This window comes from Cavia porcellus, unplaced genomic scaffold (assembly GCF_034190915.1).
Source record: "Cavia porcellus strain 051 isolate PalLab524CR breed Dunkin Hartley unplaced genomic scaffold, mCavPor4.1 scaffold_21, whole genome shotgun sequence".
NCBI lineage: Eukaryota > Metazoa > Chordata > Mammalia > Rodentia > Caviidae > Cavia > Cavia porcellus.
The window spans coordinates 44,735,745-44,879,923 of NW_026947504.1; the positions used below are offsets into that span (position 1 = coordinate 44,735,745).

Here is a 144,179-nt window from a genome sequence, read left to right on the forward strand (position 1 = left end):
TCTTACATTAGGGCTATTAGCATACTTGCTGCTCTGAAATGCAATATTTGTGTCTAGGAGTGTTGTCTCAGTAAGTCTTAATCAGCTGTATTAACCTGATATCCCAAAGCATCCAGCACATGATTGTCACATAGAAAACTGCTTAAAAACATATGGTTGGAAAAATTTAGCAAGACGTTGTTCACCAAACCAGTACTTGGAGTACAATGATCATTTAAGAAATGTTAAATTATTATTATAGTAGGAAATGATTAAGTGTTTACTGACTGTCAGGATCATAGTGAAAGAAAATACTTAATACATTTTTCATTTCTTACAGTTATTATGTAACTGTCAAAACAAAACACATTTTTCCAGTTTTAGATTCCAGATTTCTTATTTTTTTTGACACTCCAGGTATCTCTGTGTCTTAAACAAAGATATTTCTCAGTAAGATTTCTTGTAAAATGGAAGAGTCTCACAGAGAATTATAGAAATATAATAGCTTACAGCTCTTTACAGCTGGGCACCATTTCCTGAGGCTATACAGTATGTACTGTTCAGAGAGGAAGAGAAATAAAGCTGACATTCTTAAAATTATATCATTAAAACATCAACAGCTTCAGGCAAAGAACAAATGGAAATTTATAATGGGTCTAAAAATACAAAAAATACAATGCATTGGAGATTTCAAGAGTAATAGTTATAAAAGAATAAGTATTGTGGGCCAGTGTAGCACATATTTGTATGTCTGATACAGAGAACAACTTAGTAAACCTGTCAGAATGCATACAATAATACAATTGTATTGAATGATAAATATTTTTATCCTTTTTAAAATGCTGATATAGGCCATAATTGTGATTTTCACTGATGTTTTTTCTTTAGAAGCCTAATTTTTAAGGATTTTTTTGTAAAAATGTATGCACTGCAACTCCATTACATAAAACAAGTAAGTGTGTAATACTACTGATTTTTTTCATTTTCCTCCTGCTTTCCCCCAAACCATCTTTTATATAAATTTTAACATGATTTAGACAGGGTCTGGGTGTTTCCCTCAAGGCTTCATGTTAAAAAATTCACCTCTACTGTGAAATATTAAGAGCATGAAAACAATTCAACTATTAAAAAAAGCAATCCAATTATGATATGTATAGATGGAACCTGCAAAGAATGATTAGTAATTGATAAAGTAAGTGAAAGTGGAACCCTCATGACTGAAACTTGATAGCTTGGTAAGAAGGAAAGAGACCACAAGGCACATACATGCATCCAACCTTCATCTCTTGCTTTGTAATGATGCCACGTGTCGCCTTGGGATTCTGCCCACAGTAGGCCCTCAGACTTTCACTTTCCAGATCAATAAGGCAAAATAAAGCCCAATTTTTATAATCTGACTCAAGCATTTTACTCTAATAAATAAAAATAGACTAATGCAGTTCCCAAGGTAATTCAGATTACTTCTGTCTCCTGCTTAACATCATCTATCATCTTTGTTATATGCAAAGAATTAAAAGCAGAAATCTTGCCATGGTCTACAGACTCCAACAAGATCTCATCCCAGCAACCCACTTTAGTTTATCTCATTCCCATGACTCACTACCTGCAAAGAATATTCACTGTATTACGGCAGGCTCAAAAATACATTGAGAAATTTGTACTGGCTCTTTCTTCAGCAGAAAAATTCTATTTACTGATGTGTGCATGTTTGGATTATTCCTGGTAAACTATTCTTTATTTAAATACTGGAAGTCCTCTAAAAAGACTCTCTTGATTAAAAAAAAATAATGTAAATACACACACTATTCACAACATTTTTCCCAGGACTGTGGATTGAACCCAAAGGCTTCACAGTAAGCTCCATCTCCAGTTCAGCTTGTACCTCTTTTTTATTCTTGACAGTCTTACAAAGTCATAAAATTGACCAAGCTCAGCTCTAAAGATACATTCTTGTCTCAATCTCCCAGAGTGCATGAGGCCCCGTTTTAATGTTCTATTGATGCATTTTAATTTGTTCTTTTTCAATTTCATCTCTCTGCTTTCATTACAATTTGTATTCTATGATAATAAGAATTTTTCCTCTTTCACTCCCTGGTTTAATAACAGTATCTTGATCAGTACCTGGTATAGCAAGTACTAGCTTAATGTATGGATATAAAAATGAAGAAATGAAGAACTGGGTTCATGATTGTCTTTTAGTACCTTCTTGCTTTTGCCCTCCTTGCCTTAATTTTCCTAACTTTAAATTCAGTCAGACAGATTCTTTTGAAGCATTCTGCAATATTTTAAAAATGTGCCTTTTTAAAATTCTTCCATATTTGCAGAAAGAGGCATGCAAGCCCTATAGATAGAGAAATGCTAAGTTTATTTGTTGAGAAATTTCAGTTTCCATATTAGGATACAGCATCTCACAATGATATATGCCCATTTTTTCCTTTCTGCATTAAAACATTTTTGTTATGTAAACATGAGTTTTCAGCCATATTCATAGACTAAGACTGTGATCACTGTCAGAAGTCTCATCTTCACACATTATGGGTGAAATTGATTAGTTCCAGAAAGATCAGTTTGTTCCTTTAGCTTTACTGAGATAGCGAGCTGTAGAAGGAAACCAGATGGCTCTAACTAGGAGGAGGGATGCTCTGGAAAATAAAAATGCATCAATGCAAATTCTTTGAGAAATACTGAATATTTGCAGATGATTTATTTAACTCCTGTCTCTAGTTACATAAATTTTCAAGATATGCATAGAAGCTCTGTTATTACCATATTCTTAAAAAATCGCTCTAAACATATAACAAGATTTTAGTCCCAGAAGAGAAAAAGGCACTTTAATGGTTACAGTATAATTACATTTTCCAAAATTCTTGCATGTAGAAGAGAAAACAGAGGCATGCACATTTCAGTGTTTACTTCCTTTTCCTCTCCATTTTTAGCTCTGTGACCTGGGGTAACTTATTGTCTCTTAATCTCATTTTTCAGTTATAAAATGAAAAGAAGAAGAGTTCTGCTGTCTGATATCTATAAGTTATAGCTAAAGCAAAAAAATTATCTGTTACTGAAGACTGACTGCACACTACATGCTCAGAAATTAAAAGAACTCATGTATTTTAAGTAAAGAAGTAGAAACTCAGCAAGCTAAAGTCATGATGTAATGATACAAGTTAAATTTCTTGATCTCTAATTCAGGAGTCTGTCCCTTTCGGCTCATTTCAGCTCTTTTAACTGTTAATGGGTTCTCTACAATTACTGTACTCTTACTCAACAGCCTTCCTTAAAGAATATAACTTTAAACTATTTTTGGAATAAATTCTTTTCCACATATTGGATCTTCATGTTGTTATTTTTGCTTAATTTGTTATGACATTTTTATTAGTATTTCTATAAAAACAAAACTCTTCACATGGAATTCTTAGTTCATAAAAATCCAGTAGAGTTACTTCATCTCTTAAGCACTCTTTCTTTAGTCATCCTTTCCATCAGCATTTATGCATGATGTAATACTTCCTTTTCTTAAGCAAATCTTGAGTCCATGTATCTTTCTAGCTATTACTACAAATCTACCTTTTCTTCTATTCCAATTCACTTACAAAATTTTGTTACTGAATGTTTTGCTGCTTTTGCTTCATTTTCTCTTCTCTAATTTGTTCCTTCACCTTCTTCAGTATGATCTCACTATTCCATCTAAACCCTTAGATGGAAGGGTTGCACAAATGATGTTCAAAATGATGTTCATAGTTGCACAAATGATGTTCAAAATGCAATCAATGAACCATTTGTAAATTAGTTTGACTTCTTAGTAGCAGTTGATATATCTACCAACATTTTACAATCTTTTTTCTTGATTTTTGTTAAACGCAGCTCTAATCATCCTCCTATTACCATTCTGAGTATCTTTGTCCAGTATCTTAAGCTGATCACTTCTCCTTTCTCTCACCTCTATAATGCAGGGAGTTTCATTATTTTAGTATACATCCTCTTAATCTTTGTTCTTATTCTAATTGAGCTTATTTATCCCTGGCTACAATATCATTTATATTGGCTTCCAATTTATAGTTCCAATATTTTTCTCTTTTGTGAGCTCAAATCTACTCAACTAATTGCCTTATTATTCCTTTCTTCTTATAGATGTCTGAAGCTTACACCCCAAAACAAACTTTGTTTCTAACTCTAGTTTAATAGTTTTTCTTTCTTCTCTGTTTTGTTGTGGTTATTGTTGTTGTTGTTGTTGTTGTTACTTGGGCTATCATCTAACCTCATTCTTTTCACTGTTCACATTAAAAAAGCAAAATTTTTATAAAGTTTCCAAAGTAATAACAACCCTTTCAACCTTTTATTCTTTGTCTCCTACTGCCCCATCAGAACCTCTTTTTGTCATGTCCTTGAAGTCTGGACATGTCTGAGAATCACAGTGATTCTCAGTGATATCATAAGGATAGAACAGGAACAGGAACAGGAACAGGAACAGGAACAGAATATTGGGGGCCTTAGCAAGACACAAATAGTGAAAAATTAGATGGAAAATTTAATCTTATGGAACACTCAGTCTACCACTTGATAAAACAAATGTTTGGTGGGATTTATATAGATCTTCCTCAAATGAAAGACAAGTCTTTGCATCATGATATTTAATATGTTTTATTTATCATTTGGAAAATATACAAGTACATAATGTAAGATAAATATAAAAACATAGATTGAGTAGAAAATTAACACCAGCACTGAATCCACACAACATGCTGAAAATACATTAATTTAACACTCATTAGTCTGTATTTCAAATGTAGACAAGTATTACAGTTACTATACAGTGACATGAAAGGCAGTTCTCTAACAAGAACTAATAGTTCTTAGTACATATTACACTAACTAAAGCACCTGATAACATAAGGCAAAAATATTAAAATGAAGGTCAAATATTAGATTCACAATATTACTGAAAATTTCAAAACATCTCTATTATGGATAGTGTCTAGATGTATGCCCCAGAGCCTTATGCAGTCATGGAAGCAGGCTGCTAGATTTTTTTATTGATTTATGGTCCAATGCTGGGGTTATGAGTATGAGTTCTAGACCTGTCCTGGGTCAGGTAGCTTACATATAATATAAGGAAAGAAAAGAGGCTTCTTATCTCTTGCTCTTCCTTGCTAGTTTTGCTGTCTTCTGGTCACCATGAATAGTTGCTCCTCTCCCCATAACCCTGCCTTGAAGCCAACTGATTATTGACTGAAATCTCCACAAACTGTGAGCAAAATCTATCTTCTTTCCTTTATTTTGGGTGTCAGATGTCTTGTCTCAGCAATTAAAGAAAAGTAACTAACATAGAATTTCGTAACAGAGATATGGGGTTGCTGTTGGGACTATATCTGACCAGCAACAGCCTTTGGGAATGACTTGTGGGAAGAGTTTGGAAAAGTTTAGAGCTGTTACTTGAGAAAGTAGAACTGCATCTCCTTAGGCTGTTCAGTATGGAAGATTCTAGTCAGAGTTCATGCAACTGGAATGCTGATAGAAATTCTGTTGGTAAACTCTGGGTTTAGGAGGTTTTTGCTGGGAAGAAAGACTGCACTGGCTATTGGACTCCAATGTATGCTATGGCTTGGTAAAATGTTTGCCTGAATTTTGTTCATGTCCAGAGACTTTGCCTGACACTAAAGTTAAGGGTAATGGACTAACTAAACTGGCAGAAAAAATTTCAAGACAGTTGAATGTTGAGGTAATGGTATGGCTATTTTTGGAAATATTTAGACAGATTTATGTTGAGAATCAAGAGTAAAGAGCCCAACATAATGAATTAAAATGTTTCAAATTGGACCAGAATGGAAGCTCTAGTAAAGTTGTGGACTGCAGAGATAGAGATAAGGTGACCTCAATTACTGGGAAGTAACAGGAGACTACGAAAGATGATCTGAGGGCATCACAAGAAGCAGCAAGTCACCACACTTTCAAAACTTCAAGGTAAAATATTTTGCTTTGAGAAGAAAGCTACAGAGTCCTCTTATGTTCCAGAATGGTGGCAGCATAAGAAAAAATTGTTCCTCAGAATCAGATTCAGAGTGCTTAGCAATTCAGGCACTTGACGCCCTACAGCCAAGAAAGAAGAAAGCCTGGCTTCTGACCCAGCTTGCAGTGGACCTTGGCATCATTAACTTGGTGCTAGTTTTAAGCACATGCAGAATGTAATAGTTCTGCAGTTAAAAAAACCTTCCACTTGGATTTCAGAAGAAGGTGTGGGAGGCCAGGCTGTGTGCCATTGAGAGGGCAGTATGTCCAGCTATGAAGGTGAAGACAAGAGGAGAGCCCAGAAGTTTGGAAAGACAAGAAATAAGAATCATTGAAAGGAAAGTTGCAAGGAGAGAGCAAAGCAGGACTAAGAGAGAAGACCTGGGGGCTACAATCCCCAGAAGCGCCGTAGGGGTGGAGTCACACAAGTCCTTTGGAATTCACAATTTGCCACAGGTTGCCTCAGATGCCGAACATGGAACTATAGGATTTAAAGTTTCCTCTGCTGGAGCTTGGAATTTCTTTGGTATGAATCCTTTGTATCCCCATTTGTAGTTTTTAGAGTTGAAATGTTTATTTGTGTCATTAAATGTTTTGAATGTTTAACTTTCTTTTCATTTGTACAGGCACTCACAACTAAGAGTTTGCCTTGGATCTCAGAAGAGACTTTTCAGCAATGCTGCAACTGTTAGGCCTTTGTCAACTCATAAAAATAAACTAAAATGTCTTTTACATAAAGGGTTATGCATGATTCTTTAGGAAGTCAGTGGTATATTGTGTCTTACGCAGTCATGGGAGTAGGCTCTTGAGTTAGTGATTGATTCATGGTCCAGTGCTGATATTATGGGTTATGAATGCCTGCATACAAGCATACAATATAATGAAGAGAAAGAGGCTCTCTCTATCTCTCTTTCTCTCTCTCTCTCTCTCTCTCTCTCTCTCTCTCTATCTCTCGCTCTCTGTGTGTGTGTGTGTGTGTGTGTGTGTGTGTGTCTTTTCTCCCCTTTTGCTCTTGTTGCTTTTGCTGTCTTCTCCTCAATGAAATGTTACTCCTCTTCCATGTGCTACTCTACCTTGGAGTCATCTGTCAGCTGATTATGGACTGCAACCTCCACAAACTATAAATAAAACTTCCTTCTTTAACTTTGAGTGTTGTGTATTTTGTCCCAGCAGCAAGGAAAAAGTTAACCAACACAACCTCCCTATGTAACTAAAGAAGTTAGATAAATCTATAATGGAACAGTTAAAATCAGCAGCATCACACTTCTAGTGGAGAATTATACTATATACGAGAACTTCAGAACACACAGTTCTCTCAAAATCATGAGAAACATTCACCCAAGCCAGCCATGTTCATAGCAACAATAAATACCTTAACATACACAAATAAATGGAAATCCAACAGTGTAAGCTCTCTTGCCACAATGGAGTGAAATCTGAACTGACAGCAGAAAAATACTTACAGTGCAATACTTTTTCTCTTTTTTCCAGATTATCTCTTTCATCTTATGCTTTATTTATATATTGTTTTTCATGTAGAGAAATCATGTAATGTTTAACCTTCTGTGTCTTATTTACTTAATACTATAAACTCAAGATGCATTCATTGTCCTAAAAATACCTCATTTGTCAATCTTTATGGCAGAGTTGTACTCCATTGTTTATAAAGGTCATGTTTCCTTTATCCATTCATTTGTTAATGAACATATAGTCTGTTTCCAAGATTTAGCTACAAACCAATGCATATTAACAGATTTAACACAAGTTATACAAATACATGTGAATTTACAAGATTAGTGTAGAATGGCCACATCCAGAGTCAGATATAGAGCAGTGAACAAGGCTGTCTGGGCACTGGAGACCCAAAAGATCCAGTGAAATGCTGAGAGTTCACTGTAGTGTCCCATGAATGTCTGTGTTAGGAAACCAAACAGGGTTAAGTGGGAAGATATAAGAGTTTTTCACTGGAAGCCAGAAGACAACATCCAAGGTGAAATGAAGAAACAGAAACAAGCCTCTTTCTTAATTCTCTTTTATTCCATTCAGATTATAGTACCAGTCGATTGGTTAGTACCACTTACACACAGAGTGGGTCTTCCATCTTCAGTAAATCCCTTCAGCCACATCTAAAACTACACTGATCCAATTTAGTTTCTCATTTCTTATTCAAGTTGACACAATTAACTCTCAGACATATTCAGTACACATCATTGACCTTTAAGAAACAACTCTGTTAATATACAAGATATAGTAAAATAGAAAGTATTTAATGAATAAGTTCCCTTTGTTTTGCTTTTTAAAATCAATTCATTGCATTTTCATATTTGAATTTCAGTACTGTTCTGGTACATAATAAGATCAAACATTTATTTACTAAATAAATTTTTTAACTCGTCCTTTTATGCAAGGATTATTCTAAGCAAGAATTGATGATTCAGTAGAACCAAACAATTTCTGTCTCAACAGATAGATATTGTCAAACTAGACTTAGATTTCTATTGATAAACAGTTGCATTTTCTTTTAAGATTATTTTTCTTGTGTTGAAAATGTTTCCTGGTCACTTTGTTAATGCTTAAAAGGAAAAATCTTGAAATTCAAAAGAAGATTTTCTGTCAAATTATTTCTTCTTCTTCTTAAATACATTTTCTAAGCATGATTCAGAGCCCAAAAACATGTGAGTTATTTCTTTTCAAGAGCTCCTACATAAGGACAGAAGGAAAACAAGCTCAAGCAAACATGTAGTAATTTTAGTAGCTTTTTAAAGAGTACACTTGAGTAGCTTTATTTAATCATTTACATTTATGGTTAACAAAAGCATTTAAAAACATTCATTCTGTCAAAAACATAAAAGCAAACAAAGCAAAATTCACCTCCTATTGATGTACTATTATAAAATATTGAATAGAAAATTCATAACTACTGATTAAGATTATGTTTTGGTAACAAGTCATTCAAAATAAAATCAGAGACGAAATCAGAAGCTAAAGAATAAAGTTTCAATTTGACAGCAGCTATCATATCTCAGGTGGAAATATTTATATACAGACTTGGAACTCAAGTCCAACTAAACTTATGATACAAATCTAAGATATTGTCAGAAGTCACTGTGGAATAAGGACCAAGGAAAAGAGAACCTCAAATTAGAATATTCAGAAAGCATGTGAAAGAATCCACAAATCAAGACAGATTTTATATCAATTTCTAAGGACCTTGTTCATTTTGTTCAGAATAATAGGAATCCATAAACAAATCAATAACTTTGTAGACAAGTAATAATCTAATTCCAAGACATACAGGTTATAGAATGACTTTGGGCAACCACCAAGGTTGAAATACAAGAAAAAAGCTGGACAAGACCCATCCAAATGGACCCACTTTCAGAAGAAAATTTGGATTTTTGAATATGGTTTGTGAAATGATGAATAATTATAGCTAACAAGACATAGGAAGAAAACATAATAATTCTGACAAAGAGTCTAAACAGAAAGGTTAATAAAGACAGATTTCACAATCCAGAATATTAGACCTGGGATGAGAAATATTTACTTATTGAAATATAATCACATTGTGTATAGTGGAGCTTAGAACATGTCAAATTTAAAATGTACTGGTTAAGATTCAACATGGAGCTAAATATGAAACAGAGCTAGAGCTAAGATCTAGGAAGGTCAGAAGCTGGGAAAGAGACACCATTAATACAACCCAAAAGGTTAAATACAAGCTGAGAAGGCCTTGAGTGGTGTGTCACAAGAGGAAAAAGGAAACAGAATGCATAAGAACCAGGTCAGTGTGTGAGTCAGGTGGCTGCCACCACAGAAACCCCTTTTCATGGAGATGTCAGATAATTTTATTCTTGAATGACATTTTACTCTCTGTGCATAAGGATTTTTCGCCAGTATTTTACTTTAAATCTACTTAGTTGCTCTTCATCTCCTTTCATCATAGTTTTAAATACGGAAATTACATCTAACAGAAACATTGTCAAACTTACCTTCTCTAAGACACTTCAGTTTTTCTCATTTTTCTCAACTTGTTGGAAAGGAGACCTCAGTGATGAAGAGGGTAATATTCTACAGTCTGTATGACTGTTAGGTAACAATAGAACTCTAAAGCTAATTTTCTAAATTGGGCCTTTTGTAGTTGGCAAAATATCATCACTGTTGGATGCACTGGTAGGAGTTCAGAACATTTTTTCTTTCATATTTCTAGTCCATTAACCCAGAATCATTATTAAGGGTTGAAAAGGACACTGTGAGAGTTTGACTTTTTAGTGAGTCAAGATAAGAAAAGCCAAATTTTGGATATTTAAGACAGATTACTACAAAACCTAGAGAAAATCTAAATCATGTTACCAATTTTGGAATATTTAGTGGACTTCGTTTATAACAAAGTGACATAGTCATTCACAAATCATGTGTTGGTAATTTACTTTGAATATATGTTTTTCTATCTTGAAAGCCTCCTGAAAGTCAACCTTAGCAAAACTGAATCTAATCACATAAACAATGATTACCTTCATCACAAGGTTGATATAGAAAATGCTAGCTATACATGGAGTTTATGAGGGCTAACAATGTTGCTGATAATATCAAGAACAGCCCTGGTGAAACAAATTTCCCAGTATTTCTTGTAGAATGACACTGGATTTATTAGCTTCTTAATCTAATTTAAATACCATATTACAGATATAGAAAATGCGTAAGAGATGAGTAGAGTTATAAAACACAGTTTACAACAAGAAAAAAGGCAAATGACTGATTTTTCAGCAACTCTCCAGACTTCTTTAGAGATGGTATTATGTCACTTATGAAATTCCCCTACCTAAAAGACATACTGAGATAATTTATGATGTGTTCCAAGGTTCTATTCAAATGAACACTGACACTATAAGCTACCAAAACCCTTTCAAAAGAAAGCTGGATCAGTAAGTTTTGGCAGGCAAACCTAACTATTCCAAAATATATGGGGCTCTACTCAGTTATGTGATGATTCTTCTGGTATCACCTGGCCCATTAATTCATGCATGACACATGAGTTTGAGGCTATCTGCAAGTCTGGAGGGAGGTTGATCTATAAAGGCTGATCAGTCATATCTCATGGCTTCCTATTCTCTGGTTGATTAGTTTAGGCTTATAATGTGGTAGTGAATATTCTAACAGCATAATTAAAGCATGCAAAACTTCTTCAAAGCCATATCCAGAACTCATACATCTTTATTTCTGTCACACTCTATGCCACAAAGCAAGCCATAAAGCCATTCCAGATTCAATAGATGGGCAAAGTAATTCTTCTCTGAAAGACAAGTAGCAAATAATGTCAACACACTTTTAAAATCCAACTCAGAGATCAAAAGAATACTCATTAAAAGAGGGCAACTATTGTCAGATTTCCTTATATCTCCTAGGAGTCAACACGTAATGAAGATGGCAGGATAAATCTATATTTTAATTCTTTTAAAATATTTCGCTCATCCAGACATAGGGGTGCATGTGCGTAATCCTGGAACTCTGAGAGGCTGAAGAAGGACGTTTGTACTTTTATTATCAGCCTCAGCAACTTAAACTCGTCTCAGAAAGTTTTAAACAGTAGCAAGGGATGATGTTCCATGCAATAGTCCTGTGCCCAATCCTAGAAAGCAAAGAGTTTGCTGCTGCATTTTAGTTTCCTGCCAGAGCAGTAATACACTTTGCACAATTTTTCACTGCACTCATCATCCTGAAAGGATAATGTCTTGGTTGTAACTGCAAAGTAATCTAATGTTGAGGCAGTGGCATGGCTATTGTTGGGGGCTTTGAGCCAAATTTATGTTGAAGCTCAAGAGTACAGCACTTGGTAGAATGATTTAAAATGTGAATTTGGACAGAAAGGGAGCACCATGAAAGTTGTGGGCTGCAAAAACAGAGCAGAGGAGATCTCAATTGTTGAGACTGAAAAGAATATAAAATATGGCCAGAGGGCATCACGAGAAGTCCCCACCCCTTGCCTCTCAAAACTGCAAAAGTGAAAGACTTTGCTTTGAGGAGAAAACTGCAGTGTGCCATGTTCCAGAATAGTGGCAGCCACACTATGTTACAGAATGGCAGCAGTGGCTGCACAGGATTCCAGAAGGGTGGCAACATAGAATATTTTTTCCACATTATCAGGTTCAGAGTTCCCAGAAATCCAGGCACTTGATCCTTATAGTGAAGAGAGAAGAAAACCTGACTTCTACTCCAGTTGGCAGCAGACCTTGGCATCATCCATGTGGTACTGGTTTTAGGCACACACAGAACAGAAGAGTTTTAATGTTAAAGAGGCCCCCATCTAGATTTTAGAATAAGGCCTGGGAGGCCAGGCAGTGTGCCCTGAGAAGGCAATTCGTGAAGCTGTGAGTGTAAAGACAAAGGTGTAGTAGATAACCCAGAAGTTTGGCAAAGCTATAAGCATGGTCATTTAAGGAAAGCTGCAAGGATTGAGTAGAGAGGGCCTAAGAGAGAAGTCATGAGAGCTGCTAACACCGTAAGTGTTGTAAGGGTGGGTCCAGTTAAGTATTTTAGAGTTCACATTTAGCCACAGACTGCCTATATGTGGTATATAGCACTATAAGACTTCACCTTTCCCCTGCTGGATTTTGTACTTGCTTTGGTCCCATTCCTTTGTATTCTCTTGTTTGTACCTTTAGGAATGAAACTATGTATCTTGTGCCATTGGTGTTGGAAGTGTTTAGCTTTTCATTTGTACAGGGGGTCACAGCTAAGAGTTTACCTGAGATCTCAGAATTTACCTTGGATCTTGGACTTTTCAACAATGACACAACTGTTAGGACTTTGACACCTGTTAGAGATGGACTAAAATGCCTTTTGCATAAAGGTATGTGTATGAGTTTTGTGGGGGAGTTGGGAGCAGAATATTATCATCTGTTTGTAGATGTCCTCCCAAAGCCTCATGCAGTCATGGAGATGGGCTTCTAAAATTTGTGATTGATTTGTGGTCCAATGCCAGGATAAGGGTGTGAGTGCTACGCCTACTATAGGATAGCTATGACCTACACACAATACAAAGCACAGAAAAAGTCTCTCTGCATTCTTTTTGTGTTGATTTCACTGTCTTCTGGTCACTATGAACTGCTTTCCTCTACCGTGTACCTCTCTGCCAGCTGGTTATGGACTAAAACTTCTTCAACTGTAAAATAAACCTTTCCTTCCTTAATTTTAAGTGTCAGATATTTGTCTAAGCAATGAGAGAGAAAAGTAAGCAACACAGTCCACATTAAGCATCTGAGAGCATGAATCTCAGAAATTCACAATATAAAATATAACTACTTAGATATCTGCTTTGGAAATAATAATCTGGGCTAATCATGCAGAAAAAATAATTGTATAGTGAAATACTCTGCTTTAATAAAAGGCTGTAACTTTACATCTTTGCTGCTACAATGGTGCATCTCATGTATGGCAGGTCTCTTTATTAAGGCCATTATATTTCCTCAGGAATCAGCAGTTTTAGCTGCTCCCATTACACTTACAAAGTTCCCATTAGAGTAGCTAGTAATGTATTTTGTTGCACTGAAGCAGGACAGGTTTAATGCTATAATGAGATTATAAGCCTAGGGACTGAAAAAGAAAACATTATATGTTTTCCTGGAAATAAGCATTGTTCCAATATGAAATCTCAAAGAGAATGAATGAAAATTTTTCAAAAGCTTTAGCTGAGAACTAAAAATAGTCCTCCAAGTGATAACTTTGCCTATAATGCAAAAAGAACTGGACCTTTGATTTTTGTATGATCATCCATTCAGTAACATCTTAATCTTTGCAAATATATTCATTTGAGTTTTAGATACACCAGTGAACTCCAATAATTGCTCTTCCCTGATTTACAACAGAAACCATGGTGATTATCATCTGAAGAAGTATGACTAGTATAGGACTCTACTATGCATATCCAAATACATTATACCATGAAAATATGGTGACACTTCAGAAAATTGTCAATTAGTTTTAAAAGAAATATAGGACTCCTCCATATGACTGATAAAAAGGTATCATTACCAGACTAAATCCTATGCTAAGGAAATAGACATTTTAGGGGTAAATATAGTGACAAATACTGAGAACAAATGTCAGAGTTAAAAACAAGACAAATGCACCATATATATATATATATATATATATATATATATATATATATATTACTCACTGTACTCCATACACAGCAAAGGAAATCTTCCTACATTATGATTAATTTTCCCAAAAGTATCCCTGCAAGGTAGGTATTGTACTCATTTTACAGATCAGTAAACTAAATCCTTAAAGTTAATGAAAGAATAGTCTGACACAGAAGATTGATCTACTTCTAATACATTCACATTCATCTTGACACAATCCTACTAAAATTATTACTTTATATAGCAATACATTAGCATTCTCAGGTTTTTATATTCACTCATAATCTTCCTCCATCTAGTTTTTAAGCAAAGTCTAGATCTATTTTTCTACAATCCTGTTTTCACTTAATGGGTTTAAAACACCAAAATTAATGTCTATATCCTAAAAGCTAAATTAAAATTGTCTACAGTATTTTTCCACAAGCTGAGTTCATCCAGTATCTCAGTCCCACACCACCTTATGGAAATGATTGCTATTCCCTCTAAAAGTCATGTCTGACCTACTCAAACCTTCTTCTTAGGGTTTGGGCTCTCTCCTGTGGCTTGAGCTGTGAACATAAATACATCTTCATTTGTGCCCAAAGTTGATTAAATTGAAAAATAAAGCACCAGATGAAAACTAAGCTAGGATTCTGTTTCTTAGAAATTTGGAATTGAAACTGAGAGATGTTAATCTGTATCCTAGAAACTTGCATTATATTATGATTTAAAGCTCCAATATGGATCAAAGAGTTGGTATAAAATACAAAGCTCATGTTTAGAGTAGAGGGATAGAAGTGATGTGTTTGGAAAAATCTTGCTCTGATGTAAGTGTCAGACTCCAAATGATATCCTAGTATCTTTTAATTAAATTTCATTTTTAAGCAGTTTGAAGATATTATTATTTAAAGGAAAATCCTTGATTGAAGTAATGAATCTTCCTTCCAGTCAACCAGATGTATATTTAATTCTTTATTGGTACTACTTATTCACTACTTTCTATATGTCAAACATTGAATAAGAACTATTTAAACCTTTTCCAAGTTGCAAGATAGGCATGATTATTTTATTATTTTAAAAATGAAGAATTAAAATTTGAGGAAACTAATTTGTGTACTGGTAGTTGGCTGTAAATGATAATATTTAAATTTTTTTACTAATTTGGCCCCAGAACAACTTTTTCTGGTACTTCATATTGGTTTTTGTGTGCCAGTACATTGCACAAGAAAATTTGTAAGGCATCTATTTTTCTTCACTCCTTCTGAAGCATTAAAGAGGTAATTAAATCATTCTAAATTTTAATTAGCTTATATGTAAAATCTGGAAAATAATACTCCAGTACAGTCATAATCTGTTAACAAAAATTGTTATTATTCCCTTTTTATGGGTCTAAGATTTATTTAAATAACTGAAGCATTACCCATTTAATCAAGATTTTCTCAATATAATATCACATATTGTAATATCAGTTCCCCAAAAGGATTATTTCACTTGTAGAAGTTTATTAGTGCTATATACTTTTCTATTATTCAGTTAGTAACTATGCTCAATACTTGTTTTTTTTATGATGTAAAAAGTTGTTTCATAAATCTTGTGTGGTTAAGTTTCTTCATGAATTACACATCATTTGCTTTTGGATAGCATTGGTATTATTTTCCAAAATTTACATTAATCCTTTAAAATAAGTATAAAAACCCAACATACTAGGAGACAGATGAGAAAATGTATGATGGAGAATAATCTCTCTCCCCTTTATTAACAAATATTAACTTTCTGTGACTCTTTAAATCATATTATTATTTCCTTACTTAATAATGAGAAAAATGGAGCATGCAGGATTTAACAAAAAAAAGGTTAATTGATAATAGCCTTAATTAAGAGAGGTAAGATATGTATATAAGTGAATAGCTCTAAAGTCTATGCTATTTTCACACTGACAAACACCATCACCTATTTATCCAACATAAAATCAAATTCCCACAAAAAAGAGATTTCCTTCATTTTGCTCAAATTTGTTAACACCAGTTCTCTATGAGACTGGAATTTATGGTAATGAATTCCTTTCTATGTCTACATTTTCATTTTTTCTATTTCATTCTGCCCTGAAGTGATGCAATTTATGGTAAAGACAAAAGTAACATTCATGCTAATGTTGTTTCAGAACAAAGTTATTTTTTCTGGAACCTTTTATGAGATAGTAAAGAAACTGGAAATTCTTTGTATTCATACTTCTGGTCAAACAGCACTGAAAGGTAAGTTTGAAAGGGGAGAAGTGCTTTTCCTGAGTGAGGCCTTCTGGTGACCCACTTCCCAGTAAGTAGAGCAAAGTCTCCAATTGCTTTGTTTGATTCCCCAGATTCATGATGAAATGACTGTTTTGTCTTTCACTTATCTTGTACCAAATAATTGATAAGTAGAAAACATGTAAAACATTGGAAATTCAGGTCTTTCTTAGTACTCAATTATGTATTAACTGTAATTATCTCCTTTTAAAACATACAAGAGATAATAAACAGAAATATGTAGTAATCCTTGTCCATAAGGCACTATTTCTTAGGTAAGTGAATCTCAGAAAGACAAAACTAAATAACAACAACAAAGTAGCAAACTCTGTAGCTCACCCTAATTCACTCATTCAGGGCATCTGGGAAACAAACTACCCAGGTGATTCTGATCCACACTCACCTACTCAGTCCCCCATATTTTCTTTTTATCATGTTAGCATTTATAACAAGCAGTATAGGTAGGTTATATTAATTCAGTATTAATAGTATTAACTGTGGTATAATTTACTCAGATTTATTTTGTAAATTGTATAGGAAAAATCCCTCAAAAATATTTTTCAAACATATGTACAAAATGGTAGAATGATTCACCATCTATTGTATAATTCATTTCTCTCTATATGAGCTTATAGTAGCATATTTATTATAAATTCTACTGTTGTCTTCATTTAAAGGAAATTAGTTTGTGTTTCAGAAAAGTCAAAGTATTCTTTCTGTGGTATGTCAGCAGGAATTATGTCATTCATTATAAAGGCAATTATAATGTGTGTCAGGAAAACATTGATTAAATACTACTTAGGCAGTAGAGTCATAAAGAAAATAAGACAGGGCCTCTGTTAATGACACTTTAAGCATATATCAGGAAGAAAATAATTAGAAAGTATGTCTCTTGAACTGGATTATCATAAAGGTCAAATTTAAATGCAAAATTGCAGTTTATGATCTTACATGGAATAGTCTGGAAAGTATCACTACTTCTAGTGTAACAAGAAAAGCTAGAAAAATTAAAGTTAGTCATGTTTTGATTCATTAGAAATTGAGACTGAAGAAAATTTGCTACTTAAAAATTCTAAGACAAGCTGGTAGGCCTTGCCTAGTGACCCCAAGCACCAGGTAGCCTTGGTATGCCATTTGGGTCCTGGTAGAGCCCTGCCCAGTGACTCCAAGCAGTCACAGAGCTTCAGTGTACCACAAGGGATGAGTGGAAGGCCTGTACAGCATACACCTAGCTGTGCAGCCTTGGTGCACCTCTCAGAACCTGGTAAGGCCCTATTCAGCAACCCCAAACTACCAAAGAGCTTTGGTGCACCAATCTAGGCCTGGTAATACCCCACTAAGTGACCCCAAGCATCTGGGGAGCCTTGGTGCACTCTTTGGGTCCTGGTAAGGCCCTGCCCAGTGACCCCAAGCATCCAGGTAGCCATGGCATGCCTTATGGACATGGTAGGGCTCTGCCCAGAAACCCAAGCACACAGGAAGCATTTCTGAGTTGCCTGGGATGAGCTGAATGCCTGCATAGAACACTCCACCTAACTGTGCAGCCCTGGTGGCCACTCAGGACCCAATAGGGCCCACCCAGCATATGCACCAATTCAAGGAGCCTCCTAATGAACCCTACTCAGCTGGGGAAATGCCCTCCAGTACAAACAGCCATCCTCAACCCAGAAAACAACTCAGACTTTGCATTCAGCTTCCCCAGGGGAATACAATAAAATGACAAAACAAAAGAGTAAAATTCAATCTCCAATCTCCAGCCCAAGAGACATGGATAGAAAAAAGTATAAGTCAAACACCTGAAACTTCTGAAATGATAGCAACTGAAGTCAATCAAACAATTCCCTGAAGCTGTAAAGGATATCAGGTCAGAAATAATTCCCCAGGTAAAACAAGAAATGATAAACATAATGAAAGACACACTGAACACATACCTAAAAAATAGAGGAGCACTGCAAAATGATGCAAACCTTGAATAAACTATATAAGAAATAATTAGAATGCATGAAACAGATTCAAAGAGACACATAGGAAATTAAAAATTCCATTGAAATCTGGAAAAACCACCTAAATGAATGTAAAGACAGATTTTCATATTGCAAAGACAAGATTGCACGTAGTGAACAGGAAAGGAAAGATCTTTTAAAAATAACAAGGAGGGGACTGGGAATTTAGCTCATGGCAAAGTGCCTTCCTGGAAAGCTTGAGATCATGAGTTCAATCCCTGGTACAAACATAAGAAAAAAATATTAAAAGCTGTGAGAGGAAAGAAACAAATCACCTGTCAAGGAAATCCCATCAGATCACAGCAAACTTCTCAATTCAAACCATTACGTCAAGAAGAACATGGAGTTAAGTATTTCAAATCCTAAAGGAAAGTGACTTCCAACCCAGATTGATGTACCATGTGAAACTTCCCTTCAGAATTGATAGAGCAATATGATACTTCCATGACAAAGAATGGCTGAAGAACTTCATGAACACCAAGCTAACCCTACAAAGAATACTGAAAGATGCTGTAGATAGACATAGAAATAAATATGACTTCAAGAACACCAACATAAAAGAAACACCAAACAGGGCAAACAATTAAGCAGAGAAGAAAGGCAAAGAATCAACAGCAGAAAGATAACATGTCAAAAATAAATCAATATGTATCAGTTATAACCATTGATGTAAACGGCCTCAATTCACCAATTAAAAGAAACAGAAGAATGGATCAAGAAACAACATCCCACCTTACACTCTATACAAGAAACCCATCTAACCCAAAGGAAACTCATAATCTGAAAGTCAAAGGATGGAAAACAATACTTCATGAAATAGGAACCCCCGACCCCCCAAAGAGAAGAAGTAGCTATTCTATTTGCAGACAGTGTGAACTTCAAACCAAAAATTATCAGAAGAGATAAAGAAGGTCACTGTATACTGGTTGGGGGGAAATTTTAAGAGGAAAAGATAACAATCTTAAACCTATATGAAAAGGCAATTCTTGTCAACAAAGGCAAGACAAGAGACATCACAATTCCTGACTTGAAATTATACTACAAAGTTACAATAATAAAATAAGCATGGTACTGGAATTAAAACAGACCTGAAGATCGATGGAATAGATTAGAAGATACAAGCATGACTACAAACACACTCAGCCACCTTATCTTTGACAAAGGGGCCAAACATGTTCAGTGGAAGGATTCCTCTTTAATAAGTGGCGCTGGAAAAACTAATTTTCTATATGCCACAAACTAAAACTAGACACATGCCTGTCACCATGCACTAAACTAAAGTCAAAATGAATCAAAGATCTAAATACTAAAACAAACAATCTGTTGAAAGACAAAGTAAGTAGAAACCTTGAAGATATAGGGGTAGACATATAATTAATGAACAAAAATCAAACTTCATGGGAAATATTTCCAAGAATTAACAAATGCAATCTTGTCTTATTAAAATGTTTTTGCATGTCAAATGAAATCTCTAACAGAATGAAAATATAGCCCATGAGTTGGGAAAAAATCTTAGTCAACTGTCCCTCAGACAATAAGGAATTAAAAAGTATCAGACACCCATATGCAAATTTGAACATAGACTCACAGCAAGACAGGGTAGAGCAGAGGAGATATTTTAAAGACTGAGGCCAAAGAACTGGGCGTGGGGAAGCAATCCTTCCTAAGTCATCCCTGGAAGCAAATATTACTCTAGTACCAAAACCTGAGAAAGACCAAAATAAAAAAGAGAACTATAGACCGATCTCCCTAATGAACACAGATGCAAAAATCCTCAATAAAATATTGGCAAATAGAATGCAGCAAATCATCAAGAAGATTATACACCATGACCAAGTGGGATTCATCCCAGGAATGCAAGGATGGTTCAACATATGTAAATCAATAAATGTAATCCACCATATCAATAAAGCCAAAAGTAAGAATCACATGATCATTTCTATAGATGCAGAAAAAGCCTTCGATAAGGTCCAACATTCATACATGATAAGAACTTTACAGAAAATTGGAATAAATGGTCTTTACCTCAATATATTAAAGGCCATTTATGACAAACCAACAGCCAATATCATACTAAACGGCCAAAAATTGAAAGCCTTTACTTTAAAATCAGGCACAAGACAAGGATGTCCTTTATCATCACTCCTATTTAATATACTGCTGGAAGTACTAGCCAGAGAAATTAAGACAAGAGAGAGAAATAAAAGGGGTAAAGATAGGAAAAGAAGAAGTTAAATTATCATTGTTTGCAGATGACATGATACTCTACATAGAAGACCCCCTAAACTCCATTGAAAGACTCTTAGATATAAGAAAAATTCAGTAATGTAGCTGGATACAAAATCAATACTCGGAAATCAATGGCATTCCTATACCCTAACAACAAAATCACAGAGAGGGAAATAAGAGAAACCACACTCTTCATACTAGCAAGCAAAAAAATGAAATATTTAGGAATTACTCTTACAAAAGAAGTGAAAGACCTATACAGGGAAAATTATAATACACTGAAAAAAGAAGTTGAAGATGATCTGAGAAAATGGAAAAACATCCCTTGCTCATGGATAGGAAGAACAAACATTGTAAAAATGGCCATTCTCCCAAAACTGTTATACAAATTCAATGCAATCCCAATAAAAATACCATCAACATACCTTATAAATCTAGAGAAATTACTCCTAAAATTCATCTGGAACCAGAAGAGACCTAGAATAGCAAAGGCAATTCTAAGCAGCAAAGGCAAGGCAGGAGGCATCACAATCCCTGACTTGAAGTTATACTACAAAGCAACAGTAGTAAAATCAACATGGTACTGGAATCAAAACAGAGCTGAAGATCAATGGAATAGATTAGAAGATACAACCACAACTACAAACACACTCAACCACTTTATCTTTGATAAAGGAGCCAAGAAGGTTCACTGGAAGAACGACAGTGTCTTTAATAAAGGGTGTTGGTAAAACTGTCTCTCCATTTGCCGAAAACTAAAGCTAGACCTATGTCTATCACCTTGTACTAAATTAAAATCTAAATGGGTCAAAGATCTGAATATTAAAACAGAAACACTAAATCTATTGGAAGACAAATTGGGTAGAAACTTTGAAGACATAGGGGTAGGTAGAGAATTCATGAACAGGACTCAAACCACACGGGAAATACTTCCCAGAATCAATAACTGGGACCACTTCTTATTAAAAAGTTTCTGCCTGTCAAAAGAAATCTCCAGCATAGTGAAAAGAAAACCCACAAACTGGGAAAAGATTTTAGTGAACTCTCTCTCAGACAAGGGACTCTTGTCTAAAACATATAAAGAATTAAAAAAAACTCAGACCCCCAAAATTCAAAGATCCAATCCAAAAATGGGCATCTGAGATGAATACACACTTCTCAGATGAAGAAATACAAATGGCAAATAAATACATGAAAAAATGCTCATCATCATTGGTCATTAGAGAACTGCAAATTAAAACCACATTGAGATTCCATCTCACTCCTGAAAGCATTGCCAGGATCAAGAAAACCAACAACAACAAATGCTAGAGAGGCTGTGGGGAAAAAGGAACTCTCCTACACTGTTGGTGGGAGTATAGACTCCCACTGTTGGTGGGAGTATACACTGGTACAACCTTTGTGGAGGTCAGTCTGGAGATTTCTCAAAAAGCTGGGATTGGAAGTCCCATTTGTTCCAGCCATTCCACTTCTAGGCATATTCCCAGAAGTACTGAAAGCATCATACCACAGTGATACATGTGCACCTATGTTTATAGCACACAATTTGTAATAGCCAGATCTTGGAAACAACCCAAGTGTCCATCAACTGAGGAATGGATAAAAAAGTGATGGTATTTCTATACAATGGAGTATTACTCAGCTATAAAGAAGGATCACATTGAGATATTTATCAATAAATGGGTGCAGCTTGAGGCCATACTCATAAGTGAAATAAATCAATCTCACATGTGTGAATACCGAATAGTTTCCCTAATGTAATTAAGGATTCAAATATATAAAAGTATGTGGTAATCATGATTCCCCATTATGTGGCCTTGAAGCCTTATAAAGTTTTCACTTATTAATTGGAAAGGCTTTATTCTGGGCTTCTTGATATGGAAAGATTTGAAGCTATAGTATATGAAGTTATATTCAAATATTTCAAGGAAAAAGACAGACAGTATGGTAACAACTATTAAGTCGGGTTATTTGGTGGTGAAGCACTAGGTTGCTGAAACAGTCATGCTTTGACCTGTATTGTTATGTTATGTCCTCTTTTATGTCAATCTCTCCCTTATTCATTAAAAAAATATTTAGTTACTTTTTATGGTTTTTTTAATTAAAGGGAAAAATTTTAAAAATTAGCAGGATATATTATAGTAACTTTTTTGATTTCCTATTAATTTGTTTTGAAGTTCTGTAATACTCCCACTATCTTGTTTTGACTGATTAGACTCTGTTCCGTTCTGTGTGATAGTATCAAGTTTGAGGGAATAGGCAACTACTTTGAAGGCAATAAGATTCACTAAGATGCCCATTCTGGTTTGACTATTATCTCCTTTGGAAGTCCTGTAATGTTTACAATGTTTAGGTTTTATTGGTCTTGTTCTCTACTGTTTTGTTCAACTTTATAATATCTAATGAGATAGACAATTCTTTTTAAGGAAGCAAGAGGCATTATGGTAACCATTGTTGATAACCTTGTACTTTGGTTTTACATCATGTGCTATGTCTATCCTTGGTTTTGACTGACAGCTTTGTTTTGCCATATTTGACTTTATTCACTTCCAAAAAAAAAGTAATAAGAACTAAGGAGTAATAAAACCCAAAATGTGTAAATTTTGTTGTAAAATAGGGGAAAAAAGTGCTCTAAAGGATACAACTGCAAGTGTGTTTAGGGGTGTTAAATAGCCGACCATATTAATGTTTTTGGTTGGGTCATTGAACACAACTGTTTGCAGTCTATCTGTTTAAATGTTCACTTTTTATGCTTTGATACTGTGACTTGAGCAACTATCTCTAGGATGATAATGTGTAATCTATTAACTGGTGATTTCTTACTGTTTTTTTTTTTTTTTGTAGTTCTGTATTACTTGTACAGTTACACCGCTTTGTTTTGTTTTGTTTTTTCTCTTTTTCTTTTTAAATAAAATTAAAAAAAAAAAGAACTGGGTATGATGGTGCTTGACTGTAATCCCAGCACCAGGTCATAGATAATTGCTTAAAAGATAAAGAAGTAATAAAAGTAGTAACAATAAAACCAAAACAAATTTTATCTTAGAAACCAATAGAAATTGTTTCCAAAAAGCTAAAGTTGGTAGTGTTATGAATTGTGGACAAAGACTGAAAGTGAAACTAAGAGTAAGTGGTTTCTTTGATCCTTGGTAGGAACGTGACACAAAATTTTCTCCCACTGCACCCGTTCCTTTTATGGTGACCCACAGTCCCATATTTTAAAGTCATTCTGGTCAATCCATGTGGCTAGGACTTAACCCATCTCTCCTTGAGGTCTTGACATGTAACTCTGGCTACAGCAATTTACTCAGAAATCGCTATACACTCTGAGATTAATGACGGTGATCTTCCCTCTTACTATTACAGTAGCTATCGGGAATGAGATACTTTCATTTTCGGGTGTCTGGAAGTTGTAAGGGCATTGCAAATTATGATGAAGTCCAAGCTTGCCACAGCATATGGAAAGATCCTGTGAGGGGAAACATCTTTAAATCTAATCACAGCTATATTATTCATTAATCATCTCTTTCTTATCTATCGATAGGATAAATACAATTTGTTACTTGTAACTAAAAGAGCTCTAAATAAAAACAGCATTTTACTTCATAAGATGAGTTTTAAAAGAATAGCTAGAACAAAATCCACAAATCTGTTAAGAACTGAGAGCACAGAAAGTGAAAGCAGTCAATGTGTGGATCTTTTATTTTTATGGGGCACTTTTACTTTTCTTAAGGACAAAGAAATTTTAAGAAGTGAAAGAGATTTACGGGGAGCAGAGACAATGGGGGTAAAAACAAGATTGAATCAGCAAGCAAGCAAGAGAGATCCGAAAGTCCTTACATTAATGATGTTTTTGAGATGATTTTTTTGTAAGCAGTGATTTTGAACAGATGGTATAGCACCCTCTTCTAGAGTGGCAGTCACCTTTATCAATCTCACTCGTGGAAATTCTTTTCAGAAATAAGTGTGCACAGAAATAAAAATCAATTATAGAAAATAATGAAAGGCTTTGCACTATAAATTATTATAAGTATTCCTTATATCCAATAAATAAGGTTTCATTCTATATTTCACATGTATGTTTTGCATTGCTAACTAAAGATAAGTTTTTGAACCTGGGGACTGTATTTTGTATTGCAAGATTTTCATTCTAATGGTTAACATAAATATTGGAAACAAATGTTTTGATAGTTTTATTAGGAATTTTAAAGAGTCTATGACCTCCAGACTATGAAAAATATATAGTACATTGTAAGTTTTACTGTGTCACATAAATCTATATTAAAAAGTAAGTAGCTGAAGAAAACCTCTAATTTTAGTGCAATGATAACAATATTGATAGTTTGGACATAAACTTTCCCATCAAAGCTTTTGTTCTCTCTTCATCTGTTACAAAGCTGATTCTTAGTTCCTATTCTGAATGTGTAAGATACATAGCATAAGAATCTAAAATAGAGATTTGCTTTGGATTTTGGTAATGTGTTCGCATTGTGTGTGTGTTTGTGTGTGCAGATGTCTGTGTATGTATCTGTTCACATGTATCTGTGTGTTTGTCAGCGTACTTTTAACATCTCAGCACAGTGACTGGAAGAGCAGGTGTCCAAATACTTCCTGTCACACAGATGACAGAACAAAGTGACTCAATATGAATGGCTGGATTTTATAATCATTTCTCTTGTGATCTTCTTCCCAGATTTTGAAAATTTCACTTTTGGTCCTTTTCAGAAACATTTCCCAAATAATATGATAAGAAAGACATTTGCCATCATTATATAATATAGAATCACATTTCACTAACTGAGCTTTTTAATAATTCAAATTGTCTTTTTAATGGTATCTACATTTCTGTTGTATATTTTTTAAATTTTATATTTAACATACCTACTATCTTATAACCAATATCCTGAATCTATCAACTTCTAAATTGGATCGCAAAAGGTATAGATATACCTATGCTGTAAGAACTACATATGGGATGCATATTTTAGGATCCTTAAATTGCTGGGTCCTGACGCATGTGTCAGGGCAGGTGATAGATGTAAAGCATCCTAGCTGAGTGCTGTGTCTATGACAGTACAGTTCTTGCATCCTCTGTGTCACTAAGTTCCTTCACTGACTTCTCACATCACCCACATTATTCTTTCCAGAAAGCTCAGTTATTAATTCTTCCATGCTAAAGGTGATCCAAGCGATGCTTTTAGTCAAATCACCACTTTTCTGGCCTGTCAACATGTTTGCTGCTTATTTGCAATGCTGAGAATCTAACCCACGGCTTTTCATATGCTACGCAAATGGTTGACCACTGAGCTACAGCCCAAATCCCTCCAAAATATTTTTATTCTCATAAAACATGTACATTTTTAATGGAAAATAAGACAGATCTTCTTTTACTCCAGACTACATAAAGGGACATTTGGATAATGTGGAAGGAGCCAAAAAATTTATTTAACAAGCCTCAGAATCAATTGATGTCCAGTAAGACATATGTGTTACTCTACCCAAACCACCTCAGTGTTCAATGGTCAAGGAGGTTAGGCCCTTCTCTCAGAGTGGGAAAGTAAGAAAGTGACAAAGAGTAACCGTTAGGCTCCTTTCAGTTTAAATCTATAGAACTTATGAAGTCCCATGTGCAGCATTGACTATCACAAGATCGGTCAGTCATATCTGCTCTGCTCAGGACAGGATCCCAGCCACCTAGAAGAGGGAGTCATGGCCGCAGGTGGACTGAGTTTACGCCCTTTGGTTTGAAAGAGAGGTTGTAGAGCAGTTTAGGAAGCCTCCCTTGGCCCTCACATGTGGTGTCTGCGGAAATAGCTCCCTCTGGTGTCACCCAGAGGTCAGTCCTTTCCACTGGATCTCAGGTTTCATTTTCTGCATCATTGTACAAAACACTGTGCTCAGGACATTGAGATGGAATTTCATCATTTTGTGTGTCCTCCTGGATGGACAATATTCTGAAGACTCATCTACTTGAAATACAGAGGAATGTGATCCTCATCTAAGATATCTTCCTGTGTTTTTATAATGTTTATAGACAAACCATCATTTTCTATTGGCTCAACTTGAGAGTTTTAGTTGTTGGAAAGAAAATGCCGACATAAAATATTCATAGGCGCTCTCTCTCTCTCTCTCTCTCTCTCTCTCTCTCTCACTGTGTGTGTGTGTGTCTGTCTCTCTCTCTCTCTCTCTCTCTCTCTCTCTCTCTCTCTCTCTCTTCCCTTTAGCAGAAGCAGGAAGGAAAGTACAATGTGACAGGAAAAGACTGAAGTGAGAAATTAGCATAAAGAAGGCTTCTCCTTATATCTCATGGTGAGTTAATGAGGCTCATCCTCAATCTGGGAGCACGAGCATGGAGAATCTCAACGTTTAGACTGACCCACTGCCAGGGTGGCTCAAACTTGAGAAGAAACTGAGGAGAGCTCCCCATTCCCTGCCCCAAACATGGAGGGGCTGTCAGTCCAGACTACCGCAGTGAAGCCTGTCTGCCCAGACTTCAGTGGTGGCAGCCAAGATACCCACTGTTAATTGGCTGAAGGAGTTTCTTGTTTTACATTTAGAGGTTCAATTTTCCCTATGTAGACTAGGTTTTATCTAAAATCCACGTTATAACATTTCACAAATTTTCAATTTGGATAAAATTTTAAAGTCCACTAGTGTGGCACTCTGGCATTAATTTTGGGCTCCAGCCCCAAACCAGGAGTGTGGCCATCCTAGTGGAAGCAGCAAGGTAGTGCCTGCATTGTTTTGTTTTATTTTGTTTTACTTATTGTCTGGAATACATACTTTCTGAAAATTAGCCCAACCCTTGAGAGGCCAGCATAGACCAAAGATTCCAGGGCTGGTCACTGACCATGTTCAAATATCTCCCTATAAAGTTTCCTGGTCAATGCCCCAAATGTCACATCTGGGAATGTGTACCATGCTACACCATGCTACTGCTCTGCTGGAACACATAGCTGCTGAGATTAGAAACTTGGCTTCAATATGAATTAACAGTATAAAATAAAGAATACAAAACAAAGTATATAGCACAGTATTAAATAAAGGAAGATGGTTTATTTGGAAAAGGGAAGAAAAAAGAGAAGATAGATAGCTACTCTGGAAGAAGAGGAGACATTAGCAAATGAATATCCCCAACCCTGGGCCCTGGCTCCTTTCATTTAGGGGCACCTAGGGATGACAACAAGGCTCTCTCAATCCTGTTCCAGAGAAATAACTCAGAACATCTTTTAAGATGAGACCATTCTCTGAGTTAGCAAGATTTGGAAGCATTGCCATTTTTACTTTGTTCATTCTTCCTACCCCAAAACAAGGGATATCTAGAAAGATAAAATAGAATATTCTATCTTTAGAATAGAATTAGAATATTGAATAGAAATATTATGATATCCTTTTAAATTACTTTTTGTCAGAGTATTTTAGTTTTCTGTGTAGAGATTTTTACTTTCTTCATTAAAGTGATTCTTAGGTATTTCATGTTTTTGAGTGCTATTGTGAAAGGTGTTGCTTCTCTGATTTCTGTCTCAGTGAGTTTGTTATTCATGTACAGAAATGCTATTGACTTTTCAGCGTAGACTTGTATCCAGCTACGCTACTGAATTTGATCATTAATTCTCAGTCTTTTGGCATTGTGGTTTTCTATGCAGTGTATCATGTCATCTGAAAACAATTATAATTTAATTTCTTCCTTTCCTATCCTTATTTCTTCTTCTGGCCTACTTGCTTTGCCTTATGTTTCCAGAACCATACTGAATAAGAGTAGTGACCGTGGACAGTCTAATCTTCCTGATTTTAGAGTGAAAGTTTTCAGTTTTTGTCTATCTAGTATGATATTGGCTGTTGTTTGTCATAGATGGCTTTTTTCAGATTGCGATAAAGATCACTGATTCTAATTTTCTGTAATGTTTATGTTGTAAATGAAAGATTTGTCAAACATTTTTCTGCATCTGTTGAGATGGTCATATGATATCTGTCCTTGTCTCACTTAATATGATGTATTATATTTGTTTATTTGTATGTACCGATGCATTCCTACATCCTTGGATGAGTCCTACTTGGTTATTGTTTTAATGATTTGCTGCATTCTGATTGCCAGTATCTTAATGAGGGATCTGTGTTCATTGGGGAGACTGGTCTGTAGTTCTCTTTTTTGGTTGGGTCCATTCTGGTTTTGGTATCAGGATAATGCTTGCTTCCAGGAATGAGCTTGACTTCCATTGCGATTTCATTAAAGAGTTGGAGAAACAGTGGCATTAAGTCTTCTCCAAACTTCTTGTAAAATTCAGCAATGAATCCATTAGGAACTGGACTTTTCTTCATACAGTTTTAGTTACATCTTAAATTTCATTGACTGGTATTGGTTTATTTAGGAATTTTATATCTTCTTGGTTCAGCTTTAGCATTCATATGTACCTGAAAACTTGTCCATTTTCTCTAAATTCTCCATTTTATTAGGGTTCTTAAAATAGCTACTGATGATCTGGATTTTTGCAAATCCATTGTGATTTCACTCTTTTCATTTCTGATTACATAGATTCAGGTCTTCTCTTTCCTTAATTGATAAATTTTACTGATAAATTTGTCTGTTTTGTTTAATCTTTTAAAAAGCCAACTCTTTGATTCATTGATTCTTTGAATCATTATTTTTAGGCTCTATATTAATTTCTGCTCTGCTCTTTATAATTTCCTTCCTTGTACTGCCTTTGGGTTTGTATTGTTCTTATGTTTGTAGAAACTTGAGGTTCATCAATAGGCTGTTTGTTTGAGCTTGCTCTGTTTTTCTGATGTGGAAATTCACTCCCATATGCTTCCTTCTTCGGACTGCTTTCATTGCATCCGGTAGGTTCCATTATGTTCTACTGGCAATATGATTTGATTGTAGGAGCTGTTTGATATTTTCCTATGTGATTCATTGATTAAGAGTTAATCATTTAATTTTCATATGTTTGCAGTTTCTGTGGTCTTTTGCCATTGATTTCTGTATGATCTGTTAAAATCCATGGGATAATTTTGATTGCTTTGCATTTACTTAAGCATGCTGTATGGGACAGAATGTGGTTTATTTGAAGAAATCCCCATATGGTGCAGATTCTGCTATTAGGTGAACACTGTAGGTGTCTATTAAGTCCATTGCTTCAATGGTTTGGTTCAAGTCTGATATTTCATTGTTGATTTTTTTGTCTAGTTGATCTGACTGTCAGTTCGTATTGACTAATACTGACTTATCCTTGTCACTGTATTGTTTTCCTGATGTTGGCTTCCTTTCTTTGCTTTCTATTTAACTTATTGCTTTGATTGCTGGATCCATTTTATTGGGCAGTATCGACAGTGTTATCTTCATTATCTCTTTCTAAGATATCCTTAAGATGTTATATTTTTTGGAGTACTGATCATAAACTTCTTTAAGTACTCGTTATCATGAAAATATCTTATTTTCCCATAAATTTTGAAAGAGAGTTGAGCAGGATACAGCAATTTGTGTTGGAAGTTGTTTTCTTTTAGGACTTGACTCCAAGTTTTTCTTGACTCTAGGATTTGTGTTAAGAAGTCTGTTGCCTAATTCATTCTCTAATCCAACAAGTTAAATTCCTTTTTCCCTTCTTTAAAGCCTGTGGGTTTGTGTGGGAGCTTTACTGTATGAGATACTCCCCATCTGTAAACCCGTGTTTGTGGCAACTATTTGAGCTGGGACATAGGCCTGGGAAAGGTGTGGGGCATTGGATTCTGAGTAGCTGACATAGATTCCTGCTGGTTGGGGACCAACTCTGAGTACCTGATGCATATTCTGGTATCCATAGCGTCAGTTCAGAATACCAGATGGTGGCTCTTGCCAGTCCAGAGCATCCAGTGGAGACTTGGGAGTGTCTGGAACTGATGTAGAAAGATGTTCTGGCTTGGCCAGACACAGTAAGAGACACTGACTAGATTCTCACAGGGATCTTGGACATTGAGAAAATCAGGAAGACCTTTGATCTTTGCTAACAACCAAGAAAAGGACTGGTCTAATGCACCAAATGGAGACCACTGAGAACTATGGCTAAGTGCAAGATGGGAACTCCATCTTATCTTGCCCAGGGTGGGGTTGTGGTGGCTGGCACGTGCAGAAGGCCAAGTGCAGTACATGTGACTGATGCTATCTGTGGAAACCCAGCCTGCCTAGGATTGGTTCTGAATATCAGATAGAGATTCTGATGGGTCTAGAGATGGCATATGGCAGTGAGCACTAGTAGAAACTCAAGCAGTATCAGGTGCCAGGCACAAACACAAATGGGACCAGGGTTAGCTCTGTATGACAAACTCCTAATTAATGGGAGCAAACCTGAGTTGCCTGATAGTGACTTGGATATTCCTGGAATGCAAAACTGATGCGGATACAAGCTACAGGACTTGTGGATGGTGTTCACTTGTTTATCCTCTCACCACCTGTGAAGGCATGGTGGAAACAGCCTCTAGTGTTTGTTGGCAAGGGTGCTGAGAGTTTCATCCTCCTTGGTGTCTAGAGAAGGAATGGTAGAATAAGGGGCTGTATACTTGGAGTATATTCTGGAGGTTAGACTCTGTCACATTCCTTGGTTCCCCCCAGTTATTTGGGAAGTTCTCAAGATAGATGTTCCTGGGTGGCTGAGAGTGGGAAGCCTGCAGATGGCCCGAGGGGCCTCTTCCCCTCTTTTTAAATTGTATGTGTGTATTTTGCTTGATCTGTTAATATTTTCTGTCAAATTGATTTTATATATCAAGGTGTATGTCTTTTGATTAAAATGTTACACATGAAACAAAAAAATGAAAGTTTTACCCATCTACTTACCCTATTTCATAAGATGCTAGGCCTCCTTTGACTATCTAGTAATTAATACTAGTAGGAATCATTCCAAAGGAATCAAAGAGCTCAACTAGGAAAACATTAACTTCCAGCATTTTAGTGAAAACTGTTAAACTAGAATTGTTTTCTCTGTGAGAAATACTGCTAGTATTTGTCATGGTTTGTGTTCCCCCGGAAGACTCATGTGACCATGGGGTGTTTTTAGAGGTGAGTGAATCTAGTTTGTGCGATTGATTTGTAGTACAATCTAGGATTAAGGGTGTGGGATTAAATGTGAGTAATTGCCGTATCGGTGCACTGATTGGCTGGGCACTGTCCTAATCCCAGTAGAATGGGTACAATGTAAAGGACAGATACAGGCTTGTCTCATGTTATCTGGTTACTTTTGCTGCCCAGTGAACTCAAAGCTTGAACAGAAACCTTCAATCTCCAATGTGCAGACACCCTTTGCACACTTCCTCATCCAACTCTGACCAACCACAGTAAGCAAATCTTGTAATTTCTTACACACTTGTTTATCTTGTGCTATATTTATTCTTCTAGTAAAACACTGACTGATAAAGGTTTATGCAGCTCACAGTGTGCAGAGGTTACAGCGTATAATCAGCAGGCTGCAAGGCAGCATGGCAAAGCAGAGGGGAAACGATTTCATGGAAATGAAAGGCAGCAAAAATAACAAGAGAACATGAGACAAGGCTCTATATGTCCCTTATATTGTACCAAATCTACTGGGATTAGGACAATGCCAATCCAATCAGTAGACTGATGTGGCGGTCACATTTAGTCCAGCACCTTATTTCCTAGCTTTGTACTACAGATCAGTCATATAAACTGGATTCACCTACCTCTGAAAATGCCCTGTGATCACATGAGTCCTTGGGGGAACATCTAGACACAAACCATGACAAATACCAACAGCATTCCTCACAGAGAAAGCAATTCTAAAATTCATATTGAATCTGAAGAGCCCCAGAAGAGCAAACCAAAAGGCATCACAGTCTTAGAGTTCAAGTTACATTATAAAGCTACAGCATGGTATGATACCAGCATAAAATCAGATATGTAAATCAGTAGAAGAGAATAGAAGATGCAGAAGTAACCCTAGGTACATTCAGACATCTAATGTTTTGCACAGGCAGCAAAAATATATCCCAGGGGAAAACAGCTTCTTTAACAAATGGCACTAGGAAAACTGGCTAAATATATGAAGGAGATCAAAGCATCTCTCATCATGCACTAGAGTAAAATCAAAATGTATCAAACATCTGAGTATTAAAAAAGAAACATTTAACCTGTTGGAAAGTAAAACTGTAAGTCATAAGCATAGACAAATACTTCCTGAGCAGAGCCCCAGTTGCAGAAGAAATAACATCAAGAGTCAACAAGTGGGATCATATACAATTAAAACTGATTCACAGCAGAGCAAACAGAAGAGTGAAGAAAAATTTTGTCAGATATTTCTTAGACTTAGGACTACTATCTAGAATACATAAAAACTCTAAAATAAATTAGACCCACTCAAATTAAAAGGCACAATCAAAAATAGGTAAAATGAATGAACAATACTCAGAATAAGTACAAGTGGTCAATAAATGCATTTTTAAAATGTTCAGTATTAGTGGACATTAGAGGAGTACAAATTAAATCAAACCAAGATTCTGTCTTTCTCTGAAAGGAATGGCTATCACAAAGAAACCAAATAACCAAAACTGGTAAAGCCTCAGAGAAAATGGAACCTTCCTACATTGTTGATGAGAATGTGAACTTGCATAACCACTATGGAAATCAGTAGAGAACCCTCATAAAACTAAAAATAGAAATCTTTTCAACTCAGCTATTCCCCTTCTAAGTCTTTCCAATGAGGTAAAGGCATATTACAGTGATAAATATATACTCATGCAACACAGCCCCCGATAGCTAGCTTTTGGGTGACATGTGGCCTATATAAGCATCAGCAGATGAATGTATAAAGAAGATGTAATACACACAGCGAACTACTGCTCTGACATAAGGAATGATCAATGTGAATCGTTTAAAGATAATCTTGAGTCATTTGTAGGAAAATGGATACAACTTGGGACCATAAGTGAAATAGACAAACAAGCCCATATATTGCATAGGTTCTCTTATATAAGAAACATAAACTATAAATAAAATTGAAGAACAAAATAAAAGATGGATAATAGAAACCAGGGAGTTAGATTTTTTTGAGTCAAGAGGACAAAGCTATGGAGTGAAAGTTAAGAGAGGGGAGGGAAAGTGATGTAAAAAGAATTAAGATGTGTTATATACATGTACTGTACCAACTCCTCAAGATGAATGCAACCATTATGCATGACAAACATGTACTGATGAAAATTTTAATAAGGAAAACAATAAATGCAAAACTAAAAATATGAACTAGCCATTGATGTTTTGCATCATTTTGTTTAGCTCACCTATCTTTTGATTAGTGTCTTTAAGTTCACTGATTATTTTCTTTAATCCATTGTTTATGGATTGATTATATCATCTTTGAGCTCATCTTGTTGATTTGCTGTCTCTTCTTTTATCATGTCACATGATTCTGCTGTTTTGCTTTTCATCCCTTCTCCATTAATGCCCCACAGATGAGTTTTGCTGGAGGTAGACACTTGGGTTACCATTTTGTGACCTTGTCTTCTCATGTTTTGTGTTGGTGTAAATATGCACTTGCACATGTGCTGAAGGTTGAGGGTCTATTAGAGTGGAATGACTTTGTTCCTAATATGCAGATCCCTCTAGTTACAGTCTGTTTTGCACTGATGTACTCTGAGTGTGGCTGCCTATAGACCAGTACAAGTGACAAATCTATGGCATGCATGCTGTTTTCCTTTTAAAACAAAAGATTTTTTTCTAAAGTACCACCTCAGAATTCAGGCTTACTTGCAGTGTTGGCACTGTGCAATAAATGAAGGGTTTGACGTTGTAGTTGTCTCCAAAGGATTGACCATCACTGCTTTAGGTCTTTGTCTCTGTCCCTAGATCTGGCCACTTTTAATTTGGGAAGCAAAGGGAGAAATGTAATTGGCCCAGCATTGATTTCATGGGAAATGATCTTCACTCTTGCAGATGACACAAAAATTAGCCAGATATCTGCATATAGTAGAAACTAATTAATTGCAAAACTGTGTTGCTACTGGCAGTAGTAACAAAATCAGGAACAATAACAAAGTCAAAACTGGATATTGACATACCATTAGAACCACTGAAAGTTACCACTGTACCAGGAAAAAATCTGTAATCATCATATAGACACAAAGACAAACCAAATATTGACATACAGTAAATATCCACTAAATGCAACAAGTATACCACCATAAATAATAGAAAATTATTTAACAGTCAAGTAAATATCTAAAGATAATATTAGTAAAAAAGGAGATGTTGAAGGCAAGAATGAAAAAAAAGTAAAATTTTAAAACCAAAGATGAAAAGGAGAGAAAAGGAAAATAACAGTCCTATTTAGGAATAAAAGGAAATTAATAGATAAAAGTAACAAAAAAGAACAAGGCAAAACAATATAAAGAAAACCCTCCTTTCTGTATAGAGATATAGAGGAAATGATCAAAATAATTCACCTGTGTTTTTGAATGAGTGATTTCTCTCCAGAGTCCGAGGGAGGAATTGGAGTCCAACTGATATGGTGAGAGAGAATGAGTCACTCCTGAGACCCAGTTTATTACCTCGCTCATTTTTCATGTGTGAATGCAGATTCTTACCTGCCCTTCCTTCCGGGCACGGTCGGTCAATGGTGTTTGTCCTGGGGCTGTAGTCATTCTATCTGCTCTGTATGTAAGACCCTCTGTGTTGCTGAAAGTCACAGCTTTCTTTACCTAGCTTTACAGTGGAGTGTGGATTTATGAGCTGTCCCCTCCCCTCTCCAGAGCCTTCACTCATACCCCCCAAGCCATGTCAACCATCCTAGCTGAGCCACATCCCTGATCATTTTGGCAGATGTGGAAAAAAATAGACCACTCTGTTGCTCTGTGTTGGATTAGTCCCCACTAGGGACAGTTCTTTAGACTTAATGCCAGGACCTTGTGACCCAGCTCTCTCTGAAAGCCACATATGACCATATTGATTTTTATATTCACCAAGGATTCCTGTGATCTTCACAGACAGACCTTAAACTTCTCAAAGGGATCAGTGTGCAGCCTCTTTCCTCTCCTTGACCATCTATTCTGGCTTTCACAACCAGTCACAGTAATAGGGTGACCTTAGAAAACCTAAAGTATAGTTGTCCTTTAACTCAGCCTTAAATAATTAACATCTTCCCAAAATGACTCTTGATCAATCACTCTCAAATACATTAGGCACCACACAGATTTCTTCTCCAAATCTATCAGCCATGCAAGAGTTACTTGCAGAGTAAAACCCCATATTGCCCTTTTCAATTTACAATGGCTATGGGCTTTTCTTGAGGGTAGAACTGTTGGCCTGGTCAGTTGTTTCTTCCTGGAGCTGCTGATCCTCTCAGTGCTCACCTTGTGTTACCAAAGACAGACTGCCCTTTCCAGGAGTCAAGGTTGAATTTCCAACCTGCTTCTTCTGTGCAATTTGTTTGTAGGCACCTGCCGGCTGCTTCCTGATTACTAAAAATCTGTATTTATGTCTTCACCAAGTTGTCTTAAAGATGTCTCAATTTCAGGTCCTGAAAGGGTTGTATTTTGCTGCCCTCTTTACTTCGCCATTTTTAGCCTCCCCAAATGCCTTGCTAATTAGTCCTTTTGCTTTTAGTTTTTAAATATATCTCTAAAAAGCATGTTGACATATAGGATCCTTCTCCAGAATAAATTGTTTCACATGAAGTAAGGAATTTAAGTCTTGTGTCTATAAAATCTCTACCTAATGGCAATTTACAATCTCTTAGGGCTACATAGTGTGAAGTTGTGAGTTCAATCCCCAGCACAAAACAAAACAAAACAAAAAACTCTATGTAACAGGGAGCTACCTGTAATATGATAACTCCTGAGAAGAATTTTATTCAATGATTACTAACAGAAAACTTACTGAAGAGGGCTAATATATAAGGAAAATGTATACTATGCTTTATGCTTTGTTTCAAAAAGGTACAGGGCATAAACACAGAGTCTTGAAAGCAGTAAAATTATTTTAAGTATTTAAAGCATGAAAAGTTGCATTTCTGTTGATAACTTTCACTATATGAGAATTTATTTGTTCAGCCAGGAGCTATTATCTACTACTCAACAACTTATATTTAGGTGCCGTAGCTAACAATAGGTAAATCTTGGCTGGCATGGAATTAAGTTCCGGTAAAAGAAAAGATTATATATAATGATGGTGATGATGGTGATTGAGAAAAATAAAGCGTTGGAAATTTAGGCAATGTTAAGAGGGATAATGCACAAAGACAATGAAATGAAATCTGAGGAGGTGGGACTGAGTAAGTCCTATAGGTGAGATTATCTCAGAGTGAAGAGCTGCTTCAAAGGCCTATCAGGAAGATGTTTGGTACATTTAAGGAAGAACATAGTATCCAGTTTTGGTAGAATCACCAGGTTGGGGGAACAGTAGGACACATGCAGTTAAAGGATAATAAAAGAAAAGATTTAGAAAGTTAAATATTTTATCCTTATAAATTGTAGAAGAAGAGATAAAAACAGCTTGTGAAAACCCAGAATGAAAACCTATTAAAAGTGGAAATGATATGCATCGTACTATTAAGATCTCTGCTGTTTCCCTGCTCTACTTCCTGACCACCATGAACTAAGCAGCTTTTCTCCCCATGCCCTCCACCACAATGCTTCTGAGCTGGATCCTGCCAACCATGCGCTAATCTTGGTGCCAAGTGCTAAATTAAATCTCTCCTCCTTCGGCCACTTAACAGCCTACTTATTTAAATAGAGGATGACCAAAATTTGTATTTTTCACTAATTTTATAAGATAATATAACAGGAAATGTAAAACTAATAAGTTAATCAAATTTATTCCCTACTATACTGATTGAAGTGATACTTTCCCAAGAAACACTCAGGACAGTCAGTGTGTGAATAAATACACTACCTGAGTGACAGTAGGGCTAAACTGTTCAAGGATGAATTTGTGGGTGTCACGTGTTACATCCCGGAAATGGGAAAACAACTGACATAGAGTGATACCTGCGGTTTTCTTCAAAAATTACAAATAAAAATGGATATTTGGGGCACATATGAAATAAAATCTGGCATGTATTGATAATTGTCAAAACTGATAGATCACACATTTTTTATGTCTGTTTGAAAATTTCAGTAGCTTTTTGACAAATTAACCAGACCGTTTTCTCTGTTTTCATTTAGTGCATTTGCAGTGTTGTAATGATTACATGAATAGTGGAGGGTTGGTGCGTGTCTGTAACACATCTTAATTTTTTTTACCTTCCCTCTCTCATATCCTTCCTGTCCTCTTCCCCTATCTCTAGGTTCCCTTCACATTTGTAAAAGATCTATCTCTCTGTTTCTTATTATTTCTTATTTATTTTGCTCTTTACATTACTTATACCTTGGGTTTCTAGTATAAGAGAAACATGGCATATTTAAGCATGGGCCTGATTTATTTCATTTGCCATCTAATTTCCTACTGTGGTTCAAATTTATCCTTTGTCATGCCAGAGTGTTATTCTCTTGTGTATAAGCAGTGCAGTTTCTTTACTCGTGTACTTGTTGATAGACACATTGACCATTTGCAAATTTAGCTATTACAAGTTGGCTGCTATATACATAGCTATGGACATATGAATTCAATATAATATCTTTAGATACCCAGAATGAATGAATAAATGAATGAATGAATGAATGGTTTTATAAGCTATTGAGGTTTATATTTTTGGGTAGCTATTTGAATTAGACTTGAAATCTAGAAAATTTCCAAAAGTACACAATAGAGTTATTGCAAAGAAACATTTTTTCTTTTCCATGAAATATTTCCAGAGTACCCTCTGTGTGCCAGTATGGTGCTAGATATTAGAAGGTGTAATAACAAGCAACTGCATCTTCTCTGCTCTCTTACAGCTTATAGTCTAATTCACATATATAAAAACATGGTAAAGAGAATTTCCTTAGATAAATGTACTTTTTGGGGGTTATATATAAATAAGTTAGTGTGTAACATATACCCAAAGTTGAATAGAAGAATTAACAAAAGAAAAGCTGTGAAAACAGAAAATCAAACAGTGATAATGTAACATGAATTCATACTTAAATTTATTTTTACTACATATTTAGTTGGCTCAAACTCTATGTATTAATGTATAATATTTTTAATACTTGTGTATATAAAATTCCTGTATTACTTGTTATTTTAAAAAATAAGTTATTTTTTGTTTAGACTAAGTGGTGGGAATGTCAAGTGGATAGAAACAGCTTGTGATTATCTTTTATTGTACCTCACTGGACCCATAGCAACCATAATCTCACAGATAACTGGTGATGTAAACAGGCACAGATGATTGATTATTTCATTAATGTTTTTGCCAATTCAGTTTATCTTCTCATTTAAAAAATGACATCAACCCTTTGGATTTTGTTGCCAACTTTGTTGGTCTTCTTTCAGTTATAATGCCTGTTTGATTAATGGCAATCCACAAACTACTTTCTAAAGTAATATTCTCTATTTGAAAATTTATAAGTTAAAAATATAACATGTATGCAACAATGTACTTATGAGGGCTTTTTCTGTTCTTTTACTAACGTGGAAAATTAGGCTATTAGTGAACTCAAAATTAGGTGTATATCAATAAATATATGTATATATGAGTGTGGAATCTTCAAAGCACTTAAAATATTTGCTATTATTACTTTTTTCTTAATTTGAGTTAACGATTAAACTTTTCTTATACAATTCGTTTTTCCATATTGTCTTTTTCTGTGGGCACTTTGTCTCCTTTATATATTTTCCATATGAAGTAGAATATATGTTTTATAGTTTTCTCCTTTACTTTTTGTAGAGGTAAAATACATACACTGAAAGGTAACTATTAACTGGTGGTGTCTTTTTTCCTCTCTTCAGAATGCAAATGTTTTATTTGCTTTTTTTCTTGAACGTTACCTTAATATTAAGGTTTCCTGACACATTTTACAAAACAAATGTTTGTCCCATTGACTCTTCTATGCTATTTTCCTTCTTTTGCTCTAATGTATTTACATATCAAAGTAACTTTACTCATTTCGGAATTTTTCTTTTACTTAAGCAACATAGAAGAAATGCCCATGAAAAGTTCATCCTTCATTAGACAAGCGTTTGTGTCATACTCACTGAACTTTAAGTCACTGCAGGAAAACAGTGCAACAAAGTTATTACCTGTGAAAATCTTCTGCAAAGATGAAAAAGGAGAGCATGTTGCTGTCTCTAAATACTTGATTAAAAAGAGTTTGGCTTTGAGAGGCAGAAGGTGTAGGCTTTTTAAATTGTTTTGACATCAGTTTGTGATGGATGTTTCCTATCTATTTGCATAAATCTTTATTTATTTGTCCTTATAACCCTGAACTGCATCTTATTTGCTCTTAAAGATGTTCATAAACCAGCTCCTCAGGATCCTACTCAGAAACAAATTCCCACACAAGTGTTCATTTCTTTATTCAGTATCATCAACTACTGCATAAATACCTCCTTACATGCTGGCTTTTATACTTTCCCTTTTCCTTTGGCATTCATATTCTGAAACAAACAAAAGGGGAACAATATAATGAATGCCAAATCTAGGCCCATTGGCATCCTTTGCTTAGACTAAAATGTTTGAGTTTTATGTTGAAAATTCTGGTTGGTATTTACATGTATTTGTGTAAAGCAAATGAGTGGCAAAAAATTAGGTGATCAGTAGTCACCTTTAAAGATCACTACAGATGCTAAATTTAGGTTATGGAGCTCTGTCAGGGCTTCAATGGAGAAGGATTGCTTTGTCTTTAGCTTTCTGTTATATCCATCCTAGATAAGGGATATGTTAGGATTGCAAACACAATTTGCTGGTATCCACTTTGTACCATACAAGGCTAGATCTCTTTAGATGTATTTGGCTTATCACCTCCCAGACCTGGTAAAATACAAAGAGAATGAGAAATCAGAAACAAAATGAGGCCAGGTGTGGTATAAGGTTGGAGTTGGCAGAGCATTGGTACACTTCCAGGGTTCACATCCATGTGCCTCTTTTGAAGTTAATTTGCTTTAGGTTAAAGTAATTCCTAAATAGATGAAAAGAGTTACAGTGAAAAATGCCCTGTACTGACATCCATTGATATGAAGCATTGGGGCTCCTTTGTTCTGGTTTGCTTTGATTTTTTTTTTCTATTTGTGTAGTACCACTGGCTATTTTAAGGGGCATCTATCTAGTTGAGGTTGATTCATTAGTATCTGCTTCCCACTAAAACAAAAGTACAGGAAGTCTGAAGAAATAAAAATAAAATTCTGCTAAAATATAACAAGTGTTATTATTATTTTTCAGGATTCTATTGTTCTGCACGAGAAGCATAATTTCTTAATATGAAGTAAAAAATTGAATTAGCTTATTACCACCAACATTTAATATCTGATTATTAACTTATTATTTTTAAGATACTCATATCCTCTTTGTATTTTATGAATGTTATTAAATTGCCTTGCATATATTCTAACTATGGGCCAAATAAATTAGTAACAGCTTGAAGGTGCTGTATCTTTTGAGATGGTTTCCAAAAACCAGCCTGAAAGGTACTACATTGATAAATTACTATCAACACCCATAGGTGCTGAACACAGTACTTGGAATGTACTCCTTATGAGATTTTATGAGAAAATGACATGTGTGTAAGAAATAGTAGTTTAAAACATTTAAGTTAGATTACATGTTCTTTCAATTTCATTTACAATTCAAAATCATTTTGACAAATTATGACCATTTTCACGTAACAGCATAGTCTAGTATATCCTAGACTACAGCAAGTATCTTATTTAAATGTTAGGTATATTTAAAGGATTTTTTATGACGTTTTCTCTAAATTTTAGATGTACTCTTCTTTCATTATTTGTAGGTTACAGAATTATTAAATCAGATACTATCAACTCATCTGAAAAGTTACTGCAAATTCCCTTTTAACAAGGAAATTCATTAGTTACTAAATATATTAAAATTAACATTGACATTGACCAAATATAACTGATATAACTGTTGAACAAGGAGTATTTGAATATAAAGAGAAAATTTCAGAACCAAGAGCAACTATAGATATTAAGATGGCTATTTTTGGGTATGGAATGATTATCTATGATTAATCCCCACTCTGGGATATCTTAGTGAAAAAGTTCCCTTATGTTGAGAACAGAATACTCTTATTCTCATTGGCTTAACTCCTTTGAATACTTAGGATGGACACCCACCAAGCAATGTATGCACAGGATAACTTTATAGGATGAAGGTTGTTTTGCAACAAACTAGTTTAATCACCCTGAAATTGGATGGGAAGCACCCAATGGCACTTATTGGTCCTGTGGAGACAATGTGTGACCCTGGTTGCCCCAAGAAGGATAGGAAGATAAATGCTGGGATTTTCATGGTTACAAGGCAGAAGTGTCAAAACATTTTTTAGAAGGCTGTTGGTGGGCAACCCACTTTCGAAGCCCCTTCTTGTCCTTCTCAGACAGAAATCATCTTTCGCTCAATTTATTGAGAAGGATGTGGTGGTGCACAGCTGCAGTTACAGTATTCTAAAAAGTCCAGGCAGGAGAATTACAAATTCAAGCCCAGTTTGGGCAACATAGCAAGACTCTGTCTCAAAAAAATAAATAAATAAATAAAACAAAACAAAACCAGAAAAAGAACTAGGCATATAGTTCAGTATAAAGACTCTAGATTCAAACCCCAAGTACTATAAACAAAAAACATATTTGTTTTTTCTAAACGTTTGTGATTACAAAAAATGCAACTATAAGCATTCTTATACTCATGTCTTGATAAAAGTAGGCCACATCTTTCTGGGTACACACCCAGTGAGCAGAATTGCTAGATTACCACACTTGAGAATTTCTATTGCTCCACAACCTCAGTATTTCGTATTGTCAGCCTTGCCAATCTAGTAGGCATGAAACTGCTACTTTAATTTGCATTTTCATGAGGTGTAGCATCTTGTATTTGCATCATTTGAAATACTCACATTTGAGGAATGCCTGACCATATCTTTTGTTCCCTTTCAATTGAACAGTACATCTTAGTCTCTTTATCATTGGGGTAAAATACTCAAAACTTGAAACGGAAAAGTTTCATTCCAAAGACTGCTGGCTCCATAACAGAAACAGCATGGCAAAAGAGGCTGGTGGGAAAACCTGCTCACATCACGGCTGTAGAGGGTGAACAGAAAATGCTTGGAGGGACATTTGGTCTTTGAGCAAATCTGGGTGATGAATGCAAGGCAGGGGCATCACAGTCCCTGATTTCAAGTTACATAAGTATCGCGCGCTAACTGATTGTGCCACTGGAGAATTTTCCTGACTTCAAGTTATACTACAGAATTACTGTGATAAAAAGAGTATAATACTGACAAACACACACACACACACACACACACACACACACACAACAACAACAACAAACCAGAGGATCCATGGAACAGGTTAGAAGATGCAGAAACAACTTCAAGTACGATTAGCTACCTTATCTTTGACAAAGAAGCTAAACACCTTTACTGGAAGAAAGATAGCCTCTTTAACAAATGGTGCTGGAAAAATTGAATTTCTCCATGCAAAGATTAAAACTAGAACCAAGTCTATCACTGTGCCTTAAAATAAAAACAAAGTGGAATAAAGATCTTAAATGTTAAAACAGAAACACTAAATCTGCTGGAAAAGAAAATAGGTAAAACTCTTGAAGCCAGGTGTAGGCAGAAACTTCATGCACAAAACACAGGTTGCATGAGAAATACTACAAAAAAGAATCAACTGCAAGATCTCATTAAAAAACTTTTACACAGCAAAAGAAATCACTAACAGAATGAAAAAGACGATCCACGTAAGAGGAAATTTTAGCTAGTTGCTCCTCAGGCAAATTACTACTATCTAGAATGCATAAATAAAAAAATCAGATTACCTAAATTCAAAGACCCAACTTAAAAAAAGGCATCTGAGTTGAATATATACTTGTCAGATGAAGAAATACAAATGTTAAATAAATCTATGAAAAACTGTTCAACAAGATTGATTATTCAAGAGATGCAAATTAAAACAACACTGAGATTCCATCTCACTGCAGAAAGAATAGCAATTATCAAAAAATCAACCAATGACAGAGCTGGAGTGACTATGAGGAAAAGGGAACTCTTCTCCACTGTTGGTGGGAGTGTAGACTAAAAATAAGTGTGGAAATTCCTCAAAAAGCTAGGAATAGAAATCCTATTTGACCCAGATATTCCCTTTCTTGGTATTTTCCCAACAGAATTAAAAGCATAACACCACAGTAATTGTTTTAGCTACTTTTTACTTGTCACTGAGACAAAATGCCTGATGCATCAACTTGGGAAAGGAAAGGTTTATTTCTTAGTTTTTGGAGGTTTCAGTCCACACTCAGTTGGCTCCAAGGCAGGCTGGCATGGCTGGGCCACAGTGCCTAGCTGCTGCAAACAGCAAGGCAGAAACCAGCAAGAGAGTGAGACACTCCTTCTTCCTGTCATTACATTACATCCTGGCTCCACCCCTGGCCAGTGTAGCGCTCACACCCCCAATTCAAGCACTAGACAATGAACCAATCACAAATGCACAATGCAAATGCATGAGGCCTGGGGGCCACCGATATAAACCATGACAGTAATATATACACACTCATGTGTGTAGTGGTACAGTTTGTAATAGCTAAATCTTGGAAACAACCCAAATGCCCATCAACTGATGAATGAATAAAAAAGATGTAAATTTTTTAATATAATGAATCACTGCTTTGCCATAAAATAGGGTAAACTTGAGACATTTATTGCTAAATGGATGGACCTTGAAACCATACTCATAATTGAAACAAATCAGACTCATTTGTGTAAAGATTGCATTGTCTCACTGGCATATGAAACCGGAAGTATAAATAACCAAATTGTACAAGAGATATGGTGAAAACGGAAGAAATTGCTCAAAAGGAAAGAAAAATTAGGACAGGTGGAGGAAAAAAGAAAAAAGAAAATTGATGAAAGAAGGATACTGGAAACAAAGCTTTGTAAATAAGTGGGGAGGAGGTGAAGGGAGGGGAGGGTAGTGGAGGGAAAAGAAAAGAAAAATCATGGTGTACTAGGTACAGGCAAATTCCTTATGATGAATGTGACAATTGTATATACATAAATTGCACCAATAAAATTAATTACACTTTAAAAATAAACAATATATGTAAAAATTAAGAAGAAAAATAAAACAAGATCTGAACGGTCCATATTCCATCTAGCCTGAAATTTAGCAGGTTATAACAAGAAGAGAAATACATGCCATATTGTTTTCCTCAGTTTTGCTCCCCAGTCATCAGCACATTGTACTGAGCATTGCTTGTACCAGGAACCATATTAGAGATATAAAGCACAGTTCTTGGAAGAAAGTGGGCAAAAAAGAGACACATAAGCCAAGGACAGTTCAGGAAAAGGATGTGCTGAACTGTACTGGGTCACAGAGAAAACAGTGCTTTTCTGGGAGTTAGGACTCTATAAGGTCTTATTGGCCTGGGCTTTGTAAGAGCAGAAATTAATTATAAAAAATAAAAGCCAAGGAGAACAGTTTTTAGATAAAAGGATAGATGTAACAAGTGTAAGTGTTAAGGTCTTATTATTTTTCACAAAAATAGAAACATATAACATAACTTTCTTTAGCAACCTAAAACTATTTGTTTAAATGAAACAAATTAGCATCAATATTAAAATATTTTAAAACAATTAAATACGTAATTTTCAAAAGTATTTGAACTCCCTGCTCCCTATTTATCTCTCTTGTATCTCTCTCTCTCTGTCCTCTCTTTCTATCTCTCCTCTTTCTCTCTTCATAGTAGATACATAGTTTTTCTCAGATAAGAGGAACCTTGCAATATTTGAGCTTGTGTGTCTGATTTATTTCCCTTAACATTATGTTCTCAAATCACATCCATTTACCTATGACTATCCCAAGTTTATCTTTATGTCAGCATAGAACTCTATCACGTATAAATATCACATTTTTCTCATTCAGCATTAAAGTTTTAAGTAATCGTGTTGAGGTAATTCATGGAGATGACTCAGTGTTCGGGAACACTGGAAGCCTGTAAATCGTAGCACTAAGGCACTGCAATTGCAGACAGTTAAGATGCCACTGACTCATTTTAAGTAAGAATGAGGTACCTGGACTTACAAACTTTGATTCTGGTGGTCTTATAGCAAGTAGATTGGAAGAGGACAGAATGGAAGACAGAAATTATCAAAACCGTAATTAAACTTTGGGATGAAGACCCAAGAGAGGTCTGAGAGTTGGGAAGGGCAGCTGGATAGCAGGATGCACACAGCCACAGCAGCAGGAGTAGGAACTCTGTGACTGGGAAAGTGTCTTCAAAGCCCTGCACTAATTTTGGATGGTTGAATATATGATTATTATAAACTTCTTTGCCTTTTTCTATGTTAGAAGATTTTTTAAAGATATAATTTTGATAACTCTTCCCCTTTTTCTGCCTTGCCTTGAAGAATACATGAATGGTGTATAGTGTAGAGCAAAAATGATTTCCATTAAAGAGTTTAATCTTTTATTTGTCCTGGTACAACTTGTTGATTAAGGGTCAACTGAAAAGTTGACACTGACAGCTACAGAAAAGATAAAGTCATCTAAAAGAGGATTCTTGGTTCTGTTTTAGCATTTTTCCTTTGTTCAGATGATTTGTACCACTTTTAAAAGAAAAGGCCTATGTTAAAGTCATTTAAGCATTAGGAAGTTTTAAATCTATTTGTGAGAAAGCACATATAAAATTTACCATTTTAGCTAAAGTGTGCAGTTGACTTCAAAGACATTTGAAATATTGCACAGTGGTCAACAGTTTCCATTTCCAGAACTTTTCATTAACAGCCTCTGGTGGAGCTGTAATCCATGTGTGTTGTTATCCGATGGACAGTCGTGGTCCTACACCTGATGGTCCAGCTGCAGGCACTGCATTCATCGAATAGAAACTCAGTACCCAATAAGCAGTACAATTCCATTCCATCGCCTCAGCCCTCTCACCTACTTTCTGTCTCCATGAGTTTTCACACTCTAGGAACCTCGTACATAACTCACACCATGCAGTATTCACCCTTTCACGACTGGCTTATTTCACTTAGCATGTTTCCAAGATTCACCCACCTCACAGAATGCCACAGTTCCCTTCCTTTTTAAGGCAGAGTCACAGTCTTTTCTTAAGTACATACCACATCTTGTTTATCCATTAAGCCATCGGTGATGCTTCAGTCTTTGGCATATTGTGATCCATACTTCTATGAATATTTATGCATAAATTTCTCCTTGAAACACTGCTGTCAATTATTTCGGGCATAGCCCCAGAAATGGAAATGTGGGATCATATTCAAGTTTTATTTTAAGAAATATGTTTTATACAGTTGCTGTGCAACTTTACACTCCCAACAAAGGCCCCGGAGGCTTTCAGTTTTTTCACATCCACATCAATAATTATTTTGTTTTTCCAGGGGGTTGGGGAAGTGTCTCAATAGTAGACATCCAAATGCCTGCACATCTCACTGCAAATTTGATTTAAACTCCCTAATGATCACAATGTTGAGTGTCTTGGTACAAGTCTCCCTCCTCTTACATAACACCTTTGGAAAAATAATATCCATTTTTATGTATATTTTCTCTCAGCTCCAGGCTGTATTTTCACCCTATTGACTGTCTTTTAATGAGTGGAAGGATTTTTCTTTATTTTTAAATTCCATTTTATCTGAGTTTTCTTTTGTTGGCCATGCTTTTGGTATCACACACTAAAAAAAAAGTCATTACAAAATCCATTATGAAGTTTTTCCTTTGTTTTATTCTAAGAATTTTAGTTATAAGAAAATTGGAATTTACATTCTGAACATTCTAAGAATGTCTTTCTGTGACAGACTGCATCCCATTCCTCCTCGTGATATGCAGAAACCTACCCAAGCCATAAAAGTTCTCTTGGCAAGGTTTAAACCTCCATGAAAGCAAGACAAAAACACCATAATGTCCTACTTGCAGCAGAGAGGCATTGGGCCTAAGATAGACAGCTTTATGATTCCTCCATGGTAAATGGTATTAATTAGTTAAAATTCTCTTACAGATATTTTCACAGTACCTATTAAAGTTCTATGTGCTTGTGCAACTATGCTTGGAAAAATACAATAAAACACATAAAGCTATGTATACTAGAGGAATGCATTTTATAAATTTTAAAAGGTTTCACTTTTGTCAATTAAACTGATGAACTTTATAACAAACTACAACAAAGTTCATCCTAAGATATTTTGCAATAAAAGTTTTTCCATTTAATATTTAACATTAGTCATAGGGTGAGAATAAAATTAAAATGATCAAAATATGCTTTTTGGTTGGTATGGTGGCACAAACCCATAATTCCAGCACTTGGGAGGCTGAGGAAGGAAAATTGCCAAGAGATCAAGACCAGTCCAGGCTACATAATTGTAAAGAAGCCTTAACTAGATGGTGACAGAGAGAAAGAAAGAAAGAAAGAAAGAAAGAAAGAAAGAAAGAAAGAAAGAAAGAAAGAAAGAAAGAAGAGAGAGAGAGAGAGAAAGAAAGAAAGAAAGAAAGAAAGAAAGAAAGAAAGAAAGAAAGAAAGAAAGAAAGAAAGGATGTATATGGTATAATCAACTTGTAAGTCAGCGGAGAGAAACAAGCACACCAACCACTAATTAACACAAGATAGAAGGCAGTATTACTTTAGAGGTATTGGTAACTTTGTCAGGTGGGAGGTGAAAGAAGGGTTATTATTGCCATCTAGAGGGAACTGGAAATGTTACTTGAGTAATTTCTTAGTAGCTATTCAAAAATGAGTAGGAAAGACCGGGACAGGAGTTACGATCATGGCAGAGCTTAAATTGCAACATGGTAGAACCCTTATTAAAACCCCAGATGGTGCTTAAACCTTTCTTTTCCCAAAGCTTAGCATGTTTGGAATGTAAGTAGGCTTTAATAGGAATGATGATATTAAAGCCCACTGTCTCTACCCAGGAGAACTTTGATGTTTAATTACATTTTAGAGTGAAAGAAGTGAGATTCGGTAGGAGGCCATCACAAGTGCCCCTGGAAATGCAGAGTATAAATTAGAAATAAACCTAGAGGATGCTTTTTCCCATTTTTGTGAATGGCTAGGCATAGCGGGGAAAGAGCGACAAAGATATCGTGGTTTCTTGATAAACTGTGTTTTTCAATTCTGGCCTCAGGCACCAGAACAAATGGTAACTTTATATGAAGAGGAACAGTACCCAGTCCCTGAGCCATTTGTAGAAACGAGACCTGCAGACACAGATGAATGCTGTAAGTGTACATTCTTGTCCACTCTTCTGGTCAGTACAAGGCACGGGGCTGTTACAGCACAGATCTACACTAAATAAAAGCAACTGTGAATTTTCTTTATTTCTCAAAGAAATGACAAAGAAACTCTACAAGAATCTTCCAGATTTTTTCTTTGGTCTTTCTCACTGATCAAGTAACCAGGATCAAAGTGGCCCCATATCCGTAAGAATGCTGGAAATGGCTTTTGGGGCTGCCCTAGTACCCAGTGGGGGAGCAGGGAGTGGACACCATGAATAATTTAGGCATAGGAGTCTACAGCATGCTTTGGAACTGCTCAACAGTCAGAAACCTAACAATGAAGTTATCAAAGCACTGGGGTAACCGTATACATCTTATTCATTCATGTAATTCTAACTAGTGACTCAGCAACTAGGAAACGTTAAACAAAGTAATGCTTTGCAATTAATGTGCTGTTTGTCGGGTATACAGAGCAGAGTATCTTCAGCAGTCCAGAAGAAAGTATGCCATATTTAGTTCCTTTCAGACTGTTTTCTTGACCTGTTCTACAACAGTGCTGTTCTTTTGCACCCTAATTCCTACATGTTGAATTTTTTAAAATGCTGTGAAAAATATCAGCATTGTTAATAAATATTTGCTTTTAAAAATTTTTTTGTATTTTGCTGTATTTTCAAAATGAAACAGGCTAGACACTTTTTTGTTTGTTGTTCTAGGAATTGAACTAGAATCTTCACACTGAACTACATCCCTAGCCTTTTATTTTATTTTATTTTTATTTTATTTTATTTTGAGTGGAACTCAAATTTGCAATCCTGCCTCAGCCTCCCAATGTGCTGGGACTACTGATATGTGTTACCAGGCCCACATTAACTTGTAATTAATGATTTGGTTTAAGAAATGAAATAATATTTCATGAATTTCCCAGAGAAATGTAAAAGAAATTCCTGCCTTCAAATTGAAAGAGGAAGGATCTGATAGCTCAAAAAATGACTCAGACAAGTCCAGCTTGGTGTGTAAATGAGTTTATTAGGGGTTACTCACAGAGCAGTGAACGGCTTGCAGTCTGTACCATTACCAAGGTCACTCATTCCCTGTGCTAAATTACTGCTATTATAGAGCACTAACTACGATGACAAAATGGGTTCCAAAGCCCTAAGAGTCCTTGGGAAGAGCTGTGTGTATTCCCTTCTCCTCTCATCCTTTCGGGAACCTCAGCCAGTCACAGGAAGCACTATCTAACTGCAATGGTGAGTAACTCTGTGTCCCAGCTGGCGAAAAGCCTCCACAGCCAGTGGAGCCGCTGCAAGATGGATTAGTCTCGCTGGAGTCTGGAGGACCAGACAAAAGTCACAAAGGTCCTGGGGTGCGCTGCCCCATCACATTCTGCTCCCTGCCTGACAGGTGAGCAAGGTCATATTTACAGGAGTGTCTGTAGTTTTACTATACATGAATGCACTCACCAGTAGTACATAGTGTTCCTGTGTGCATTTTTAACTGTGTGAGGTATTGTGGTTTTCTATTTTATTTGCACTATTTATCTGTGTTAGTATGTAAAGCTCTTTTACTTTCACTGCTGCATAATTTGTTATTAAGGTCATTACTAGTTTTTTCCTCAATTACAAATATTCTACAAGACCCTTCTATACATGTGACTTTCTTGATTGCATATACATATATATGTATATACACATGTATAAATACATGCTTCTGCCTCTATTAGTGGAATTTGATGATTCATGTGGTAATTGCTTTCTATAAAGTAGTTAGGGGGTCTGGGGTTTAGCTCAGTGATATAAGCGCCTGACCAGCAAGCATGAGGTCATAAGTTTGATCCTGGCTACCAAAAATATATATATATATATAGTTAGCAGTTTATGCCCTGTTGTCTGAGTTGTGTACCAACATATGGAATAATCAGGCCAATGTCAGACTGGTACCAGATTCTAACTAGTATTAAGTGATATCTCATTATTTTAATAAGTATGCACAGGTTTATTAGTACTATGGAATCTTCTTTTATTTCAGTGCTTTTTCATATCTTTTTTCTATTACATTGTTTATAGTTTTATATATAGGGCTTTGGTATATATACTGGATAGCAAAACTTTATCATGCATATGCATCTTTTCCTAGTGTATAGCTTATCTTTCTCTTTTTTGTAGTATATTTTGAGTTTTCCAGCTATTTATCACTTACTTGTTTCTAAAGGTTTGTTTTGTATCTTATTTAAAAATATGTCTCTATCTTGAACTGATATATATATATATATATATATATGTGTGTGTGTGTGTATATATATATATATATATTTATCCTTATTTCTTTGGAAAGTGTTATGGTTTGATAACTAGTGGTCAACTTAACGCCACCTGGATTACATCAGCATGCATTGAGAGAAGATGCTCCACCTGAAGAGGGTTGCCAGGATAAATAAGTGGAGAAGAAGAGAGGTTTTGAGAGGGATTGAGGCGTTATGGAGGCACTGTTGGTTCTCCTACGAGTTGCTGTCTGAGCTGTTGGTTCTCCTGGAGAAGCTTTGGTCTTCACATCGAGCATTGCTTCCTGGCCCCGGAGGGGAAGACAAGTGCTGCCTGGTCTCCAGGATGAACTCCTCACACTGCTTCCTGGCACGTACCCGACTGTGCTTGTCGGAGGAGGAGTTCGGGGCCTCCGTGTCACTGAGGACAGCTGCGGTGCCTTTCAGGACAGCCCTGCTCTTTGTTGTGAGTGTGACTTCTCGGCTCCAGTGTAGAACCCTCATCCCACTAGCACAGCTCCTTCATCCTGCTGGCATGGACTTTCTGGCTTCCACCGCTGACCCTTGGGTCTTCCCGGCACGAATCCGTAAAAGAGACTGGCATGAGTCCTTCTTGTGGGCTCTGGACTTCCAGTTGACTCGTGGTGGTGTTGTCCTGAGCTCTGGGTTTTTATCTGGACTCTTGTGGGACATTGCCATGGAGTTTAGACTCTTGACTAAATAATCTATGTCATTGGTGTTGCGGATAGATTTCCTGGATTCTCTTGTGTTAACTTCTGGTGACCATTATAAAAATATTATAAACTCCATGTCCTAATCTGAACTGTTCTCTGTGTACAACCCCTGACTACAGCAGAAATTGGTACCAAGGAATGGGGTTGTTTGCTGTGACTATACCTGGCCATGTTTTTCAAGAGGCTTTGGAAATGGCTTGTGGGCGGAATTTGGAAAGGTTTGGACACGTTGCCTGGATGCATAAAGCTGGAGCAGCTTAGGCTGTTCTGTAGAGGAGATTCTGGTCAGAGCTCAGGAGACCAGAAGGATGATGATAGAAAGCCTCATGGTAAAGACCAGGCTTGGGAGGTATCTGCTGGGAAGGACTGCATTGGTCGTTGGACTCCACATGATGAGTGTTATGGCTTGGCAGAAAGTTTGTCTGCATTTTGCTCCTGCCCAGAGACTTTGCCTGAGACTGAGACAAAGGGCCATGGACTGATTAATCTTGAAAAAGAAATTAAAAAGCAATCGAACATTGAGGCTGTGGCATGGATATTGTTGGGGGCTTTCAGCCAGCTTTATGTTTCAAATCAGGAGCAAAAAGCCCAGCAGGATAATGTACAATGCTGTGAGTTTGGCCCCAAGGAAGATTCCAGGAAGGGTGTGGATTGTAAAGACAGAGTTGAGATTTTGATTCCTGAGGAGAAACAGAGAGATAAGAAAGATGGCCCCAGGGCATCCCAGGAAGCAGGTCCCCACCCTGTGCAGCCTCACAACAAAGATGAAAAATTTTGCTCAGAGGAAAAAGCTATAGAGTGCCATGCTCCAGAATGGCGACAGAGGCCACGTGAGGTTCCAGAATGGCGGCAACACAGAGAAGATTTTTCATCACAATCAGGTAAACAGAGCCCTGCGATCCAGGCAACTGACCCCTACAGCCAAGAGAGAGAAAAGCCTGGCTACTGCTTCAGCTAGCAGCAAACCTTGGCAGGATCCACAAGGTGCTGATTTTAGGTGTAAGGAAAATGCATGAATTCTGAGGGTAATACGGCTTCCACCTCGATTGCAAAGGGCCTGGGAGGTCAAGCAGTGTGCCCCTGAGAGGGCAATTTATGAAGATGTAAAGGTGAAGCTGAAGGTACAGTGGAGACCCCAGAAGTTTGGAGAAGCCAGGAATGTGGATGATCCAACGGAAGCTGCAAAAAGCGAGCAGAGAGGATTTAAGAGAAAAGCTGCGGGAGTTGCCCTGAGGCCAGAGGTGTCCTGAGGGTGGACTCGCCCAAGGCTTTTGGAGTTTGCAACTAGATTGCTTCAGATGCTGAGTGTGGAACTCTAGGACTTAATGTTTGCCCTGCTGAATGTTGGACTTGCTTTGTTTCCAATACTTTATATTCCGCTGTTTGTAACTTTTGGAATGGTAATGTTTATCTTGTGCCTTTGCATTTCAGAAATGTTTAACCTTGTTTCATTTGTACAGGGGTTACAGTTAAGAGTTTGGCATAGATCTGTCTTGGAGGAGACTTGGGACTTGGACTGTTCAGCAATGCTGAAACTGTTAGGACTTTGGGAACTCTTGGATGTAGACTAAATATGTTTTGTAAAAAGGATGTACATGAGTCCTGGGGGCCAGGGGTGGAATGTCATGGTTTATGTTTGTGTCCCCCAGGCCTCATGAGTTTGAATTGTGCATTTATTATTCGTTCATTGTATAGTGCTTGGATTGATGGTGTTAGTGCTATACCCACTTAGGGGTGGAGCCAGGATGTGATGTAATGGCAGGAAGAAGGTATCTCTTTCTCTTTGCTGGTTCGAGCTTGCTGTTTGTAGCCACCATGAAGTGCGGTCCAGCCATGCCTGCCTGTCTTGGAGCCAACTGAGTGTGGACTGAAACCTCCAAAAAAACTGTAAGAAATAAACCTTTCCTTTCCCAACTTTGGGCTTCAGGTATTTTGTCTCAGTGACGAGCATAAAGTAACTAAGACAGAAACTATTAAAGGAAATTTATAGACTGAAATTCAAAGGACAGAAAAAATTGCTCCATGAAACAGGGAACCAGAAAAAAGCAGGAATAGCTTGCCTGTCAACCACAGAACAAATAAGAAAGATACAACATTTTTATACATGGAAAGCTATGCGACTATAAAGAAGGATAATCACAAATTTCTTGTAGGTAAATGGATGCAACTCGATCATCCTCTTGGGTGAAATGGCTCAGGCTCACATAGGTGAGCATTGTGCTGTCTCCCTAGTATAAAAAACTGAAGGAGTTAGTGAAATCCAAAAAATACAATGGATATTGTGAAAGTGAAAGGAGAGGAAATGTAGAAAACAGAGGTGGTAGCCATTGTTAATTTCATATTATTTTGATTTAAAGTCCCATATCTTTTGATTGTTTTGTTTTAATTGGTCTTATTCTGTTTCGTTTGGTTTGATTTTTTGTGATATGTGATGGCATGGGCAGATATTTTGAAGATGAGATATATTATGGTAGTGATTGTTAATTTCCTATTATCTTGTATTGAAAATAAACTACAACATCTAATTAAGAGCTTTATCATTAGCATGGATTGCGCAGCCAGAGCCATGCAAAACTTAATAACTGTATGAAAGGTATAGTGGCCCACACCTCTAATCCCAGAATTTTGAAAAGCTATAGGGTAAGAGGATTGCCAGTTTGGGACCAGCTTGGGCAATTCAGTGATTTAGTGAGACCCTGTCTCAAAAACAGAACAAGGCAAAGACTCAGGGTTCAATCCCCAGTGCCAAACAATTAATCAGTCAAAATATATAACAGGCCATCTGCCTTGTTTCTGTCTTACTCTGTTTTAAAATTTACCCAAACATATTTCCAAACATATATGTGCCCTTTCTGTTCCCCTTTCCTGGGATGCTGTGTGAAGGCCCTCTGAATCCCTGGGCTGAATACTAACTGTAATGGTTGACTGATTGTGTCAATTTGAGACATTTAGAAACTTAACTGAATCGGTTTAGCAATTCTACACCCTAGGGTGGCTCGTCTCCTGGATGGCATAAAAGGAAAGGAGGAAGAATGGATGAGGTTCCGTTCTTTAAGAGCTCCAGTCTTTGCCTTTGGCTTGGATCCTTCAGACTTCCAGCACAGATTCTTCAGCCATCCATCGCAGACCCATCGTCCTGGTGCAGACTTGCATGGGACACTGCATGAACTTCGGACCTCAGGCTGAATCCTTTGGCTTTTGGCTTGCAGACACCCTCTGCATGCTTCCTCATCTGTCTCTGTGGCCGACTGTCATAAACCAATCTTGTCATTTCTTATGCATTTGTATGTGTTGTGTTGTATCTGTTTTCTCTAGGAACACCCTAACACACTGACTTTATATCTCACAGGTTCTACCTTCACACTTCTAAAAACATGTCTCACTTGCTGTCAGTCTTTGTGTACTTCTAAACTTACTGAAATTTTGAGTGACAAATATATGCATGTAAATTTTTAACAATTCAATTGATAATCAAAGCTGAACCATAAAAACTGGAAAATCTTGAAGCAGATTTAACCAGTGCATACTCTGACCAATCTATCCTCTTAGAAGATGCTTTCTTCTTAGCCATCAGCAAATAATTTTTTATAATCTGATCAAGAAATATGATTTCTTCCAACTGGGACTTGTTTTTCTATTTTAAAAAAGTTACCATAAATTCTTATTAGTTAAAGGAAGAGAAGAATTTAACAAGGTAGGCAGAGCAAATGTGTACCTATCTGTCCACTTGAGAAGGGTAGAACTTCAAGTCCTTTGGACTCTATGGTGTAAGTAGACTAGGAAGCAATATAATGGTAGATCTGTAAAGATATAAATTCAGGAGACTGCTCTTCCAAGATGGGCGACTGGGAAGTAACACGCCCAGGAACATAACACTCTGTTATCTGGCATGACCTGCTTGGGGTAGCTAAGGCATAAGCCAGGGTCCACAAGACCCATTCATTACTTTTCTATTGTAAATATTTACTTAAGTGTTACAGTAGCCAGTGGTGCATCTCACCTTTCCCTGAGAGACACAGGAAGTAATCTGTGTGTTTACCCACTTGGTAAGATGAATGTCAAGAAGTGTGCATGTGTGCAAAAGTGGCAAAATGCTTATGCTTTGCAGAGCAGTTTTTTCTTTTTATTCAAGCATCCAACAGACCTGCGCCATTGCAGAATTTATTTTTTTAAAAGTGTTTTGCTTTCATTTTTCTGGTACAAGTAGCCCAGTTCAGTACAATAGCATATTAAAAACCATATTTGCAAATTTTGGAGGAAGACAAAAGTGAAATATCAGATTACTTGTGTCAGATAGATAATGAAGATGATTAATTATGGTAAAACACATGCTTTCATAATAGAAGAGTGGTGTGGGTGGATGATGATGATGATGATGACATTGACGTTGGATATGTGAGCCAAAGTTTCTGTGACAGTGACAAACAAGAATCAGCTGACGCACAGGGAAGGCAGACCTCCTTGATTTAGATTATGAAGAAAACAGTAACAAAAGTATATATTTGACTAGTCAGAATTTTGCAAAATATCCACAAACAAAAGGAATAATCCAAAGTCAAAACTAAGTCTGAAAATATAATGAAGGTCTTGACAGAAATGAAATGTATTGGACAGACCGGCAACACTGCCATTCAATGCTGAAAACTGTAACAGAAAAAACGTTACAAGAGGCTATGAAATACACAAAGGCCATTCGGTATGCACTAATAGCCATATTCAAAAATGTATTTATTGTGGCACCTTACTAGATGAACTGAAAGTATTCATAAGTCTGCTGTGCTTAGCACAGATTTTTCAAGGTGATCACATGAATGTAAAAGCCTTATGGAAAAGTAAAGAGCCAAAATACAGCATGAAAATGTATGCCCTTGTAGATACAAACATTTTTTATGCTTCCAGTTTAGAGATCTATCCTGGAACTTAGCCATCAGATCTTTATTCTTATAGTGATGAACTGAACAATGTTGAGAACAGGCTTGTTGCTTCCATCTCCCAAACTAACCAGAATGTGACATGTGCCAGTTGGTTTATTGGCTTCCAGTTGATCTTACATTTTCTAACAAAGCACAAGTTCATCAGCACAGGATCTGTATACAGGAAGAAAGCAGAAATTCCAAATGAAATGTTGCAATTTCAAAACACAGAATTGTATAGTTCAATGTTTTAACATCCGAAAGATAGAAGCTTGTCCTTATACATGGCAAAGAAAAGCAAACTGGTACTGCTGATGTCAACATTATGGAAATATTGCCAGGAAAACCTTGACAAATCAGGAGCTCGGGATGGAAACTTTCAACAACAAAGCTGACGGTGGAGTGCATGCTGCTGAGTTACCCAGCAACTATGATGCCATTTGAAACTCAAAGCATTGAGCAATGGTTGTGTTTTACGTGATCCTAAATATGTGTGGCATACATTGTCTGACGGTTTGTAAAGAAAATAACAAATGCAAAATATGTGGAAATTTTCTTAGAGGTTAAGGACAGGAACTCAAAGAGATCACTTACAGCAGAGGGAAAACAAAACGTTTTTGCCCAGGGAACTACACAAAACAATTGTGCAGAACACCGGTGAACTTAGAGGCAAACAAGCAGACACAGCATCATAAAAACCTACACTGACGACTGGAAAAGAAAAATGCTGTCAGCTGTTCCCTAAAGAAAACAGACATACATGCTATCAGTGTAAGTGATACTTGTTTATGTAGCTTGTCATGTGTGAAGACTGGCTTGCGTGTGACAGTTGAAGCAAAGTTTATTTCATTGGTAGAGTTCTATTGGAATTTCATTGTAGTTCATAAAGGAATTTATTTCTGATGTTATCTTTTAAGTTTCTTAAGGAAGTACACAATGGATGTGAAAATGTTGATGTCTAAATGCACACTACATATTAAGAATTTAATATTTCATTGATATTTTGTGCCTGCTAACTATACACTGTATAACAAGAACCTTCTGACAAAACAGCAAGACCACTGAGATCTCAAATCTGCCCCACAAAAAGGCCAGGACAGCAAATAACATGTGCTGTCAGTGTAAGAAAGGTGTGTGCAGGGAACATGCTGTTGTCATGTGTGTAGACTGCCTTAGTTATGATAATGGAAGTAAATTTTTTATGTAGGATTTTGTTGGTATTTTCATTATAGTTCATAAGGAAATTTATTTCTCATGCCCTTTTTTAGACTCAAACAATAAAATAGTCAATGTTTAAAATTTTGATGTTTTATTAACATTCAATATTAAAAATTCAACATTTTGTGACTTTTCCTGTTAAGTATTCATTGTTTAATATAGCAAAACTCATAACATATAATTAATAATTTATCAATAAAAAATATTCTAAAGAAATGTTAGATGCTCTTTCCATCTGTGCCTCCTTTCTGAGTTCCATTAGGAAACACTATAACCTGCTCGCCATTTTTATAAACATTTTCCAACCCCCAAAACCACGGTATTATCAGTGGGTAAGAGTTCTTCCTGAAACCACATAAGATAGGTTAAATCTTATGTGTTCCCTTTGAAATTTTTCATAACAAAACAGGAAAATATTCTCTAAAAGTAGAGAAGACCTTTATTTCATTAGGGGTTGCAAACTGGTAGGCTCTAAGTTATGCTTATTCATTCTCCCTTTATTGGCTGGAATTCATCTGAAACAGAAAACCTTTCCTCATCAATGATTTGTTGCCACATATGACACAGAAAGCCCGACTGCTTCCATTAACCATTGTTCCCATCCTCTTATTCTTCAAGTTTATAATTTATATTAAGATGAGTTAGATCAAGGCATCTGAAGAGCAAATTCTCCATAAATCTAAGAAAACAAGCTCTCATCATCTACTTTCAACAAACCCTGTTTATGTCTATCCCTTTCTCTCTCTCTCTCTCTCTCTCTCTCTCTGAGCTGGGACACTGAGCTAGGTCTTTTTCCCACTCACTTTCCTAAGTGGGCTGGAGATGGGAGCCCCTGTCTGATGACCAAGACAAGAAAAGCTTACAGATGAGAGTTAGACTACTCAGGCTTTGAAACCGTTTGCCACAAGCATCAGTTAAAAGAGCGTCACTGTATTCCTTTCATTATACCACTAAGCTATAAAGAGTGAGTAAATTAGTGTTAGGAGTGCAGGGACTCAAGCCCCACAGTCCTGGAGTCAAGGTAGCACTGACAGTTTCATGATGGACCACATAATCACAGTGCTGCTCTGCGACTGTCATGACACTTAGGTTTGCAGCAGTGCAAACAAGTCCTCACTGGCCACTATGAAAAAGAATAGCACACACAACTGTAAATTGCATAATATTTAAGAGTAACTTTCTACACTGTACATTTTATTTCAAAATACACTATTAATTTTTTTCTATGACGAATAAGCCATGATCCACCAGCAACAGTCTTGTACATCTTATACTCATTGCATTTTCTGATCGTATTGTCTTCTAATCTTGTGCTAGATCTGATCTTTGTGGTATCTTAGTGATATATATATCACTTTATGTGTGTCCTGGCCTATACCATCACTCGGTCACATTCACACTATGACACAATCATCCAACAGTGTGGCTCTCACATGCATCCCTCCCTGTCAAGCCACACATGACCATGCTTTAAGCTTTTCCACTCTACTTTAGTCCACATTCTCTTTTTGCATTTAAAAACAACTCTTAACATTACCACTAGGATGAATCATTTCTTCCCGAATTTCTTCTCCTTTTTCTTCCTTCTTTCTTTTTATACTCAGGATCTAGGAAGTTCACTGGTTCAAGTGGCTTCCTGGGCAAGGCAGCCTGTAAGACAAGACAGTAGAGCAGTTAAAATTTTTATTTACTAAAGCTAGATCCTAACTTTATAGGGCTCTAGGACTGGATTTGGTATTATGTAGAAATCATTTATATTCTTAAAAGCTACCCTTATACATGGTTTAGAAACAATGAATTAATTTTATGCCTGAGTAATCTATACTTGAATATATAGAAATATGGAAAACATCCACTTATCCTTTATCTGGGCTACCTGAAACACCCAAGGAAGCACAGACTTGGATCTTCGTGATGGAGTCTCTGTCAGTACCGCTGTAAAAGTTAGGTTCAATATTAATAATTGTATTTAAAATGTTAAGTTATTTAAAGTTTTACTAGCATAGTTACATATTTCCTTAGTTCTATGTTTCCTTGTGAACTGCTACCCTTTACCTTTAATTAAGCAAAACTTACATTTTTCTTTACGAGTTTGTATGAGTATTATATAAATTTAAATACTTATACAAGTATTTAACTTCTCAGAGATCAAGGCAGACAAAGACAATATCAAATTACAATATTGTCAGCCTGCAATCTAGAGAAAAAACTGGGACTCAAATAACCTAAAAGATATGAACATATTCTGGAGACAATGACAAGAAATGTTAAGAGACTGGTGTGGGGTACCGATAAAACAGGCATCTAGGAATACACAGAGCATTTGGCTTAACCATAACTGGGTGTTTGGTCAAAACCTAAGTAACCTAGAAGTTATGTCTTAACTGATGACCAGAACACCTATCATGTCCTTAACCCATTGTTATAAAAGTAAATGCAAGGCCAGGGATTAGCTCAGTGGCAGAAGCGTCTATCTGGCACATGTGAGGTCAGGAGTTCAATTCTCAGCACCAATCAATCAATCAATCAATCAATCAATACACATAAGCAACCAGTAACAGATAAATTTTAAGAAATATACTGACACGCTCATATTTTCTTACTTGTGTTCTAATGACTCAAGCTGTAAATAGTCCCAACTTTGAATCAGAGTTTTGTTCAATTTTCAGACTGACTTGCACATTAAAAAGTATGAAGGACACTATAATGGTCAGGGTTTACTAGAGAAACAGGTAGAGCACATGATATACAAATGTGTAAGAAATTACAAGATTGGTTTCTGATGATCAGCCACACAGTTGGATGAGAAAGTGTGCAGAGGGACTGAGGTGTTCAGTCTGGAGCTCACTGCAGTATTCCATGAAAGTCTGTATCGGGGGCCCGATGGAAGACTGAAGAGTCCCAGGCCTAACCTGAATGGTCAGTGCTGGAAGGCAGATGCTGTCCAAACTGAAGGAGAAGATGAGCTTTCCCAAAGGACCAGCAATCAATTCCTCATTTTCTTTTTATTGTATGCAGGCTATCTGCCCTGGGATTAGGAGTTTTTTTACACCCACACCGTTTCCATGCCTTCCCCTGGTACAGGCTCTGGATATTTACAAAGTGAGGGCCCTGGCCCTCTTCGGAGTCACTTAGTTAAGCTTATAAACTTCTGGAGTTGACACAATGAGCAACATCCTGGAGGGGAAGGGCAAGTCCTCTGCACCCCAGAATCTAAGTAACTAAGTCACTTAGTTAAGCTGTTGACTTCTCAAGTTGACACAGTGTATCAACCACTGCAGATGCCAAAAGCTAAGGGCAAAGGTGTGGAGAACACAGGCAGAGTTCACCTGGAGGCCATCAGACATGCAGGGAGGATGTGTAACACCAATAGAAACATCACCACGTGGAATCCTTGGTGTGTTGGCTCCAAACAGCCAGGTGTCAGCTGGTTCCTCCAGTTCAACAGGATAAATTCCAAAAATACCAGCAGGAGATAGACTGATTTGGTCAGTGGTGGGAATGGTGGGTAAGAACAAAGGGAAAAAGGAACTAAGGGGAACACAGAGGTTTGGCTTGTGCCAGTGTGCATGGATGGCGTCCAGGGTCAGGGCTAATAGGGACACTCTGTTCAGACAGTACACAGAAAGAACATCTTCCAGCTCTCAGAGCGTGTGTGTGAAGTGCTCCCAGTATCTCCAGAGACAAGACTAATATTCTCATTTTACACATAAGAAAATCAAAGCTGCAGGCATGAAATACTTGCCAATGGAGTCAGCTCTGCCAGCTCATTATATAGCAAGTGTTCCCAGGCTGATCGTGAGCATTAATCTGAACCCTGAAAAATGCTGACAGCTCAGTAGAACAGGAGTAAGTAGAAGCATTGAATCCTGGGAGCAGGCTTGCTGTGTGCAGCACTGTAGCCACCTTAACTAACACACAAGACATGAGGGTAGGAAAGGAGGAAACTGGATAACAAATGGTGCTGACAGATCCCAAGGGTTAGGTTATGCAGGAGCCAGGTGCAGCGGTGCGCCCTGTAATCCCTGCACTCTGGGAGGCTGAGAAAGAGAGCCACAAATTCAAATCCAGTCTGAGGAACTTAGAGGACCCTGTCTAAAAAAGATAAAAAGGTTTGGTGATATAGTCCAGTGCAAAAAACCTGGGTTCAATCTCCAGTACCTTAACAAACAACAAAATACAGTTCTATTTAGAAAAAAACCTAAAATTCAGTTACATTAAAATGTAAGTTATCGAAAGACACTGTAAGAAATAAAAAGATGCCAAGTGTAGCAGCACAATGCTATCTAATCCAGTAAGGCTGAGGTAGGAGGAGTATAAGTTCCAAGGCAGGCTGGACAATTTAAAGAGAATGTCACTCAAAAAAAGAATAAAAAAACAAGTCACATACTGACAGAAGATGCTGTATTTGCAATACACGTGGGTTGGGAGAATAAAAAAGTAAAGCCTCTTTTGAATCAATAAAGAAAAATACAACCCCTCAGAAAAATGCGTAAAGGTTAGAAAAGATTTTTCCTTGAAAGAGGAGTTCTAAATGGCTAAGAAGTAGAGATGACTGTGTTTGATTATTTAATAATCAGGAAAATGCAAATTAAAGCTCCACTGGTACCCTATTATTCTCCTATGTGCCTTGCAAAAAGTTTAGTGTACCTGTAGTAAACACTGGGTATAGTAAACACTTACATGACTACTGGGAGTATAAAATCCTTTCTAAAAATATTTTGGCAAAATTTGCTAACACTAAAAATATATTTAAGCCAAGTATGGAGGATTCACACTTAAATTCCCGGTACTCTGGGAAGTGTAAGGCTGGAGTCACAGGAATGTAAGTTCAAACCCAACCCAGGAATTTTAATGAGACCTTGTCTCTAAAAGGGGGTGGATGGCAGGGATTAAAACACAGTGAGAGGACGCTGGGTTCAATGCTCACCACTGAAAAGAAGTGCACACCAAATGCCCTATTATTCTATCCAGAGTTATGTGATTAGATAAATGTGTGTGCCAGAAATAGCCAAACATGTTCATGACCCCCAAAACTTCATGGACATGCACCTATTGGCAGAAAATAACTCCACTTCAAGATGCTCATAAACAAAGTGCCATCTTGCATTGAAAATTTGGAAATGAAAGCTGTTGATCAAATCTCTGCAACGTGATGCTCAATGACTCTGCAAAGCAGTGACACAATTTCAGGGCTGCCCCACAGGAGCTGAAGCTGAAGCTGAAGAGAAAAGCATGGGATGGGGAGGGGTCATGAAAAGCAAATAAGATCCTTAAGATTAATAAATTCAACACACACACACAGATATATATATATATATATATATATATATATATATATAAAATTTATATATATATAATATATATATAAATTATTATATATAATTATTATATATAATTATTATATATATTATATAAATTAATATATATAAATATATATATATTAAATTTTGGTTATATATATATATATCCAAAATTTAATTCCAGAATCCCAGACTAGAAGAAAATTTCAAAGGTGCTTAAGAATGACAAAGCAGCAGCCACAGAGGCTCTCTGAGATCACCAACTTAGCATCCAGGAGTGGTGTGGTGTGAGGAGTCCTAAGCGAGGGGAGATGTACCCTGCCAACCCAGGAACGAACTAAGCTGAGAGAAACCAAATGGAAATGCAATCCCAATGCTATAACCAGAACAGATAAAATCTCAGCGCGGAAGCTGGAATCCACGCCTCTGGAAACTGTGATTTGAATTTCCTGCTGCCACTGCTGCATCTGAATCAGCACAGCAGGGAGAGAGACACGCAAAAGCTCTGAGAGCGGGAATTGGGAGAATGGAGTTGACAGCGGGACTGGCGGGGAGCCCTACATCGATCTGCGGTGAGTGAGAAAAATGGGGACCCTTTCATACACTAGAAGACTTCAACAGAGGACATTCTGGGGCCAGGCAAACTAGCCAGAACAGGGCACTGCGGTGACTTTAGTCACATATCCCTCTCTTAAGCAGGATGGGTGGGGAGCACTTGGCCTGGTGATGCCATGGACTAAGATCCAGTAGGCTAGCCCAAACCAGGTCCCAGTGCCTGGAGGTGCACCCTAATGCAGTGAAGCCTTCACTAGGTTGATCTGGAGGGATGAGCCCAGCAGAGGCTGCCCAGGGCTGTGTCACCCTAGTACACTGCAGTGGGTGGGAACACCTAGCTGGCGGATTCAAACAAACTGTAACCAACAAAGAAAGAAACTGGGCCTCCTGTATATGCTTGTATGGAAGGAACAAAAAGTATGAGAAGAAGAGGCAACAAGAAAGGGTCCTCAGTCCCCAATCCTGAGAACACTGATCCAGGAAAGGTAAATGCAAAGGAGAATGAGGACAGAAAACATGCAATATCAGACATGGCACCAATAAACATAAAGCGATATCTCCAGAGCCTCAAAGATGATTTCAAAATCATCTAGCCCAAACCAAGCATATAATAATCAAAATTCCAGAAATCCAATATAAGAACAGAATATTAAAAGCTGTCAGAGACAAGAAACAGATCACTTACAAGGGAAGACCCATCAGAATTACAGCAGATTTCTCGGCACAAACCATCAAATCACGAAGAGAATGGGGGGAAATAATTCAAGCTTTGAAAGACAATAATCTCCAGCCAAGATTGATATATCCTGCACAACTGTCCCTAGAAATTGATGGAAAAACAAGGTGCTTCCAGGATAAAGAGGAACTAGGGGAATATGCAACCACCAATTCAACTCTACAGAGAATACTGCAGGATATTCTAAAAATGAAAAATGCCAAGATTCCAGAAACAGTGGCAGAGAGGTCACAATGAATGGAGCAGAAAGCAAAATGAAGAAGACAAACTGACAACTAATGACAGAAAAAGAGCTCAACAGAAATGAGGCAGAGAAGGTTGGATGGTAGGAACAGCCATTTTGGAGAAAACAAGACATCATAATAGCTAGTGCTGATTTAATATCCTCTTGTTTTGAAGTCCCATCAAGCTTTTGTTCTTCTGTCTCCATCGGTTTTAACATGTTGTATCTTATTGGATTTTATCATATGTGATAATATAAACAAAAATTTTATAGACAAGGAGATTATACAGAAACCATTGTTCATTTTCTGTTAGTTGATTCTAAATACCCTGTAATACCATCATTCTCTTGAACAGTTTTACATTGTCTTGATATGTTTGATGCTACAGTATACGAAGTTATACCCAAAGATTTTAAGGAAAGAGACACTATGGTAACTACTTTTATGTCAGAATTATCTTGTGGTGAAAACTATTTTGCTTAAATGGCTATGTTTTGATCTGCGCTGTTTTGTTGTTATGCCCTCTTTTATCTCAATCTCCTTTTTATTATCTACTTTTTCATTTTTATCCTTTTAATTAAGGGGAAATAAATAAAAAATAGCAGGATATATTATAGTAACCCATATTGATTTCCTATTTACTTGATTTGAAACCCTGTATTGCTCTCACTATCTTGTTTTGATTGATTTTCCTCTATTCTGTTATGCTTGATAGTACCAAGTTTGCAAGTATAGGCAACAACTATGAAGACAATAAGATTCATTATGACACCCATTCTGGTTGATTATTATCTTCTTTTGAAGTCCTCTAATGTCTCCAATGTTTTGGTTTTATTGGTCTTGTTCTTTACTGTTTTGTTCAATTTTACTATAACTGATGATATAGGCAATTCTTTTTAAGATAGGAAGAGGCATTATGGTAACCATTGTTGATCACCTTGTATTTTTTTATTTTACATTATGTATTATGTCCATCCTTTTGATTTGACTGACTCTGTTCTGTTATGTCACATTTGGTTTTTCTTTCTTAAAAAAAAAATAAAGTAATAAGAACTGTGGGAGTAATAAAACCCAAAATGCGTAATTGTCATTGTACAAAAGAGAGGAAAAGAAAGTGCTCTAAAGGACATAACTGCATTTATATTTAAGTGTATAAAATAGGTAACCATATTACCGAGTTTTATTGGATCATTGAACAGAACTGTTTGCAGTCTCACTGTTTGAATGTCCACTCTATATGCTTTAATTTTGTAACCTGAACAACTATTTCTAAGATGACAATACATAATCTATTAACTAGTGATTTCCTACTGTTTATTTTTTCTGAAATTCTGTATAACCTGTACCCTTTTTCTGTTTTTCTTTTTTCTCCTTAAATAAAATTTTAAAAAAAGAATGACAAAGCATTAACATGAAAAAAACTAACTTCAATAAGGAATTACACAAGAATTCTTTAAATGGGCAAAGAATGAGAGCAAGTATTTCACCAAAAAAAGAATCCCAAATGCCCACAAAGTGTGAGGAAAAAATGCTCCCAGCAATCAGGAGGCTTAATCAAACCACTCTGAGGCACCATCTCACCTCTGACTGGCCAAAATGTTATAATGTTAATAAGCACAAACAGTATATTCTGTGGAGAGTAAAAAGCTGGCACACCCTCTTTACAAATAGAGCACAAAATATCAACTTATAGATGCAATGTAGAAAAAGGATTTCTTAAAAGCACAGAATGTTAGGAATTATTTCCTGGCAGAGTAAAATGATGCATAGTGACTTCAACTATATTTATAATTTTAATGGATATAAATTTGCTATCCCTTAATTCTGAAAGAGATCACATACAGTTTTTCTTGTGTGTTCATCCCTGAGTTCCTTTGTGGCTCTTTTGGTATTGAACAGATGCATTCTATAGTGAGACAGAATTTTACATATGAAACTCGGAAAATAATGTTAGCCTATATAGCAGTACAATAAGTGAAATGAAACTCAGTCAGTGATGAGGACACTGGGGCTTGTTTACTAGCGCCCTCATTGGTCACAGCAGGCCAGAGTCAGGCCATGTGATCAGGAGAACGCAGCCCTCTGTCCAGCTTGTCCTCTTTGGGGAGCTGCCCTGATGCCCTCTCTGGCTGGGCCTAGCTCTCCCTAGAACTCACTTGCTTTGCTCACACCACTAGGATGAGGCCTCCCTGCTCCCCACACCCCCTGTGTCTGCCCAACACCCAGCATTTGACCCCTGCTCCTAGAGTGCTCCCCATGCCCTGCCAGATGCTATGTCCAGCTCCCTAGCTTCACTGTGTTGCCATAACCTCCTCCAGTCTGTGCTCTGTGCAGCCTCAGCTGCACACAACAGGCGAACTCCAGGAGTCGTCACTTTAAATGCTTACAAAATCTGCAGTCAGCACTAAGTGTAAAAGTCATGCTTTGAAGAATTTCAAGCTTTCCAATAATAAGACATGAAACATGGCTACTAACTAAGTAGCCCGGCATCTTCAACACCATTTAGTAAAATGTCAAAGTATTCAAGGATGGGATACCATGATATCTGTAATTACCTTCCAATTGTTAAGTGAAAGCCATACAAAGGTATACAGCAAAATGCTCATGAGATTAAGTCCGGGTCACCATATTCTTTCACCTACTCTACTTTGGGAGGGAGGCATCCATAATAAAATGTTGGTGGGATAGAGGGGACACATCATCACAGCCTATTGTCCCAGGTTACTGCTCTGACACTCTTGCCCTGACAGTGGTGGCATCCAATATGGTCTGATAGTTCCTGTAGCACATCTGTGTGCATGGATGAGAACCTCACAGCTTGTGCTCTCTAGCTCAATTTAAAATCATGGTTTATGGGGCTGGGGATTTAGCTCAGCAGCTCAAGTGCTTGCCTGGTAAGCACAAGGTCATGAGTTCAATCCCCAGTACCAGAAAAACATACAAACAAAAACTTTGCATAAACAAAAGATGGTGTAAAATCATGGTTCATTATGCAGTAGTTACTCCTGTCACACACATTGCCAGCTCTCATGTCCGTATCTTTGTTGGTGGCATTTAATTATATGACTATGCCTTTATTAATATATAACTCTGCCAACCTTCACTCAAAATTTGAATGAGGAAAAACCAGTGTGAACAAGTCTAACTCGAGTGCAGGTCTCTAGTCCAAGAGGGCTTCGGTGCAGCCCAGACCCTGCCTGCCCTCCCCAGAACCCCTTTTTTGTCTCTCAGACAACAGCTTCTGGATTTCTCCACACTTACCCTCCTCTAACTGCTCTTTCTCCTGCTCGGCTGATGAATGTACCCCTGATTCCCTGAGAACATCCAAGCTTTAGGGCGCCCTCCCTCGCAATGGTCACTGCACAGCAGCGTGGTCTGGGCCCACTCTTCTGTCATGAAGCTGACAGTGGTGCCTGGCCAGGGCCACCCACCCTCTGTCCATCCCTAGACCTGTGCCAGGACACTGTTGGGTCATTCCCCAGTGCTCTCTCTTCTCTGCATTGACTCAATCCTGCCAGCAAACACACCTGTTCACTTCCTATATTAAAACACAGAATTCCTTCTTTTCAGCCTCTACGCCATCTTTTCAGCTTACTGCAGAATGAGTGAATCCCCAGGGCCATTCAGTCCCGAACTGTGCTGAGTTCTTTCTTACCCAGCCTGGCTCTGCTTTGCAATACTCCAAGGAACCAGGCCACATCACACCCCACTGCAGTATCCCAGGTCCTCTTAATGTGCAGCAGCACCAGGTGACGGTGCCATTCTGTGTCTTCTGCAGCTCGCACTTCCCCTGAAGTAGCATCTGCACATCACGGCAGGGAAGCACTGTATTCTCATCAGGAATTTCTTGGAAAACACAGTCTTCCCGTGGTCTGGACAGCTCACCTCACCTTTCCTGCCTAGTCTCTGCACAATCTCTCACATTCAGCTTGCACATTCATTTGCCATATTTACAGTCTTTCTGCTGGTGTTAGACTGTAAGTCCCACACAGCTCATAGGCACCCGAGGTATGGAGTCATAGTGTGTCATGCTAAGACTGTGCTACTTCTGTGAGTGACATTATGCACTCTACGTTAGAGAAAACAAGTATTGGTTTGAGTTGAGAGCTTTGGAAAGAGTTGACTTACTTGTACCCTTTGCAAATTTTATTTCTACTGCTGGGTTATCTGCCTAATCGCTGTATATTTTGGGTAGGTTTTGAGTGAAAATTTTCTAAGTTACTGATTTCTTAAAAGTAGCATGTAGGCATTTAAAATTACTCTAAATGAGCTAGACTGAGATCTCAGAGACATGTTGCATGGTAATGAGGATGCGCACCGCCCTCCTCAGGGTTCCAGTGCCTGTCAGACAGGAGAGGTAACCAACAGTGATTTGTGCTGCTGTCTGTGGGGTGCCGTTCTGGCACTGTGGGAGCAGGAAGCATTCCGCAGTGGGGAGTGGGCTAAGTCTGGGAGGGTGATAGGCAATAATTTTTATTTAGTTACTGGCAACATTTCCTTATTTAGAATGACTACTTATACAAATGTTAGAAACGGTGCTTACTCCAGAAGATTGGCCAAGTACCCAAAAAAAAAAAAAAAAAAAACAAAAAAAAAACATGTTAAAAATTGCTCATGATTCCTCTTCTGAATCCTCATCATTCTTCACTCCATTGAGCAGATAAACTATGTACTTAAAAACTCATTTTCCACCCTTTTACAATTAAGTGTCACCTATTTATCTTTTTTTTTTCCTTGCTGTGCTAAGAACTGAACCTGGAACTTTTGCGCCCAGCTATATCTCAAGATCTTTCTTTTTTATTTTGAGACAGTCTTACCCGGTCACTGAATTACCCAGGCTGGGCTCCACTTGGCAGTCTTTTTCCTTAGCCTTCCGGAGTGCTGCAATTAAGGGCATGTGCCACCATGTCCTGCTACTTATCTGTAAGCATTTGGAGCACTTAACAGTGAAAAGAACAACTTGCTTATACAATGGCCTTTGTTTAAAGTGTACATAAAGTTTTAGCTAAAAGATCACAACCCTAATAAATAGCATTGTTGTTTCCATAGGAATCTAGGAAAATGCGTGTGCTAGTAAGGTTCATGTGTATTGCAGATGAAAGGCAATGGATTTTCAGTTTGGGCATGGACCTCCGGCTGGAAGTTAGATTTTCAAAAGAACCTTGCTAGGGAAGATGAGACTTTTGCCACAGCAGATGCAATTTCAAATTGAGAGTCGTTTTGGAATCATTCAACTTCTTTTAACTAATTTGGATATGTAAAACTTAATTCACCTTTCCTTTCATTTTAGATTTGTTTCAGGATGCTGTGAAAATGGGGATTGTATTTCTGTAAAGTTTGTACTTAACTTTAAGAGTACAACTCGGGCCATGAGATAATGTCTGTCCTCAAAAAGTCACAAAAAGAAACATGGAAAGTAGGTTTTTTTTTTAGCAAAATTGTTTTTTGTATTTCAATTCCGAATTACAAAAGGAATGCATATTCACTCTGTAAAATTCAACATTGTAGAGCTGCCGCAAGTGTAATTTTACTTTATGTAATTCCTGTCACACCGAATGACCATCTGGTTTGTTTGTGACCTCTCGGGGCTTTTCTGTGGCTTACACTCTACTGCCATGGGGAGTTTTACTTTGAGACAATCACATGTGGTGATGTATTTCATTCTGACCTCTGACTGTCTTGTCTTGCTTGGAAAAGATTGTATTTTCTTAGGTATCTTGTGTTGAGTATTTTCAAGTTTTTAACCTTCTGACTTGCAATGCACAAAAAGGTTTGGATTTTGAGATTACACAATATATAAAAATTGGTCTGAAAATATATTTATTTACATTTGAGTTTCCCATCTATGAACAGGATAATTTGGGAGAGTTTATACATTTAAACTCTGTTTTACATTTAAAGAAAGTTCTATGGACTTTTTCTTTGAAAGTTCTTACACATTTATGTGTATTTCCTACATGTCTTAAAATATTTTTCTTACTTTGGCCACTTTTCCAAACTGTTTATTGCCTAATGATGACAAAGCTCTTGGTATCTGTTCATGGATGGATGGATGTGTATTCAGCACTTGACAAAATTCTTGTACTTAGGGTCATTTTCAAGTTACAGTACTTGCTATGAATTTTTGAGGTGGAGAATTCTATTTTCAGTACTGGTTCTCTCCCTTCAACAGTGTTCTGTGGTTGAGCTGTGGCATCCCCAGTCCTTTATTTTGCTTTTCATACTGTGTCTGGCTAAGATGCCCAGTCTGCCCTTGAACAAGTAAACCTTCTGTCTCAGTCACCTAAGAAGCTGCTGTCACAGATCTGCACCAGGACCTCTGGCTTCACTGTTCATTTCCGGGAAACTATCATTGTGCTTTGGGGATTCACTGAAGGAGAGTTGCAATATTCTATGGCATTGTTTACTTGAGAAAATTCTAAAGGTCATTTCCAGTTGTTGATTAGTATATCTTAGTGAAAAACCTAGACTATGTGTAAATAAATGCACTATAATGATTTCACATTGAAACATCCTCGCTGAAGCAACCTGGTTCTAAAATTATTCTCATTAAAAACCAACAGGCATTTTTATTAACAAACTAACAAAAAACTCAAACTGGTGACGCTAGCAATGTTTGCTGTAGCCAGAGGGCAAGATGACCTCCTGCAACTCATCACCAAAGGAGCAAAAGAGAATGAGTGGTAAAAAAGGGACTACAGTCTCATCCGCACCCCTGAGAAGGGTCACAAATTCATTGTGTCAGATAACTCAGAGAATGTTCTGTTGTGAAATATAATGGTCATATAGTCACTTGAATGTTCAGGTTGATCTGTGCCATGGCATAATTGATTTTGTTATCAGTAGTTTTCTAGTTACATTTTCAAAATTCAGTTGGAAATTTGTATCGATGATTATATCATACTGTACTCTAAATGTGTGATTTAGACCTTAGATAATTTAAAAACTATTTCCAACATGTCATTAGTTAATAATTTAGTTAAAATATTCTCATGTATTGTCACCTTAAAGGGTGTATATGCAGGGGCTCTCACACAGAAGCCAGTTTAAGGCTAGGGGCAGAGTAGCATGTGGCTGTGCGCAGGGGCCAGGGCAAGGCAGACCCATCACAGGACTCCACTGGCCCACAGTGAAGGGACAGGAAGATCGTGGCCAGTTACCCACTTGGAATAAAATCTACTCCATCTTTCATGATGACTGAGGTTTCAGAACAACTAAAATAGTCTGCTTTTTAGAATTAATTTTACTTTTTTTTTTTTTAAAGAGCTTTTAACCATAGTAGCCATTCTTTTGGCAGAGGGAGCTTTTGTAAATTTGCAGCAGAATAATGGTGAGACCGCATTCATGAGGGTCAGTTGCTCAGCCTCTAAGCCAGGTGTTCGTGTTGTTACCTGCCAGTGCAGCCTGTGCGAGACTGGGGAAAGCATGGTGACCCCTGGTCAAGGTGGCCAGCAGAGCAGTACTTAGAGCATGGTCCACACCATACCTGGCTTGTGAACCTGGGAGGAACCTTGGAGGGGATGTGATGAGGAGCAAGCTGGGTCCTGAAAGTGGTACACAGGCAGGAGCCTGAACAGGACAGAAGGATGCAGTTGTTTCTAAAAAACTGTGTTCCCAGAGTTTGAGAATCATTCACCAAAAGTGAAAGACATCAAAGAAAGAGGTGGACAGATCCAGGATTGCACGAAGTTAATTTACTGAGGGCTTACACAGAAGCAAGAGAGGATCTCCTCGCCCCAAGGCAAGAGTGGATTTCCTTTGTTCATGCAAATACTTTGGTACCTAGAATATCCTGCTACCTCACCTTAAAGGTTTCCTTTCCTAGACCCCAGTTTTTGGCATTTAGGGTATGGCTAGAGATCAGCATGGCCTCCAGCTGGTGCTCTATCATTGAGCAACACTTTATTTTCTCTCTAATTTGAGAGAGAGTCATGTCAAGTCACTGAATTGCCCAAGCTCGGGTCAAACTTGCAGCTGTACTACCTTAGTCTCTCAAGCAGATGGGACTGTTAGACATATTCCACCATGCCTGACTGGCAGACGCTTTCGCGGCAGAAGTAGGTTGGAGCCCCTGTGTGTCCCAAGATTTGCCTCCTGTAGCAGCTTTGTATTTGTCCTGTGGGGTCCAGCCCAGTGCTATTTTGCTCTTCTCCTATTCTGGGTTCCTGGCCCAGAAGCAGTTAGGACATAGCAGGTCTAGACACTGAGCCAAAGGTGGCTCTCTCTTTCGGGCCTCTTCCCGCATCGAGCTTTCTGTAAACTGTGAACCAAGCAGCGATTTGCCTGTGACCTGCTGCTGCGACCTCTGTCAGGTGTCAGCTCTGCAGCAGGCTGCACACTGAGCTTTGCTTTAATACTGCAGTTTTACTGGCTGGACTCCATGTGCCTCTCAGGCTCCAGTCATGCTCAGGCTAGTCCTTAGCCAGTGCTTGATGTTTTAATTTTTGGTTAATAGACTTGTACATTTTTGTGTAAGAGCTTAGGTTTGAGTCCATTGTCTTCCATTATGTACATTGTTAGTGCCTTCCACACAGAGCAGAGCTGCTGTCTTAGCATCACCTCAGAAAAAATGTCTAGGGACATCTGAACAAAGGGCTGATGGGAGGGTCACTAGTGCTGGGACAGCTATGGCAGTGCTGGTGATGTGCCTTGAGGACGGTTGGGAACTATGGGCAGACCAACGCTGGAACAATCTGGAACATGATTTAACCAGATTGAAGGGTTGGTTTGTTTAACATGTCTTAGAGCAGAAGGTAGAATGGATTGGGGAAAAGATCTGTAAAGTAAGTAGATAGTAGTAGTATGTACATAACCAGTGATAGACGATGGTGTTTAATGCACCCACCTTTTAGGAGGTAGGACTCTGAGAAAGTGGTAACAGGAGGTGGATCCATTCTTGGCAGGGAGGATGAGCAGAAGAGGCAGCCAGGCACTGGACAAAGGTAAGGGCTTAGATTCAGAGCTGAGAGCTCTCAGTCTGAGTGACCACACTGTAGCGATAGATTGAGAATGGTGTCAGCTATTGAGAGGTGGAAAAGTGGAAAAGGTTGAAGCATGGAAAAGACCAGGGAGGAGGAAAGGAAGGGAGTTCAGAGAGCCAGGAAAAAGTATCAGGAGAACACCAAGAGGTACCCTGGGGAGTGCGACCTTCGTCCGGAGGCCCACGCTGGTCTGCAATGCTGTGCAGTGGGGAGTCCTTTTGTGGGTTTTCCAGCCTTTTTCCATTGCACTTTGCACTCTCCACAAAGTACTCCGGGGTTTGTGTGGAGAGAGGGACCCATGCCACCTGGCAGCTATCATCCTTGACAGCTAAGAAATTGTTGCTCCTTCCCCTGACCTAGGCCTACAAGAGAGAAAATTCAGACATTGTTCAGCTTGTGTTTGAATGTGAAGCTGACTGTGACATTTTTGTCAAAGCACCAGAACTGTGCACTGCATTTTGCAGAGCAGTGTGACAATGGGCTCCCTTATGACTTGCTGAGAAGCCTCTTGGAGATGTAAGTACAAAGTGAATTTGCCATAGTTAAGTCACAAAGTCTGTTTTTTTGACCATGTTGTCCCTGGAATGGCCTCTGGGTAACTGCGTGGGAAAATGTTTAGTAAGAGTGCCAACAGGTTTTCTGTTCTTCTAGATCATGAAGTTAGTGAGTGACAAGCTTTATTTTTGTGTTTGAGTCTTAACAAAAAGTTGAATGGAAGGTAGAATTCCACACACTCCCTGCCTCACCCCTACCCCGCCTCATCTGCTGTCACCCTTCTCACAGGAGTGGCACATTGTTAGAATCCCTGTACCTGCACCAACACATTGTCATCGTGCAGAGTTCAGAGCTCACATCGGGGTCAGATTGTGTCTTTGAGTAGTTTCATTGCTTTTAAAATTTTTTTCCACATCTTTGTCCCACTATCCCTCAACCTCTAGTGAGAACTAGTCTTTTGCTAATTTTCCCTTTTTACAAATTTGGAATCACACATTATCTGGCCTTTTCTGATCGATTTTTCATTTGACTGCAGCTATACACGGGTCCTTCCCTGTCTGCATGGCTCATTCCTTAATAACATTCTATCTGTGTAAAAGTTTATTTTTTAAGTGAATTCTAAGTCTTATTTTACTTCAAATTCATGCTTCATAATACCAGTATCTTTTTATCACTTAAGATTTATTTTGGCAGCACCTGCCAGAAATGCTACATTTTAGACAAAACAGGAAAGGTCACAGAAGGCCTCTGCCTAGTCTGCGCTCCAAATAGCTCCTGCTGCATTTCTTTCTCAGACCAAGCTGTGAGGAACCCAGGAACCATCCAGAGTCTGCTCTGCCCTCACAGGCTAGCTGTGAAGAACTGCAGAGAGCCCGCGGACTTCTTTTTGCCTTCCCCACCACGTGTCCATCTGTCTTCACAGCTGGGTATACTTTTTGTGTCTGGAGGAGGAGGGTAATTTCTACAGGACTGTGTCCTGCAAGAAGCAGAATTGAACCTGAGCTTTGAACAGTAAATCTCTTTCCAGCAGTGGGGTCAGGGTTTCGGGCATTATCATAAAAGAGTGGACAAAATGCAGTTCTCCCAGGTACACTCTGTTGGCTTGGGGTGTCCTGAAACGCCTTGGCCATAGCTGTGTGCACAGAGTATGGTCCAGAGGGAAGGGCAACCACAGGGAAACTCCTGTGAGTATCCACCAAGTGGCTTATGAGCCTGTTCCCCCGCTAGTAAGTCAGCCTCGGGCTGCACTGTTAGAACGGGAATGAGGGGGCCTGAATGTGAAATACAGGGGACCCTCATTGGAAGTCTTCCTGGTTTCAAAGGGAGCATTAGCTCTTCCACTCGTCCCCCAGCAAAGTGGGGTAGGGACTGGGAGGTTCATTCTGTTTTTGTTTGTTTTTTGGTTGGTTGATTGGATGGGTGAAATCCTTTTTTAAAATGTCCAGGGGTTTTGTAATAATAACAAAGTTTGGTCCGTTATTTGGGTGGCCCTGAAAACTAGCAATTACTTTCTTGTGCCTCCTCTTTTTCCTATGTTGAATTTCTCTGTACCTATTGAAAAGAACATTTGTAGCCTCTCAGGGATAATCACCTAACTGTAAATATTCTTTGTTGGGTTTGGCTCTGAGCTTTAGGAGTTTGCAGCAAAGATGGAAGGAGACTGGATGATAAATTTGTCCTTGAGAAGGACTTCACTGTCTCCATGATTAGGATCTATTAGGTTGTGTTTGACGTTTGATTCAACCTTCATGTCTCTGTGTCTTTTAAAAATATTGATGAGAGTTCCTATTCATCTTGATAAAATTGTCCCAGGTTAGCATAATTTATTGGTTTGACTCTTACTGAACTTAGTCCTTTTTTAATCTAATAGAGAAAATGTGAATGGTGATGTTTGGTAATTCCAGTGAGGAAACAGACAGGACTCCTCTCCTGTAGGGGTATCTGGGTGTGTACCTCCCCAGATCTTAATTTTTCTTAGCTTGCATAGGTGAATGGAATCTATTCCTATTGCCCTCTGAAATTGGGAGGAAGGGGCAGCAGAGTAGCTGCTGGGGTGGTGGGATTCTTTAGAATGGGGTGGGGCAGTTACTTTTATAGAGTGGGCTATTTGGATTGTGTTGTCTCAAGGTTGAATTTTTTTTAACTGGGACAAGGAAAAGTGATTGGTCCTGAAGCAGCTAATTGAGGAGAATCAGTGAAACACTGAGATGTCCATTCAGGATGATTTTTAAGAATAAATAATTGGGCATAAACCACTTCTCTCCTGTCTCTCTTTCTTTCTTTCTTTCTTTCTTTCTTTCTTTCTTTCTTTCTTTCTTTCTTTCTTTCTTTCTCTCTTTCCTTTCTTTCAAAACAGGTCTAATTGGCGAATGATATTATAATTTTTAATCCTCTCATTTGGCCACCTTTCTTGGTGCCCTAGAAGGTACTTTGACCAAGACTTAGTATGGTAAAAGATAAGAGTTCTCATTCTCCAGCTTTGGAGATCTGACACTCTCTACTACTTAAGATGACATTCTGTGGTAGGATGGCTGATGGCCTGGTTCCCATCAGAAGGGAGACAGCTATTGAGTTTAAGGTGTTTTCTTTATATTTTCAGCATTTCTTAGTAAACTCTCCTTTGGTTCAAAGGCTAAGGTAAGATTAGGGAAGGCAAACCTTCTGTGCTGCAGATTTCTATCTAGACATCCTTCTGCGTTGCAAAGACAGAATTTTCTCCCATCTCACTAGGAAGTCCAGATTTGGCCTCAACCTCCCTCCCTGGGTCCTACTACCTTTGAGATTTTTCCATACTATACCCGTGCATGGATTTCAGCCAGACTCTCCCCACCTATCTTTTTCTCTTTCCTAGGAGTTGATTCAGGATGCTAGTGGCCCTCTCTGTGTAATGATGCTTGCTCTATGTCTCAGATGCAGATAGCTTCCAAAAAAGCCCTTTTAAAATACTGAATGCTGAATTTTTTTTGTGAGAACCTGGGGATGTGGTGAAGGGGTGAGGTGGCTTGATCTAGAGCATGTGATGCTGGGATCAAGGGTGCCTGATTTAGTATATCAGTCCATTGATGGGTTTGGCAAAGTTCTGGCTAGGATTAAGGGAGAGACGACTGCATTCTCCCTAGGGCAGGTAACCTCCATGTAATATAAGGGACAGAAAGAGGATTCTGCTTCCCTTTTTTGATTTTCTATCTTGTGGGCACCATGAACTTTTCTGCTCTGTGATGGCCCTCTGAGAAGCCACCTTGCTTTGGAGCCAGTCAATTATGGACTGACACCTCTACAAAATGTAAGCCAAGTACACCTTTGGTCCCTAACTTTGGATATTGAGTGTTTTTTCTCAGCAACAAAAATGTAAGGAAGATACATACCCTTAGACATTAACACTCAAGAAATGACCCAAGTAAGTTCAGTTCTAGGAATATAAAAGCAAAGTGTTGGAGCTGTAAAAGGCCACAAAGGCCCTCTCAGCTGCCCTGAGTACTGTTACAGACCGTGACTAACAAGACAAGCAAAAGCTAGGGCAGATGTAGCTGTGACTGTAATATAATATGCATTCAGCTCTAAACTATCCTAACACAGATTCAAAAGTTAATTACTGAGCTCCTCCTCACCTTGGTGCCATACAGGATGGAGGAAGGAGGGATGGCTATGTGGGCATTATAAAGAATTTACCCACAAAGATAAGAGTCCAGATATGAGTTCATTCAGCTCCCCACCACCACACACACATTGTTAAGGAGGACAGTAAGCGGGATTCCAAAAGGGTCACTGTGAGAGCAGGGTGAGAGATGGGGCTTTTATAAACATTGAGGGTGTGGGAAAAGGGTCTAATGGTAAATGTGCTTATCTGAAGAGTGTCTTTCTCCAGATAGCTAGTGCCTTCCCCCTCCTTGGAAAGTACCTAAATTGTGTTTAGCATTAGATGTTTTAAGACAAAAAAATAAAATAAAAATAAAAGGCTGGGGATGCAGCTCAGGGGCACAGCACCTGCCTGATAAGTGCAAGGTCCTGAGTTCAATTCCCTGTACCAAACAATAAATAAATTTTAAAAATACAGTTGACAAGACCGTCTCCTTTGGCCTCACAGAGATCTCTTAGCTTCAGATAAGGAAATCTATACACATTAACCCTTAGGGAAGATGGATCAGGCCTCATTGGAGAAATGAACGATCTTACATCAGAGGTTTGTTGCACCTTCTGTCAGTTGGGTCAGTGTCATTACATTGTCTCAAGATTGCTTGGTCCTAGCTGGGCAGAAACACTTTACAGAAGGTTTCTGCTGCTAGAGGCTTAACCATATTCTTGCCAATGGGCAGCTACACAGGTTCAGTAATTACAGAGTATACCAAGAAATATAGTAAGTTAGGAGGGAGAAATCAGAAAAGGAATATGTTGAGTAAGTAAATTCAGTAGAAGGCCATTCTTCAGATTAAGTCACTAAGGAAAGGGATTCTTAAAGGAAATGACTTATCTGTTTAATTATCCTTTCAATTAGGTTTAGTTACTGTCCATTCCCAGGACTCTTTCTTTATATTTGTAAAACTTTATTTTAAAAAGAAGAAAAAATAATCAAACAATTTTAAAACAAAATAGCAAGAGTAACAATAATTTACACATTGCATATTGTCATCTTAAGAGTAACTAGGGGCTGGGGATTTAGCTCAGCGGCATAAGCGCCTGCCTTGAAAGCAGGCAGTCGTGAGTTCGATGCCTGGTACGGATAAAAAGGAAAAAGCCAAAAAAAAAAGAGTAACTACTCAGAGTACGAGATATAGGCATGAGACATTGTCCAAACAATATTAGCACAAACTTTTTCAATGAACTAAGAGAAACTAGCAGTATAACTTAACTCTTTTGATTATGTGTACATACATGTGTCATTTTCCCTTCATTCCTTTCCCCTTTTCACCACCAGTTCTTCTTCTTTTGAAGTTTCTTCCCAGTTCACAATATCTGTTATATATTTTTGTTCCTATTTACTCACTTAGCTTCTCACATTAGTGAGATTATAATGTTTACACACACAGGTCTGACTTATTTCATTGTCTCAAGTTGGATCCCTTTACCTAGAAAAGTCTCAAGATTATCCTTCTTTAGGGTTAACTACTACTCCATTATATTTTTTAAAAAGCAATCTTTTTTATTCACTCCTTGATGGAAATTTGAGTCATTTCCAAGATTTAGCTATTACAATTTGTGGTAAACATGGGTGCTACATATCACTGAGGTATGATGCTTTCTATTTTTGGAAAACACTATGTAACAGAATAGCTGGGTTGAATGGGTCCTCTAAACCTAGTTTATCTTTAGTTTTCTTAAACGGAAGCTGTGTACCCCATAAACATGAAGATTCTATTTCGTCCTCCCAGCTGCTGACCGACTCTGTCCTACTGTTTCCATGAATTTGTTCAATCTAGATACCGGTACCACAGAATTATATAATTTTTTCCCTTTTATGCTTGGCTTATTTCACTTGATCGTGTTTTCAAGGTTCATCTATAGATCAGAATTTGTACCGGAATTTCATTCCTTTTTATAGTTGAACAATGGTTATATGCATTTTGTATATCCATTTGTCTGTTGATAGACACCAGGGTTATTTTTTTTTTGGCTACTATGAATAAGGCTGTCATGAACATTAGTATAAAAACAACCACTTAGGTCCCTGCCTTCACATTTCTGTTTATTTGATTGTTTTTTTTTCAATATATGTGTAATAATGCAGTTGCTGTATTCAGTGGTAATTCTGTTTAATTTTTTGAGAAACTACCAAATTGTTTTTCATAACCACCATACAGTTTTATGGCCCCACCAGAAATGCACAAATTTCCAGTTTCTCTATGTCCTCACCAAAAATTATTTTCTGTTTTGATTAAACAATAACCACCTTAAAAGTATGGAGTGAAATCTCATTGTGATTTTGATCTGCATTTCCCCATTACATGTGCTTATTTGTTGGATGTATATTTATCTTTTTGAAGAAATATCACTTCAAGTCTTTTTTCTATTTCTTGAGTTGTTTATTTTGTTAATGGGTTGGAGACATTCTTCACATTCTGGATATTAAATCCTTGCATATATGTGACTTTCTACAAACACTTTCTCCCATCCAACACATTGTCTTTCCCCTCTCTTGATAGTGTCCATTGATTCACAGCTTTTAATTTTGTGAAGTCTCATTTATCTATTATTTCTTTTGTTGCTTGTGCTTTCATTGTCAGGCCTAAGAAATCACTGCTAAATACAACTTCATGATGCTTTTCCCTTGAGTCTACTAAAAAGTTTGTAGTGGTAGCTGTGTATGCATGTTTTTCTTTTCATTTGTTAGTAGTGGTGCTTGAGATTAAACCCAGGGCCTTGTGCATGTTAGGCAAGGTGTTAAATGCTATGCTGCCCTCGCAGCCCTGTGCTGTAATCCTTACTGTTAAATCTTTTTATAACCACTATGAGTAAGTTTTTGGATATAAGGCCACATCCACTGTCATTCTTTTGAATTGGATATCCAGTTTTCCTAGCACCATTTGTTGTAATAATTATATTTTTTTCTACCTAATGGCCTTGTCACCCTTGTGAAACACAAAAGATTTGGGGATTTTCCATCTTATTCCATTGACTTATTTGTCTTTATGTCAGTGTCACACTATTTTGCCTATTGTATCTTTGTATTAAGTTTTGAAATCAGAATGTGTGAATCCTCTTGATTTGTGCATTTTTTTCAAGGCTGTTTTGACACTTTTGGGACCCTTTCATATTCAATATGACTTTTTGGATGAATTATTCTATTTCTGCAAGAAGTAACATTGAGGGGCTGGGGATTTAGCTCAGCGGCATAAGCACCTGCCTTGCAAGCAGCCGGTTGTGAGTTCGATCCCCGGTACCGATAAAGAGAAAAAAAATGTAAAAAAGAAATAACATTGAGCCTTTTTTATCTTTAGAATTGTAAACTTTCCTATCCATGAATGTGAGATTTCTTTTCTCATTTCTTTCATCTTATTTGACAACTTTTGGCAATTTTTTATAGTTTTTAGTGCAGAAGTCTTTTATTTCTTTGGCTAAGTCTAATGGTAGATTTTTATTTGTTTTAGATGTTATTTTAAATGGAACTTCTTTACTTTCTTTTTGGATTTCTCATGCCTTATATATTGAAACACTAATTTTTGTACATGGATTCTGTCTCCATCAACTTTACTAAGAGTTGTGTACGTGTGTGCGTGTGTTAAACCTTTGCAGTTATTCTTATGATATTAATTCATCTGTGAATAGAGATAATTTTACTTCTTCTTTCCCAGTTTGGATGGTATTTTTCCTTTTTCTTGCTTAATGCTGCTGACTAGAATTTCTAACACCATTTTGAATACGGAACACAGAAACAGATGGCTTTCTCCAATTGCTGTTTTGGGGAAAGTTTTTGTCTTTCATCATTCCAGAATATTATCTGTGGGTTTTTTGCATATCACCTTTTTTCCTGTGGAGTATGTTTCCTTCTGTTGTAGTTTTTTTTTTGAAAGAGTGCTCAATTTTGCTAATAATTTTTCTCAACAGTTAAGATAATCATGTTCTAATCTTCCTCTACTCTGTTAATATTGTGTATAGTGTGTAGTTTTATATATTGAATTAATTTTGCATTACAGAGTAATACTATGGCATGATAGATAATTCTTTTGACATGAATTTAATATAGTTGTTGTCTTGCTACCTGAGATGTGCCCACCAATATAAGTTGTTTCAAACTTTTATTTCACATCCACTATAGCCTAGTTAATACTTTCTTTCCTTATGTGGTAGTGTCTTGGTTACTTTTCTCACTGGTGAGACAGGATACCCAACACCCAAAGTGAAAGGAGATAGGCTTAATTTTGTTTACAGTTTGTAGAGGTTTCAGTCCATCATTGGCTGGCTCTAAGGCACAGTGGCTTGGCAGAGAAAAAAGAGTTCATGGTGGGCAGAGAGCAGCAAGCAGCAAAGCAGGAAGTGAGAGCCCTGTTTTCGTCCTTATGTTCTATGCAGGCTACCTGCCTATAGTGTGGGTAGCACTTACACCCAGGTTGGCTCACCCTTAAGTGTAGCATCACACCACAAAGTCCCATCTATTACCACGTAAGGCTTTGGGGAGGCATCTAGACACAAGCCATGACAGGTGGTTTACAATAAGGTTAACTTGTTCTTCATCTCACTAGCTCCAGACCCAAACCACGTAGCTGCTCAACACAATAAAACCTAATGGTCAACACCGAAGTCATATAAATAAAGCTCCCCACTTCACACACATTTTCTTTAAACAACTTGAAGGCATAGCCCCAGGGGTTCTCCCTCCATTTCCTGTCCCTCCCCTTTCTCTGGTAATAATAAAAGTTTTCTGTTATTTCATGCATTTTGTTGTGTTCTTTGTGTCTTAGATGACTGATAAACACTGACGCAGTCAGTTTCCTGGGTTGGGACTGTCTTACAGAATGGCTACCTTGGTAGGAGTACAATGGACACAGTCAGACAAGAGTCACAGACTTTCCACTAGTGAGAGGAAACCTAGTCATGGCTGGACATCTACTCAGTACACCATCTACAAAATAAAGAAGTATCCTGTGAAAGTCACATTGTAAACATTCCTGACTGCCTCCCTGGGACGCTATCAGGGAAGGACAAATTTCTGTAGCTGCTCTCTAAAGGGTAGAAAATCGCAATATCTTTTAATATGCTGAGTCTAGTTTATTAGTATGTTGCACATGGATTATAATTTTTATTTTTGAGCCAGTCTTGCTATATAGTTTCAAGCTGGTATTGAACTCACTATACAGCCAAGATTGTTCTCAAACTTACAACAATCCTCTTTATTAGCCTCTCCAAGATTGCAGTACAGGCTTGAACTACCACACCTAGTTTGAGTTGTTAAGGGTTTCTGCATCAATATTGATTAGGGAAATTGGTGTAACACTTTTTGTAATGTCTTCATATGCCTCTTATCAAGTTAATGCTGCCTTGTAGAGTGAGATACAAACCGTTCCTTCCTTCATTTTTCTGGAAGCGTTTGAGAAGAAATAATGTTAGCTCTTTAATGTTTTGGTAGAATTCAGCTGTGAGGACATCTTGTCTAGTTTTTCTTTGTTAGAAGTTTTCTGATTACTGATCAAATTTCCTTACTGTTTATGTTTAATTAAGACCTTCTAATTTTTCATGAGACAGTGTTTGTAGTTTACATATTTCTAGGAATTTTTTCACTTCATCTAAGTTATCTAGTTTGTTGAAATACAATTATTCATTGTAGTCTTTTTTATTTTAAAGGGAATAAAACAGAACATAACAAAACAATCAGAACAATATTGGATTACAAAAACAAGACAGTAGAAAATCCCTAAGTAGTAGTTACTATATGGCATATTGTTATTCTTTTGATAGATATTCAGACTACCAGCTTTAGGCCTGCAATGTCAGTCAAACAATACAAGCATTAAATTGTTTCTTTACTTCAGTTGCTACCATCTCAGTCTGTGTTCCTCTGAATCAGCTGGTTGTTTACTGTGGTGGGCGGAACCACTCTTCTCTCCCGACCAGTGCACTGGCTGGCTCACAGGAAGGTGTGGCTTGGCTTCTTGGTTCTTTCCCAGTCTGCAAGACTGTTTCTGGCTCATGGAGGACATGGCTTGGTTCTTTGGTTCTCTTCCAGCCTGCATGATTGTCACTGGCTCATTGGAGGGTGCAGCTTGACTTCTTGGTTCTCTACTGGCAGACACAAATGTCACTACTCTTATGATGGTCTACTATAGTCCTTTTTATTTCTTAAAATTGGTAGTACTATTTGTGTATTTATGCATTTATGCAAGACGGAGTATAAACCCATGGCTTTATACTTGGTAGACAAGTGTTCTAACTCTGAGCTACACTTTGTATTTCTGGCTTTAGTAATTGAATCCTTTCTTTCTTTCTTTTTTTCTTCTTTCTTTTGTTCATTAATTCATTCTTTCTCTTTGTTTTCTTTTTCTTTAGTTAAGGTTTTGTCTATTTACTTGGTTTTGTCAAAGAATCAAATTTTTATTTTTTGTATTATTGTTTCTTTATCTTTGCTCCATTATTTATTTCTTTCCTTTTGTCAACAATGGGTTTCAATTGGTTTTCTGTTTCCTTACTGATATTCTGATTGCTCTCTCTACTGTTGTTGTTTTAAATTATGATACTGGGGATTGAACCCCTGATGTTGTACATGCTAGGGAAGCACTTAAGCAATGAGCTATGTCTCCAGTCTTTTTTAAAATTTCGAGACATATTACTAAAAAGTTTCTGCATGTCAAAAGAAATCTCCAGCATAGTGAAAAGAAAACCCTCAAACTGGGAAAAAAAATCTTAGTGAACTGTCCCTCAGACAAAGGACTTTTGTCTAAAACATATAAAGAATTAAAAAAATCAGACCCCAAAACTTCAAAGAGCCAATCCAAAAATGGGCTTCTGAGATGAATACACACTTCTCAGATGAAGAAATACAAATGGCAAATAAATACATGAAAAAATGTTCATCATCTTAGTCATTAGAGAAATGCAAATTAAAACCACACTGAGATTCCATCTCACTCCTGAAAGAATGGCTAGGATCAAGAAAATCAACAACAACAAATGCTGGAGAGGCTGTGAGGAAAAAGGAACTCTCCTGCACTGTTGGTGGGAGAGTAGACTGGTGCCACCATTGTGGAGGTCAGTCTGGAGATTTCTCAAAAAGCTGGGATTAGAAGTCCCATTTGTTCCAGCTATTCCACATCTAGGCATATTCCCAACAGAACTGAAAGCATCATACCACAGTAATATATGTGCACATATAGCAGCACAATTTGTAATCGCCAGATCTTGGAAACAACCTAAGTGTCCATCAACTGAGGAATGGATAAAAAAGATGTGGTATTTTTATACAATGGAGTATTACTCAGATATAGAGAACGATCACATTGAAATATTTATAAATAAGTGGGTGCAGCTTGAGACCATACTCATAAGTGAAATAAATCAAACTCACATATTAAAATACTGCATAGTTTCCCTAGTGTAAGAAATGGTAAGAATACATAAAAGTATGTGGTAATCATGATTCCCCATTATATTGTTTTGAAGCCTTTTAATGTTTTCATTCATTAATTGGAATGGTTTTATTCTGGGGTATTTGATTTTACTGTCTATGATGCTATGAACAGTTATTCTGAAGAAAACAAGACACTATAATAGCTAGTGCTGACTTAATATCAGCTTGTTTTGAAGCCCCATCAAGCTTTTGTTCTGTCTCCATCAGTTTTATCATGTTGTATCTTATTGGATTTTTTTATATGTGATAGTATAAACAAAATTTTTTATAGTCAAGGATATAATATAAAACCATTGTTCGGTTTCTGTTAGTTGGTTCCAAATACCCTGTAATACTTTTACCTTCTTGAATGGTTTTGCACTGTCTTGTTATGTTTGATAGTATACGAAGGCATACTCCAATATTTCAAGGAAAGAGACACTATGGTAACTCCTGTTATGTCGGGTTATCTTGTGGTAAAACACTATGTTGCTTAAATTGTTCTGTTCTGACCTGTGTTGTTATGTCCTCTTTCATCTTAATCTTCCCCCTCTTTTATATATATATATATTTTTTTTTTTAATTTAAAAATGTTAAAAATATTTTTGAGACATAGTATTGCTAAATTATACAGGCTTGTGTTGAATTTATGAATTTCCTGCCTTAGACATTCTCATGGATGAGATTATAGGTGGCACCACAGCATCCAATACATTATTTGTTTTTAAAAGTATAAGATTAATTTCATATGGTGGCATATTCTTAGAATACCAGCATTTTGGGAGTCTGAGAAAAAAGATCACAAAGAATTCTTGAGTTATTTGCATTAGTAAATTTACATGTATCATCAGTTTGGAGAATATTTCCTCTACAATTATTTCTTCAAAACATTACTGCCCCTTTCCCTCTTGCCTCCTTTTTGACTGCTGTAATGTATTCACTGGTCGACTTGCTCATGTCTTACGGGCCCCTTAGGCTCAGTTAATGTTTCTCCTTCCTTCCTTCTCTTCCTTCAACTTTTCAGAATTGATGTTTTCCATTGTTCTATTTTCTAGCTCACTGATTCTTTTATCTCCTTTTATCTCCTTTTATTTCACTTATTGTACTTTTGAGTCTCAGAATTTGTTTTGCTTCTTGTCATCATTTTTGCCTGTAGTTAGTATGCTCTTGTCTGTGTCATTTTTTCAACTTCTAGTAGCTCTTTGTCTGTTTTCTCTTACCCTTTGTAGCATGCTTAAGACAGTTAGACCATGATAGATGTCATACACCTGTATTCCCAACTACCTAGGAGACTGCCACAGGAGAGTAACTGGAGCCCAGGATTTTGGAGGCATCCTGCCAAAAACAATCTCAAAATAATTTACAAGCTTGGGATTGCTGTTGGCATATTTTGTATTTTTTCTTGCTGCACAAGAAAGTTATCTATAGGAAGAGATCTATAGTAAAAGATTTTACAGAAAAAGTAAAACAAAATCAAAGTGTCTTGGCTATAAGGTGAGATGACAGTCTTCTGGGTGCAGTCACAGAGTCTCCTGGTGTTAATACCTGAAAAACTTGCACATTCTCATTTCAAGGTCACAGCACACTCTCAACATTAAAACACCTCAGGATTTATTGGTATCATGTGTCATATTTTACAATGAGCTTTATACTCTCCCATGCTTTTTTTCATCCTTTCCCCAGCATCACTTTTTCAGTTGACACATAGTGGTTATACAGATCAATGGGTACACATTTTAGCAGACCATGTTAAGTACCTAACATACTTTGATGATTTTTTACTCCTTCACATAGATTTATAGTACTCATGTTTGGTTGTTTCAACTTGGACAACATCTAGAATTCTTTATAAAGCAGGTCTAACCTGTTTGTGATAACATATACCTAAAATCCCAACAGCTGGAACACTGAGAAAGGGAGATCATCACAAGATCAAGGCCACCCTACATTACATAATGAGTTCAAGACCATTCTGAACTGCAAAGAAACCCAGTCTTACAAAATCAACTAATAATAACAATAATATTAATAATAGCAAGGAAAGTCAAGTGCTGATAACTCCCACCTTCTTTTTTCTAGAATTATAAGAGGCACTTTAATGTCCTTGTCTAGTAATTACATTATGCAAGCTTCCTTAATGCATAGCTCATGTTGATTTATTTTGTTCTTTGAAAGAGTCAGTCATAGTTTCCTGGGATTTTTTACACCATACATTTACAGTTATTATTGCTTTTGCAATCTAGGAACTTGACTGTCACAATGTAATAAACCTGATAATCAAATTCTCTGCCTCCTCTGGATTTGACAGTTTTTTAAATTTGTTTTTGTTACTATCTAATGCTATAGTAGTTAAAAACTTTTCAAAACTAGTCCTTGAAAGACCATTTCTTTATATATGTGACTGTTCAAATTTCTATGCCTGTAGCTTGTGATCAGTGAGTGTTTTAATAGAGATTACCTTGGATTGCAAAAGAGCTAAAGAAAAAATTACACCTCAATCCATCTTCCCAGGAAAAAAATTAGAGCAAGAATAAGCAAATGCAACAATTTTGCCAGTATTGGCAGATTAGCTCTTAGATGAGATACTTCAACATTTAGCTTGATGTCTTCTGAGCCCAAGGATCTGTTCAAAATAAAATTTCAGAGCCTTCTTTCCCAAATCTTTTCTGAGATTGCGTCTTGTTTGTCCAGATATCCAGCTTTCTACATTCCTCCACCAATGAGGCTACTTAGAAGACAAGATTTTGAATAGCAGTGGTAAAAAGAAAGATTTCTTAAAAATAGCAAGGGAACATGAAAAATCAAACCAGCAGGTGCCAGATGTTGCAAACAAGAATAGTATAAAATGGATTGGAGACAGTGAAAAGGCAGGAGATAGCACAAATGACATGAAAATTCTGTCCACAGATGTCAGTGCAGAAGACTTTCTGGCAAGAAAAAACAATTTGACATAGAGATGAGTAAGGTACACAGAACTCCAACTGACCAGGATTAAAAAAAATACAAAGCATATTAACAGTCAAGATTCCACAAATTCAATACAACAGCATAGTAAAAGCTTTTACAGAAAAGAAATAAATCGCCTCTAAATAAAAACCAATCTTGAATCACAAAAGACTCCTCAACACAAATATTCTAATCAAGGAGACCTTGGACCAAAGTATTTCAAGCCCTAAAAGAAAATAATATCCAAATTAGATCAAATTAGATCCCCAAAACTATCTTTCAAAATTAATGGAGAAAAGAAACAAGGTAGTTCCATGACAAAAAACACCTGAGGAAGTTCATGAACTCCAACACAGCACTACAATACATTCTCAAGGACATTTCAGAGGAAGTTAAAAGGATTACAGCTCTACCAACTGCAACAGAATAAACCCATGAGGAAAAACAAAAAGAGGGGGAAAAATGGAACCAATTGTGGGAAAATAACATGATAAAGATAAGTCAATACATATCAGTTATAATCAGCAGTGTTAAAGATCTCAACTTGTCAATCTAAAGAAACACACTGGCAGAATAGATCAAGGAGCAAGATCCAAAAACATGCCACAAAAAGAACACATTTAACTAAAACAAATTCATACACTGAAAGTCAAAGGATGTAAACAATATTTGGTGCAGTAGACACCTAGAAGAAAGTACAGGTTGCTATTTGCAGACAAAGTGAATTTCAAGTCTGATTAACAAAGACAAAGAAGGTCACCACAACCTTGAAAAGGAACAATCCAAGAAGAGGAGATAATAACCATAAATATATATGCTCCAAATATCATTGTGCACAGCTACATAAAACAAATATTATTGAACATGAAAAATCACATAAGCACTAAAATAATTGTAATGGGGGACCTACACAATTTACTGTCAAAAACAGATCAATTAGATAAAAAAAAAATAAACAATCAAATATTGGAACTGAAGAAAATTTTTGACCAAATGGGCTTAGAAGTGTTCCATACCACATTAGCAGACACATTCTTTTCAGGTACACATGAGATGTTCTCTAAAATAAACCACATACAAGCTCATAGAACATATTTAAGTAAATGAAAAGAACTGAAATTATCCTACACATATTGTCTGACCATCATGAAAAGAAATTGGAAATCAATGGCAACAGAAACCACAAGAACTTCATAAACTCAAATAAATCAAATTAACACCCTCCTGAACAACTAATGGATCACAAATGAAATTAAAGAAAAAAATGAAACAACTTTTACAGTTAAACAATAATGTGAATACAACATCCTGGAACTTATGGGACACGATGGAAATAGTCCTAAAAAGGGTATTTTTAGAGGTAAATACCTATATCAGGAACAAAGAAGGAACTCAAATAAAAGACCTAATGCTGAATCTCAAACTTCTAGAAACAAAAGAACTAGTCAATCCCAAAGCTCATACAAGGGACTAAATTATAGAGGTAGGAGATAAATTAATGCAATGAAGACTAATAAAACAACACAAAGAGTCAAGGAGTTAGTCTTTTTAAGATTAAGTAAAATTAACAAGCCCTTAGCCATCCTTATCAAAAAAAGATTCAAATCCATGCAATTGGAATGAAAAGGGAGAAGTCATAGCAGATATTATAGATATCCAGATCATCTATACCTACTGAAGAATCTATATTCTAATAAGATGGAAAATGAAGCAGGATTTGGCAGCTTCCTAGACACAATGTAATTGTCAAAGCTGAATCAAGAAGATATAAAAATTCTAAATAAATCAATATCTGTCAATGAAGTATAAGATCTAATTAAAGACCTACCAACAAAGAAAGCCCCATCCCCTTACAGATTCTTTGTTTCTACAAGAGATTTATTTATTTTTTATTAAGTTTATTGGTATATATATATATATATATATATATATGTTTAGATATGTATATATATATATGTTTATATATATATATAAAATAATCCTATTATAGGAAGTTTATGACTGTGTATGTTGTATCTTGATTTCTCTTTTCTGATCCCTTCCCCTTCCTTCAATCCTTATTCTCATTTACCAAATTTTATTTCCATTTTGTCCTTTTTTCACCATTGTTTGCTTTTTCTCTTCCTTCTTTCCTTCTTAGCCCTCCCTAGTTACTCTTTCTTTTTGAACAATTTCTACCTATTTCACAGTATCCATTGTACATTTTGGTTGTTATTTACTCTTTTGATTTCTCACACTAAGAATGATATTTAAATATGTATGTCCAATTTATTTCACTTAAGTGTATGGTCTTAAGATGCACCCATTTACATAGAAACGTTTCAAGATTCTAAGTAATTCTCCACTGTATTAAAAAAAACACACTTTTTTGTCTATTTCTTGGCTGATGGACATTTGGTTTTTTTCTGAGTTTAAGCTATACACACTGTGTTTCTACACATGTGGGTGTACATATATCACTGTAGTGTGAAGTTTTTAATTCCTCTGGGAAGATACACAGAATATTTATTGGTGCAAATTGGACCCCTAATCCTAAATTTAAGAAATCTCTACACTGATTTCTAACAGTTGACTATACCAGTCTACACTTCAATCAACAGTGGAAAAGGATTCGTTTGTCCTGTCAGTCATTCCAGTATTTGTTATTGGTTGATTTCTTGATGATAGACATAATTTCTAGAGTGAGATGCAATCTTGGCATTGTTTTAATCGGGTCAGTCTTGAATAATCACACGTTTAACTTGCAACGCTTGAATAATCACCACTGTTTTAACTCATTACCAGTCTCCACAAACACAGAATGTCATAAAAGAGATAAGATGGAGCAGGAAATCTGCCAAACACCCAGACATCTGAAGACATCCAAATATTTACATTGGATGCCTCAAGAACTTTGCCCATGGAGGCATGAGACATCCAGAGAACTATGACCACTGATGTTTACTAACATCTTCCTACCCAATGTCCACTGTCTTCTTTCAAACCCTATAAAAAGCCTTTTAATCTTTGGTCTCTACAATGGCCTTTCTGCCCTCTGTCTGCCTGCAGCCAGGCACAATACATTTCACACCATGTTGCCTTAACACAGGCCTAGTGGTCTCAGCAGGTCTTTATCTTGGCCTATTCCTTACATTTATAATATTAGTGAAAATAAGCTGTCTTAAATTTTATAAACTGGGAGCATTTATCTTACTATATTTAATTCAAGTTTGCTTAAGTTTAGAGATAGAAATGTTACATGTCAAATGTCTATAGTCTAGATAGTTAAAGCATTTTAATAATATAAATTTATCTTCCACCTGTCATCATTTTACACTGAATGAAAAAAATTCCACAGAAAGGAAATTTTGCAGAAATATTGAAGAGGATATATTTAATTTACTTTTCCAAGGCCTTAACTATAAAAATGAATAATAAGCTATCAAAACTCATTATTTTTTATTTTTACTCAAGACTGTGATATACAAAATATTTAAATTTTTCTCTCAACAAAGCAAAATAAATACATTTACCTTCTATCATCTATAATTACTATATCTGTTTCTATCTATCTACTTGAACTTTATGTACCTAAGTTTGCTCTGTGAGAAAACAAACTATTTCCTATGAAATATCTTGTAATAAAAATTCCAAGAGGACTGGGGGTTTAGCTCAGTGGCCTAAGCACCTGCTTGGCAAGCGTGAATCCATGTGTTCGATCACTGGTACAAAAAAAAAAAAAAAAAATTCTAAGAATTACTGCTTAAACCCATACCTAAAAGTATTTGTTACAGGAAATAAGTTTGTAAGAATGTCATTTGTGGCTGAAAAACATTGTTCGCTTGGAGTAGAATGCATGAATTTTCATAGAGATTGATTTTAATCCTGAACCTTGTGTTGATGAATTCACTATTATCTTGCTTTAATTATCATAAGGATGAAAAAATAGGTTTATATTTTATTAAAATCAGAGTTAACATTGTCCTACTTACAAAATTTACAAGTCAGTTATTTAAACCATTTTAAAAATAGCAAGTATTCTTGCCTCTAAAGAAATTGCTGATTTCTATGATGGTAAGAAGTTGAATGGCAAATGCTAGAGAACATTAAATATAATAAAACTATGAAGGAGATAAATATATGGTTCTTAAAGCAAAATAACCTGTTGAAAGCTACAGACAACTCATGAATTGTAATTTTAACTCTCTGAAAATTGAGAGTCACACTAGGACTCTAAAATGTATATGAAACAAACATTTTTAGATATGAAAATCTGTAATTTTAATTACAGCCATATTGGAAATTTTCAGAACTATTTATAAGTTAAATTTTATGATGTTCAGAAAAAAAAACTGAAATGTAAGAAATGTCTGGGGCTAAGTAAGTAAAGTCTTTGTAGCCAAAGAATTTTAATAATTTTATCTTGTATTCTTAATCTCAGGGTGCTAGACTGTTGTCTCATACCTCATAGAAGATAAGCTCAATTAAATTTCATTTTGTGTTATATGTATTCTATCTACATTACAGTGTTTCACTAAGTGTTTAAATCTGTTTGTTTTGCTACCAAAGACAATACATGAAAAAATGTTTCTGGGAAACTCTTTGACTCTATCACACACTGATCCAGAAATTCTCACTAGTCTAAGAAGAGGTAATTTCAGCAGACCTTGGTCTTTGGAATCTGACATATCTGGAAAGTGTCATAATTATGGAATAGGTGAGTTATATTTTTCTCCTCCTTAGCTACTGGCAAAGTTTAAAGTTATCAAGATGATCATCATCCCAACTTTAAAAAACTATGTTGTTGAAAATCATAGCAGAACAATATAACCTCATTCCTTTTACATTTTTAGATTTCTCGTTCTCCAATGTTTGTATAAATTTCTCCCAAATTAAAGTTTAAACTTATGTATGAGCTAAATGGCATATGATTGCCAGTCTTACACTTAAATTCTATATCAGCATTTCATAAGTAGACATAAATTCTCTTAAGCTCATTTCCACACATAATTATCTAAAATTTTACCATTGCACTTTCAGTGAAGGCTTATCTTGATCTCTGAAATGTTAGTGATGTTTTCAGAATATTTATATTCATTATAGGTATCAATATGGTTGATCCTTAAATCTGCCATGTTATTTTTGGTTTTCCATTTGTCACTGTTTTTTTTTCCTCTTTTTCTGCCGTGGGACTGATTTAATTTTTACGATTACTTTTAACTCCATTATTGTCTTATTAGCTAAAATTCTTTTTGTTTCAAGAACTTCTCTAGAGTTTGTAATACATATCTTTAAATGTGCTATTTTCAAATATTAGGTCATTCATATTGAAATAACATGTTAACAACATCCATAAAAATTGTATTGTTGTGGTGGTTTTTTTGTTTTGTTTTGTGTAATGAGGATCAAGCTAATAACCTCATACTTGTCAGACAGGCACTGTGCCTCTAAACTATGTCCATTGCCTATTAGTAGCCTTCTTGTCAAGTAGTTCTAAAAGAAAAAAATTAGAACTTCATACCTAGAAATAAACATCTTTGAGAAAGGGTGAAGTAAAGGCTATTTAAAAAGCCGAGTTGTTTTGTGGCCAACAATCATAGATTCAAGAAATATTTAAAGGAGATTATTAATATGAAAGGTCAGAATGAAATCTGGATTCACATGAGTGAAAAGTGTCAGGTATGGTGACTCTGCGGGTAAATATAATGAGCAAAATAGAAAATAAATAGGAGGTAGGGAAAAATAAAAATACTTTCCCAAATTAGCTATTACATTGTTTCAAAACTATTTTAATATATATGCTAGTCTGTTTACACTACCATAGTAGTTTATACTATTTATAATAGTTTACCTTAGTTCAATGATAGGAGCTAGGTTTATTTTGTGAAGTTCTTTAAAAGATAACTTATGATTTAAAACTGAAACAATAAAAATATCTTGTAGCATTAGAGTGAATGAAGAAATATATATATATAACATTATAAAGCAAAGGACAACAGAACAAGTAGAGAATGGAAGTAACTTTCCAAATTACTAAGAAGTTAGAACCCCATGAACCTTTGCTTTAGGTATGATTCAAATTATAGAATTAGAAACAAGTTTTCTGAAGAGAACCAATCTTTTTCTTTTTATGGACACCTAGACCTGCATGAGGGTCAAGTGGATGATTTTAGAGAGGTAAGAGAAAGTCAGATACCAATACAATTTAAATCAAAGGGGAAGGATACATAAAGACATTAGGTTTTTCTCAGTAGTTGGCACTGGGAGAGGTTCTGTGTTATCAGAAGTAAAATACTGCCCCAGCAAATGCTGATTGTATTTTTCTTATTGGTGTAGGCTTTGAGCAATTAACGCGACAAGTGACCTAGTTAATACTTAACCAAATAAGAGACAGAGGAAGTGTGAGCACAACCTCTGCCAACCTGTACTAGTACGTATGTTATAATTTTAACATGTACAGTGCACAGTCAATAAATTATATTACAATCTCACTAGCTCCACATAAAGAATGCTTTTTTTAAAAAGCAGTGTTGACAAATTATTACCAGGTTTGTGTGACTTTGTGGGCTCTTTTCAAAGATACTTTCCACATTATTGGTGTCCTAAACAAAACATGGGACAAAATATCTACAGGTAGCAAGGTTTTACACTTAGTAAATGTAAGAAAAGAAGCATGCTCCACAGGGTGAGTACACGCTAATTCTAAAATTAGAAAGGGAAATGCACTCTGCAGAGAGTGGGTCACAGAGAAAGAGTAACACTAGTCATGGGGTTAGGTTGATAACTTTTGTATTCCCTCCTCCTTACACTGAGTCAGATCTAGGCCATTAAAACCCGTTTAATCTCATACCCGCAGAATTGAAGATAGTACTTTCTAGTTGATCCCAGGTGCAGGATTTGTAACTGGTGTTTTTGCACTTGAGTTCTATACCTCAGTGATTGACAAATCATACTCACTTGCCCAGTCAACTTGTGCCTAACCTTCTGCCTCAAAACCCATGTCTAGGAACACTGCTTCTTATTCATTGCTCACAATTTTGATTAATGCTTTCATTGGTGAGTTTCAGTCGGAAATTTAGAAAACTTATGTTACAAATATAAGTTTTATACAATTTTAACTCAGAAACCCATTTGGGAAATTTGACTGATCAATTACACTATTGTTTTACTAAAAACAATGGAAATTCACTCATTCAGCCATAGTAACCTAGTTATTATATCTTCAAGATTCTTACTTTACAGAGAATATTAAGCTGATCAAATGATTACACTGACTAAATTATTTATATCTAAAAATAAATAATGATATAAGCTTCTACCGGATTAAGTTAGATAAGTTTTGTACACATATATCAATAATGTGGTTTTTAAAGTATTCTTCTAAGGGAAGCCGTTCTCCCTAACTCATTACTGGAGGCAAATATTACATTGATACCAAAACCAAAGGAAGACCCAACAAAAAAAACAGAACTACTGACCAATCTCCGCAATGAACATAAATGCAAAAATTCTCAGTAAGATATTGGCAAACAGAACATAGCAAATCATAAAAATTATACACCATGACCAAATGGGATTCATCCCAGGAATGCAGGGATGATTCAACATTAGGCAAATCAATAAATTTAACACACTGCATCAACAGAGCCAAAGACAAAAATCACAAGATCATCTTAATAAACGCAGAAAAAGCATTAAAGTCCAAACACATTCATGATAAAAGTACTATAGAAAATTGAAATAGATGGTCTTTGTCTCCATTTGATAAAAACCATCGATCATAGTCAAATTCATACTAAATGGTCAAAACTGAAAGCTTCACTCTAAAATCAAAAAATGACAGTATATTCACTCTCACCACTCCTATTCAATGTAGCTCTGCAAAGACTAGCCAGAGTGATTAGACAAGAGAGAGAAATAAAAGAAACAAGGATAGAAAAGAAAAAAAATTAAATTATCATTACTTTCAGGTGACATATACTCTACATAGAAGAACCCCAAGTTTTCACCAAAAAGCTTCTAGATTTGATAACAAAGTCAACACTCAAAAATCATTAGCATTCCTGTACAAAGACAGCAAACTTGTTGAGAGATTAGGAAAACCACACTCTTCACAGTAGCATCCAAAGAAATGCAGTACTTAGGAACCAATCTAACAAATGAAGTAAAAGATCTATATGTTGAAAATTTCAGTAGTCTGAAAAAAGGAGATTGAAGAAAGTATTTGAAGATGGAAAGATATACCTTATTCATGGATAGGAAGAGCCAACATAGTGAAAATGGACAAATTCCCAGCATTTTTATACAAATTTAAGGCAATCATGATCAAAATATCATTAGAATACCTCACAGAACAGGAGAAAATGTTCCTAAAATTCATTTGGAGCCAGGACAGACCTAGAATAGCAAAGGCAATCCTCAGCCAAAAAGGCAAGACAGGAGGTATCACTACCTCTGAGTTTGAATTATATAAGAAAGCTACTGTGATAAAATCAACATAGAACTGGCAAAAATACAGACTTGAGGACCTTAGAACCAATTAGAAAATGCAAAAAACACCACACTCTCAGTCACATTGTCTTTGACAAAGGGGCCAAGCATGTTCACTGGCAGAAAGACAGCCTCTTTAGTAAATGGTGCAGGAAGAAATGACTCTTTACATGCTGAAGAATGAAACTAGGTCCGTGTCTGTCACTATAAACTGAACTGAACTCAAAACAGATCAAATATCTAAATATTAAAATAGAAGTGCTAAATCTACTAGTAGAGAAAGTAGGCAAAATCTTAAAGACATAGGCATAGGTAGAGAATTCATGAACAAAACCCAGACTGTGTGGGAAACACTTCAAAGAATCAACAACTGGGATCTAATCTTATGAAAAAGCTTTTGCACTTCAAAAGAACCAACAGAGTGAAAATATAACTCAAAGAGTGGGAAAAAATTTAGACAACTGTTTCTCAGATAAAGGGCTTCTATCTACAATATATAAAGAGTTGAAAAATATCAGACCCCCAAAATTCAAACACCCAATTCAAAAATGGGCATCTGAGATGAATATATATTTCTCAGATGAAGAAATAGAAATGGTAAATAAATATATGAAAAATGTTTAACATCATTGGTCATTCAAGAGATGCAAATTAAAACAATCTGAGATTATACCTCTCTCCAGAAAGAATGGCTATCATAAGAAACCAACCAATAACAAATGCTGTAGAGAATAGAGGGAAAAAGAAATAGTTTTCCACTATTGTTGGAAATGTGGATTGGTGAAACCACTGTGGAAATCATATGGATATTCCTTAGAAGCTAGGATTAGAGGTTCCATTCAACCCAATTACTCTTGTGGGTATTTTCGAAGATGTATTGAAAACATCATTCCATAGCAATATATGTGCAGCTGTGTTAATAGAAGTTAGTAGTAGCTAAATCTTGGAAATAACCCAAATGCCCATCACCCTAGAAATGGATAAATAAATGGGATATTTTTATACAATGCATTACTACTCAGCTTTAAAGAAGGATAAACTTGAGATTTTTTATAGGTAAGTGAATGTAACTTGAGACTATAATCATGTGAAATAAATCAGATTCACAGGTACAAAATTCATGTTGTTTCTCTGGCATGAAGAAACTGAAAGAGTAAATAAAGAATAAAATGTACAATAGATACTATGAAATGAGAAGAAATTGTTCTAAAGGAAAAAGGAACTAGGATGGGTGAAAGGAGAAAGGACAATAGGAAACAGGAAAAAAGGCAAGCCACTTATGTTATTAGTATCCCTAATTCACTAAAAAGGAAGGTTTGTGCTAATATCGACTGAAGCCATTTTATGCCCCTCCCTTGTGCCATGAACGTTAAAAATAACAACATGTACTATATTTACTATTGTTATTGTTCTACTATTTTGTTATGAAATTTTGTTTTACCTTTTTTCCATAAAGTAAAAAAAAATAAAAACTAGCTGGGTGTGATGGCACACTCTTGTAATCCCAGTACTTGGGAGGCTGAAGCAGGAGGATCACCGTAAGTTCTAGACCAGCTTGGGCTACAAAGTGAGCTCATGACCAGCCTGAACTGCATAGTGAGACCCTGTATCAAAAAGAAAAAAAAAACATTCTCTCACAAACTACAGGTATAATTCTTTGTTAGTTTTATCATTTTCAAGAGACATCAGACCTAACCTGAATGATTTATATGTTTCATTGTAGAAATTTAAAAAATGCAATAAAATGACAGAGTTCAAAAATGAGTAGAATGCTGTTCAAATATAAGAGAATATCATCAGTAGATGTTTGTCACTTTTATTAGGCGTGACTGGGAATTAAAAATGAAAAAAATCATACATCCATGAATAATAGACATAAATTAAAATAATATTTTAATGTTAATGAAGGAGTATGACTGAATTCATAACATAGGAATCTATGATGTGAGTAATGTAGATACCAAAGTGGTTTTAGTATTTTGAAAGCATCTGGCAGCATAATCCATATCCTAGCAACTAATAACTTATTAATCAAGTGAAAAATCTGTTCTGATGACCATAATGCTTAGGGCTGCAACTCAAGGTAAATATCTATAATATACTACTGAAGAAAATCACAAAGAAAATGTTTCTTAATATTTGAATATAAATCTAGAAATACAATTTACAAAGTACAGTATAATAGAACAGTAAAATAGAAACTTATGGCAAATTTTTCTCTAAAATCATTTTACCCTCAGGAAAATTCCTTTGATTTGTAAAAGATTTTAAGTGCAAAAAAACTCAGGTAATATAGAAATGATCTTTCCTTCTTTGTAACATAGTATTTTATGTCATTTGAAAGTAGCATGATCCATTTTGAAGTACATTTTCTACTATTTATCATTTATGGCATTGTTCTTGACTTTTATTACTATATTTTATTTTTAAACAAAATTTCCTAAATAACATGTTGGTTCATCCATATCTTTGTTTTTTGCTGATTTTTAAATATATTCTTAAATGTCATTTTTGTTATTTTATGGCATTCTAATTTTATTTCTTAAGTGTCTTTGATAATTATTTGACATTATGATAAATTAAACTTTCTTAAGACAGTGAAGACTTGTATAAATTTAGATGACATTTGACTTCTTTTGGAATTTAATTTCTACTATAAGATGGGTAAATTATGGGATAATTATCCCATAGATTAATGTGAGAGTAAAGCATTAAGATCTGGTACAAGAACTTGAAATAAAAATGAAAACTCCATCCCACACTCACCCTCACTGCCATCAGATCTGCCTCTCCAGATAGTTTAACAAGGCGCGTCCTCAATGCACAAGTGGATTAATTTTTGGACTGTTTTGGATGTAAGAATGATCTTTGGCTAAAGTTTATATATTATCCCGCATTTAGAAATACGATTCATTTGTATCTTAAATATTGATCTTTGAAAGTCTATAAATAAAATTTTAAAAAATATATACTTTGTCCTATCTGTAATATAAGAAACTGAAAGTAAATTATAGTCACGTGATACCATTTCAATATGTTTTGTCATGCCTATGCAGAGAAGTTGTGCAGTCATACTCAGTTAGCTAATATCTGTACCAAGATATGTCAACATGGATATTCTGACCCAGCTATGCTGACTTAGAAATACAAATGTTTTGACTCATAACTGTTGATGACCTTACTTATCAAAAGGCTAAGGAAGTCTTGGAAAGTATCAGGAAAAAATTATAAATCCTTTCACACCTATGTTGAGTTGGGTCCCATGATTTATAAATTGACATAGTATCTGTTCTAGGCTATCCTTACCCTGCCTGCCTTGTGGGTCAGTTTCAGAATGTGGAAATCCTGCTTCTTGATGAATGAGATTAGCACCTAGGTCAGGAGATGGATCTTGGCTTGTTTCCTTTATGATGTTAAATTTGCCCATTCTACTACTGCCTCTATGCTTTTCCAGGAAAAGTGCCCTGCTCCTTCCCTGTACTGGCTAATAAAGTGGCTGGCTGGAGATGTGGGGCCTTTTGTTTCCCAGGAGCAGCTGGTCATTCCAGAATCCCCTGATGTACCGTTTCTTTGTCTGTTGCTCTCCTCTCTCTTTGTACCCTAACCTAAGGGTACATGGGTATAACCGGGTACTCTAACCTAAGGGTACATGGGTATAACCAGGTACCCTAAGCTCATGGCAGGGATCCTCAATAACTTACACCTGTGCAAAGGGTCTCTAATAATGTTGCACTGGCACCTGTTTTGCTGTTCTTCCCTTTCATCTTGCATTGCTCATTCCCTGGCACTCTGCCCGTTAAAATTCTAGGAGCGCTGCTACTCATTTTTGTTGTGATTGTTTTTCACTTTTCCTTTGGGAGATTTTTTAAAAAGACAATCTTTTCATTGCCATGTAATACACATAAATAAAAGTACATATTATAAAATTGTAGCCTGATAAACTTTCACAAAGTAAACATGGCAGTATAATCTGTACCTCCTTCAAGAAAAGCTGTTATTGATACTCTGAAGCCCCTTTTGTTCCCATCCCAGTCACTATGCTCCCGTAAAAGTAAACTTTATTTTTTGTATGACACAATAAATCAGTTATTTTGCTGATACTGAACCTTATATACATGGATTCCTTCAAGTTGTACTCTTCAGTACCCAGCTTATTGCTAAACATTGTATTTATGAAATACAGCCCTATTTTTGAATGGAGTGATACTGTCTTAATTACTCTTTGCTGGATAGTTTTGCATAGTATGAATATCTTACAATTTGTCTACTCTACTGTAGATGACCATCTGAGCGAGACCCATTTGGAATTTACTACAATAGAATAATGCTAAAATATGTTTATACATGTCTTTTGATGAACATGTATTTTTATTAGATGTAAACCACAAAGTAGAAATGTGGGAGTGTAGGTGAATTTGTTTGTTCAGTTTAGTACATCCTGCCAAATCATTTTCTTAAAATAGTTGTACCAATTTATTCTTCACTTACCAGTATGAAAAAATTATGGTCATTCAAAATTTTGAATTAGGTTCTATGTGTCATTTTTATACTCAATCATTCTAGCAACCAACAATGCCCTGAGAGATTTCTAAGATCTTCTAGAGTGGTACTATCTTTACTGAGCATAAAGATTATTTCTGAATTCCATTTTGACATAACACAAAATGCTCCTATAGTTGCATTAAAATAATAAAATTATAAAATATAAAATAATAAAAAGTTACTGTATCTGGCACAATCTACAAATATCAGACTTTCAATTTGAAATGTAAAAAATACAATACCCATGGCTTGAGAACAGCATAAGCAAGTTGACTAAACTCAGTTTTTAATATTAGATTTTAAATTCAGTGTAGTTCCAGCCACTCTCTTAAATTTAGAATACTTTACTTCTATGTACTATTTTTATTCCTTGAAAATATATTCATTATGTTGATACTGTTGACCTGGTAATACTCCTACTGATAAAAATCAGCAAATCTATGTGTGGAAGAAGCCAACTCATGTTTGGGATAGACCTGCCAGATCTATTTTTGTAACAAGTGATAATCCCATTAAATAAAGAATTTTTGAAATAGAGACAACTTTTAAGTATACGATTGTTAAATATCTGCTTTTTTGCAACTTGAAATGCTTTTTGTTGATTTAACAATTCCTGTGGTTAAAATATTGTAAATTTTGTGACCAAGTTTTACATCTGCAAACAGTGATCTTCCTGGGTGTCTTTATTTTCTCCTTTCAGTAAATTTTAGGAAATATTTGTGATAGGCATATAAACACAGTTAGTGCCTGTAGTATATTTAATGACGCAGCCCTGTGAAAGGGCTTTAACTGGCCTTACTAGGCTCACATGTGGTCTGTATTTCAATTCTTTCTGGAGTCACAGGTCTAGCGTTCCCTGGTCCTTACCTTCAGGATCAACGCAGCACTGCCATACACTCACACCATGCTTTTTTCATTGACTTTGCATGACGTTTCTTGAGGTTCTCACTTGATAGCATTCTGCTAATCATGTTTATAGAATGGTGACTTCATTTGTGTCAACAAGAAAACATTTCTGTCAATAATTAAAAATAAATATATTTTTCAAATGTAAATTTGATCAATATAAATTCATTACAAATTTACCAGTATTTATAAATTACAAATTTAGTATAATTTGTCTCCTGCAACATAAAATGTTTGGAATAGATCCAAGATTTTTCTTAGTATAAACTTTTAAGCATTACATAATTAGACTATTAAGTAGTCCTAATCATACCCATAAATACAGTATGAATAAGGTAGAAAAGAAGATAAATCACTTTATTTGTTTTTGGCAAACAAATTTGGTACATTTTTATTTACTTAAGACTATATATACAAATAACCAGAGAGATGATCTTTATGTCTCCTTAGTGTTCAAGTGAATTTAATTTCCTTATTTCATTCTAATAATGAGAAATTTACATACTGTGTAACAGAATATTGGCATAATTCACTAACATTTAATAAGATCTACTATGGCCACATTGTTAATTCTATAGTCATTTCCGCCTCTACATGATTCTAATTTGCATCTCTTCCAAACCACATTAGACCATTTATGCTGTTAGTTGTCTTAAAATGTTACATTTGTCAATTATCTCCTAAATTTGCTCTAGAGTTGGCTTTTGTTTATACTCATTAAATGTACTTCAGCATTTTTAACTTTTAAGCAAATTAGAAGGTCCTCCTTTTGCTGTAAAAGTTCCCAATTGCAAAGGCTTAGAAACACTTAAAAAAAAAAACTAAAATATTGAGTATAAGTGAATCCATTTATAACTTCCCTTCTGGGAAAAAATCAGAAAGATTCAGAAATTATGTTACGACTTCCAGTAGACAAACATATGGAGACAAAATTGGGGAGTTGGAATAGGAAAAAAATTGGAAACATTTAGAAATACACATGTTTTCATATTTTTGAGAATATAGTTTTTCTTCTGTTATTTTGAAATGTTATGCGAAAGTATTTTATCAAGTGGCACCCGAATCTGAATATTGGGGCTAACTGCTTGGAGTTGAATACTCTCTTCACTACTTTGTATACATACAACAGAAATTCTCTGATCAAACTATGTGTTTATCTTTAGAATTTTGTTACATTGTATCCATGAGCAGAAAGCAAACTAAGTAACAGAATAACAGGATATTTTATATTTGCACACACACATATTCTTAGAGAGACTATGTATATGTACATTGATTTCTTGTTATTTGACTAGCTCACACAGTGTGGACACCATCACACATCTTGGTCCTGTCCACTACAGTTTTAGCAATTACAGATAGAACTTTCGATCTGCAAATCAATTAATACCTGCCTCTATCTCTATATTTAGCAACACCTATAATTTTACAAGTGAAGGTAACTGTCTTGAGAATATTGGAGTCTTATTTTGCGACAGTCAGAACAAGTACTGCTTCTTTTGTGATATCTCACCATAAATAAGTAGGATACAAAATTATAGCAAAGATGCAATTGGCCTTCAGCATCTGGACTATATTTCCTTCCATAGCAGTCTCTTTAAATTCTTAAGAATGTGACACATTTTCTAAACCTTCCAATACTAGTAATGCCTTCTTGTTTCCTCTTTTATATATTCATTACAGAATTACTTAAAAAGAGTACTACGTCATTGTGAAGGAAATGTACACTTTATGTACAGATTTTTTTAGATTCGTAATAATGGAGACGAGCCTCCTTATTATGAAGGCACCACCAACTCCATCCTAAAGAGCAGCACGTACCTGTATTATTCAGCGTTTAGCTTAGGATGTGTCACACAGGACGAGTTCAAACTTTGTTTTTAAATTGAATAAATGTGGCCAGTGATTAACAATCTCGCACCCTGGCTTTAATCATATTAGACCACATCATAAACTATTGAAATCTATTATTCAATCTTTCCAGCTAGACTTCACTTCTGTCAAGTGCTGGGATCTTGTCTTTCTCAAGTACCTGAGTATGAGTTTCTAAATATTAATTTTTTGTAACTTTTTCTTGTGAAAATTAAATATTATTTAAGTAAATGGAAAAGTAGTATGGATATAAAAGGTAGAACAGGATTGGATTATTGGAAAGAAAGAAGAAAACTATTGATAAAAGAAGTTAGAATCTTTGAGCATCAGAGTAGTGGTCTGGTGTACCGGTTACCTTAGCAACAGTGAGCGCGTCCAACTACGTTCCACATTCCGCGCTCCCCGCAACTCCACCCCGCCCCATCTACAGTCCGTCTCCTAGTTTTTCTTCGGATCCTCTACCCTTACTTCCGCCCTCACTTGCTGGTGGGACCTAGGGTCCTAATATATAGAGTCCTACACTTGTGCTGCCTTACTACAAGTAAGAACGCACATAGCTGATGTAAGAAAATCATCCTTTCCATATCACAGATGCTTTCTTTTCAGAGACAAAAATACAAAAACAGTAGGATTTTGTAAGGTTAAAGTTATGCCTATCTTAAGCATTTGCGCTGGATTTTCAGGCAGTGCTTTGGACAGCAGCAGCTTTGGAGGACCCCGTTTTGCAAAGGGAGACGTGGAGTTGAGTGGGGCGGAACCGAATGCTTCCTCCTTTGCCCAGGAAGTGGGCTGGTGAGCGGAGTTGGAGTGTCGCGGGTGTCCAGCCCTGGTCTGTCGGTCCACCATGTAAGTGTTTACTTCTCAGCTGACCGCCCCAGTCCCTAATTTGCTGTCCGATCCTAATTTTCTCTCCTTGCGTCCTCAGGTCGAAGGTTTCCTTTAAGATCACGCTGACGTCTGACCCGCGGCTGCCATACAAAGTGTGAGTATCGTCTCGCCTGTTGGGGCCTCTGCTGTGCAGGTCCGGTTGGACTGTAGGTGTTCGGAGCTTTTCAGACCCTCCCATTTCACGCAGTCTGCGTTCCTACTTCTGTCGGTGACTTTCCAGGAACCTGAAAGGAGAGGTTCACTGTGTGCTCCCGTGTATTTCGGGGCCCTAGTACGAAGGTGCCAGGAAGAATGACTGCAGAGTTTGTGCTGACCGCAGACCTCCCTAGGAATTAATTTGGTGGGCGAGTGAACCAGGAAGGTATTTGGACAAGAGCATCAGTAGTTTGCTGCTCTTCTTAAGCAGTTCTTGTCACCTGGTGATTGGAAAGGTCTTTCAGCTCTTTGCCAGCTGTTGAGGGAAGCTAGACGATACTTCTCAAAGCACACTCAAAACTATTTGATTACTTTTTACTGTCAAGCTTGAACTCACGACCTTGTGCTTCTTTCTTTATTTTTCTGTCAAGCTTTTTATTTTGTATTGTATACAACTCAGTAATGGGTGTTACAAAGTAATGAACCTCAAATCACATTTATGTTGGGATGTAATAAGTGGTGTTCATAGAATTAGGTAATGTGAATAGGAACTTTATCCATGTGAGACCTTTCCTTATCCCTTAGCAGTTAGGTCTAAAAATGTACCCATCTAGAAGATTCTACATTGACACTCTTTGAAGTTATTTCAACTGAAAATCCTATTAAATACTTCAAAAAACAAGACTTCAATAAAGTTTTGTGGAAACCACAAAAAAACAAGATAGAAATTCCATTGGACCCAACTAGTCCTCTTCAAGGTATCTTTCCAAGAGATTTAAAAACATCATATATGTCGTGATATATGCATCCCCATGTTTATAGTAGCACAATTTATAATAGCAACTCTTGGAAGTGCTTCATATGTCTGTAAGCAGTTATGAATGGATAAAGAAGATGCGTTGTTTATACACAGTGGAGTACCACTTCACTATAAAGAGGGATAAGCAGAGTCATTTATAGGAAAATGGATGTACCTTGACACTAATGTTAATGAAAGAAGTCAGATACATAAGCTTAAGTTATCATATGGTTCCTCTTATATGAGAAACACAATGTATAAGTGGAAAGCAAAATACAAAATAGGTAGTACAAAATAGAGAACTAGATCTTTTGCTGAAGGAGAAGTGAAGAGGGAAGGGGAAAAGGATGAAGAAAAAATGATTATGTACATGCACCAGCTTCCCACAAGAAATGTGATCATTATGTGTAGCAGACATTGTTAATAAAAAGTAACCTTTCTAAGGTACAGTCATTACAAAGACTAAAAATAGGAAATAGATAATCATTTCAAGTAGGAAAAAAAAAGAAACTTTTGCTGTGTTCTTGACCATGAACTATTGTCCTTTGCTGTATGCCAACCTGCGTTGGAGCCAGCCAATTATGGACTGAAACCTCTACAAACTGTGAGCTAAATAAATCTTTCCTTCTTTAGCTTTAGATGTTGGCTGTTTTGTCTCAGGAATGAAAGAAAAATAACTAGCCACGTATTCAGAGATCTGTAGACTAACTGAGGAACCTGGACATATACCTGATTATCTTACATAATGGCACCTAATGTTGTCTTTAATATTGAGACATTAGAGATGGATGTGATAATTACTAATGGAAAATTTCAAAGACAAATGTTAGCTTCTCTTTTTCCTGCCTGAAATGATTATTTTCTATTTTTAATTTTTATAATTTATTTTACCTTAGGGAATGTAACTTTTTTGCTTCTTTGTAAAACCTTTTATTGTAATTTTTAAGTATAATGTCAGTTTTTTTTTTTTTTTAAACTGGAAAATTCTTACAGATTTGACTTTGGGACAAAATCATTTTTTAAAAAGCCTTTTAACTAATACATTTTCCATTGACAAGTTAGTTAACAAAATGACACATCCCTTTCCAAAATGTTATTTCATACTGTACTACGCTCTTTTTTGGATGAAGTGAAAACTCGCTCGTTTTTACCATTTGTTCATCAATTTGGTTTACTATTTCAGACATTTTTATTAAGCCTGCATGTGAGGGTTTATCCAAGTAACTTCCACTTTTAAAGAAAATGATCGTATTCCTGCAGTAGATGTAAAGGAATTTAGAGATGTGGCAATGAGAACCAAGGAGAGATTCACCTTGTAAAACTCAAATCCAGAAACCAAACCACCCACACACTAGACTAACTTATATCAAAATGATAAAACTATGTAAATCCATATGTATTTATTAGTTTTCAGGTGCTACTTTGGGCACTTGCTTTAAGGCTGTTTACTTTTAAGTATTTTAAGGTTTTTGTTTTTAGGATTAGTTTGCTGTTACACTCAAAACAGTCAACTTTTAAACTCAAAAGACAGCTTTCTTCAGATAGATTTCACTGCAAGGAGTAAAGAGACACAGGGTTTAAAAACTTAACCTCTGAAATGTCTTTTTGGCTGTTCTCACAGACTCAGTGTTCCTGAAAGTACACCTTTCACAGCAGTCTTAAAGTTTGCAGCAGAAGAAGTAAGTATGAAAATTAAAGTAACCTTTACGGAATTGGACTTGGCATTATGTTTCAAACTGCTAAAAAAATTTTGTGTACCGTCACCCACCATTTCCCTGTGGTTTTACTGCTAAGTTTATGCTATAAAAAAGTTATAAGTATAGTAAAATTCATTTTTAAATACAAAGTAAATGACAAATTGACATATTTCATGTGTCCATTGAAAATTGTAAGATCTTTCATTGAACTTAAAGGTACATTGGTACCTTTGGTACCTTTAGGTATCATTGGATACCTAAATTTTTTTTTTAAAAAACATTATATCATCATATATTCTGTAAGCCAAGACTTTCTAGTTTTAATTCTAAAACTATAATTTAAAAAATCTATCACATTTTTCAGGTTTTCTGCATGATCATGTGGCTTATCAGATAATAAAATTTCTTTTGAAAAAATGTCTAGTTTTTTAAAACATGGTAGAATTTATAAGAATTCTCTCTGCAAAATTATCAGAAGCATCTATAAGCAACTCTGTACATGAGACTTGGAAGAGTGGCCTTATCTGGTACAACTGGCATTAAAATATGACTTAGAAGACTTTCCGTATGTGCTTTAGTTTTGTCCTGATTAGCTGTATGCTATGGGACAATTTTTTCACCACACTCTTTGTTGTTGCTCTTTGTTTAGCTTTTCAGTGCTGCAGATCAAAGCTAAGGCCTTGGGAATGCCAGGCAAATGGCGTACCACTGACCACAACCTCTCAACCCTCATTTTCTTAATATCTAAAATGATAGTAGTTAATCCTACATGTGCTTCCTAAATGATTTTGTGTTAAAATACAGTATTCACTAAAATTTTGTAAAATGAAAAGTGGTAGAGAGGCTCAGATTAAGTGAAATTTAAATACTTTGGTAGAGAATCATAAGAAAAATTTATAGTCACGGAAAAATTGTTGTAATAACTAAGTAAGAAACTAGCTTAATTAATAGCTGTGCTCTATGTTTAATGGTTAATTGGAAGTCAGTCAACCCGTCTGTGTGCTCACAACTCCTTGTAAAATATCTCAGAGACCACTGTCATTTTTTTACTTACTCAGAATCGAACTCAAAGTGGTAGTATTTGTTTTAAGTTGATTTTGATCTGCTGTTGATACTGAGAGAGAAATAAAATGAGGGGAGACATAGAATATATTCTGGTTCAGTGTCAAGATTACTTTTTTGCTGTACAGATCGCTTGCCAGAAATATTCCAGGGTTATAACAGATACCAGATTTAAGAATTAGATCTCAATAAGCTATGTTTAATAATTACCATTGTTTTATGCGTATAGTTATTTTATAATGTCTTTTTTAATGTAAATGCATTACTGTTATGTTGTTTTCTGACTGTGGAAACAATTATAAAGGAATGTGCAATAGATATTAACAAATGTCATACAACCATATATATTAATAAAGTTTGAGAGGAACTCTCAGGACAAGATACGGTGGAATTGTTCAGTGAAAACCAAAGTTTCCTTGGTATACCAAGAGTCAAGATTTAAATCTCTGATAAAATTCTCTTAATAAACAATAAAATTCCCCAGTACACGACGGAATTAATTCAGAAAGCCATAAGTTGTGATAACCCAAGAAGGGCTTCTTAACATCTAATGTTGTAAAAATTGTAGAATCTGAGAAGGAAAACAAATGAAAACTGAGGAGCGTTAAATAAATTGCATCCAGGTGAAAACATCAGTAAGGATGGATGGAAAGAATAGCATTTTTTTCACGATTGATACTTCCCCAGATTTCAGCTTAACTATTGCTTTCATACTCTAGAGAAAAAAACTGTATTAGCAATTGCTTTTGGCTTTTAAAATACATTAAGTGTGTGGTCACTTGGGAATGTGATAGGAAGTGCACATCTTATCTTAATATGGGGATAAGATAACTAAAGGCTTTGTAGGATTCTTAGTTTTAAAAAGTTGACATACCCTCTTTAATTTGAAAGTTTCTAATTGTTTTTATCAGTTACGTTTAAATGACCCTTTGTAGACACCTAGAATTATGTTGCCTTTATACTTCCCTAGAGCAGAACCACACACAGAAACCTTGTATAACTTTTAAAAAAAAAATCCTTGAAAAATGGATTAGTGGCCAGGAAAGACTTCCTTCACCATTTCCTTTGTAGAGATAAATAAATTATATTAGTAGAATATTAAAGGCGCCTGAGAAGGCCACTAGGTTAATACAAGTTTTTGAAATGTGTTTGATCACAGAACTCAACTACAATGTTTACAAAATCAGTCTGTAGTGCAGACATGTTTAAAAAATACATCTCGTTGGATAAGTCAACAAATGATTAAGAGAAACAGTCAACTGCAGGTCTCTACAGTATTAAGTGATGGACTCTACCTACTTATCAATATGTTCCTTTGTTTTATCGAATTTTTTATATGACATTTATGAAGTAGGTCAAGGATGTTTTACTGTGACTGTTGGCTGTGTGGTAGTCACATAATTATTTAGTGGCTTTCACCTAAATGAACTTAGTTGTTCTTTCCTAGTGATGTAATTAGAGTACTTAAGTCCTTTGCGATACTAAGTCAGCAAATCATGTGAATTGTAAGAAACAATAGGAGCCTTGGTTGTTATCTGAAGACCTTCTGGAAGTCTCTCCCATTAATTACAAGAATATTTATTAGAAACTTAAAATTTCTACGAAGAAATTTTAGAAATATTCTCCTCAGTTTATTTTGCTTGTATGTTTTTCTTGTACAGAGAATTATATGTATTAAAAATGACATGTCCACATTTGAAAGTAAACATTGATTTGGCCATAGATTGATGGTTTTATATTTGTACAGCCAATAAAATAAAAAACATTTTATATTCACAAGTATCCTTAATACAATCAGACACATTATTTAGGGCATAGAGTTCTTTAAAGACAAAGCAAATGGTAGTACTTTGATCTTGTCTCACTCTAAAAGATAAATCACACTTTAGAATTACAGAATTGGTTATATGTGCCCATCCTTGTTGCTCATCTTTTATAGTTACATATTTATAAAGTTATGTTTCTTTTCTGCCTTTTAGTTTAAGGTTCCTGCAGCAACAAGTGCAATTATCACCAATGGTAAGAATTTCTTTAAAACTATTACCTTTGAGCTATGGGCAGTGTTTAAGAAGAATTTCGTTAAAACTGACATAGTCTAAAAAACTCTAAATATATATTAACATAAATGATTTACTTAAAACACAGGTCAGGCTTACTGCCTCTACTTAGCTCTGGTCAGTTTCTTTGTGCTCTGGTATAGATAACACTTTATAATTTCTGGTACCTTTTATCACTTCATTCCTGATTATCCTCTGAAAGTAACTAGTAGCTTTTTTATTTAATAAGCAGTTTGATGTCATTATTTATGTAAAATTATACTGCGTTAGAAAGTGCTTCAGAAAACACAGTTGAGCAGGAGTGTATTTTGATTATACCTTGTTGTGTTGCCGTAGAAAACTTTCTGACAGGCTTCCAATATTTAATTCAGCTAAGTGTTCAATTAAAACCTGAATATTTTGAGATGCTGATAATAGTTAAGTATGATGAGAAATTAGTGCTGTGAGAAAATAGTGAAGCAATAATAAATGTGTGCTGTAAGTGGTCCGTGTGCTTGTAAACTAGACAGAAGAAGAGATGGGTTTGAAATGCGGTACCACGGTTCATGTTAGGTAGGACAGGTTTCGCTCTTTAAAATATTCTGCATGATTTTTGGCAATGGGGAGTGAGCTCGCAACCTCACGCCTGCCAGGCATGCTCTCGTGCCGCTAGCTAAATCCCCAGCCCCCCATGCATGTTTTCACACTGGAGTTTTTCTGTTTAGAGCGAAATGTTTTGAAACTTTCAAAGTATCAGTAGAAGTTTAAAGAAATGACTTTGTGATTGTTCTATCCTTAAGATTTCATGCCTCAGAGGGTATGGAATTGATGAATGGTATATCTGGAGTGCCTTGAGCCTTTTGGAAGAAATGACAGACTTATTCTTTTGTATATTACAAAACTGTCTTCCCTAAAACTTAGTAGGATCACTGCACTGACAGATTCTTGTCTGATCAAATGTGTATAAATATTTAGTAATAATAGATTTCAATGGACAGGTAACTTACCTGAAAGATTTTCACTTATGTTCTGTGATTTAAATTGTTCAACTTGTATCTATACATACTAGCCACATTGTTTTGGCACGCTCTTACTGTTACTATTTTAGCTTTGGAAATAATTTGCTTGGTTTTATAACTTATTTTGTAGATGGAATAGGAATAAATCCTGCACAGACTGCTGGTAAGTATCTGTCTGAAAACGCATAAAGTGTCATTGGGACTAACAGTGTTCATCGATACTAAATATTTAATTCATTCTAATTTAGGTTCAGGATTTTCATCAGGGTGTAACAATTACTTAGAAATTATAGAGCACGCTTATAATGAATAATACATGAATAATGGTTTATTTGATTACATATGACAGTTATACATGATTTTGGCTACACGTAACAGAAAAACCAATGATGGCTTTTAAGCATTAAATACAAAAAGTCTGAAAGTAAAATTGTGCTATAGGAATAATGACTTAGACATACCTCCTAAATGGGTGCATTGTACATTGATATCCATGGATACATGGATAACAGTAGAACTGCTATTGTTATTTTAAACTATAGTCATTTACACAATTCCACACTTAGATCTTTAAACTGTTAACATAATGTAGTAATAGATGGATGTGCTAATCAACAGGCAAAGTAAAGATAGTCTTATACTGTATTATAAGTAGTCTTAACCTTTCAAAAGTGTTTTTATAGTTTTTTAAATGTCTTTTTGAGCCAGTGGTCTAATTATGTCTTTTTAAACTATACATGATGTAATATATTATAAGCTCATCATTGAACAGTACTTTTAAATTGTTAATTCTCAAGTTTTTTGATTATAGCAAAACTATATTGTCATCATAAGCCATATCTTATATAATTGAAAAATGATTTCTAAAAGCAAACTTTTCTTAATTCAAGAAACAATTTTCGCCATATAATTTTATTAGTTTAAATTACTGCTAACACCAACATTGTTTATATTGCCTTATTATTGAATTGTGTATATCACTGAGCATGAAGAAAATCTCAGAAGACAGTTAACCCCAAATGGTTCACTGTATCTAAATTTTTGTCACTTTTTATAATTTAGATGGTTTTCCTTAGCTTTGATGCTTTATTGTGTATGAAATATTCATGATTAAACTAATTGATTTTATTTACTGATTGTATTTGTTAGCATTTTTATAACTGATAGCATTTGATGAGTGGTGAAGACACGGCAAGAATAGGAACAAGACCCTAACGGCGTGGAATTGGGTTCTCATGGTGCTTAAACATTTGTACTGACTTCACTTTTAACAGTATTGTTTGTTGGATGCAGTAACTGTTGGAACACAAAGATAACTTGTCATTTTTCAAATGCCTAATTTTATGCTTTGTTTGTTTGTGCAGGAAATGTTTTTCTAAAGCATGGCTCAGAGCTGCGAATTATCCCCAGAGATCGTGTTGGAAGGTGCTAATATCTGCTTCTGGGAACATACAATTACCTTTCAGAATAAAAATTGCTATTTTCATTTGGTCATAAAAGTGAAATTCGGCATTTAACATACAATGAAAACATCAGGAGTCAGTGAAACAGTGAAAGGGGACTCTTGTCCCTCCCTGTGCACACCCTTCACGCGAAGAGGAAGTGGTTTTGAATGGACGGTGCCTCCACCACTGGACGTTCTGGCTGCTGCCCCACAGCACACGCAGGAAGGAAATCACTTGTGGCAGATGGATTAGACAGCTATTTTTATTTTTTTATTTTTTTTGTCTTTTTCATTTTCATTTTTATCGGTACCAGGGATCGAACTCACGACTGCCTGCTTGTAAGAAGGCAGGCGCTTTGGCCGCTGAGCTAAATCCCCAGCCACTAGACAGCTATTTTTTTTTACCTGGGAAATAATTGTGATAATTTTTTCTGAGTACATTTAGAAAATTAAAATTTCCTAAGTGTTGCATAATTATCTTTGAGTTAAAAATGTAGAACAATTGATTATGGATCATAGATGGCAGTTTGCTTGATAGCATCACACAGCCTCATACAGATCCTTCAATACACATGTTGTGATAAGCACCATAGACATCCCAATGGATGTTTAACTGTTTCATTATTTGTAACTTAAGTTTTCAAGTGTAACGTGTTATGTAAATTTTAAATATCAAAGAACCACAGATGTCTTTATTGTGTGCATAAACTAATGTCACTGTTAAAGTTCTTAACAGTGTTGTTGCAGAATCTTAATATTTGTCATGGTGGGACGTAAGGATATAGAGAAGCATCTTTTCCTGAGTTGCACATTTCTTACAAGTTATGAATCTTTTATCAGTTTCTTAATGCAACATTTTTTATAGAAAAACCCTCAAGAATGTTTGTTTTGTTTTGTTTTTGAGACAGGGTCTCACTATGCAGTTCAGGCTGGCATTGAGCTGACTTTGTAACCCAGGCTGGTCTCAGACTTGCAGTGATCCTCCTACCATAGCGTGTGCCACTATGTCCATCTGAAATAACTTTGAAGATACTATTTGTGAATAGCATTCTGAAAGAATATTGTTACAGTGAATGTCTGAAGTTCACCACAAAGCTTAAAGAAATACTGACCAGCAATCCTGATGAGTTACATTTATTGAAGACCTAACTTTTGAAGAAGTGCTAACATTAATCACCAAAGTGCATAACAACAAGCAAAATTAGGAAAGCAAAGATGACCAGGCTTTGGCAAAAGGAATGAGTGGCGAGAACAAGAGTAATGAGTAACAGAAAACTGTCACAGAGTGTCACAAAGAATGCCAACAGGTGGGGCAGAACTGTGGAGAGTATGTTAGAAAAACTGAAACTGAAAGCAGTACTTGACATAGTCTTAGAAAGCCAAGCACGTTTCTTGTCCACATACAGACTTACAAGTACCCACTCTGAGGATTCCATAAGTGTCTATAATAAAATACTTCATGATTACAGTAGAAATCAGTATCTGCACACAGTCTGAAAGGTAAATTAAAGGGCCGTGGTGGTTCAGAATCAGTGTTTGACCTTGTGGGTAACCTTAGAGCAGAGGTTTTGTCTGTCTAGTTCTTTTCTGAACTAGAAATGTAGATAATCGTTAAATAATCCCCAGTTTATTCATTAATAAAGGCTAAGACGGATATTTACCTTAGAATGTTTCAGTCTCTTCACTGTGATGGCCACAGGTTCATTGAGAAAAATAACTACAATAAAATGCAATAGGTCAGCATCTGAACAGTGGCATTAATACTGTAAGAAATTAACAGGTATTTTTCACAAATCTGATGAAAAATATCAAAGGGAAGATGTTTTGCTAAATAATAAATGTACTGTTTGGAATGTTTTTGCAAGAAAAAAAAGCTATCTTATTCCCAAAGGGAACTATTATGCCTCAGTTGACCAGCTATTTCTAAATTCCCAACCCTTCAGTTTTTGGCTTAGTTTAATTTTTTTCCCATCCTCCCAGCATAAAAGTGTATTTGCTGTTTGCATAGATAAGTTTATGGTATCTTGTGCCATAAAAAGATTTATTTAATACTTTGTTTCTTTAATTTTAAGAATTAGACTGTAGCCCTTAATGTGTCAACTAGATGTCATTAAATAAATGTGGCCTATAAATTCTGTATGCAGAATACTTTGAATGAACTGTATTTAGTTTAACTGTATTGCTGGTCCATAATTAATTATGAAAATACATTGTTATACTGTAACCCACATTGTCATCTCATTGGAACTCTGTTTTTTTTTTTCTTTTTCTCACCACTATACTAACGAGGAGTTATTGGAACTCTTAATCAGCACACCTGTTGATCCACTTTACTGAAAAATATCATTTAAAAAAAAAAAAAGTGGTTACCAACCAAAGCCCTAGAAATGAATATATACTCGCAAATGCCAGGTTTACAGAAGAGAAAAAGAAAATTCAGAAAAAAGAATTTTAGTAGTTGATTAGACCAGAGGGTCCTTACTAGTAACAGGAAATGTAAAGAACAGATTCTGGAAACCACCCTCAAATTCTCACTCATTAAGTCTAGAGTACTATATAGGAACTAAGGTTAAAAATCAGCATTGGTGATACTGTGCTGTGTAGTTAGTTGGAAAATCAGAGAGGCCAACTTTTCACTTTATCGGAAAACAAGATGAGGTGCCAGGAGTCAGAATAACTGGAGTGTGCTCCAGAATTGTGAGCAGTTTAGTTTCTACTGCCCGACTTTGCAGTAGCTTCAGTAAGTTCAAAGGTGTTAAGAGTCTCTCATTGATAGGGAAACTTAAAATTTCTTGAGCCAGTTGTTTAGGTACTTTAGGAGTTACTATATGAAAGAAAATAGAAAATTATGTACTCTCCCAAATTAAAATACTAAAACTGCCATATATTTTTATAGAAAGACCTTTATATCTTACAAATTTGAAGCATTAATATACTTTAAGGAAGTGATTCAGAGTAAACTGATACTAATGTTCCTGGTGCCATGCAATTTATCCAAAAGTAAATCTGAATATATATGAGTCAAATAGTCTGATGAACGATTTGACTTGATTCTTTGCAGTACTAAATTTATAGGAGAAAAAGAGTAAGGTTAAGATTAGAATCCCATCTTTAGATTTTGGAACTGCACATCTTACTGAGAACTTTTCACAGTATGTTTTCTGCAGTATGTTAGGTCCCTAATGCCCTCACATTTACCTATATACTATCAAAAACACTACTAGTCTGTCCATTTCCTCTTTCATACATTGTCGGTGTCGCTCCCGGCCAGCAGGAAAAACACACGACAGATTCTGACGGTGTCTTTATTTGTCTCCGCGTGGGCCCCGCGAGGCCTCTGCTCTGCCACCAGTCCTTTCTTACCGGTGGACTTTATCTCTCTCTGTGCTTCTCTCACGTAGCGGGAGAGGCACTCACTTTTATAGGGTAACAGTGGCCAATCCAAAGCGCGCGATGCGGGCTGATTGGCTAATACCAGTTGTTGCTAGGCAGACTATCTTACAGAGCGGGTTGTTTAAGTCGCCAGGGCAATCAGGGGGCAGGAAGCAGGCGCCAACTTGGCTCACTCGATGGGAGGGGTAATCTAGCTCGGGCTTTGCTCTTTTCTACAGGCCTCACGTCCGCCAAGTAAGGCGACGGGGCTCGGCCGCGGCTCCCAACATCTCCCCCTATTTTATTTATTTTGAATGAATATATGCATCGCAGCCCGCCCTGGATCGAGTGCAGAGGCTTATGCCCTGTGTTGAGGCCCACCGTAGGCCCTTGGCTTGGACCCTGGTCGGCCGTCCCCGGGTCCACCAAGGCCTTGAGACCCTCGTCCTTTTTCCACGGCCAGGAGTGAACTGGACGGAACCTGGATGCACATAGGCATGCACTCATGCCCCTCCGTGTGATCCCCTCGGAGAGGCATCTAGATCTGGGCAGATTCTAGTAATCCAGCGGCTTTCGTGCAGTATGGGGTAGGGCCTGGCTTAGGTCGAGTCGTGCTGGGGAGGCACGCTCTTACCCGTCATTGACTCACCTACCCTGCTGTGTGGTGTCAATAGGGAAGGAATGCGGAAGACCCGCCACATCTAGACCCGGTCGTAGGCCAGTCGAGCGAGCCATGCGTAAGCCTGGGGGTCATTGTGCCCATCACGGGCTGCTGCCAGGGCCGCATGGGCAACCAGGCGTACTTGACGCCGGGCCGCCGCAAGGCGCCCATTAATAAATGATGTAACCCATCGGAGCAAGAATGGTCCTATAAGCAGGAGCAAGAACAAGGAGCATAGAGGGCCTAACAAGGGTAGCACATAGGGGAGCAAGCCGTTCCAGGCCCCCAAAAAGGGATTGTCCTGCAGTTCTTTTAGGGCTCATCTTGTTGTTGGGTCTGCGGTTGGCCTCTGGTGGAACAGGCCTGATCTTCAGTCGAGGGACTTGTCGCGTCAACCTCTCTGGGACCCACAATGGTTCTCGTCCCGGTTCCTGCGGGAAAACACAAACCGCACCTCGGTTCCAGCTGACTACCGGATCCGGGCCCATCCATTGTCCTGTCAGGACATCTTTCCATTTAACCCATCCTTTATTTTTGGGGGATGGGGTACAATGTGCCATAGCTGGGGAGCAATTTTCACTGTTTAAGTTTAACCGTGCCTTTGGGGGTAGGCCTTGGCTTACTCCCCCTTTTTGTTTTTTATTTTATTTTATTTTATTTTATTATTTTTTTTTTAATTTTTTTTTTTTTTTTATCGGTACCAGGGATCGAACTTGCGATTGCCTGCTTACAAGGCAGGCGCTTATGCCGCTGGGCTAAATCCCCAGGCCCTGTTTCCTCGACCAGCATTTCTCTCAGCCTGCTCGGCAGAGAACTCTGCGTACCATGCTCGCCAGTCTAAGTAGCTGCCTGAGGGTAGACATGCTTTTGCCAACTGGGTCCAGTCCGCTGGGGTGAGCGGCCCAGAAGACAAGTTTTCTAGCATAGCTATGGTATAAGGAGCTGTGGGCCCGAAGGTCGTGACAGCGCTTTTTAATTTTCTAATCTGTTTTATTTTAAACGGTTCCCAAACATTGCGCCCTTTGCCTGGGGCCATTTGCACAGGATATACTCCATAATGACCGTAATCTAGTCCTTGCATCGGTGGATCCCCTCCGAACCATCGTTCACCCTTCCATAACCGCCCATGAAAATACCGTCCGCCCCGCGGCGCGACGTCATAGGACGGCGGTCGCGACAGAGTGGAACGGGGCGTCACTTCCTGTGCCGGCTGAGAGAAGGGGGGGTCCCCTGCAGCGGCCTCTCGGTGGGGAACCGCTTCTGGAAAAGAGCTCCAGGGCGGAGCGGATGGCTCTCTATCTCCTCCCCGCCAGAGAGCGCTCGGGGGTCCTTTTTCCTCTCTCTGCTTTTCTCGGGCGGCGCATGCACACAATTTGCGGCGCAACTCGGCATAGGGGTTTTTGGCCTCTCGGCTTTTTGCCCCACCTTTTGGTTCCTCCTCGCTATCTAAGTTGGAGGACTCCAGAGCTTGGGTGTCCTCTATCTTTTCCTGGATCTTTTCCCCCTGGACGGATCCCTCCCGAGAGCATTTTGATTTTGCCTGCTCAAAAGCCTTGCGTGCGTCCATGATTTCCGCGTCTCTAACTGCCGACGGGAACCCCTTCCCCTCCCTTTCAAGGCACGCATGTATCATTTCCCACAGGGGGCGAATAGCCGGCGAAATATCGCCTTCCAATTCCGCCGAGGAGAGGTCTCCGCCTAACTTCTCCCATGACGGCAGGTTTAAATGCCCCATGGGTAAAAACTAGGGAGCCACCCTATCTACCTCTGCTATGAATAGTTCCAGTGTTTTTTGACCTACCCTGAGGTCTCTAGCTTTTAAAAGCTTTCTAAGGGCCTTTACCAAGGGCCGCGCCTCCGCGCTCGGTAAATTACCCATCTTTAACCTCTAAGGGCTGTAACTCACCACGTGTGACTTAGAGAACCCGTCACCTACGCGTGAGCCTGAGGGGAGTCTAAAAGCCCTGTAGGTGCGCGCCACCCAGAGCCCAGGCTTATCCCCCACTCACCTGTCCGGCAGCACCACGCTGGAGCGTTGCACACCACCGCCGCGTCTCGGGGTTGATCAGTCCCCGTACGGGCCACTAGATGTCGGTGTCGCTCCCGGCCGGCAGGAAAAACACACGACAGATTCTGACGGTATGCAACCTTGTCTTTATTTGTCTCCGCGTGGGCCCCGCGAGGCCTCTGCTCTGCCACCAGTCCTTTCTTACCGGTGGACTTTCTCTATCTCTCTCTGTGCTTCTCTCTCGTAGCGGGAGAGGCACTCACTTTTATAGGGTAACAGTGGCCAATCAATTCAAAGCGCGCGATGCGGGCTGATTGGCTAACATCAGTTGTTGCTAGGCAGACTATCTTACAGAGCGGGTTGTTTAAGTCGCCAGGGCAATCAGGGGGCAGGAAGCAGGCGCCAACTTGGCTCACTCGATGGGAGGGGTAATCTAGCTCGGGCTTTGCTCTTTTCTACAGGCCTCACGTCCGCCAAGTAAGGCGACGGGGCTCGGCCACGGCTCCCAACAATACATGCTGTAGAGATTTTTTTTAAAAACACAGCATTGTGATGTCATTCTAACCAAAAGTTCTGCATAAAAATCTGTACTATACAAGACCCTTCATGAACTGGTCTTTGTTCAGTCATCTATTACTACTTTTACAATTTCCTTGTTCAGTATACAATGCAGCTACACTGAACTATAAAGGGAATTCAGTACCTCTGTTATACATTGTCCCCACTTGTGTGACTGGAAAACGCTTACTCAAGGTCAGAAGTCATTGTATCATTTAACTCCTTCAAACAGAACCAGAAATTTGGCTTTGTAAATAACCACTGCATTTTGTACATTCTTTTATTATAGCAATTATTTAATGCACTTATCTGAACTACAAATTTTATAAAAGTGTTAAGATCATGACAAAATAGGTTTCAACATTTCTTTGCTCATAATAATAACTGAAAAATACATAAAAGAACAGATACATTGAGAATTGTACCTATTTGTGATTTGACTGTAGTAGTTCACCAGCCAGAATATTTGACCATATTCTTCACTGTTTGTTATGGCAGGAACTTTTCTAAGAAATGAACTGATGATTTTTAAAGATGCAAAATAGTGTCCCAATTTTATAAATATAGGACCTATTTTCATGAACTCCCTGAAATCTACAGTTTTCAAAGACAACAAAACTATCCAGTAAAGCAGTCATGGAGGTGAAGATGGGACAGACACTTTACAAAATCTCACTTTTTTCATAAAATCCTAACATTTTGTGTCTTCGCTTTACTGTTAAGGAAGTTGAGATTTGATTAGAGTGTCCATGATTACAATGATACTGACTCCAAGGTTTATGTGATTGTTAAGACCACACTGAATCGTGCTTGCCATTATGTTTGCTAGAATTATACTAAAATGGTTTTTGCAAAATGAAAACATCTGGAAGGGGCTGTATAACAGCTATTGAATATTTTTGTGCTCTCACTTTGCTGGAAAAATATAGCAGCAATTGAAATAAACAAGCTGCCTTTTAGCGAGCATATGCATAGAATAACAAAGGAAGGTGAATATTTGAAAAGTGAGTTAATGGCCTTGTGTAATTTTGTCACTGGACCAGTGTAATTTTGTCACTGTATTCAAAATGCCAAAATGCAAAGAGCCCACTTTTGGCAAAGATAACTGGTTTTCTGGCAAAATTCATCAGCAATATAAAAGCTGCTATTGAGAGCATATTGTGATGATATATTATGTCAATATTTGTTTGGCTGACTAACACTTAGATTTAATAAAATTCTTACATTCATGATTTACAACTGATGTATCGTTTTAGAAATAAGCTATGTCATTTTTTGTTGTCAGTGCCACAAACATTTTGACAAGTCTTAAATGGAGATACTGGCTTCTCTGATGTTTACATAAAATGTATGGATAGATAGGACTTTCTGCTTATCCTTAAATGTCTACATTATATAGGACTGAAACATAAGATACAAATGAGCCTAATGGTTAATTATCAGAAGTATTGCTGAGAGGGTCACACTGTATGTTGGGAACTACATCTTGGAGCATAGAAGAACTATTTCTCAATGCAAAGGGAAATGACGTTGGAGGGCTGTGCATCCTGACAGATCTGATGAAGTCAGTTTCACATACTTGCTCAATCTCATCTTGAAATTGCATAAATTTGCTATTGAACTTATGGTTGGGATCAAAAGAGGGAGACCCCTGGTTGGAGGTTGCTGAGGGCTTCATTGTGATATAGAAATAATCATGTTCCATATTTTATGATTTATTTTTTTAATTTAAGCCAACAATTACCTTTGCTAAAGTAATGTCTTTGTATTATTGAAACTTATATTTGGGGAGAGATCCTCTAAAATGTGACCTATTGAATCTGTATTTTTAAATACTTTTTAAAAAAATGCTTTATAGGAATTTTAATGAAAATAAATCCATTTCAAAGATGCCATCCTCCCTGGTACTTTCCAATTTTCCATCCTCATCTGCACTTGCTTGAAAGAATATTACTCTTGCTCTGGAAAGTTACCAGTCTCCCAAAGATTTTCCCAAGAAGATTTCGTTTACTCCATTTGAGGGTAACTACATCATTATTTGGCTTCCATAGCTTCACTAGATAACCTTTGTATTTCCTTGTTCTGCTGCTTCTGCTCCTCCTCTCATCTCTGTTTCTATCTTTCTGTGGACCTCCAAACAGTCCCACGAATCGTTTCTTGTTTTACTTGGATATACTGTTGCGTAGTGAATTTAAATAAACCCATGCAGTCATAGATCAATCATGTTCTTCAATCCTAGCATCTTAGAATTTTTTTCTGTATTATCAAGTGATTTAAATAATAAATGATTTAAATAAAACTACATTAGTACATTCTAGATGTATTTATAGTTGAGCAATCGACAATTGCATTCATGAAATACATAGGTCAGTCTTCGCAGGGTAATTAACATTACCATTTTCAGAAATTTTATATTTGGATTAAAGTGGATTGTAATTAGCTTTTCAAGGTTATGTGGTTATTGCCAAATAAATGTCGTTAATGAATATCACAGGAATTGAAAGGATTATGGAGGGCTCTGTTGTTAGAGAAGAATTTACAGCAGTGGGAATAATTTGAGCAAGAATGTGAGAAACCCATGTAGGACATTAATTTAGCCAGTAAAGATATCTTGGGCCCCAAGCACTAGATAACGTCAGCTCATCAGTGATCATGTAATGAGATCAAAGTGTCCCTGCCTTGATACAGCTTGGATAGTGGAGGAGAAACTGAACAAATATGTTAATTTCTGAGAGAGAGAGAGAGAGAGAGAGAGAGAGAGAGAGAGAGAGAGAGAGAGGTAGAGGGAGAGAATTTTAGGGTGATAAGGAATAAAGGAAATCTTAGGTAAAATGATGAGGATTTCCCTTATGTAACTTTTATTTCAGAATAAGAAAATAAATGCAACATGCATTGGAGAAAAGACTACAGGTGGTACTTGTTAAGCAGTATGACCATAGTGAACCCTGCCTCTAGGCTCCTGTGGTGTCTGCCTGCTCTTGTACACAGCATATTGAGAGGCAGTTTGAGGAATATGAAAAGGACCAATGAAACTAGAGCATAATTGGATAGGAAAACTGGGATAGATGTAAGACTGCAGAAAAAAATTTGAGTCTAGAACTATAGGAACAAAATTGAATTGCCAGAGTACAGTTAAAGGAATTTTGTCAGCAAGAGAAAATGAATTCAATCGAAGGTAGGAATTATAAGAGACTTAATAAAAAGCACTAGACAATCTAGTTTTGAAAAAAGTTTGGGTCAGTATTTCATACTAGCAAGGCAGGGTTCACAGGCAAGTAAATGTATATGTATTTAAGTCATCATTGATAGTACAAGCAGAAGACAGTGTAGTTCTTAGACCTCTGCTAAAAGATTACTGCTTGTGATGATAACACACTGGTGTGCTCTTTACAGTAAGGAGGTGAGATGTGAGAGATGTTTTTTGAACACAAGTTAATCATTGAACTGACTTCTAGGCAGATCTGAGCAACTAAATGGTTAAAGCTGAGCCTCTACAGACTATGGACAAGGAACTTACAGTAACTTTGATTCCCCCACAAAAAGAAAAACATCTGAACATCATAACCAGACTCATTTTATTATTTTTCTGGAAATACAAATGACCACGTCTTAAAAGTTCTTATTCCTGTCACCAAAGCCAAATGACACACAAAAAAGAAAACTACAGGCTAAAATCAACCAATATTAGTATCACTTAGATGTAAAAATCCTCAACAAAGTTTAGCAACATACCCAGCATTATATCACATTTAAACCATTTTACACAGCAAGGAATAAAGAATCATATTTCAGGGCCAAATGGGATTCATTTCCTATATGTGATACTGGTTCAGTATTTGAAAATCAAATTATGTAATTCATTACAACAGACTAAAAAGAAGAAAAATCATATAGTCATTATAGTTGACATTTTAAAATGTACTTGTCAAAATGTAGCATCCATTATAAAAGCTTTCAGTAGCAATGGAGTCAGGTACCTTCCTCAACTTGACATAAATTATAAAGCCCTACAATTGATTTTAAATTTCATGGTGAGGAAGCAGATGCAAAAGAACAGGAAAGATGTGTGCTCTCTGTGTTACTGTTTAACATGGTACGAGGAGGTACAAGCCAGTAGAACACAAGAAAAAAATAACAGGCACTCAGGCTGAAAAGAAAATAACTATAAGATGCAGAGGTGAAAATAAACACTGATGTTTTGGATAATGAAGATAATCTTGGGATTAGGAGAGATGAATCAAAATGGAAAAACTTGAAGTCTACATAATCAGTACACTTACAACTGTTGGTAATATACAAACATATCGTGTTGTGGATTGCTTTTTCTTTTGTAGCTCTTGCTGAAGAATCTGTATTCCTGCTGTTTCAGTCATTTCCAGTTTCATTTTCACTATACAAGATAACTAAAAATATTTGCTGATTTTTGGAGTGGTGACCACGTTTTCCAGATACTACTGCAGAAGTGTAAGCTGTCACAGTCCTCTTTTGCTGGCCATTCTTTTTGGTTTGTGCATGTCATATTTTCCATGTTACATCATCTTCTATCTGTGTTTGTTTTGTAAGGACAGCAGTCAAGTAAGGACTTTCTTTGGGGTGACTGCATTAATCTAATTACCTCTGTGAAACCCCTGTCTCCAAATAAGGTACCTCTGAGTTCTGGGGCTTGGGACTCCAATCCATCTTGTTGGCAAGGCATAAGTCAACCTCTGAGAGCCCATATGATGCTATTTGTTGCTTGCAGCTTTCCAGACAAGGCTATTAGTTAAATACATGAATTACAAAATGTGTCCCAATTAATTTTTGCATATATAATTATAATTCACAAATCCAACCGGAAATTTATGAATAAATCTCCATAATCTTAGTCATTTGAATGAATCAGAATAAATAGAAGGGAAAATAAAATGCATTATTAATCCCCAGATTTTACTTTAACCCTACAAGGAGAGGAATGCTGTCAGCAGCAAATGAAGTGGGTTTCTGCTCTCTTTAGGCTCTCCCTTGGAGACTGGCAAATTGAGCCTGCCCTAAAGGTAGATAGTTGGAAAGAAGTTTGGGCTAATAATTAATACACCTTAATGATTAGTCCCTTACTGTCGGTTGACTTGGCACAGTGTTTGAAAACTTGTGGGAGATTTTCTAGCTTTATATTACTGTATACAACCATATAATTCAAAGTAAATAATTTGTTTCCTGTAGACAGCCTGCTTTCCGATGCATACAGTACTTAACAAAGTGTTCAACCCTGCATTCAACAACCCCGTTGGTACAAAAACACAATGGCACCAAAAACAGTCTCTAAAGAGCAAATTGTAAGCAGGAAGAAGCTATTAATATAGAGTCCTCATATTAAATGGAAAATTAAAGCAGTAGAACCAATTACAGGTATATTTCTAATTGCTGGAGAGACTTCAAAATAGTAGATTTTAAAATCTGCCTCTAAATGCTTTCTTTTAAGTAAATTTTTTTAAAAAATATGATAGACCGTATATAAAAATGAACGTCCAACTTGCCCATCAAAGTAATTGCTTTCTTCCTCTCTAGATTCAAGGCACAAGATAATTGCCTCTCTGAGATGCTTTGTTATCAGCGTTATAAATAAACCACTCGGGTGGTACCCAAAAGACTAGTCCTGCAGGACTCCTTCATTGAGCCTCAAAACTATAATTTGTTACTGGCACTCTAAGCAAAATACATTCTTTCTCAATCTCTAAACTTGATAATTAGATGTGTTTAGTTAAAGTTAAAAATAAAATGAAGTAGAACATTTTCCAGGTGCAAGTTACTAATCTGAAGTGCCAGCAGCATAGAGAAGGACTTTGAAAAGTAAGTTTATATATTTTGTGCAAGTCTTACGTTTTGGACACATTCTGAGTGCTCTGTCAAACGTATCAGAATTCTTCACCTATAGCCTATACATACTCACTTTGTGGAGGTCAAGAGACGGATGTCTTGCTCAGGAAGTAAATGATAGTAATAGGATTTAAATGTGTTTGCTTGACTCCAGTGTTTGTATTCTTTCCACTAACTTCTAAAAAGTGAGACAGAAAGTGGGAGAGAATGTGAAGAGCACATTTATTTCATAACTCATCGTGAGGTGTACTACAGACTGTGTTGTTTAAACAATAGATATGTATTTTTCACAGTTTTGGAGACTGGCAAGTCCAAGAGCAGTATCTTAGAGGTTCTAGCAAGGTTCCCTGGCTCGTATGTGTCTATCCTCTTGCTGTGTCCTTACCTGGGAGATGCACAGAGATCTGCATATCTCCGATATTCCTTGGCCTAAACTCTGGTCTGTAAGGATTTTATGGGGATACTTTTCTTTCTGCCTGGAATGCCTGTATGTATTCTCCATTTGCAAGAAATCCTTAGGCAAATATACGATTTGAAGAGATATTTGAAAATTTGCCTTGCACTTATGGTTCTCACAGCAGGGTGCTGTGATGGTAGAAAGTGCCCTGGGGCTGAGGCTGCCTAAGAGTATGCATTGCCATGCCACAGAAGCTCCACACAAGAGAGACGCACTCTGTGCAAAATGCTCAGATTTTAGGGCTGGGGAGTTAGCTTAGCAGCATAAGTCCCTGCCTGGCAAGCATGAGGTTGTGAGTTTGATCCCTGGTACCAGGAAAATAAAAAAAAAAAAAAACACCCTCTGGAGACAGTGACAGTCTTCTCTCAAGTCTGAATATCTCTTTTAAGGTTTTGTGTCCTCTACTCCTGGGCCCTCAGAAATTCAGGAACTCTTTTATTAGTGTGCATGTTTCAGAAATTCAGGAACTCTTTTATTAGTGTACATGTTTTGTGTAACTGTATTTTTAATTCAGTTATTAGTTTATCTCTTTTTCTCACAAATGTGATTTTTCTTTCCAGCTGTTTATTTTATGCTTTTTGAGCATTTTCCTTCATTGACAATATTTACATAGCATTCATTGCCAGACACTGTTTTAGTTCTTTATGTATGTATTGACTTATATAATCCTCATAACTCTGGAGTATTATTATTTCCATTTTATAGATTCAAAATCCGAGGAATGCAAAGGTTGGATAACTTCCACACAGGTGTCAGAAATGTGATTCAAACCTAGAGAACTTGATAGATATGACAACCATTAAATTTAATGACCTCATTTGACAAACATGTGCTGAGTATGTCGATTGTCAAACACCAAAATAGGACTATAATTCTTTAGAAAGTACCAATAAAATTTTTAGGTATAAAAATGAAGCAGTATAAACAGAAGTCTAAATTAGACCACCTAATCTAGAGGAGAGTTTCCAAACGATGAACTAAATGCGGTGAATCAAGTATGAGGCAAGTGACAGTTGGCAAATAGATGAAGACAGATCAGAGTTGTATCAAACAGCTTGAGTAGGTTACGTCAGTCAACTTTTTATCACTTTGATAAAGTATCACAGTCTATCAAGCTATTATCTAAAGCAATGTATCTAATCAAGCTAATACCACAGTTAATCTTTTAAAAAGAGAAAGATCTATTTTAGCTCATAGTTTTCCTGGTTTGGGGTCATGGTCAGATAGCCCATTGCGCTGCTTACCTCACAGCAAACAGAAAGCAAAACAGAAAGAGGAAGGGAGAGCAGTCTAGGGAGCCCCTTTAAGGACTTGACTTCAGTGATCTAAAACTGTGCTCTAAACTCCACCTTCCAAACCACATCACCTCCCAATAAATGCAGTGTGGTGATCAAAGCTTTAAAGCATGAGACTTTGGAGAACACTGAAGATTCAAATAGAGGCACTGGGTTTTAAGCGAGGAGTGACTGGTCAAGAGTTTTGCAAAGACTGCCTTAGATCTAAGTGAAGATGATCTGAGGATATGAATCACCATGGTGAAAGCTGTCGGGAGACCGACAGTCCAGAGCAAGAGTCCTCACTGAGGATAATGGTAGTGACATAGGAGTGATATAGGACCTCCAAATGACATAGGTGAAACATTATAACTGCTGCAAGATGTTGAATATCCTGAGTTGCCCAAAATTGAAGAATGAATTCTAAAAGAACAACAGAAGTTAAGAGTAGGAATATTTATTGAAAGAGAGAGAGAGACAAAGAGAGAGAGAGAGACAGAGAGAGAGAGAGACAGAGAGAGAGACAGAGAGAGAACCCCACTTTTTCAGGGGAAATTTTATAGAGTATAACCATATGGATAAAACATGGGTTAAAGCTATGATCAACCAATAAGATTACAAATATAGCCACTTTGGTAATATAGATTTAATGAGAAGTAAGTCATACAGCAAGTATACATGGAAAGAACAAAGGACTTTTCAGGAAAGGATGAGTCCGAGGGTCTTGATCATCCACGGAGGTGATTAGTGATTATCTAGACTTCCTTAAACCAGGTTTACCACTGTTCTTAGGCCTGGTTATTCCTCTTGTATTTTGAGGCCTGGCTTTCATTATACACGTCTCTGGCAGCAATCGTAATGAGTTTTCATCCTTGCTCTAACTCAAAGGCCCACCCCTATCTGACTGCCTGTCATATGTCTACCTAACTTAGTTGTCTATAATAGTAGTGATCTTAGTCTGCTTGTGCTGCTATAAGAAAATACTCCCAATTAGGTAAGTCATAGACGACAGAAATTTAGTTCTTATAATTCTACAGGATGGGGTGTCCAGAGTTAGATGACTGGAAAGGGTGTCTTGTGAGGGCAGCTTCCTTCATTAAAATAGCTTTTCTTACAGCAGCATCTCATTTCTGTCTTCACGAGGTAGAAAGCAGAAGAGCAAGAAGGCTGAACACTTTGTTCCCTTGAATTCTACTCTCATGATTAATCATCTCTTTATGCTATCATATTGTCAATCAAATTTTCACATATGGGCTTTTGAAGGAGACACATATACTCAACCCAAAGAAACAACAATGATGTTGATCCTGAGATAGGGGCAAGCTAGGCATCAATATTGCTGCCACAGCCTGATGTGGAACATCCTCTGCACGCCACACTGAATTCCCATCATTCACTCGACTTCCCACATATACCAAATATCCCATATACATCTGTTGAATGAGTGAATTTAAATCAAGCCTGTATTTCTGATATTCAAATAGGGGTTGCATCATTTTGGGCTGCTGTAAGTGGTGATCTAGAGATTTTGACCTTTAGATTGAGTCCTAATTTTGCTTTTGATTACTGGTGTTACTTGATCTGTATTAATATACTTCATTAATTCCATAAATAAGGAAAATGAAAAGGCCAAAAAGATATCAGAAAAGAGAGCATCTATACCTTTTCCTGGGGCTATTGTTGCTTGTCTTCTGAATACCAAATGGTGTTTTATTATATGTCTAGGAAACATTTAATTTTTTCATATTTTAACAGATACTACACTACGTTTTCCTTTTGTCCAATACCAGCTTTCTTCTGTGTTATTTTTTAAATTTCCTAACTATCCCATCTCTGTCCTTGGATCACTTCCTTGGATGCTCTATGGCAGTCAGTGGGATGCAGACTAATTAGCTAACAGCTGAGCCTGGCTGTGTTCCTGTGTGATTAGCATGGTAGGAGGCCAGACGGAATGAAGAGCTGCTTTTGTGTGAACACTGTCTCCACAACATGAATTTCAAAGGGCTGCTCGGGGGAAATGATGGTTTTAGCAGATCTGCTTGGTCTGCTCTTTCCACTTTCTCATACCAAGCAGCCTATTTCATAAGTAGTTGGGAGAAAGACATTATAAAAAGACTGTTAGAGGTAAGTGCAGGTGTCTTTGTATGTGTGCTCTTTACTGTGTGTGTGTGGGGGCTTGGGGGTGTATTTTCTGGTGTTTGTGTGCATGTGTGTGTGTGTATTTAAGTTCAGGGCAAACTAAGGATGGACAGGGAATTTGATAACAATATTTACTTCCTCAGGGAAGCTACACAATAGCTAAGTGTCGAGTTCTGCATGTTTCTCCTGATTTGCTGTTGATGCACCTCTTTCCCCAGTGTTCCATAGGTGAACAGAATGAAGGCACTATGTATTCACAATCTATGCCCAGTGCGGTCCTAGGCACTGGAGGGGACCACAAGTAGTTGAATTGCCCACCTTCAAATCAATCCCTATTTTTACAATTGCTTAAAAGCAGTTGCTTCTCCTTATCTTACTTTGTTGCTCAAGAAAATTCTCTCAACCACAGAAACACACTTGTTTTAATATTTATAATACAGTCGATGTTAGTGTGTGAATCTTTAAATACTGATGAATGGAAATTCATATGAAAGGTATTCAGATGGCTTGTAAACATATTTAAACACTTTTAAATTTGTTAGAATTCAAATACCCAAGACAAATAGAAATTTTAAACTCATTTGAAACATAAACTAGGACAATGAAGTCCTGTTTTATCTATTATGGTTTTAATAGTTATATATCTCAAACTCTCATGGTTTTATTCAAATCTTGATCCCCAGTACAGCTGTGTTCAAAGATGGCGGCTAGGAAAGTGTCTGCATCACGAGGGCACTAATGCAAACAGAGCCGTAATCTATCCATGAGTTCATAGCTGAACACCTGGTAGGAGGTGGGGCTAAATTGGAGGAAATAGCTCATTGGAAGCATGGATTTTCAGGGAATGTCATATTCCTGGCCTTTTCCTCTCCTGCTCTCTTACTTTCTCTCTGCTTCCTGGCTTCCACCATGCCCTTCTGCTGTGATGATCTGCCTCATCTGAGACACACAGCAATGCAGTCAACATTCTTTAAGTCAATTGAAGTTACTAAGGCTCGAAGTCATTAAATATTATACCTAGTTTGTTGTGTGAGAGTAGGAGTGACTGGAAGACAAACTCAGAACTGTTTGATTCCTACAAGATAAAATTTGTTTCTTAAGCCTTTATGTTTATCTCTTTCTCAATTTTAAGGCTGATATGTTATTTCACTCATCACAAATTCACATTCTCTCTCCTTTTTTTTCCTGTGTCAACTACAGCTTTCATTTCCAAGGTCACCTGTTAGTCAAAGAAGCCTGCTTAAGCTCCAGCAGTATGACCACATACTAGTCAGAAGGGGAGAAATTAAAAAAGAAAGAATAGTTCCTGGAAATCACATTGCCCTTTACCTGACAAGACCCTGTATTCACACAATCAGAGGTCAATGGAAAGTATCTTGGCAATCTCTAGTCCTGGGCTGTCATATGTAGAACTAAAAATGGAGATTGTGTTAGTGAAAAAATATGAATGAGCCCATTTTGAGGATCACCATCAGGTGCCTGCTCATAGCATTTTATATCTAGTAAATGGTGACACAGTCTAGTGCCGAGGTATCTTACTTTCTTGTCCTAAGAGTAACTGCAGTATGCTGCTATGTAAGTAAAAAAAAGATAATTTTTTAAAGTAGTCTTGATATTCACCATTCAATGTCATCATACCAACCAGGAGACTCTTCCTGTTTTCCGTTGTGAGAATTGTTTAGCTCTAATCTTTGCAGACATGCTACTCACAGTTCTGCTGTCACAAAAGATTGATCTGTACTCTCTATACGCAGTTCAATTCCTGACTTTCCAAATGCTAGAAAAATACTTACAGTGCTAAATGTTTTCTTCTTAAGAAAGAAGCGCTCTAGAAATTAGCAGTGACATTGTGCATCTGCTTGCATCCCTTGTACAATTTTAGATTAAGACTCTATTCTTTCCAGACAGGAATACATGCAACGTTTAAGGACCACCAAGGGTGAATAAGTCCATAATTCTAAAGAGATGGAGGATTTTACAGCTACTGTACCCATCATTTGAGACCAATCTTAGAAATTATGATTTATTTAATCAAGATTGTGATTAATAATTCAACATTCAAACTCTTATTTCTCTCTAAAGGCGAGATGCTTTCTTGAAAATTTTTATACTAAGACAGATAAAGTACTGATTTGTAGACTGATATAAAAGTTTCCTGTAAATAGGCTGAAAATGGAATTATATTTGACAGAATTTCAGCACTTGTGTATAGAAATGGCCTACATTTGCAATTGTGGCTTCAGACCAAGGTTGCCCAAATGTCCAAAAGATGTAGGAACATAAAACTAAAACACTAAAGGAACTGAAAAACTTGATTAATGGAGAAGAAAAAAATGCTTTATTACAGTGCTGTTAGCAGAGCATAGAAGTTTGGGATGAGTAAAAAGCCCAAATGTTTGTATCTGGAGACACAAGAGAGAAAATAAATTCTTTCTCCCGACTCAAAGATTTACGAGTGCTATTAATCTGAAGATGAAAAACAGATTCTAAAGTTTAGACTTTTTTTTATTACAGCAGTAGTCCTTACAATTTAGGTACATGGATCACCTGGTGGACTTCTTAAAATGCAAATGAATGGTCATCCCCAGAATTCCTAATTCAGTAGATCTGAGGTGAAGCTTGAAATGGGCATTTCTTAAAGTCTCCAGGGGCCATTGATGGTGCTGGTCTCAGACTGCATAAAAACTACTACAATATAGAACCTAAGTAAAAGTTCTCCTTGTTGAAATGGTGCTGTGAATTTTCACTACCTAGCAGGAAAAAAAAATGATGCTTATAGCACTGTCACATTTCTGACAACACCAGCTTACATGTTAAAAGCTAAATTATGCACAATTTTCCAAATGTTTAATCTGTAAATATACATAAGGCCAAAATTCAGGAAGTTCTAAGTTTCAAGTGAATTAAATATCTGAATATTTGATTTTTTTACTTTGTCACTCGTCTAGTATTTTGGGGTCATGCAGATCTAATTTTGTCTTTATATAACAGTTTTCAGATTTAAAAGACACTTTCCATCATAGATAGATCTATTCTAGTTTTTCCAGCATGAAGCACCTATACTATGTTGATGTCTGCTGTGTATTTATTTATTTATTTTTGTATTGTATTAATGAAACTCAGGATCCTGCACTTGCCAACCAGGCTCTGTGCCACTGAGCTGTATCCCTAGCCCTTTTGTGTATTTTTGATGTGGGTCATGTACTCATAAACTATTATATGGCCACACTGTTTGTATAGAGACAGAATATCTAGTGCATCTAATTTAGAATTATTTATTTAAACAGTTCTAAATTAAGCAGTAATTTTACTACTCAAGAGAGTAGTAAACTGAGAGTAGTTACACTGGGAAAACAATAGAATAATATAGAAGAAATATTGTAAGTAAAATTATACTCCAAATTAATACTATATGCTTCTATATAGTCTCTACCCATGCTCTTATCTGAAAGGAAGGAAAATATAAGAACTCCATGCTTGGTGAATAGTATATGTTTTGTAAGCAGCAATTATAACAGTAAACTGTCAATATTAAAGATGGATTTGCTAAAGCTACTGGTTTTTTATTAGAAATTTAACTTAATATCTTTTTCAAAGACACACACAAACATGTCTATCTGCAGGTATTACTTTACAAATTATATATGTAATTTTTCCACAGTTATTTTGGATCAAATAATTTTAAAGATGTAATATTTCTCACTTAGAAAACTGACATTGTGCTTTGAAAACAAAAGGTTTCCTAGACAGTGTTGGAAATGTGTAGACCTATTAGCCTTAACATCTTTAAGATAAAAGTATCACATTGTAGTATGCATGATGATGGTTAAAAAGAAAACTTCACAGGCAACCAGATTAAAATCTGACTCTAAAATTTAGTTCAGTTCACACACACACACACACACAACTTCTTCATAGACAAAGGAGAAAACAGGGAAATTTGTGCTAAATACCAAGCTGTTCAAAACTGTATTGAAAAGAAAACTATAGTGAATTGTGCAATGACTTCTAAGAACCTGTGATTAGCACTGTGAGGCGTAAGACTAAAGGTAACTAAAATATGTTGCAGTAGTGTAAAAATCTAAGGTAAATATTCAAAGATCCATCAGATCATTACCTTCACTATTAACAATAATTCACCAAATTCCAATGTACTGTGACTAAGAAGAAGACCTGCAATTTCCCAGGAACTCCAGAATTATTGATTGCATGAGAAATCTATGTCATGAAATACAAATCCCAGCCCAAAGTCTATACAGGACTTGCAAATCATTTGAAGGTTGAGAGAAAGCAAAATGGCCAGTGTGGCTGACCCAGAATAAATGAAAGAAAGTCACCAATGAGACAAAGAGGTCAGGAAGGGAACAGGGTCAGCTCATTGGATATTTATTGGACAATATTTATCTAAATTCTGCATTCTGACAGGATTCAGATTCTTCATCTTGAGATTTCCATATGCCATACAAATCAGAGAATATGACATAGTATTTGTTTCAAGGGCCCCTTGATTTTATGTGAAACTCAGAGACTGTGTTAGGGATTAAAATATTAAGGAGCAGATTTACCAGTAGTCTTTTTATAAAAAATTTTTTTTGTCTTTTTCTTTTTTTATCGGTACCAGGGACTGAACTCACAACCATGCACTTGCAAGCCAAGGCGCTTAGGCTGCTGAGCTAAATCCCCAGCATGATTTACTAGTAATCTTACTGAAGCGTCCTCTAAGGTGAATCCCCTAACTCTACAGGAAGGTATAGTAGAATTCCCACTGCATTTTTCTTCAAATATTTAAAAATATGACAGTTTTGGATTTACATAGAACTTGAGAAGATACTGCACACAATTTTCCTAAAGAAACACATACCAAAATTATTAATACATATTGATACATTGCTACTAAATAAAATATCTAATCCATTTAAAATTCCTTAATTATTCTCTGATACCCCTTTTCCTTCTCTAGGATCTCATCAAGGAGCTAGTGTTTATTTATTTATTTATTTACTTGGGGGTAGGTACCAGAAATCAAACTCATGACCTCGCACTTGCCAGGCAGGTGCTTATGCCACTGAGCTAAATCCTCAACCCTAGTGTTGTATTTATTAATCATGTCTACTTAGTCTTCTTCTGGTTATGACAGTTTGCCAGATTTTCTTTTTGTGATGTCTTCAACTATTTTGAAGAGTACTAGTCAAGTGATTTGTAGAATGCTCCTTAACTAACTAGGTGCATGTGTTTGGCTAGAAAACATCACAGCCATAACCTGGAATGTTTATCCCAATGTATACAGATACAAACTATCAATATGGCTTATTATACTAACTTTGGTCATCAGACTAAGACAATGTCAAGTTTATCTACTATAAAATTCCTCACTTACTCAGCTTATCTTACCATAGCGTTTGGTATAAAATCAGTGAAATGTGAAACCCACACTTGAGTAGAGCAGCTCATAAACATTGACAGAAATGATTGCCATTTTCCTCTCATGATAAAAGAAAGTAGAATTTTTTATTCTCTCTTTATTAAATAGTTTAAATAATAAATAATTTAATTGTCTCTTTAAATAATTTAAAAGTCTGAACTAAACATCTTTCCATTTTCCTGCTTTTAATTAAGAGTCAAATCACACTGGCTTGGATCTCTCCCACAATTTGAGTCATGAATGTTCTGAAAGGGGCCTGTTTTGAAGGCTTAGTCACCAGGCTGCAGTGCTATTGGGAAATAACGAAACATTTAGTAGATGGAGCCTAAAGAAGTAAGATCTTTGAGGTTATACCCTAGAAGGGATCTTTACCTGCCAGCCTCTCTCTGTGTTTCTTCTCTCTTTCTTCCTTTCTCTCTCTTCTTTTCTCTTTCTCTCTCTCCCTCCCACCCTCTCTTTCCATCTATGACATTAGGTAAGCAGCTCCTCCATCATGCACTTCCACCATAATATACTTTCACAGATCTAAAATGCATGGGCCAAGAGCCATGAACTGAACTCTCTGAAGCCATAAATCAACATAAAACTGTTATTCCTTTAAATTGACCATGTCAGGTATTTTTGTTACAGTAATTAAAAGCTGACTGGCACAATGTCTATCCCCAAGCATAACAGGGACCCCTATCAACACTCCTTGATGGTGATAATTATGATTCCTCCAGTTACCTACTGATTTCCTCCCTCCTTTGAATTCATAATACCTTCCACATTTTATTTCCTTGAGACTGTTTTTTTTTTCTAACTACAGCCCTAAGAGGGAAGATAGGACTGATTAGTTGATTTAGCCAAAGTACTAAGCAGTTACAAATCATAGGTTTTATTAAAAATGTGTGATAATAAAAATGGTGGAAAAATCCTGTTAGACTTGCAGAGAAAGGTGTTACATTTCTACCTAGCAGGAGAACATTTAAGATTGAACATTAGGCATGTATAACATTGGGAACACAGACTCATCTCTTCTTCACTTGTCACTTTGACATTGTTACTACTAGGGATTCCTTTACTGATCACTTTACTTTCTTGGGTTCTAGAATTTTTTTTACTCTTTTCTCAGAACTTTCTTGCCCAAGTAATTCTTTCACAGATTCTTGAATTTTTCACAACCTCCTTTTGTGTATACTGACAGAATTTCAAACATATTTATTTATTACTTACACTCCATAATTTATTTGTTACTTTCTCACATTTAACCCACTTTGCTGTGTGCCTAAGTCTATACTTTCATAAGCAAAGGCTCTACTAGGTATTTTGCTAGATAAGAAAATTTGTTCCTCTGAAGAATGTGGCCATTTGCTTTTTATCTAACATATATATACACTCCAATCTCTTCCTTTACTACTGTTAGTTGCCACCATTCTAATCCTCTTTTGTAGTCAGAAATGGTAAAGTACTCCAGGATTAATTCCAGCAAACGGTGACAAAGGTGATATGGTAACTTGAAAATAACAAAGGTGAAAAAGAATGAGACATGAACCAGAAAGCGGGATGGACAAAGGACAAAAGCAAAAAAGATGCTACCTAGATTTAAGGAAGTTACTGCCACCCTGGGGCTGGGCCCCACAGCCCTGCTGAGCTTCTAGAGGTCCTACCCAGTGATGCAGACAGAACAGGAGCCACCTGTGAAGATGTAGATGTTTCTGAAATCTGAACTGCTGATCCTACTGTGAATGCTGTTTCTGCACTTAAGTGGGAGCCACAACCAAATCTACTGAGGTTGGTGAGTTTTTTTGGTCTCTCCATTCACTTTTGGTTGTCTGCCACTTCTCATCAGAATAATCTTATTTTCTTTCTACTTTAACCCGTGGCCCATGGTTCTCATTTGTGGAACTTAATCATCATCCAGTTGGTTAGGGGGGTCTAAATTGTTTTCTGGCTTCTGATTTCTTGCCAAAAAGAAAAAGAAAAATAGAGCTGAGTTCCTAGGGATCATATGTGAAACAATCTCCTTATCATTTACTCAGGATCCAAACACTCCTCTACCTATGTTTAATTTTTTAAACTACAGTGTCATCGACAACATCATGCAAACAGGTCTAATAAAACTTTATCATTTCCCAGAAAACGATGAGAGAAAGTCCTACCCATGGCAATATCCTTATCTGAGTAATATTTCTTTTTTTAGCTCACCAATTGCCTTGATATTTTGTACTTTAAAGTTTAAATTATAATATTAATCACCAGTGCACCTTAAATAAGATAGTAGGAGATAAAGATAGGAAGTTTCAGTTAGCATATGCAAATATAGGCATAATAAGAAAGAAATATGCATAAAGTTAAATCTTTGTTTTAATACCAGGCTGCAAGGTTGTGATTAACATATTCTTTTCATTCCATTTACATCTTATTGCAGTAATCACTTCAGAATTCTTTATCAGATGGTTTAAGATTTCATTTTTGAAGTATGCAGATCATGAGAAACAATACCTTTTGAGGTATGCTACGATGATCTTCTATTAGTTTTATCACTGGTCACCTAAGTACGATGACACACTTTTCACACAGTCCCCATTTCTCCATTTGGTAGCAGCAAATGATGTTATTTGAGACCAGTCACTGCATTTTGTATTTTAAGTTCTGATGATCCCTAAGTATCCAACTGCCTTCTGGTTTTCTGAAGTCATCATGCTTTTTTAAATTTTAAAGAGAATAATAATAAAAAACAGCAATGGCAAAAATGGTGTAAGATTTCAAAACAAAATGGTAGGAAATTAACAATGGTTATTATATTCCGTATTGTTATTTTCAAAATACTTGCTCATATTACCAGATATAGGCATGCAAAATTGATCAGACAGTATAAGCACTAACTGTTCCTTTCCATGAACTATTACAACTAGTAGAACAATTACCTTAGTTATTATATATATATACATTCCCTATTCCTTCTCTTCTCCTTTCCCCCATCCCAGTTGTTCTTTCCGTTTGAGCAGGGTCACCCCCTTTCATAATATTTGTTGTGTTTTTCAAATCTTATTTACTCTTTCAGTTTCTTACACTAGGAAGACAATACGATGTTTACACATGTGAGTCTCATTTATTTCACTTACAAATATTGTCTTGAGTTTCAGCCATTTACTTATAAAAGCCTCGAGTTTATCTTTCTTTATAGCTGAGTAATACTCCATTATGAAAAAATACCACATCTTTCTTATCTGTTCCTCGGTTGATGGGTATTTGGATTATTTCCAAAATTTAGCTATTACAAACTGTGCTGCTATAAACATGAGTGTACATATACTGCTGTGTAATGTTTTCAACTGATCTAGAAAGATACAGGAGAAATAGCTGAGTTGAATGAGACCACTAAAACTAGAATTTAAGGAAATCTCCACACTGATTTCCACCAAATGTAGAGAAAGATTCTTTTATTCCTGCTGCCCCACCAGCATTTGTTACTGGTTGATTTCTTTTCTTTTTTCTTTTTTTTTTTTTTTTTTTTTTTTTTATGATAGCCATTTTCTGGTGTGAGATGAAATATCAGTGTTGTTTTAATTTTCATTTCTTGAATGACCAATGATGTCAAACATATTTTTGCTTATTTGTTTGCCATTTGTATTTCTTCATCTGAGGAAATTTGAAGTCATCAGTTTGTTCTTAGACAAAAACATTCGTCTTTTGAGTTTTAAGTATTCTGTGCTACCTAAGATTAAAGATCAGTGGGTAAAATTTATTTGTTTCTTAAATGAAGCATTAGCACTAATGACAGAAGAGTCATTTTAATCTTATACCTTGATTTCAGGTGTGTCTATACTGGAAATGGGAAGAGTAGTGTTGGAAGCTGCATTAAGGTACCCAGAGGTATACAGAGTATAAACTCAGTCCTAGAACATACTGTTATATGAACAAGTGGAGTTTTCAATAAGTCATTCCACCATTCTAACAGAATAGATGTTTTGGCGTAGCAAGACATATAGGGAAGATAAGCGAATCCCTCAAAAATGAGCCTATGTGGTTCATTTGCTATAAAAGCAGTGTTATATGGGGTAACATGAAAGTGAATAAAGAATTCAGATATGATACAAATAGCAGTGCTGAAAGCATGACTGTGGACTGTAAAGATTATTCCAGGGGGATAAATTATCTCCCGTTCCAAGATTCAAGGGATTCACAGCACCCAAACTGTTAGTAGGTTAGTTAGTTACTGTGGTAGTCCTACCACATTGGTGCTTTGTCTAAGCCATTGACAATGGCAACAGCAAAATCAACCTTGGTGAGGGTAATATATTCTGAGAAATTTTGATCTACTGGATCTTGAAGCATTGATAGCTGTCTTGGTTATCTTTACTTCTCCTAGTCAAGATGTAGCACCCACAAAATCTGCCCTCCTTTGTACAGTATTTAAAGTATTTAAAAAGTATTTAAAAAGTAAGAACCTTGGCTCCCTGCTGAGTCTCTCAGGGAAACTTCTAAACTGCTCAAGTTGACACAATGTATCAACCATAACAGTGGAAGAACAGCTTGCTTTGAACCTTGAATTTATTACAAAAGTTTGTCTTCTTTTGTTACCCACTCAAAGTGGCATCCTTTGGGTGAGTAATAAGTCACAGAAGCATTTTTGAGTTTTGTTTTTTCCAAAAACCAATCAGGCCCATCCAGCATTGTGTCACTTTGTTGGTGGTGAGTTGTACAAGTTGTAATCACTTAACTTTCACTTAGAAGATCTACTGAATGTGTAAGTCTTTACAACGTAGACTCAGTTACCAGAGGTCAAGACTCTAGACCTAGAGGCTCTAGACTCTGGACCTTCTGAAATCTCACTGAGTTGGTAGACTATGAATTTTTATGGCAATATGAATCTCTGCCATTTTTTATATGCACGTGTTTCACTAATTCCTAGGGTATTTGCTACAACCTTTCTACCAGATGTAATCATCATTAATTATTCCATCAGTGATACCAAACACTGTGTTCCTTTGATGCCAAAATAATAAAGCTTCTCTATTATGACATATAAAAGGGTGATATAGCCTTGAATTAGAACAAAGAATGTCTACCAGTCTGTCTCAGATTAAAACAATGTATTTCTGCTGCAGTTTTTGGAATTAATATAAGAAAAATAATTTTTCAGAATCATAATTACAAAACACATGACAAGAGCAGTGACAATTTACTCCAATAAAGAAACTGTGTGAATGTTACTGGAGTCAGCATTTGACTAAACTTATAATTATCTTTGTCATTATCTAAGATTCACTTGTCTTTTGTAGGCCAAATAGGCAAGTTAAATGAGAAACTGAGAAGCATCACTACCCTGCGTCTTGCAGATTTTGCAGGTCACCCATGTGTACTGAATTGCTTTTGATGTATTCTGGAGAGGTTGCTCCAGAGGATTCTTGGCCTGTCCTACAAAACAGCCTACCCTGCATGCCTCAGAGAGCCACTTGGAGATTCTGCCAAGTACTGAGTGTTTTCCAATTATATACATATTTACTGTGGGTGTGAAGACCCTGTTGACCTGCTGTGAGAAAGACATGGCCCAAGACGCCAAACTTTGTAACTATCATTCTGGCTCACAGGTCCACTGGAATTAGTGTTAGCTTACAGCCAGCATTGAGTAATTTCTGTAAATCTGTGCATTTTCCTTTCTCCTTTACAAAGCTACTCTGGTAGGTGGCTGTGGAAAAGAGTTCATTTGCATCCTTGAAACATTGTCTCCAGGCTCTTTCCCCAAAGTCTCTATCTTGTTTTCCCTGCAGTCATGGGGGTCTGTGTCTGTGCTTTGAATGAGGTCTGGACATTTGTTTAAGAGCTTGTAATCTCACTTATAGTTACCTCACATCAAGTCTGTTCATTTGAACTATTTATTTCTTTCACATACCAAATAAAATTTTGCTCATGTGTTCATCTCTTTGGCTGTCATGGGAATCCATGATCAGTTTGCTAACAGGAAAGTGATTGTGGAGTATATCCATCTGACAGTACCCTGCCTACTTATATCATCATGTACACCCTTTTCTAGAAGTGGCTTCTGCTTTCCAGTCTTTGTCACTCTGGAGCCCCATATTCCCACAGAAATCAGAGGCCCTATATGAAGAGGTCTCCCTTATACCATAGAGATTTCCAGAATTGTTTGTACTTTCTACATAATTCTATTTCTCAACGATGAAATGAAGACAACCTCCTGGCTCTCCCATTTAGAAAAAGGAAGAGCGTGTAAAAGCAAAGTTCCTATACATACTGCTAGTGCTAAGTTTCTTTACTGGCTTCCAAGCTTCTGTTAATGGAGTCCTCAGTTCAGGCCAGATTTCGGTGATTCTTTTGACCAAATTATTGTTGTTGTACTGGCTTCTTGAACCAGCATGTTGAATTTAGAATATCTGTGCAGTTCATCAATATCAACAAAATTGGTCTGCTACGTGAATTCATCTTTGGTCTAGAACAATTATAATCCACCTACTAACAGAATGCCCAGCTTTGTTGGATCTCCGAGCACACATGCTTCCTGGGGAGCTGTTGGAGGCACTGGTTCTGAGTAAGAGCCACGCAGGCTGCTGTTGCAGGGAACTATTACACTGCTGGAGGCTTTAGTTACTTGCAGTCACCAACTGCTTGAATAATTGTATAATATTTAAAAGAATATGACTTCTTTAATTTCTACTTCCTTAAATACAATGCAATTTTCCTTGGAGTGAACTATAAAAATGGCTTTTGAAAGTGATTCATGGATGCTTGAAAAGAAAATTCATTCTCCGTAGGATACAGGGTTAAAATAGTAGGCTTTGTGAAACGTTTTATTCAAATTCTGCTTGTGTGTTCTTATTGCCTATTTATGTGTCAGGAGCATTAAAGTTTCTCTCTGTGGCTGCTTCTACTAGTTTCTCTTCACTTTTACTGGTTTCTCTTCTTTGGAGTCTCAGTGTTGTGTTATATATTCTATCAATATAGAATATGCTCTATATACTCTATATATTATATATTCCATCTGGTGTATTATATAGTCTATCAATATAGAATAATTGCTCCCTTGTTTTTTTATTTTCTTTGATTGACTACTTGAAATTCTTGCTATGTTTTTTGTTTGTTTTTCAGTTATAACTTTTATTGCATTATTTCAAGCAGTTTTATATAAGAAACAGAGTAGGAATTGATTTTTAGACAAATTATGACTTATTATCTTTATTTTTTATTTTAAAGAGGATAAAACAGAAGAAAACCAATAAAAAACAATCTAAGAGATACAGGACTTCAAAGCATTATGAAATCAACAATAGTTACCATAATGTCTTCAAAATAGCTGCAGATAACTTTGGACATAGTAAAAATCAAACAGAACAGAAGAGAATAGAAACAATAAAAACAAAACAATGAATGCAATAAAGGACTTCGAAACAAGCTAATAGTAAATCCAAGATTTCTATCATAATATATATTGCTATCTTTGAAATGGTGGCTCCTGTCATCAGATTTAACATAATCAAACAAAAAGAAAAAGAATAAAACTCAACCCAACAAAACAGTGGAAACATACAGGACTTTATAATAAAACCAGAGGGAATCAGCAATGGCTGCAACCCTCAGAAGGAGATCCGCCTCAGATGCCACACTGTGCACCACTACCCTCTAAGCCTATGATCAGACCACTGGGCCTAGACCTACAATGTTAGTGAAACACCAAAGCACCACAGAATGGCATCCAGGTGCAATTCACCTCGATAACTATCAGCACAGCCTGTGTTTCTCTAAATAAGCTAGTCACTTAAGTGGGTGTGAGAGTAGGGTATAATTAGTACTTCTTTGCCAGTCCACATGCTGGAAGGGGTTTAAGTCTGGCTCTTCTGAGTCTGACAGCAGCCCATGCATGGCCCTGGTTCCCAGACTCCCTATTAGCCTTTAAAGGGAAATGTTTTACAATTTCCCATTTATTACAACAACTAATTTATTTGAGTGTTAGCTTTTGTTTTAATTAATTTAAAACAGTAAATCACATAGTATATTAAAATTTTCCAAATAAAAAATCTGTAAGAAATATTACATATTAATTAAAATCTGAATAATAACACTGCTTTATAAAATTGTAGAAAATGGGGAAAGTAAGAAATAGAGAATAAAGCTGTCAATATTTCTACCACTGATTTATAAGCACTCTTATGATCCTGATATATTGTCTTTCTTCTTTACATACTGTTTTGATCACTAAAATCAAACTATGTACATGATTTTACTTTTTATAATTTTATATTAAGCATTTTCTTACATCACTGTTGGGAGCCATTAAAGCTGTAAATTGAAGAGGAGAAAGATCAGGAGGAAGAAGATTCATTTTATTAGATACATCTTCAGCTTATTTTTCCAGACAGCCAGTCTTGTCTGGCTAATTCTGTCATTAACTAATGGGTTTGAATTCATCTGTATATTTTGTGATTCCATTTCATAAAAGCAATTTCATTTTAGTGATAGTATATGAAATTTTACTAACAAAATTATGAAAAATATATTTTTCATTATTTAGGGACAAACAGGCATACTGTCATACACATATTTAAAGAGACCCAATTTATCCAAAAATAGAATTTCAAATAAAGATATCCAAAAAAAAAAAAAAAAAAAAAAAGGCCAAAAAGGAGGAGAGTGACTATTTTCAATTAGTTTTGTTTCTGAAATTTCTAGTTTGTTCTATTCAGGTGCAGGGTCCCCACTGGATATAGAAATTGATGTTTTTGACTAAGGATAATGAAGCATTTCCAGTCTTCGTGGGTTTAGTATAATCGTTGTGACCTTAGTAAGCTCATTTAAATTGAAAAAGAACTTAAACATCTATTACTTTTTAAAGTAAAAGAGAAGCGTCTTCAGTTCACTCCAGTGGAAATGGAAATTTTATCTTATCATAACACTGCCAATTAGCTTGTGGTCACTGAGTTAATTTTATGCTATGAACTGAAAACAGTCCAACAATTCACTGGCTGATGAGCTGAGAAGTTGGTATCCTTGATTAGCAGTCAAAACACTTAAGAAATAAACTTCTGTCTTGGCCAAAGAGGTTGACGTTCTGTAAGTCTTCTGTTTTACCGTCTGCAAACTGTAATAGTACAGCCTCTAATTACTATTCCTTTTCTTCCGCTGGTAGCAAACTCTCACTTTTCAGACTGATGAAAGTCTTTTAATTTTACTCCGTCCTAATTTATAATCCTCTCATTAGCTTGGTTTGTAACCTCATTCACATGCTCTTACCTACAGGTAATCCAATGGCTTCTGTTTTTATCATCGT

General features: G+C 36.5%; 1 protein-coding gene and 1 long non-coding RNA gene across 4 annotated transcripts; one reads left to right on the forward strand and one right to left on the reverse strand.

Annotated features, from left to right (window-relative positions):
* Positions 1-56,043: 56,043 nt before the first annotated feature.
* Positions 56,044-104,564, reverse strand: LOC106025169 (uncharacterized). Of its 2 annotated transcripts, XR_010041787.1 has the most exons (5): positions 104,446-104,564; positions 102,180-102,327; positions 98,212-98,374; positions 59,567-59,679; positions 56,044-56,985 (listed from the first exon to the last, which is right to left on the reverse strand). It is a non-coding gene; the product is annotated as an uncharacterized LOC106025169 (long non-coding RNA). The 2 variants fall into 2 exon arrangements; XR_001198745.3 differs by lacking the exon at positions 98,212-98,374.
* A 225-nt stretch (positions 104,565-104,789) lies between these two features.
* Ufm1 (ubiquitin fold modifier 1) lies at positions 104,790-115,398 on the forward strand. Of its 2 annotated transcripts, XM_005007046.4 has the most exons (6): positions 104,791-104,936; positions 105,016-105,072; positions 107,534-107,591; positions 110,651-110,690; positions 111,857-111,889; positions 113,091-115,398. In XM_005007046.4, coding segments are annotated over exons 1-6 (258 nt in total). In that variant the 5' UTR covers positions 104,791-104,934; the 3' UTR covers positions 113,159-115,398. The 2 variants fall into 2 exon arrangements, with proteins under 2 accessions (XP_063088728.1, XP_005007103.1); XM_063232658.1 differs by lacking the exon at positions 111,857-111,889 and having other exon boundaries at positions 104,790-104,936.
* Positions 115,399-144,179: the final 28,781 nt, after the last annotated feature.

Coding starts and splice junctions, on each gene's coding strand:
- Ufm1 (XM_005007046.4), top strand. Junction 107,592..110,650: donor TAAAGTTTGCAGCAGAAGAA/GTAAGTATGAAA, acceptor TCTGCCTTTTAG/TTTAAGGTTCCTGCAGCAAC. Junction 111,890..113,090: donor AAATCCTGCACAGACTGCTG/GTAAGTATCTGT, acceptor TTGTTTGTGCAG/GAAATGTTTTTCTAAAGCAT.